Genomic DNA, 144,179 nt, shown 5'->3' with positions numbered 1-144,179 from the left:
CTAGTAAGTTTGGCCCATCTGCTAATGGTTTTGGTACTAAAAACTGTTCCATCTTAAAGCAAAAAAATCAATTACAATATAAAAATAAAACTCGCTCGTGAGCACCATGTTTTATGCTGATGTATATGAATTAGTGAGTTTACAATTTATGCGAAAACATTTATTATCCTTGTCTTCCTACCTGTGATGTCACACACGAGTTCTATATCCAACAAAACTAACAATGCATATTAATAACATAACCCATATGATACCATAGGCATAAGAAACTAATGAACGCTGTAATTACTGGACAATAAAAACAATAGGTGCAATTGAATATACTGTGTTGAAGTTGAACATTCGATCGTTATATATCGATTCCGTAGATGGGAGAGTGTTCCAGCTCTAAGTTCAATGTCATTGTACGCACCGTGTTAGTAAATACTAAACACTTACTTTAACTTACTGAGAAAAAATTGTGCTAAACTCTATTCCGGAGTTGAAAGCGCATGTTACTGCTTACCACAATATCGCAAGTGTGATTGTTTGGATCGCTATGATTGTAAGGCAGCGCTTATTTTTGTTCTTTTCTAGCAGAGAGGATAACTCTCAGTTGAACAAAGCAGACATTTCCTTCTATATGAGGTTTTTCATTACCCTAAGCTAATTCTAACTAGTTAGCCATAAGGATTTAGCTTTTTTCAGGCTTGCCAAGTTTTTTCTAGTAGGATACCTAAAGGTTTATGTACAATGCTATCAAACTGTAAAAGCTAAAGTACAGTATTTTAATTAGGTGCAGTACAAGCTCAAGTTTTTTGTGTAAAATTATAGAAGCAATTTTATAAAAGAAAAGTCACACCAAAAGTGGGCAGCTTGTTTTTGTAATTATGAATCTTTCATTAATAAATTAATGAATTTAATAACAATAAAAAAGTTGAAATGAATGGCCTGACAGCTAGCTTTGCTTGTAAAGGTCTGACGCTGAAAATGTAAACATTTACAATTTGGAAAAGTAATACTATGGTTCAGCATCTTGTGCCTGCAAAGATATATTTGAAAAAGTACAACTTCTTTCAAAAGTATTATCTCATTATCAAATTGCTAATATTCACTCTGTCTATAAATTATTCTATTGTAATTTTAAATGATTATGGAAATTCAAGCCTACGTAGTTTAAAGTACATAAAGCTGTTTTTGGTAAATAACAATAACCATTTAATAAATAGTTAATTAGTAATAATATTTGTTTGTTTTGTAAACAGTTTGTAGCATTTCTGCTAGAATCAACTAGTAAGAAACCAATAAGTGCTGATCTAGTGTTCTAAAACTTACCAGTGCTTGTTTCTTGGCAATTCCTTTGTACTGTTTAAAGGATATTACCCAGCATTATCGTATCTAACTCTGTGTCTGGAGTCAAAACCTTTACTAATATAAAACTTTCATTTAGTCACTTTGTCTTTTAAACTTACTTGTATGTAGTTTGCAACTATTTTTAACTGTCCTGCAGCATAAATGATTCATTTCAAGAACGTTTATGTTGGAGGGATTTTACGCCATACAAACAATGTACCACAGTTGAATATTGTTTAATCTGTTCAAAGGTAGTCTCAAACTCACCATTGTCACCCTTCACATAGAAAATACTAAACATGAGTTTTAATGATTGCACAGTAACTGTGGTATTATTGGCTTGTTTCAAGAACTTTTTCATTTTTTTCATCACGTTTACTTGGTTTAGGGTTGTTGATTGCGGTAAGTTCACATAAAGTTGAGGGAAATGCAAAACTTCAAGGCAAAATTAAATTAATAATTTTAATTTTTTTTAGCCAGCAAAGTTTATGCTGCAGAAAAAAAATAAAACCAAGATATAATTTATGTCTAGAATAAAGTAGAACAGAAATACACCTACCATCATAAGAGCAGTGTCTGTCTGTCCACCCTTTATTCTGCAGGCAGGGTCAGAGCTTGGGATAAATGATTGATTATTTAACAAGGTGGTGTCTGCTGTGGGTGTTGGCATGCTTGACTGCTCTGCCGATTGTCTGAGGTCAAATCTCTTGTAGTACACTTTTTCCTCAACAACCACCTGTGGCTACACAAAGACAGGCAGACCCAGCTTCTGCAGAGTAACATTCTTGAAACACTGCTGGTACATTCAATAACAATGTTCCCTAACAAAGTTATGATAATGTTGGCAAAGCTTATTCCTGTAACGCGCTAGCTAGAACGTTTCAAGAACGCATGATTTAATTTTTTGAAATTGTTGCCCTTTGATAATGAAAAAAATATTTAAAACAACGCAAACTAAAAGTTTTGTAGATTTTTAATCGCAGATATAAAAACAAACCAAATAATGTAGAAAATGTATGTTAATTTCCAATGATTCAATGAAATATGATTAAAGTCATAACAAATTTCAATTTTGCTTTCCTTAAGAAATATCGCAAAAATTACTAGGTTCCATTAGAACTCGCTGTGAATCAGGGTGTGTTTATTATAACCAGAAGTTAGATAAATACTTCACAACTGATTAAATGGTTATATTTTCATTTTTTCCTAATATTTTGTGTTACTATATCATATGATATACTAATACTAAAACATTATATAACAAGATGACTTATGAGTATGAAATTCAAAGTTAGTCTGTTGTACAAACATAATATGCAGCCATATGTGCATTGAAATTTAAACTTCTAGTGTTTATTATAGCTTAACTAAGATTTGTGTGGCAAGTAATGACTAGTGTGTAAACCAATGTTATGAATACCCTTTAGGATTGTTTGAAAATGTCTACGCATTTACATCCCATCGATGTTCTAAGCGTAAACTTCTTGTGATGTTAGCTAATAACTTTGAGACAACTTCATGGAAGTAATGATCGTGGAATATCATGTAATGAATGTTCTCCCAATATCCTGGGAATGTTACGCAAGGTCATTTGCTGAACATTCCAGCAACGTCATTCTCACAACAATTTTCCCACTACTTTGCTAAAGACATTATGGAAAATATATTGCTGGAACAATGTGGGAAATACGTTCCAGCAACACATTTCCCACAACGTTGCTGGTATGTTATGGGAAACACTTTCAAGCAAAGTATTTTCCACAGCCTTGCTGGAACGTTGTGAGAGTTACGTTTCAGCAATGTATTTCCCACAACGTTGCTGGAACGTTGTAAATGTCTATTCAAATAATCTTGTGACAATAATCTGGCATCATAATAACTTAGAAAATTACTCACAGAGAGAGGCAAATCTAGTACCAGCCTCTTTACCACTGGTTAGTTAGACAATATTTTCAAACATTAACAATTTTTGCCCTGAAAGACTGTCATTTTGTCGTTTTTATCTGAATTAAATTTCATCTTGAACACATTCTCTCCTACATACACTGATGTGTAAGGGTGTAATACAACAGCTAAAATGCTTGGTCAGCAGCAAATAATTAAGCCATAGTATGTATAGCAAAACAGAAGATGCTAATCTAAAGTTGATTTTCACCAAAATACATAACAATTTTTGATAATACATTATATAATGTTGCAATATTATTGTAATCAGAAGTTCATGGAATTGCCTTACAACAGCTCCAACTTAGCGCAAAGGATCGATCATTACCGCATTCCTGATTAATTATCTTTATTCATGTAAAATTAATTAAGGATCATCAATATTTAAAGCGTTTGTTTTTATATACATTATTCTCCTTTGTAATTGTACTCTATATTTGTCATGGTTTCCACTTCGATAAGTGGTGCCGTTTTGCTATTGTTTCAGAGATATACAAGTTTTCTGTATTTCCTTTTGAAATGGCTGATCCCCCATTTATGTTTAGAATACATCTGGTGAAAATCAAGTAATTGTAGCCAGTTGGCTTATCAAGTAGGTCCTTAAAGTCACTTCATGAATATTCTGTCTCCTATGTAAAATCAATGCCTTCCACTTCATTTGCTTCCAATGTTAAAAACACTGCTGTTGATTTTCTGTTGATTTTCTGCTTTTGTGTTGGTCAGGCTTATGGTAGCCAACCTTTGTGCTGTGCAAATAAATCATTTGATTTTTACGTCAATGATAGCTCCTCTACAATTTTCTTTTGTTGCACTGATAACACCGTATAACCTTGCTCTTGAAATCTTTGTGAACTTTGAATATACTAAGCTTGTGAAACATATTTGTACATGCTTTTAGGCTTTCTTGCCTTTCCATAGTAGCTCCTAGCTATGAGTATTTATGTACTTACACTACATGAGAGATATAACTCTGATGGTGGTTTTGTATGTAATCTTCTGGATGAACAAATATATCACTGTCACACTGGTTTGAAAAATTGTTTTTTTCCTTCCAGCATATGTTTTCTAGTTTTACCATTGCTTCCACACCTAAAGCATTTACCATGGCACTCTTTTTTACTTTATAATTTTAATATAAATTTCTAATAGTTTCAGTAATAGCAAGTCTGCCACCAGTTTTAACATATTAACACAAGATAACAGTAGACAATATCGTAGGTGTATGGATAATGATACAAAGAAATGTCCAATGTCTGTAAATAAGCTTCTAAACAAAAGGTGAAACATTGACAAGCCGAGTGTAGTTTTGTTTGCTTTCGATATACTGCCCTAAGCAAGCAAAATGCCCTATAGGACCATTTTTTTAAAATTCACTCTTTTGTGCTAATGTGAAAGTTAGGTTGAAATTTAACATGTCCCAAAATTTCATACTTCTGAGACCACCAAAAATATCACTTTTTACTGTGCGCAAAACGCCCTATCCACATTTGCCACACATAAAGTGGAAATCAAAACGCCCTATTTGCAAATAGGGCATTTTGATTGGCCTGAACATAACCAAAGTAAACATGATGAGCAGCATTATGTAATCACATAGTATATAAACAAAGGAAAGCAAAACTGAAGCAGATATATTTGGTTGTTTCTAAGACAGCTTTAACAAGCTAGTGCGCTTCTAAGTGCTCAATCCTATTGCTATATTTTTTATCATAAAATATTTATTATGACAAGACGATCTCTAAGTGACATAAATCGAGACTCAAAAATCTGACTCTGAGATTTGATGAGAAACTTGTTTTAATTACATGTCCATGGAAAGGTTTTGCTTTCTTAAAATACTGACATTATTGCACTCAATTGTTTATTTTAAATTGTTTTCAATAAAAGCGTTTGATCATATGAAACCACTATTTTACTCACTCCTTTCGTTTCATAACATCAGGGTTAAATGACACTTAGATCTTTGATCATGTCAAAACTTTTGAGCTGAAGGATGACTATTACAAGGCTTTAATCCCTGTGTTGGCTGGATGAGTAATAAGAATTGCAACATTTATTCTTTTGCTGACTAGTTGCGGATTAATATCATGTTTGAAACTTGTAATTCTTTGATATTCCAGTCATAGCACGTGGCCTTGTGGCAAGCTAACAATGAGAAACCAGTTCAATTAAGCAATCAAAACACCTTATCTGCGGTGTTAGGGCGTTTTGATTACCTAGTGCCAGCATAGTAATTTGTCAATTTAGGCAATCAAAATACCCTAAGTGACATAACTCTTTTGATTTTAAAAATTCACAAAAATTTTTTCTAGCGAAGATTGTTTGACATCTCACCATAATACATGTAAATCTGAAAAAATAATTGAAATGCTGCTAATACTGATGCTAGACTCTACCAAAACGCGCTTGTGCTGAACAATTTACAAAGATCAAGATAGGGCGTTTTGCTGGGTCAGGGCAGTATAGTACTGTAGAGTGTTTGATATTGTAGTGAAAGATGTTTGATGCTGTAATGTTTTTGATATTGTAGAGTAGAGTTTTTGATGCTGTGAAGTGTTTGATGTTGTAATGTAGAGTGTTTGATATTGAAAAGTGTTTGATATTGCAGCGTAGGGTGTTTGATATTGTAGACCGTTTGATATTGTAGCGTAGAGTGTTTAATGCTGTCGAGTTTTTGAAATTGTAGGGGAGAGTTTTTGATGCTGTATAGTCTTTGCTGTCGTAGTGTAAAGTGTTTGATGTTGTGGTGTAGCGTATTGTGTCAGTTTTTTATGATCACAATTAGATTCTTGCACACGATTGTGTATGTCTAAGATAGATATAAGCTCATTCAGTTGACCATAATTTCATAACCAAGATCTTTTCAGCCTCGGTCTGTGTAGCCATTTTGTCAATAACGTTTTGTCAATAACCATGTTCTCTACAGCTATGTTGTTTTATGTATAATCATGATATCTATGTCTCTGCTCTCAACAGCCCTGTCATCTCTGGCTATGTTCTCTATTGCTATGGTCTACACGACAATGTCCTCTGTACCCATGTTCTCAACAACTAGGTTCTCCATAAACAAGTTCTTTATAGTTTGTCCACATTTAAAGCATGAAACTGTTGCTTCATTTATATATGGATCATACTTCTGTGATATCTCTCATTACAGTAGATAATATTATCAGTGTGTAGATATTGGCACAAACACATTTCTAAACTTCAGAGCCTGAACCCAGGTCTTTTCTAAACAGAAAGTAAAATAATGATGAGGCGAGTAGCTTTTCTATGCTTTTGATGATATTGTGGAATGTTGTATCGGTTTGTAACGATTTCCAGTAAATTTTAGCACTACTTTCTGCATGTCTAGCATAAATAAAAGTTCATTCATTTGACCATGCTTAATTGTGTTTGATCAACCAATTATACACATTCTTCTGAAGATGGTTTCTCTTATTTTTAGAATTTGGCGGCTCAGATTAATACCTGGGAATTTCAAGTTGAGGTAGGAGATATTCATGAGCTTCTAGTACAGAAAACAACTGCCATAGCAAGAGGTTAATTTCAGCATTCACTCTGTAGAACTACATTACATAACCATTTCAAACCACACAGTGAAAAGAAGAAATGTATTATTTTTTATATTTTTAAAATGTTTCTTTATCAGTTGGGTGTGATACTCTCTACTCTCAATGATGCAAATACATATGGCCGCTTGTTAAAATCATTGTGGAAGCTTGATGTTAGATTTACTAGTGAACAAGAAAGTTTACAAGACCAACACCAAATGCATTAGACGCCATTATAATTTGTGTGCTAACAATCATCTCCCACTTTACATCTTTGAAAATTTTGTGTGCATGAAATTCTTGCTTGCGGTACTTAGAGCTAACAGAGAAAGTCTAACTCTAGAGTTTAGCTTCATCAAAAACTAAAGATTAGTCAGTTTTGACAAAATAGTAAGTCAAATCCTTTTTACTGCTTTCTTCCATGCTATATTGCTTGAAAGGGTCCATATTGAGGGGCCATGACCGTAGCATAAGTGAAGCGATAAACCTCAAATAATTGTTATCGTAAAACAAAACATTCATTACATACAATAATTTTACAAATAACCATTTGTTGGCAATAGTTGATTAAGCAGTTAGCTTTGATGGAGCTATATTATGTGGTATCTTAGACTTAAAATATGACTGCATATGACTAAGGTCTGGTGCCCTATGCAGCCTATCATAACAGGCAACTGCATTTAGTGGTACCCTAGGCTAAAAAAATAATTCCATATGTAGAGCCAGTAAAGCTAGTTGCCAACACTGGCCTCACAAGTTCATTAAATTCTTACACATTCCTTTGCTTAGCTAGTAGACATTCCATATAGTTTTTGTATTCTTTTATTTGAGTGTTTGAAATATTTGCTCAATTTTCTACTAGTGGAGTAAATGGGGCGCTATCCTTATTGAGGTAAGTTATTTTCAATGATTAGTACCTGGTTCAGACCATGGCATACTTAAATAGGGCGTTGTTTTCCCATCGCTCATCATTGAACCGGCGTTCACCATGGAATATGTGCACCAGTTACCAATAACATTGATGAAGTAACATGGATAAGTCGAGATGTGAACACTATGTCACACAGTACTTACCAATAAAAACGCTGAAGTGGGGTGCAATAGCAAGACCATTTTATCAATGATGTTCACCGAAGTGTTGTGACATCAACACCAAGATACAGTGATATAGTCTGAACCAGCCTCAACCAACCAGCATTTAAACCACAATCAACTGATTTTTCTATATTCATATAAATTATAGCTTGAAACTTTCATTTTATATTAATCACATCTTTATGTTCAGCTGGACTGCTAGTCCTGTTATCTAGAAGGTTCTAGACAATCTAGATGGTTCTAGATTTTGTAAGGGTTGTGGATTGTAGGGTGGCCACCCTTAACTAGCCAGGGTCTTTTTAGGTTGAGAGAAGGCTACAGGAAAAAAGAAAGAGATTTTGACTCTCATGTGAAACCAATAATGCAGTTCTTTTTTCTATTGCTAGCTGAAATGGGTTCATTTCCTTTCTGTTAATAATATTATTATTGCAATAGTCAGAGGAACCAGCACAGTTAGTTTGGGTGTTGTGATTTCTCTACCAGTTGATATCTAGTGCTTGCAATTAATCTGCGAGGATACTATAGCTTGCATCCTGTTTTGCAAGTTTTAGCTCTTTTTTTCGTTCAAATTCTGACAACATTTGTTTTAATATTTACATGTATATTTAACAATTTTACATAAAAACTCATCGCATTTACTGATATGTTTGGTACAGTTTGCAGCACAGAATAGCTTTGTATTTGCAATGGAAAATGAGTTAGCAGCGTTGATTCGTTGTTAGATCAATTTGCCACCACAAAATTACTGCAATCAAATAATATGGTAAAAAGCTGCAAATTTATAAGGTGTATAACAATGGTCTATAGAATAAAGTAGATGCTCATATAACGCAGTCCAAGAGGGGTACAAGAGAGAGTCCAAGATGGGTACAAGAGAGAGTCCAAGAGGGGTACTGAGCACCCTCTCAGTGGGGGGAGGGGGGTGGGACCGGGTCCGGGAGTTCCTCCTGGAACATTCTTTAGCATAACTAGTCAAAATGGTGCAAATTTAGGACACTTGTTTCCTGATGGGGCACATGTTCTAACAGCAAACTTGAAATTATAATCCAGTTTTCTAAATATAAAACTGTTTATTGAGATTGTCTTTAACAATGCTCATTAAAAATATAATGTGAATGAGAGCTGCTAAAGGAGTTGGCCACAGCTAGCATGAGGTAGAATTGTCACCGGGTACAACGCTGAATGGTGTAGGAAACGAGTAGTCTCCTATGAAATAATTTAATTAAATAAAATTATAGAGTTCAAAAAGAAATTTAGTAAAGCACCATGTTAAAAATAATGTACTTAGACTATAGTCTATAATACTGAGCAAGTAGTAGTAGATTTAAGTTTGAGCTATGCATGTTACACGCATAGCTCAAACTTAAACTTATTTCTATGAACAAAATGTTTTGTACATAAGCATTAATTTACATTTTTACTACTACAAAAAAATACAACCATGTACAATTGTTCCTGTATGAAATGCTCGGAAGCAATCCTTTCGGTAGCGTCCAACCCTATAATGTTGCCTTGTGAGCTAGCATAACGATTGTTTTTCTCTGTATATTACAAGTATAATAAAAGTCTAAAAGGTTTACATCACTTCTATCATCTGAATTATTGTTATTCTAATCACACAAAAAATCACTTAAGATCGGAGGATCTAATAATATTTTAGTTTACCGTTTTGAAAGTCGAGCCGATGTTGACTGATATTTCCAGCTTTTATTCTTTTCCAAGGAGGCGCGATTTCTTTAGCACAAAGCAACGCATTTTGAATAATTGTTTCATATCTTAATTTATCGACTAATATTTTTTGATGAAGTTTAAAACTTACTAGCATTCATATCCTTTGTTTAATGTTACGTGACGCCAGCTTTATAAACGTCTACCAAAGTGACGTAAATGCCGTTTTCCCACACAACTGATAAACAACATTTTGGTCATTTACCCAGCCAAAGTGTTAAAATCAAGCAAAAATGACGTGAATTACGGGATTTTGAGCCTCAAAAAATGGCACTGCAGTAGCTGCAGTATAGGAGGATACAGCCCTGCATACAACGGCATTCAATTGGTAAAGATATTACAGCGCCGTTTCGCCAATCTAAACGTGATGAGTTACAACATCGTCCAAAGTACTCTTTTATTCTAAACTTGACCACTGGATGCATATATATAAATAACAAGTGGTACTGGTTTTTATAGCAAAACTATTTTTTATTTGGCTTTATTGCATACAGATAAAATATTTGCTATTAGTTTTACTTCATGGAATAGAATTGACTGTTTAGAAACAATAAGCAAATCAATGTAAATAGACGTCAACGATGTGCGCTCCCCATCAACTTATTGTAAAATTTACTGCAACCATGGTCTAAAAACCTGTAATATTGATTAGAAAGATATAACAGAATATATAAGAAAAGTCACGTCGAGTTTTTCCTATTTGCTTGGCTAAGGGGGTGAAGTTGGTAAGATCTTGGAAAGGATTAGACAATTTACATGTATATTATTCAATATATAATGTCAATTCTTTGCAATGCAAATATTCCTAGAATAGATTATTTACGCTATATGAATGTCTACTGCGCTATACAAATATATTCATGAAAAAGTGATATAAACAAACCATACTTAATATACATGCATACAGAAACAAAAATTATATTTTGTAGGCTTCTACTATTATGTAGATAGCAGTACACTCAGTAGTTGACTTTTTGCTATAATCACATATTGTAAAAAATACAATGCATTTGTTGGTTACTACTCGATTAAATAGTAAATCATTAGTAACTATTAAATGAGAGCAGACAACTTTCAAATTTGTTTTGAAGGTTTTGGTAGCTCTATTGATATCTAGTGTCTTTCTATATGAGCCTAATGCCAAAAGATAAAGAAACTTTTATTATTTTGGAAGATAATAGATGTTATCATTTTTTATAATAGATATAATATATTAATAGTTTATATGTTATAAAAGATAATAAATAAGAAAAATATATATTATAGTTAGTTTTAATAAGTAAGGCCAATGCAAAAAGAAAAGGAACCTCTATATAATCAGATGTTTTGAGTTTGTAGTGTTTACTATAGTAGAATCTGAGTCCGCCTGTCCTTGTGTAACCACAGGTGGTCGTTGGGAAAAATGTACTACATGAGATTCTACTTTATACAATCAGCAGAGCAGTCAATGATGCCACCACCCACAGCACTCACAACCTTGTTGAATAATCAATTATTTATCTTAACCTCTCACCCTGACTGCTAAAACTGATAGACAGACAGACACCGCTCTTATGATAGTAAGTGTATTTCTGTTCTCCCTCATTGCAGACATATATCATGCAATTTATTATTTTACCTGCAGCATAAACTTTACTGGCCAAAAAAGTTAAAATTACTAATTTAATTTCTTCTTGAAGTTTTATGTGTCCCTCAACTTATGTGAACTTACTGTAGTCAACAACCCTAAACCAAGTGAAATATATTAGAAAAATGGAAAAGTTCTTGAAACAAACTGATAACACCACAGTTACTGTGCAATCATTAAAACTCATGTTTAGTATTTTCTGTTGGAAGGGTGAAAAGGGTGAGTTTGAGACTATGTTTGAGACTACCTTAGAAGAGATTAGGCAATTCACCTGTGGTTTATCGTTTGTATAGCATAAAATCCTTAGAACATAAAAGTCCTTGAAATGGATCATTTATGCTGCAGGACAGTTCAAAATAGTTGTAAATAACAGACAAGTCAGTTAAAGACAGACTCACTAAAAGAAAGTTTTATGTTAGTTAAGGTTTTGACACCAAAAACTAAGTTCAAGATGATAAAGCTGGGTAATATTCCTTTTAACAGTACAAAGGAATTGCCAAGAAACAAAGACCAGCTAGTTTTAGAACTCTAGAACAACACTGATTGGTTTCTTACTAGTTGATTCCAGCAGAAATGCAACAAACTATTTACAAAACAAACAGACAGTATTATTAATTAGACAATAATTTAATGGTTACTATTATTTACTTAAAACCACTTAATGTACATTAAACTAGGCAGACTTGATTTTCTGTAATCATTTAAAATTACAATAAGAATCATTTCTATAGACAGAGTGAATAATAGCAACATGATAAAGACAACACCTTTAATGAGAGTTGTCCTTTTTCAAATATATCTCTGCAGGTGCAAGATGCTGAACCGTGGTATTACTTTTCCAAGTTGTCAACGTTTACATTTTCAGAGTCAGAGCTTTACAAGCAGAAGTCGGCAGTCAGGCCATGCATTTAAACTTTTTCATTGATATTCAATTGATGAAGCTGCCTATTCTCGGCGTAGCCTTACTTTTTTTAAAATGACTTTTGTGATTTCACACAGAAAAACTTAAACTTGTATGTACCTAATTATTATACTTCAGGTTTTATAGTTCAATACCATGATATATAAACCTGAGGTGTTCTTTTAGAAAATATTTGGCAAGCATGAAATAAGCTAACCCTTCATGTATAACTAGTTAGAATTAGCTTAGTAAAAAATCTAATATAAATGGAAATATCTGCTTTGTTCAACTTGAAATTGTCCTCTCTGCTAAAAGAAAACAAAATTAAGCTCTACCTTACAGTCGTAGTAATCATAACAATCACACATGCAACATTTTTGTAACTAGTAACACGCGCTTTAAACCCTACAGTTTTGCACAGTTTTTTTTGGTTAGGGAATTACAGTCAAACATGGATAGCTCAAACTTCACAGGACCGAGCGAAAGTGTTCGAATTATCAGAGCGTTCAAGTTATCAGAGCACTGTCACAAGTCCATGTATTTACTTATTTATTAGTAGATACATGTACATATACAAACTATAATATAAATCAAAAGCACAAATGGCTTGTTTCAAATTAAATGCTTCTAATGTAAAGTTTAAAACGTTTTTATCAAAAGGTATAGAGATTTTTCTATCACTACAGATTGGTTTGTTGTTTGAGGTGATGTGATTGCCAGGACGTTTCTCAGATTGACATCGGCAAAACTTGATCACTGTTGAAATGCTCAAAAGAAAAGACATCTTTTTCTCTTGAGCGTTTTCCCCACGATCAATTTTGCTGATTTTTCTTGAAGTTTATGCAAAGATTACCTCACTTTACCTGTGATTCGTTAAGAACAACACTCCGAGGCAGTTCAATTAGAAGTTTTACGAGGTTTTACGGTACATTGTAAATCACTCACGCTTTTTGACTGGATACTTGACTGGAAATTTACACGCGTATTCTGTGTTTAGGTCAAACGATGACTTTTTGTTAGCTAACACAACGTATACGCTTAATTACAACAATTTTTAAGACGTTTTAAACATTCAACATTCCGACGTTGATTTAACACGGAATCAATGTCGGAAAACCATTCATCGTTTGACCCAAACGCAGAATACATGTACCTTCAATAGGTATTCATTCAAAAAGCGTGAGTGATAGAGTGATATACAATGTACCGCAAAACCTCGTAAAACTTCTAATTGAACTGCCTTGGAGTGTTGCTCTTAACGAATACCACTTTCCTTGCTTCCAAAGGGCGATTACTAAGCGGTTGTTTGGTATAAATAAAATTTCACCAAACCTTTAGAAAAGTTGTTGAAAAAAATATATGGCTGATGGTGGTAATAACGACGCTTATGAATTACGAAAAGGTGAGGTTTGCCTCTATGGCTTGGAATAAAGTGATTTTCTAAGGCGATAACAACTGTTTCGGTAGCCGTTGGGCAAAAACAGTTTGAGTTAACAGTGGTGAGTTCGAGTTATCTATAGCAATTTATCCCTACGTGGGAACGAACTAAAGAAACCGTTAGAATTAACCTTGTGTTCGAAATCTCCGTGGGCGAGTTATCCATGTTTGACTGTATTTCGTAAAATATTGAAACACTAACTTGTCATTTTTTACTATGTCGGAGAGCTTAAATATATTTTACTAGCATAAAGTACACCGAATTGCTTTTGCAATACTCATAAATATTGACAGGGTATTTACAGCTTTTGTCAATAGTGACGCTTTGCATATCTATAACACATTAATACAATTTTTTTGCCTGAACCCCAAAAAAGATTTCCTGTTTTTTTTGGGGAAAAATGGTTTGTTGGCACTATAACTGGTTTTATTATTCTGAGTTGTTTTGAAATAATGTTTAGATTTACATTGTTTGGTTGGCCTTAAAGAATAATGAAACTGTTGCTTTATTTATGGGCAGATTACCGTACAGGATGAAATTATTCGTGGAGTTATATTTTGCGAAAATTGCCTTTTCATGTATATTCGCAGACTAATTTATTCGCGGCTGAAAACTGGCACTCTCTATGCAGAGTAAACTCTATTGCGTTTTGCAATAGAGTTAACTTTACGCATGCGCACATAGCGTGTTTCGGTGTGCGCATACACCGAAACGCGGTATACACCACAGCTTGCATTTACGAGTCGATCATGCTAAGCTTTAATTTTTTAGCTGCGCTTAAAGGTTTTCATGAATATTCATCGATTTGGAGGCGTTTGTTGAACCAACAATTTGTGGTAAGTAATGAGTTTTTCACATTTGCCAAATTAGTTGAATTTTACTTTGGTTCTTTGGTAAAACGCAATATTTATTTTTTTCCATCCTACTGCTTTGTTAATTGTTTTAGTGTGAGAGAGATTTTTCACCATACACAGAGGCATCATGACTACAAGGGTGGTAGATGTCATTCTTAGAAGATCACCAATCATTCAGGGAGGTCTTAAAATTAGAAGTGACTGCAGCTGCTAACAAGAAGAATATATGTTTTAAAAAAGGAACAAAATCGCCTTTACGAGCACAAGTTTTTGGCCCACCGGCAGAACTTTGATATAGTAAGCCACAAGGAGAGTTCTGATGATAACTTTCTTACCAGTGATGCAGTAGCGATAGAATCGCGTTATCGTCTACCCAAGACAGTGACAGCGATATAGAGCTGCTATCACCAAAATAACTAGTTAGAGATCGCCATTACACGCTAGTATTCGCTTATCAATTGTACCAGTTTAATTTTATTGCTAGACAACCGCCATATGGACTAAACTGTTTATATTTACTCCATCGTTTGTAAAACTTTATTTGTATTTGAAATATTTTATTTGTACACACAAGTTTGTAATAAATTATAAAATATCTACACACGAAAATAATATATAATATAATTATGTTTGTTGCAGCAATATCAAGGCGTTGTTGTCGATGAAGGGGTCTAAGTTGACTAGTTGCTTTTCTGCCAATATTCCTGCTTTGATTAATTTTACTACTTGTCTCTAGTTTTTGTAATAAGAGTAGGGAGTGTTTCATTCTCAATCTGCAGTAAACACAAAAAAGAAAACATATTAATTAGTGCAAAAACGCGCTGCGGTGCAGAAGTGCAAAAACAATAGCTGAAGTATTTAATGAAAGCAATCAGTTTTTAAACAAAAGAATTAACTAATGCAGTTAATTATGGAAAAACGTATCTGCACTGCAAATCAAATACACACCATAATGTCCAGATCAGAATCATGAGCGTCTTCAACTTCGGTATTAGAGATTGATGGAGTTGATTTTATTGTAAAGAGACTAGGAGAGATTTTCTGTGATGACGAAGCCATGCTGGATAACTTGTGAAAACCTTGAATAATTTTGTAAAGTTTGATGCATTGGCAATAAAACTTGAAGCACTGGCGATGATTTTTAAGAAGTTTTGTAACTCGGCTACGTTTAGTACTTTTGCCTAGCGGCTATTTTTGCGATGACGCCAGTCTGCATATCTTGTGACAACCTTGAATAACTCTGTTAGTGTGTTAGCGTTTCATCCATTACATAACAATGTATGTATCAGAAACTTGAAAATGCGGTCCAATGTTGTGTAGTGTTGCAGCAGTAATATTCTCTGCATGCACTGTTTTTGAATTTTAGGCAAATTTTACTAGACAGTTGTTCTGCGTTGTTGTGGAGAATGTATTTTATGCCTAATTAATTCGAATCTCTCACAACATCAGTGTTGAAATTGCTTGTCATATTATTCTATTTTGACTATGTTTAGTTAGTGCACTTTTTCTTAGCTTGTGGGAACTAATTTAATTATTACTGGTTCAGATTTAAATGAAATGGTTAAGCTGTTGTATGAAATGCTGACATTTACTAGTAAATGTTACTTCTTTACTCTGTGAGTCAAACAATTAAAATACACAAATAACAAAATTGTAAAACAAAGTTAATTACAAAAGGTTGAAAGAGCTAATAAAAGTTACATCCTTACTCACACGGCCGATTGTGTTTGCTTGGCTCGGTCCAACCGGCCGTATGTTTTGATAGTCAAATGAAAGTCATGACAGTCCTTATATGTAGAGTCTCCATAGTTAAGATAGTGGCGTAGAAGAGGCTCAGTTGATGAATGAGAATGAAGTTTCATTGGCAGGGGAGAGAGAGGCTCCTCAGCAGGCAGAGGTCCTCAAGAAGAGAGAAGTATGGAGATAGAGTTGTGGATAGAGATGCTGAGTCCTTTGAGCTGTTCTATTTTATAGATGTATGGCATGTGAGATTGTTAGCCTTTGGGTGTAGGATGAGTGTTAAGTTTGAATGCTTTCTTTCAGACGTGTGAAGATATTTTGTTTGTGTAAGTCTTCAGCTGGTATATAGGTATGTTTGACAGGGATGGCAGATCTGTGTGTGACTCATTTGACTTGTCTCTAATGTTTCTCTGGTGGCTCTTTGATGATGGTGGTTGCTGGGTTTAATTGCTTCCACTTCCTTTTAGCGGTTTCCACAGGCAGTGTTGGCACAGTTTCCATGACTGATTTCTTCCCATTTTAAAATTTGTAATTTTCTTTTGATGTTTCTAATTGTTGGATCTTTTGATGTCTTTTAGGCATCTTACTGTTTGTAAGGTATTATATGCTTATTCTGTGGTTTGGCTGCATTTCTTGTTGGTATCTTGTTTTCACAGTATCTCCATACAACACAGTTACATAATTGCGTAGTATCTATTGTTTTAGTTTCTAATTGCTATAATAACACTTATCATAGTTGGCAGCAGCTCATCATTGACTTTGCCTTAACGATACTTATTAAAACTGTAGGTACATTGGCAATACTCACCAATTTATTGTTGCAAGTTAATATCATTGACATAATTTGGGATATTTTAATCGAAGTTCAACAAAATCTCCAGACATAAAAATTGAGAGGATTTTCTAATGCTATGAACAGAGTATCATGCTTTACAGATAGCTCAGCTTATAGTTAATCAGATATTTACAACGATACAGAGATGCATTTGTGATCGAGCAGCACTAGTTTTCCTTCATGAGTATGACAAACATGAGTGAACTACCTCAAATGAAAACAACTTTTTATATTATTGTTTGTAAAAGAACTTTGTTGATTGCTATTACGCCTTGTTTTAGGCGAGTTTATAAGTGCATAATTTCTTTTTTATTATAAATAGAAATCAAATATACATAATTCAATTTTAGGGAATATTTTAGGACTGATTATTAAAGTAGCAATAACTTGTTTAATGTTTAGTAGTTCACACTAAGTTAAAAGTAAAGGATTGTAAGTAAACTCGAGCAACAGCTTATCTTTCTGTTGTTTTTAGTTTGTGGTCAATCTGAGAGTATTCATGGACTTCACTTGCTAATGACCAGTGTTAATATGCCTTAGACCCAAAATCCCATTATTCACGCACTATACACTGAAGGATAAAACTGAAACTACAAACCATCTATGTACAGTGTAAATAAATTTAATGCTTATTTGTCATTTTTGGTCTGTCAACCAAATGCTCAATTATAGCGCTAAAGTTTTAAGAATAAAAAAACTGCTTTGCCGGGTAATTAAGCTAGGAAACTCCAGTTCTACTGAGAGGCCTTCTATGCACTACGCACAGTTTACTTATCGTTACATAGAATAATTGTGCACATAATTATTACACTTACCAATATCTAACAGCAGGTAGTTAAAATGCTCATGCTTCAGCTAACAAACTTGAACTTCTACAAGAAAAACATGTTCCCAAACTTTTCCAAAAATGCTATAGGTATAAATATATGTCTATAACTTAACCTAATTAAACTTATAAAAAACTTAAATAATAAAACACTTTCATTCAAAATTTGAATGATGCTTTTTGGATATGTTGATTGAATATATTTGTTGTAACAACATTCTTATTACTGTACAATGCCAAACATGCAGCTAGTTTCATTATATACTTGAATATCCAACAACTTGAGATCCAATATTTGCATAGCCAACTGTTTAGTAGGAACAGCATTATCATTGCCTGTCTAACAAGACAAAAGTGGAATATTATCAACCTTAAACTAGGAATGTTCAGACTGTGGTTTTATTCTGATTACCCACCTGTGTACCTAATTTGAAACTACTCTATAAGGTATTGCTAACAAGGATGGATTCATACATACAAGTGACAGGCATGGTAAACACTGGTCTGGTGTAAACTGGTTGTATAAACTAATGTACAGTAGAGGTTAGCGTCTAAGGGGGATCATTGTGATTTCTGGGACTTAGTTTAGAGCATCCTTGTTCACATCATATAACATATCAGCCCATACTGCTGCGTTTGCTACCTATGTCGTAGTTTTGAATACTACCAATGCGGTAATATTCAATCGCTGATACTACCGTGGCCGTAGTAATGAGAACTGAATATTACTTCATACGTAATATCGAATCATCGCTGAAACCAGTTAGTTGTTAATGAGAGTTATCTTTTCTTTCTCACATTCATGCCAATTTTGCTTCTATGGTATTTTGCTGTTCATGCTGTTTTGTTTCTATTCTAGCGAGTTGCATTCAATCTTTTTATAGTAATTGAATTGACGCTGTACACATGAGGTAGTGAATTGTAATAAATGAATCATTATTTTTTACTTTTGCACATCACATTTGAGCTGGACATCGGAACTACAACATTCAAAGGTAGAGATTCAACCGTGAAGTTGTTCATAAAATAAATTCTACTGAAAGATTTAAATTTCTGTTCTAATTAATTAAAAATATTCATAAATGTAATGTTGAGTTCTGAGCAGATGTCATTATGATGGATGGATAACTTTAGTATCTTACAAAATACGTTTTAGCCGTTTTTATTATAAAACAGGTAGAAGAAGGAACATAGACGTAGCTATTATAAGCTTTAGTAATATAGCATAGACATCGATACACACTTAGTACCCACTAGTAATGTAAAAATGTTTTGTGGTGAGAAGACAACTACGAAGTGTAAACAAAAAAAAGGAGAAGATAACCGAAAATTGTAGAAAAGTAATGCTAATTAGTAAACATGAGTCAGTCTAATTGTATGCAGATTGTATTATCTCAACAGCCCCTCTCAATCTGCAATAACCAAGCGTGTTACAACACTGGTAAATTGTGGTTTCGCCAGCGCTTTAGTCATACAGTCTGCAGGGTTATCACAACTCGGGATGTATTGATATTTGATGTTAGACTGCTCTCTGAGAAAGTGATAGCGAATGTCTATATGCTTTATACAATTGTGTTTAACTGGATCACCTTTAGCAAGTGATAGAGTACCCTGATTGTCGGAGAAGATTGTGTTGTCATTTGATTGCTCAATGCCAAGACTGGAGCAGAATGAGCGAAGATAGATCATTTCTTTGACAGCTTCTGCTAGTGCCATATACTCTGCCTCACAGGATGATAAAGCCACGGTTTGCTGTTTCTGTGTCTTCCAGCTAATAGGTGCACTGGACTGCTCGAGTGTGAATACATAACCTATAGTAGACTTTCTGTCTTCGGTGTCCCCAGCCCAATCTGAATCAGTATAACTAATAAGCTGATTATCTGTTGGTTTGAAAGTCAGTGAATAGTTTTTGGTGGCTTTGAGGTATCTCAGTACGCGTTTGGCTGGGGTGACATGTTGCAGTCCTGGTTTCTCAAGAAATTGTGACAGTTTGGAGACTATCCAGCTGATATCTGGACTTGTTGCAGTCATGAGATAGATCAAACTGCCGACCACTTGATGGTAAGGATAATTTGATTTAAGAACCTTGTTGTGTTCGTCCTCAGTAGCTTTTTCTAAAACAACATGTTTATCAGCAGGTGTTTGAGTAGGATTACATTCAGTCATGTTAAATCTTTTGAGAATACTATCAACATAGCGTTCTTGTGACATTGAATAGTTGCCATTGTCAAGACGTGAAAAGTCAATGCTAAGAAACCATCTCAACTCACCCCTGTCATCCATGCTGAACAGGATGCTGAGTTTCTGTTTGGTTTTATTGATTGATGAGAGTGTGTTGCTGGCCACTATAATGTCGTCAACCCAGAACAGTATGTATATTAGCTCGTCGTCTGCAGTTCTGTTCTTGTAAACACATGGATCGTTCTGAACAGCCTGGAAACCTTCCGTCTTTAGAAACTCAATTAGTGTTTGGTGCTAGTTACGTCCACTTTGTTTTAGGCCATAGATCGACTTCTTTAGGTGGCAGGTGAGCTTTTTATTTCTTTCATCGGTTTGAAGATAACCAGCTGGTTGCTCAAGGTAGATATCTGTATCTATTGGAGCGTTAAGGTAGGCCCCCTTAACATCTAGTTGGTGAAGTATGAGGTCACTGTTGGTTGCCATTTGCAGTATGGATCTAATTGAGGAGAATCTAGTTGTGGGAGAGTAAGTGTCAAAGTAGTCTACCCCATATGTTTGTGAGTAGCCTTTTGTGACGTATCATGCCTTGTACTCAACTTGATTCTTTTCTTTTCCTTGCTTCAACGTATATACCCACCAACCTTTGGTCTCAGATCGATCGCTGGGTAATGGCTTGATCTTCCACGTTTCGTTAGCATTCAGCGATTCCATTTCTTTGTCCATTGCTGCCTTTCAGCATTCAGCATCTTTAGAACGAATAGCTTCTTCGTATGTATTTGGGATATCCATCAGTATTTGTAAGCATAATCAGTGGTGGTTAGGTAGTAGTCAGATAAGTACCTTGGAGGTCTACGTTCTTGTGTTGGTCTGTCCTCCGGTACAGCTATATCAGATGTACCATCTGTTTCATTTAGCTCTTCGGCTGAAATGTGTGCATCGTCATTCTGTTCTGGATGAGACACCCGGGTAGCTGAACCAGATGACAGATCACCATCCCCAGCAGGCTCTGTGCGTTTACCTTGATTAGCACCGAGCGGAACCATGAGGGCTTCCTGTTCACAAATGGCTAGCGAAGAAGTTGAATTTACAGTTACATTCCTTGAGGTGACCACTTGTTGATTTGTTTTGAGAACATAATAACTTTGACTAGTTGTATTGATACCGAGGTAGATACCTTCATAACCTCTGGCATCCTGTTTTAATTTATGTCCTTCATTGTAGTATGTACATGGTGCACCAAAAGTATAAATGAGTCTCATATCTGGTTTGTGATTCGTGAGGAGTTCATATGCTGTCTTGTTAGTGCGCCTTTGGTAGTTTCTGTTGCGTAAGTATTGAGCGTGACGCACGGCATATGTCCACAAATTCTTGCTTAGATTGGCATCAGATAGCAGGCATCTGGACATTTCTAGCAGACTTCTCTAATTACGCTCGGCTTTCCCGTTTTGATATGGGGAATATGGTGCTGTAGACGTGAACTTGATTTTGTTATCTAGTAAGACATTCTGAAATTCTGTACCAGTGTATTCTCCGCCATTATCAGAGTGTATCTTTTGAACATTTCCGATAGGTGTCACATCACTTAGGAATCTTTTTAGTGCCCGGTGTGATTCCTCTTTACTGCGTAGAAAGTAGAGGAAAAGCATGCTTGAGTATTCATCGATGAAGCTGATGATGTACTTCTGTCCATCTTTTGATGTGGGATTGATCGGTCCAGCTATATCAGTGTGGACTCCTTGCAAAGGCTTTGTGGCATGTGTTGGTGTGTCATCTTGAGACTTTGGTTGCAACATTATTTTGTTTTGACTGCAGGTTTTACAGCTTTTTGGTTTTAGTGTTGGTTTGTCAACTTTCATACCTTTGGTGGCAGATTGTAGTTTGACGATATCGTCGTAGTTCATGTGGCCAAGGTCCTTGTGCCACTGGTCAAGAGTTTTTGTAATGTATGCTGATTCATATTGAGTTTGCAGAAAGTAGAGTTGCCCTTCCTTTATAATGTTGAAATCTGTGTGATTTGATGATAGAGTACTTCTGTTCCGCGTAAATGTGACTTGAGCACCAGTTCCAACAGCAGCGCTAACAGAAAATAAGTTTGTAGGGAAACTTGGTGCCAGAAGATAATTTTTGAGAGTAATCTGCTTTGTCTCCCCCTTTGAGTCAAATATGTTGAATACTGCACTGCCTTTGGCTGTAACTAGCTCATTGCTACGCCTTCCATCTGCCAATTCTATGTAATGTCTTTCGGGGACAAATTCATTGTCATATGTAATGAAACGATCAGGATTGTTGACTATGTGTGCCGTGGCCCCACAGTCCACTAGAAGTTTGTCATGCATCATTGGTTTTGGCTGTGAAATGTTGTCAGCATATGTAGTAGTATTCGTCAGAAAAGTAAATGTTAGGTTTGTTGAATTCTGTGAGGTCACAGGTTTTACACCTCTTTTCTTTAGAAAGCATACAGCTTCAACATGTCGTGGTTTATTACAATAGGTGCACGTAAGACTTTCTTTCACAGAGCAATTGAGGGACCAATAGCCAAATTTAGCACATGCCTTACATTGTATTTTAGAGGATGTTTGAGCTGTCATAGCAGTTGGACACTCACGTTGGTTGCAGATGGCCTCGGTACTGGCATAATTTGTTAACGATGCCTTGAATTCAGATAAAGTTTTGACCTTGTCTAGTTGTGTTTGAACCACTGCAAAGGGCTTAAAGGACTCGGGCAATCATTTTAGAAGCATGGTGATTATTAAATTGTCAGTAATTTGCTCACCTGCCATTCGCAAGCCTGTGGATGCTCTTTCTGCTCTTATAATGTAGTCGGTTATATCTTCGTGGTCCTGCATCCGAAGGGTTGTGAGTTCTTCATAGAGAGTTAATACTCTGGGTTTTTCAGTACTGGCAAAATGTTGTCTCAAAATTAACAGAGCTTTCCTACCATCATTTGCAGCGTCAGTCATAACCAGCAATAGGGATTTCTCATCCAGTACTTGCACAAGTTCCGCATATGCTATCCTGTTTTTCTCCTCAAAGTTAGTTGGGTCTTCCCCATCAGTAGGTTTAGGAATAATAGATTTGTGAACATCTTTATCCTGTGTATACAGATAGTTCAGGAATCTAGTTTCCCATATTGGAAATGAAGTTGGGTTACCATCAAAGTATAGTCTCGTCCTGGGCCCATAACCTGTTGAGTTCTGAGCAGATGCCATTATGATGGATAACTTTAGTATCTTACAAAATATGTTTTAGCCGTTTTTATTATAAAACAGGAAGAAGAAGGAACATAGATGTAGCTATTATAAGCTTTAGTAATATAGCATAGACATCGATACACACTTAGTACCCACTAGTAATGTAAAAATGTTTCGTGGTGAGAAAACAACTACGAAGTGTAAACAAAACAAAAAGGAGAAGATAACTGAAAATTGTAGAACAGTAATGCTAATTAGTAAACATGAGTCAGTCTAATCGTATGCAGATTGTATTATCTCAACATGTAAATGTAACAAATCAATCAAGGGACAGCCTTAGGCAGGCAGGCTTGTGTTGAATGAAGTGATGTATCGTAACGGTTTTTTTTCCATTTTAGTAATTAATCAGTAATTAATTTTTCATACAAGCTTGTACTGTATGTTATTAACATAATTCGTTTTTATTAATTGATAAAAAAACACAATAATTTTAATGTAAAGTTTAGTAGTAGTTAGTTATGAGTATTAACATAACTAACTCCTTTTACTTGTTCGGTGTCTGATAGAGAAAACAAAATGGTTAAACAAACGAAGGTTATTTATGAATAAAGTTAGTAATATACAGTAGAGTATCAGTAAGTATGAATAAATAAATTATATAACTTTTCCAAGCCCAGGCCAGTGATTATATATAGATAATCCTCAAATGAAATATTAAATGAATACTGTAAATTAAAAATATAAAAAATAGTTAGAAAAATAATCCAATAATTGTAGATAATCAATATTCTAAAATAATAATAATAATAACTATTTCACTACATGTTACTCTATGCATTCACTTACGCAATCCCCTACTCTTAATGTGTTAGTTTCTAAAGGAGTGCTTACATGTTCTACACTATATCTAGTTGATATCCTTCAACCAGAAAATGTATTTATTTGAAGCTCATACATGTATATTTGTGTAGTCTAAGCCTCAGACTTAAAACGTGTGGAGTTGATGGTGCCCACTATCCAACTCCAAAATGAGCCGAAGGGTCATCATACAGCTGGCCTGTGTTGGGTAGTCAATGGGAGTAAAGGCACGATTTGTGTATTTATCATGGGTATTTTGATTGTTTTAGCATGGCTAACTATGACCGGCATCTTGACGCCTGTCTTAAAGAGCAGGCGACTAAACGTCCGGCTGCAGACTATCAGGGCTATTTGAAAACATGCATTGCTGAGCAAGAGTCAAAGCGTAGCAAAGATAATACAAGATATTCTGATTATCTGGTGACAGTACAGCAAGAACTAGGCAAGGCAACTAAAAATGGTAAGTGCTGTTTTAGTTCATAAAAATGTAAATCAGCCGGATAGAGTTCTAAGATGCTTTAGGAAAAGTGCAACATTTTCAATGGCGATATTTGACTTTTCACTTACCACAATGTTTTCTCTTTTTACCCACTTGTTTCATGTTTCAGTACATTTGGATGGTGTCAATATAGAGAGTCCCACAAGCCAAAAGAACACGTGTATTGATATTGAGGCCACCCAGGAAGCTCCTAGCTCTTCACACTCCTTGAAAAACAAGCAAGATCCTTGTGGTAAACTCAATAATTAAGTCAAACTCAGTTATCACTGTTTTTATTCAAGCAATTCAGACATCGGAAAAGTTGAGGGATTGGAAACCTTTTTAGTGCAACTCAGTAACAATAAAAAATGCAGCATGGTCACATTCACAATTTATAATGTCTCATTGCTATGCTCTGATATTCATAACTAAATGTGGCTGTTGACTCAGGGTATTGAATGAGTTACTCCGCTTTCCTTATCAATGGTGCAGTATACGAGGCAATTCTATGTAACTAACCATGCACTGGTGCAATCATACCACTATGTGACCATATTTTGAATACCTTCACAAACCAGCAGACAGACAAGTATCCATGGAAGTATGTGTAGACTACTCACAATACATCAGCTTAGTGTCTGGTTAGTATTAGTAGCATGGTTAAAGGCATGCATGTTGTTAACTCTATTAGATGTAAATAGTGTGATTGGTAGGCATAGGTATATCCTGACATTTACTTTATAACACCCCAACCCCACAAGAAAAATATAACTGCACACAACAGTAACTATTGTGCCATGCACATACTGAGTAGGGTACTTACAACTTTCATGTTCATTACAATTAAAGGACTTCCATGGATCATGGCTTGAACAGCAATGTTTTGCCTAGATGTGCATTATTATAATATAATACATGTAGGTGGTGATTAACTAGCTGAGCTCTATATAAACAGAGTTATTAATCTGCAAAACCAGTTAACAACAAGGTATGAGATATGTTTGCTTACCAGGATAGCAAAGAACTGTAGTTGACTGATGGCAATAATATACCCTCACTCACATTGAAGTTACACAGCAATCAGCAAGTGAATCTCTTTATGATTGAAATCCTGTTTCTAGTATCAAGCAGCCAATGTTGTATTTTCCTGAATTCATCAGCAGCATGATTATTGCCTGAGCCTTGCCTGGCTACTATAGCACCTTAGCTACCACCATAGCCAAATGAGTTTGCATGATAATATGATGTGTGCCTTAATGATATTTTGACTCCTTTGAGTTCAATGTGAAATTGTTTTCCTTTTCAGAGAATATAGAATCTGAGCCAAGAAGAACAAGAAGGAAATTTATAGAAACTAGTGAGGAGGAATGGGGCTTTGTCAGAGATAGAATGTTCAGTTTGTTTCAAAACAGAATGGCTATATTAACTGCAGTACATGATTTAGGTAGCATTTTTGTTATTTGGCAGAACTTGCCAGAACATTGATTTGGATGCTTAAAATTGTCTCTCCTATGACTTCTTAACACAACATTTGGCGGCTTAAGATCAAGAGCTCAAGTCATTAGTGTTATAACTTGGATCAGATTGCTTGGATTAAGTGAGACTCTTTATTAAACGTATTAGGCCATATTGGCTTCATAAACACGACTGACGTAAAAGCGACCCTAATGCCGTAAACAGGAAGCACGTGAAAAGGTCAAGGACCAATGAGCATTAGCATGTGAGTATATAACAATTAGGATAGTTTGCTAACAGTTGACATTGTATTCATTGTGCTTTAATTTACTTAATAATTGCTTTTCCTAGGTCAAAGATCAGCACATTATTCAAGCACCGAGTGCCGGGATTGTCTAGGGACAGAGAGTGAATCATATGAACAAGAGATATACATCATTAATCAGGGTTAGTTGAGTGTATACTGGTGATGCAGGACGATGGCTTGTTGCACTTGGCTGCGGCGTAACAAAACCCAAACTGCATAATCAAATGTGTTAACAAACATCCTTGTAAAGTGTGTGGTTTGAAGTATGGACCGTCAGGGCTTTATGATCTTGCTGGCCGATAGGCATAAACAATAATGATAGTGAGGGTTGGACTCTCCTCCATGCAACAGCCTCTTGTGGATACATAGTATATAGCCAGGTGTCTCATGATTGTGGTTAACAGCCCAGTCAATCCAAATACCAGAGTTTTTGATTCTCCTAGAGTCACAAGGCTCAAAGTATGATGTTTGTTTAGTCGTGTCATGTTTTACCACACAGTTTTTGTTCTTTTCATCGCTCTTTTTCTATCAATTGAACGATGGTTCATGTGTATAATTGTGACCATTCAAATAATATCAAAGTCTTCCTTCTAAAAATAGCCAATACATTCTGATTTTAGGTTTCAGACATCTATCCTGTTATATTTGTCTGACATGCGGAATCAGGGAAGACCCAGTACAGTTAATGCCCCTCGGATTGTTTCCTTTATCTCCTGATCAATTTGTTTTCTTCTCATTTGAAGTTTTGAATTTGTTGTCTGCTATGACTAACTTCAATGCTTTAGTGAGTTATGCAACTATAGCCAGCGCAGTTAACTTCAACACGAAGAAGAGTTTTCGGGTATGTGAGTAATGTGCTGGTTCATGGATCTTTTTTGTGTGTAGGTGTGTAGTAAACTTCGCATGCTAATTAAACTCATGACATGATCACAAACAACCTCCCCCTTCATTTTCCAAGTGTGCATAGTTTTGAAAATGAATGTCTGTTTACTTATCAGTTAAAAATCTTTAACTAAGTGCATGATGCCAGTATTTGCAAGGGTTGTACCTCAAAACGCTTTCAATTGGGAAGGGGAGCATTTTCACATTTGGCACACAAGCTAATATGAACCCTCAATAACTTGTACAGCTTTTTTCAAAAATATCAGATGAGGAGTTTATCTCACAGCTTCTGATTCTTAGTAAATGATGCAAAGCAAATGATGTATAACTCACCTAAATACTACCTAAACTATGCTATTATTACACTTCTGGCAATTTCTGAGCTATTTGGGGTAGTCTTCAAGCTTCAAACTAATATTAATATCGGGAATGATCACAATGTATTTTGCACTTCATATTTAATTACAGATGTACAACGTAAGGCCTAAAGTTATCAATTGTGTCATAAGGGAGTGGAAGAGGTTGGAGGAACTAGCAATGAGTGAGGAGCATAATCTTCTACAGTGTCCAGCCTGTAGCACAAAGCCACACACAATTAACGTTGGTGGTGACTTTAAGCTATACCGCTATAAGAAAGCAGGAGGGTAAGTACTCCTATACTGCCCGAATTTCCAAAGAATATTGATGTATGGCGCTTGTGATTGTCTTTCAAATAGCACCTATAAGCGGTGTTATCTATAATTTTTAGGGTGACTGAGGTTGATTATAAGTCTGAGCTCATATTAGACTCTACTGATGTTGACAAAGAGGTTTATAAACTCAGAGGCAGTAAATCAAGCACAGCTATTTAAGAGGTAAATTAACAATTGATGGCTCTATTTGGTTTACACTTAGCACTAACTTTCTGTCTCATGAGTACTATAAAATATAGTTCATCCCAATTGCAACAGTCAAATCACATCCTAGATGTGTTAGACTATTTGGTTGCACAAATATTTAGCTGTTAGTTGGATTAAATAGCAGAAGACCTGTGGTGTAGCATTGGTATAGATGTTATGCATTAACTGCTAGCAGCATACCCAATAGTTACAGCAATAATTTGTTGAGTTTTGAATCTCCCTCCCAAAATAAGTTAAAGCTCTACTGGTATGGTGTGTTTCAATTAAACTTTAACAATGTATTATATTACTGGTCACCATTGCCGGATGTTTCAGCAAGGCTATAGATGAATGAGCTCGCCTACAATTTCTTAGCACCACTGAAGATGCAAATTGCATATTGAAATTTGAGTTGATTGTATCTTTCATATGAAGGTACAACACAAGACATTGGGGTTTGTTCTAAAATTGGTAATAGATTGTGAAAGAGCACACAGTTATTCTTAATTTTGATACAATCATTGTCAGATACCAAAATTTTTAATAATCGGTGTGTTCCTTCCAGGCCTCCTAATGTATATAAGCACATCAATCACATTTTTCTTCAAAGGTTGTTGACGATTCATGTGGGGACACAAAGTTGAAAAATGCTAAAGTTGGTGGAAAAGCCCATTATTCTAAAGATGAGACCGGTCTCATACTAGCAACATGTCGACACGTGTTTATCCTGAAAGAACTGGACGTGAAGAGAGGAGAGATATTCCAGTATCCATATATACTTCAGGTATCAGTTTTTATTTTATCTATATGTAAACAGATCTCTCTCCTAACGCTGCAAATCATAAATTTGACATACCATGATCATAAGAAATAACATTTTTATTGTGAAATCTAAGCCAGGCGTACTTGAAGGAACTGTCATTTTCCTAACCTTTTGCTTTAAACATGCAATATCACATGGTTCATGGTGCAATTCATTGTTTTTACTTTGTTCTCTAGAAACAGTTTCCAACAGCACAGTTCTTTGCCTATGATGTTGCGGGTAGGTATTACCCTTGGCTCCAGAAATTTGATGGGGAAACAGCCAAAAAGCAAACTCCAATGTTATCCGTAATGCATGCTAAATCACACAAGTGGTCTTGTCAGGTGATTATTGTTGTTATACGGTATAATATAGCAATAATTTATCACGTTTTGCCAAAGCCCTTGTTGGCATAATTTTACGTTTACCCTCAAGTAGGAAATCCTGATTTCTAAATTTAGTAGATATTTTAAAAAAAATATTCAGACAGTTGTACAGTGCTTCCAAAAACCTGCATGAAAAAAGTTTTTTTTTGCTTAGTCATAAATAAACTACTGATGTAAGATTTTGGCACAGGCAAAGCGGAAAACCACTTTCACTTCAACAAATGTTGCAATGCCACCAGACTTTCTTCTACCCCCCCCCACAGTGGTTGGCTCAGGCCTTAGCGATGTCAGTTAGTGAATAACATTTTTATAACAATTGTATTTTCAGATGAAATTGAGTGGTAAGGTGGTAAAGGGAACTGGTCGCTCAACTGGAGAAACCTGTGAACAAGCTAACAGTTACCTTTCACGTTTAGGTCCTGTCACTTGAAAGTCTCATTCTGCAGGTGCGTTTTGTAGCATTCCATGACTGACCATTTCATGAATTCCGCATAAGTTATTTAAACAGTTGGCATTGCTAGCACTGACCATTGTCCGACATGAGTTTCACCAACCATTCACTCACTCAACATTCCCAGACAAGCTATATTATCAGGCAAAGTACTTCATATTGTCTAACCCAACCCATAATATAAGTGACAAATTCAGGCAACTCAAATGTCAAACTAACAATTACTGCCCTAAGCACCAGATGTGTTCACCTTTTCTCTGTCACACATTTGAGAAATGCTATTTCGGTTGACTCAAAGTGAGGAGGGTGTTGTTTTGGCATAAGATTATGGTTAATTGTGGATGATGGTTGACCTGAAGCCTACCAATGTGAGAGTAAGCATCATGTCATTTCGATAGCAGATTTTCATGTGTCTATGAATTGTGTCTGGTCAGGTGTCTGGGACTTTTGTGATTACCAATTTTGACCTACACTGATGTATAACATTGACTGCAGGTGTGACTTGAATAGGGGGAAGGAGGCCAGCAACTTCTCTCAATAGACTGAGTAATTAGACAATGAACTGCTTTACCTCTCAATACATGCAAACTGAGACCCATTTCTGTTGTTATGCTGTGGTGTATGTTTGGATACCTATCTTTTCATTGTCTGCAATAGTGCGTAGGGAGAGGATAACACAGAGTGCTAAGTTCTGGAATAGCCGCTAGCTTTTGGAACTTCCAGTGTGGATTGCAACACAGTTGAGCAATGTAACAAGGTGTATTTCATTTGAGACTTGGTAATTTGGTAAACAGAATTTGTGGTATGAGCTTTGCTTCCAAAGAAGAGTATTGGTTACTAACACTTCTATTTCATGTCTAGAAAATGATAAATTGAAGAAGTTCCGTATCTGGTTTTGTTACTGATTGAAATAATTGCTGTGAACCATATCTTCATCCGGGGTAAACAGAACTAATTAACTTGATGCCAGGCATGATGGGCAGAAGCTTGCATCAGGACTCATACCTCAATCAGGCTAACCAATGGGAAGGTTCAACCAATTTTTGTATTTTGTAGATGAAGAGAGAAATTAAGGAAATGGAGGAGCAGTTTGTTGTGATGTGTGGAGACTTGAAAAAGAGTGAGGCTTAGATTGAACAGCTAGGAGAGGAATATTCAAAGATTGGAGAAGGTAATAACTATGTTGGCATTTGCAATACGATTCAATTGGTTGCATTCGTTCAGGGTTTACAGTACAGAAAACCAAAAAATCCAGTGTCCAGTCCCAGTGCAGCAAAAAAAGTTATTTTGCTTTTTTGTAGTTTTCCTACCGGTGGAAATGTAAATTAGTTTATTTTTAGTATTCTTTTCTAGGCGATATAACACCACAGGAGCGGAAGATGGAGGAGCTTGCCTGTCGCTACCAAAGATTAGTATCAAGTATATTGAGTGACCCAGGTAATAATGTACTTTTTGACAGAAGTTTTAATCCATCGAAATCAGTGGTACACATGCAAACTGATATCCAACATTTTTCATAAGTTACCGTAAAACCTTTAATTAAACGCTGTCTCTATTTGAACGATACCTCTAATTGACCGTCACCCTGAGAGAAAGATTGAAAAATAGACCGCCACTCTTCAATTGAATGCCACTTCCATTTGACCACCACTTGGACCTTTTTGATCATAACGAGCCCATAATATCAACTGATCCGTAGAAAAGTGTCCACAAAAATGTATTATTAACGAATCATTTATATCAATAACAAATAATTCTCTTGTTATTCAATTTCAAAGCTTTTCATTTTTTTCGTTAAAACTTTGAAAGCGGCACCATAGAAATAATCAATAACGATCTCAGGCTAGAAGTAGTTATCTGTTTAACGCGTTCTTTCTACTTCGAAGAAGCCTACATAGAAAAACGGCTTAAATTTACGATAGTAGATGAACTTTCAAAGCAACGCTATAGAAATAATTACTGTCACAAGCTAATAGTGGTTCCTTGTTTGATGCGGTCGAGCTACTTCAATCTAAGGTTACGTTTACTAAGCAAATTTTACGCGTTGTGTTCGTGCTAAATGCAGGGTGTTAAAAATATGATAAGAAATTTGTTTGGAAGTTAGTATCGACTAGTTCAGCAGTGCAAAAGAAGAGTTGAGGTCAGAAGATATTGTGGAAGGTATTGGACAACTAAAAGACATTCGCTCCATCGAAAGCAACAATCAGAACGCAGCTATTCGAGCAAACGATGGAAATATTTTTGTGTTAAAAACGTTAACTTTTGTTTCTGCATGTAATATAAGTATAATTCGTTTGTCATTTGTTCATAAATATTTGTATCATTTGATAGATTGTTATTGAATAATTTATAAATATGCAGATCTATAGCATGTTATTTAATTAATTGCGTCCATGCAGCTATTTTTAACACCGCTTACGATAGATCGATGCTCGTAACTCCACTTCTATTGCACATAAAAAGTTGGTTTTGTATGTTCTCGAAGTACATTTATTAAGCGATCTTGGGCAAGTTAGAGGCAAGTTAGCAGATTTATTGCATCCAAAAGGTTTAATATCGCTACACTGAAAAAAGAGAGCAAAATATAGGCGACATTTGTTTCGCCCGTAATAGTGCTAAATTTGCCTTCCGAAAATTTTGACGAGCCATTTGAAAAATAAACTGCCAGCTTCTATTTTAACGCCACCTCCAATTGACCGCCACCTTAAAAAGGTTTTGGGGTTATTAGAGGTTTTGAGTATGTTGAGCTGCCTACCCTTGACTGTTAGGGTAGGTCCCAAGCCATGTTTAGTTCAAAAAGTTAGCCAATAATTCCACTTTGTCAAAAGACTAGACCTCAGTCATGTGCAGCAATGAATCTACAAAAAAAATTTATGGCCTAAACATCTACTTTAAAGCCTGGAACAACGGCAGAAACAAATTCTTTGGCCAAAGAACAACTGACCCAAGCAACTTCACAATGTTTTACTAAAGATTATTATCATGAGGAGCTGAAATATAACCTTGGCTTCCCCGGTCAAAGCTTCTGCTGGATCTACAGACAACTCTAATGGCTGCGTTGAAAAACTGTTTTTACTCTCAACTTAAGCTATGAATATTGTTATTGTTTCAGATTCGTCCAAGACCAGAAAGAGACACCGCGACATGTTGACCAAAGTCAAAGGGCAGTTTGAAAGTGAGGTGGACAAGTATCTGTCAGGTAATCATTGTGGTAAATTTTATATCAAAATGTTTGAGTTTTAGGAAAAATTAGCTAGTTAGTACAACAGACTTATATTTATATATGATGGGTCAGAATGATTATGATCGTAGTTGTTGAAATATCATCATTTTGAACAGGTAGAAAAAAAGGGAAGAAAGTAAGCAAGAAGGAACTTATTCAAGTCAAGGACACCCTATATTTTCCTTGGAGGGTTTCAGCACCCGAAATCAGTCCAGGCTTGCTAGCAGCAGTGGATCTTCACCATCGGTGAGTTTGAAAAGTGCATAATTTTGGAAGGAACAGAGGGTGGCCAGCAGTTCACATAGAAAATAAACTTCATACAGCTTGAAAGTCATTCCCTTCCCTAAAAATTTGTACTTTTTACAACAGGAGAGATGAGGTGTTCTATTGCAGTTTCCTCCATTGTTTTTTTTCCATATTGCTTTGGCAACCTGCTTATTCTTCTCTATTAGTTTGTATATATTATTGTAGGATCAGTAGATGATATGAAGAAGTAGAACTACTACTTACAGAGAGAGACAACCTCATTGAATACATCAATGATAAGTTAGAAACAAGGCAGAATAAGTCTTGGTTGACTAAGGAGCTTGTTTCCAAAATCAGAGATTGCTTGCTAATTCAGATTGACCAGCCAGATGTAGATGATAATGTAGAGTTTGAGGAGTCAGAATTAGAGAGTGATGTCGATGACGATTGATCACAAATAATGAAGGCATGATAGGATAGAACGAAATACAATATGTTGCTAGTGCACAATTGCCAACATTGATACAGCAAGCTTTCACATACCATTGTCAGCTTTTGTAATATATAACATATATAACATGTATAGATAGTCGCAGTCACCGCTTGTCTGCTTTGCAATGAACCTTCAACTTTTTAATTTCAACATTTGGTATGATTGTAGTGTAAATCGGCAAACTGTTATCATAAAAATATTGTTATTGTAAAATACATGTATCAATATTGTATAAAAGAAAAGTTGATCTCGACCATTGACCATCTCGAGTTGACCATTGATCTCGATATAGTTGATAGTACGATAAAATACTTTTACCTTACAAATAATTTCAGTGCTCAAAAGTATACGATTTTGTCCAAGGCTATAGTTTTAGTCCTTTTTAACTTGTGAATTCTTTGACTTTGCAGAAGCAGCCCGGTGCCCAACAAAACATAATTTTGTTTAAATACCACCATTGATCAGAGCCAGAAAAAGATCACCAATGTCTTCTATTGTGCTTCCATCAATCATCTTGACAGAATACCAAAACCAATGATCAAACTATCCTCTTATTTGCGGTTGGCTAGTTACGTGTCAATTTGTTTGGGATCAAATTAAGCAGTGTGGAGACGATTACGATACTCGACAGTTACTCAGGCTAAACTATTACACGCACACAAACTGTGAGAGCATATTTGAAATCGGCATGTCTGATATGTGTATGACTGATAGTTTTGAGTTCACGGCTCTATGATTGGGTTTGTTGAATTCTCTGACTTTGCAGAAGCAGCCCGGTGCCCAACCAAATATGATTTTGTTTAAATACCACCATTAATCAGAGCCAGAAAAAAATCACCAATGTCTTCTGTTGTGCTTCCATCAATCATCTTGACAGAATACCAAAACCAATGATCAAACTATCCTCATATTTGCGGTTGGCAAGTTATGTGTCAATTTGTCTGGGATCAAATTAAGCAGTGTGGAGACGATTATGATACTCGACAGTTACTCAGACTAAACTATTACACGCACACAAACTATGAGAGCATATTTGAAATCGGCATGTCTGATATGTGTATGACTGATAGTTTCGAGTTGACGGCTCTATGATTAGGTTTGTTGAATTCTCTGACTTTGCAGAAGCAGCCCGGTGCCCAACCAAATATGATTTTGTTTAAATATCATCATTAATCAGAGCCAAAATAAGATCACCAATATCTTCTGTTGTGCTTCCATCAATAATCTTGACAGAATACCAAAACCAATGATCAAACTATCCTCATAGTTGCGGTTGGCTAATTACATGTCAATTTGTCTGGGATCAAATTAGGCAGTGTGGAGACGATCAGTGGGGAGACGATTACGATACTCGACAGTTACTCAGGCTAAACTAATACATGCACACAAACTAAGACAGCATATTTGAAATCGGCATGTCTGATATGTGTATGACTGATAGTTTCCAGTTGACGGCTCTATGATTAGGTTTGTTGAATTCTCTGACTTTGCAGAAGCAGCCCGGTGCCCAACCAAATATGATTTTGTTTAAATACCACCATTAATCAGAGCCAGAAAAAGATCACCAATGTCTTCTGTTGTGCTTCCATCAATCATCTTGATAGAATACCAAAACCAATGATCAAACTATCTTCATATTTGCGGTTGGCTAGTTACGTGTCAATTTGTCTGGGATCAAATTAAGCAGTGTGGAGTGGGGAGACGATCATTGGGGAGACGATTACGATATTCGACAGTTATTCAAGCTAAACTATTACACGCAAACAAACTATGACAGCATATTTGAAATCAGCATGTCTGATATGTGTATGACTGATAGTTTTGAGTTCACGGCTCAATGATTAGGTTTGTTGAATTCTCTGACTTTGCAGAAGCAGCCCGGTGCCCAACCAAATATGATTTTGTTTAAATATCATCATTAATCAGAGCCAGAAAAAGATCACCAATGTCTTTTGTTGTGCTTCCATCAATCATCTTGACAGAATAACAAAACCAATGATCAAACTATCCTCATATTTGCGGTTGGCTAGCTACGTGTCAATTTGTCTGGGATTAAATTAAGCAGTGTGGAGGGTGGAGATGATCAGTGGGGAGACGATTACGATACTCGACAGTTATTCAAGCTGAACTATTACACGCAAACAAACTATGACAGCATATTTGAAATCAGCATGTCTGATATGTGTATGACTGATAGTTTTGAGTTCACGGCTCTATGATTGGGTTTGTTGAATTCACCGACTTTGCAGAAGCAGCCCGGTGCCCAACCAAATATGATTTTGTTTAAATACCACCATTGATCAGAGCCAGAAAAAGATCACCAATGTCTTCTGTTGTGCTTCCATCAATCATCTTGGCAAAATACCAAAACCAATGATCAAACTATCCTTATAGTTGCGGTTGGCTAGTTACGTGTCAATTTGTCTGGGATCAATTTAAGCATTGGGGAGACGATCAGTGGGGAGACGATTACGATATTCGACAGTTACACTGGCTAAACTATTACACGCAAACAAACTATGAGAGCATATTTGGAAACAGCATGTCTGATATGTGTATGACTGATAGTTTCGAGTTCACGGCTCTATGATTGGGTTTGTTGAATTCTCTGACTTTGCAGAAGCAGCCCGGTGCCCAACCAAATATGATTTTGTTTAAATATCATCATTAATCAGAGCCAGAAAAAGATCACCAATGTCTTCTGTTGTGCTTCCATCAATCATCTTGACAGAATAACAAAACCAATGATCAAACTATCCTCATATTTGCGGTTGGCTAGTTACGTGTCAATTTGTCTGGGATCAAATTAAGCAGTGTGGAGTGGGGAGACGATCATTGGGGAGACAATTACGATATTCGACAGTTATTCAGGCTAAATTATTACACGCAAACAAACTATGACAGCATATTTGAAATCAGCATGTCTGATATGTGTATGACTGATAGTTGAGTTCACGGCTCTATGATTGGGTTTGTTGAATTCTCTGACTTTGCAGAAGCAGCCCAGTGCCCAAGCAAATATGATTTTGTTTAAATATTATCAATAATCAGAGGCAATGAAAGTATATATTTATCAGTAAATATATAATGATACAGTTAAATATGAGACAAACGTATAACTGCATGGGGTTAAACTTCCAGGTGCTCTGGTTAGTTTTGCTCATTTCTTCCTTTATATATGCTTTAAGCCCGGCCTCCTTTAACCTCGGCTGGTCATACGTATGTAACTCAGATTCTGTATATAAGCAATAACTCGTCTGGTTTTAGCGGAGCCAAGTATAGCCTTAATAATCGAGCATACTTTGTCGTTAATAGCCAAAACAGTGTCAACTGTGCTAAATTTGATCATGTTAGCCGAGCTGGCTATAGCCGTGCCAATTGTACTCAGTCAGTTGGCTAATTCCGATCGCTCCGTTAATAGCGAACACAACTAGTTGTTAAACCTGCAAACAATGTATGATGTATAATATGTGAATGTCAGGCCAACGTATTACACAGGTAGGTAGATGTAGCATTGTCTTCAAGTTTTTTCGTTCAACTCAGTCTACTTACAGATATAACAAAATCAGCAGACAAATAGTAGCATAGATGATGTAATAGATCAAAACTTCATAACATACTCTGTGAGGTTGTCGTCAGGGAAGTGGCGGACTCTGACTGAGTAGCGTGTAAGTTGTTCTACTACAAAACTGTTATGTTGAGTATGGAACACAGAGACGAACATCCTTCCAAGCAACTTTATCCAAACAAGGATAAGATAAAAAAAGATAGAATTTTGTTATCCCACCAAAATCTGTCACATTATCCAACATGATCCAAAACGAAAATAGTCATCTTAGCATACTTTAGAGGTACTCATTACAATACAGAGCTGGGGCCACTTGTAATGCAAGTGCATTTCACACTGCATTTTAACTTCCACTAGTGGAATGCTAAGTGAAATGCATCAATACATACGATACAATGGCATACAGCAAATCCTTAGAATGATTCATATTTTACATGAAGTACACCTTCCCCATTCCCTACTAGGGCTTTAAAGTTCTAAACTCACTTCCTTGTTCATTGTCAGCAGACATTTTGGTCCTCTTGCTTTCTCTGCTGCTCCATTTCTTTCTCTGCTCCTTTCCACTGCTTTGCTTTATCAACTATAACAAGAACTTTAAATTTGAGGTACAGGCCTTCTGTTTTTAAACGATCAGGTGATAAAAGAAAACCAAGCAACAGGTTTACCAAGGGGTGGGTAGATAAAATAATATTAACAAAATTTCAAGCTATCCCCTGCCGTATAACATGCTTGTCACTTCATGGTAAAAACAATTCCTCATGTTTGGGACTTTCTACCCCTTCTAAATTTTGACTGTTCCACAATCACCTTGTTTTTCATGGTTTTCTGCGTTTGGTCGCTTACGCTTCTCTCTCGTGCCTTCATCTCCTTGGTCAAGCTTTCGTTCTTCACCTAAGAATATAATTTAAACCACAGTTAACAGCAGATCACATGAATTTTTTCCCAGGAGACCTGCTTTGGTAGACAAGTTTTTGCAAACCATTGTTCCTAGAATAGCTATGGTAAAATTAGGGATTATTCTCACCCCTGTCAAAAGTTTCTTCTGTTGGCTCTTCTGTCATATCTGTGTCTTCTTCTGCCATCTGCCTGTGATCTGCAACTTACAAAATAAAAAGTATAGACAAATTAGAACTAATTGATCTAATATATACATAAATGTAATACTGATCATAAGAAAGTTGCGTAGTGACACGCAGATCTTATCAGTTGACTCTTGGGCTGAATGTATTTTGAAAGTATAATCATACTACAAATGGAACCGCTTCGAAAACATTAGGTCTCATCATTTCCTCTAACAGCAACATGGTAGTAAACTAATAATTGGAGGTAAATGAACTAATACATGCCATGAAATATCAAAGTTGACCTACAGACTAAACATGGCCTGCAGTCTAACGTATGAGTGCACACAGTACCAAAATATTAAGCTTTTTGATATGACACGCATACACTTTTGGACACAGATAACAGGTTTTTTCAAATACTCAGACTTCAAAAGAATGGTGTCGCTGACACCCACTATCCAACTGGACCCAGCAACATAACTTGTTTGAGGTTTCAGTACTTTCTACAGTATTCAAAGGTGACAACAAATGTATCATAAGCATAACACATATTGACTGATGACAATGGCAACACGATATTGCAACTGGTGTTGCGATCTTACTGAGAATATCTTCAAGCTGCAGTTCCTGCAATGGCACCCATCGCCCAGTCTCATATAGCATGGCCGGTCCTTTTATCGCTGACTCTCCTGTTGATTGTTGTTCTGCTGGTTCCTCTGCTGCTCTTCTTAGTTCTGCAAATTATAGGCCCTATGTGCTGTATGTAAGTTACAAAATGTAAAAACTATACAAAAAAATCAGAATCAGGGCAAAGAATAATATTTTATGACAAACTCCCACGATGAAAACAATGAAATAATTGATTGTTTTACCCAAACGGAATCACAGGTTCAGTGCAGACAGACAGTTCTCACTAACCCAACAGTCGTGTTCCCTGTTCTGTTCACTGTTCAGAAAATTATATTAATTGAATTTTATTCCCAATCCTTATTTTTATTTACAAAAAAACGAAAATAGATATAACTCAAACTGAACTTTCTTCTATCTATTTTATATTCATATCAATACTTATATCATATTTTGATATCAAAAGATATCAAAAGACTTGAGAAAATACAGAACACCGCTTTAAGGTTCATTTTTAAACTAAAGGGGCAAGTCAGTTTTACAGAAATAAGAGCAAATACAGGGATCGAGAGTTTAGCTAAACGGCGAAAAGATATTAGGTGTGCATTTTATTTAAAAACAGTGAAAAGGAAATTTACGGTCCCTGATTTTAAAAATACTATCAAGCACCACAACACTCGACAGAAAGCAGGTCTGTTTGTGCCAACAATCCGGACAAATGCGTTTTTTAATTCTTTTTGGCCGAGAACAACTCGAGACCTGAGAGGTTTTTAGTAAAGAATTTTTGTAATAAAAGAGTTCCCACACCTTTCCTTCTTTCTATAGAAGGGTGTAGTGGGAAAATTTTAGATTAGATTAGATATCGTTGTAATGGATAACGATATTCTAAAACGGGCCTGTTTTAGCCCACCCACCGAGAGCGTTAATAGAAAGTAAAACGAGAGCCACTACCTATAAAATACAATGTATAATTAATTATGATTAACACGAGTATTAAATTTTGGCATTAAGATTTTTAGAAGGAATAAAATACAAGATAAAATGCGAGATTGGTACTACGGAGAATAATAATAATATATATACACAAAGTACCAAACGGTACATCGTACTCCGAGTATCTTTTATTTGAATTATTAAAATTTGTTAATAAATAAATAATTTTATTCATGATTTCATTTGAATCCATTAAAATCAAATACTAATTTCACTAGGCACGGCACCTAGTGACGTGTTAGAACATCAGCCTGTTTGTTCCTTAATCTCACGAAAAGACTTATGTTCTAACAATACTCAATCCAGATGATAGAATATAAACCACAAAAATTGTCAATCTAATACTCATACAATTTTTATTTTCAAGTATCATTCTGTATATATTATTATATTATCGTTACAATTTTGTACCAATATAACACTGTAAAAATCTGTACAGGAACAATTACACTGTAGATTGTATTTATACACTCTCAAGTATTAACCTTTCATCTTGGGCCGAAAAAGGGGACATTTTTTCTGTTTTAGTATTATTTTTAATCCATAAAGAGTTCAGGATCATCTTAGGCACGTCACACGACCTTTACTAAAAAGCGATTAATTTAAATTCCTACGTTTTATTTGTTAAAATCTAGCAATTGCTTACTGTTCTTATCAAACGTGTACCTACATTGATTATTTACTTAACAATTTATCAATCATATCTTGTCGCGGAATACTTACGTTCTGTTGTAGTCTAGTTCGCAGTCTTTTAGTTTTTAGTTTTGTAATTTGTTAGAACCTTGCGACTCTAAGATAATAAGTATGAGCATGAAACACGACCCCAAAACTACCTTTGTTTTAGACTCAAATCCATGACCATTTTAATTTCCTTCCTATTTTAATACAGCCCATACACAGGTCTATGACACTGTGCTCCAATGTTTACGTGGTGACTAACTGCATTAATACCTGAGAGATCATTGTTTTATATGCGTTCTGATAAATTGAGGCTTACTACGTTATCTGTAGTATTCGCACTCGGATAATCACTGCATAGGTAGTATATCGTGAGGTCATACTACCGATTCCGTAATATTTTTACTACTAGTAGAGTAGTATTTCATGCAATATACACTGTTATTTTGCTATACCTATGGGTACGCATGCTGGGTCTTTATAAGGTGTGTAATTTCAGAAATGCAATAAAACTGATTAGTGATTGGGTGATTTTTAATCAACAGGATTTGAAAACTTGGCTGTGTGTTAGACTAATGAGGTTGCTAGATAGCTTTCACGGTCTTCACCTCTCCAAATTGTGTTTGCAGTGAGCTACCCTTTAACTGCTGCCCATGTACAAATTTAGCTATCGGCCTACTGCCAGCCTTTGATCGAAAATTGCCGATTTTGCTTCATGATATGTATACAATAATTTCTTCAACTTCAAACATATCTAGAACACTTTTGTTTTATATTTTACTGTGCTAACATGTTAACCAATAGCACTATGCAAAAAATCAATGTATCCACACTTTGTGCATTGATGAAGCTATGTGAAGCTATGATCGCTTCGAAGCTAAAACGATCCTCTAAAATTTTCCTTACTCTCACAAAACTATTACGTTCACCGTCATCAGTCAATGATGCTATTTTAATTATCTGTGTCATCACGAAAAGCTAAATCTTGATTGGCTATGATGTCATCAATATAAGTAATTATCTGTTTTCTGACTCGCGCGGTACTTAACAAAACTTACACAAAAATGTTCGTTTGTATGTTGGAAAGTCACAAACAAAAATATAAAACTACTTAGATAGAAAACCATTTAAAAATGGCTCAAATGGGACGTAGTTGAACACGATGTCTTCTGTTTACACTTTCATGCAACCTCAGTAGTCAAAATATTTTCATAAATATACTTCTCGCTTTCAATAAAACCATGTCTACTTTACTTGCACGTTTATTTCATCATCATTGTAATACTGTCGTTATGAGCACTAATATCTCAAAACCCACCATGTAAATTGTTTAATTTTTAAACCTTAGCTCGAAGGATGGCATATCATCATCTAATAAACACGAGGAGACTCTTGGTCACCTGTGATTGTCAAAAAATGTTGCAAAAACTATTCTCCCTGTTCGGCAGGATATGTGGGTTATATGATCAGATTGCAACTAGACTATTAGACCCAGCCGAAAAAATATTGTAAAGTATGGAGCATCTATAATTGATACAAGATTTTCGGTGAAACCCAAAATGTTTGTCATAAACTAGCGCTACGAAACGTTTTTTATTGAGCCGTTTATTGACCTTTCATTTCACGTAATGACACCACGTGTCAAAACAATAACCGAATTGTTTGAGGACGTCAGAGAAATAAATTGATTCAAACTACAGCGTTTTTGAATTGACAGCTATTAACTGTTCACTTTTGAGCTTTTAAGAGCTTGTAATCACATTTCCACATATTTTGCACCTACAACACAGCAGAGGAAGGCATGGTAAACCTTGTGATATCAAATAACCGTAATATGAACTTTGTTGCTAGAAAACCTTTAAAGCTTCATGTATAGTTGTGTTGGGCCGGTATATAATTTAGTGCCGAATAGGATATCCTTGCACTTTTTTATCAGTTTTCCTGGTGTCGGTATCCTCGGTATTTACCATCTTTGGTATCTGCTGCCAACTAAGAAAGTTCAGTAATGTCGGTATTGTAGTTCGGTACACTGCATATGGTTTTAAGTGTGTGTTTAACTTGAGCTTACCTACTGCACATTTTTATATAACGCAGGTAGGGAGATAAATCAAATATATATTATTTTTATTTATATTTGATAAAATATACAACACATATGTTGTTTTACATTTTACCAATGTAGAACGTAATATAATACTAGATACCTATAGGTAGTGTGGTAATGTTCGTTGAAGAAAGAGTTATCATATAATTCGCATGTGTGGTTTTCAGAATTTCTGAGAAAAAAGTTGTGATTGCCAATGTGCGCTGAGCCACCCTCTTTGATTAGCGCGTTCCTCAAAGATGCGTTTCTGCTATTAACCATAACATCAATTTACGCACGATTTTTCTCATTGCTTTCTCGTTCCGTTACAGAGCGATTGTGGGTGAGACGCTAAATGAGCTCTTTCATAAGCAGCTCATTGTGAAGGAGATTCTCCCGTGCCCACACCTCGCTGGTAATGCTGTAGCCTGTCAGATACAAAATATTTTCGGATAACCAATTACTGATAGGCTTTCACGGATAAATACCAATCATATCAAACTGGCTGCGGACAACTAGCTGCCACCGAAAATGATTGATTTTTCGGATACCGATAACCACTCGATGTCGGTAAAAGCGGATAAATCTTTACCGGCCCAACACTGGGTGTAGCCTATACATATTGGCAGCTTATAAAAAATATTTTCCATAATTAAAAAAGCCTTGAAACCAGAATATTTAATGTTATCTGCAGCCACGACTATTATTAAGCAGGCCAGAGAATCACACAATAAAGCTGAATTTTGACTGAATCTTTTTATAAAAGTAACCAGAAACCTTAGCTGTTTTGTGAACTATTGCTCAGCAGGCTTGTGAGAAACTTCATGCACTATAGAGATTAAAACTTGACAACAAAAGCATAATTACAAAAGTAATTGATTCGACGTTCACAACGTCACTAGGTTTGGTCGAAAGGATCAGCCAATGTTACCCATGTCCAAAAAGTTGCTGTTGTAAGTCGTGTTCAATTTGGTCCAACCAAAATGAACCTAGATTTGCTAATTAATAAAAAACATACCTGTAACTTTTTAACACAAAGCTCGATATATTTTACCACACATAGATAATTAAATCATAGCTAAATATATACAGCAGATGTTATCACACAACAAAGAGACAGCTGACAATACAATATTCTTACAACCAAATTCAAATATATGAGTGTATCCAAATACATTTGAACATGTACAGTTGTCTTTTAGTTAAATGGCTCATATCAAGTATGAGTTTTCATATGCCTTTTGAATTGATAGCGTTGAGTAAATTTACTACTGCATATCTTGCACTGAAAAGGCTTCTCTCCAGTGTGAGTCCTCTTATGACTTGTTAGGTATTGGCGATGAGCGAACCGACTACTGCATATCTTGCACTGAAAAGGCTTCTCTCCAGTGTGAGTCCTCATATGACTTGTTAGGGTACTGCTTTGAGCAAACCGACTACTGCATATCTCGCACTGGAAAGGCTTCTCTCCAGTGTGAGTCATCATATGAGTTGTTAGATTACTGCTTTGAGCAAACCGACTACTGCATATCTTGCACTGAAAAGGCTTCTCTCCAGTGTGAGTCCTCATATGACTTGTTAGATCACTGCTTTGAGCAAACTGACTACTGCATATCTTACATTGAAATGGCTTCTCGCCAGTATGTGTCTTCATGTGACGTGTTAGAGTATGACGATGAGCAAATTGACTACTGCATATCTTGCACTGGAATGGTTTTTCTCCAGTATGAATCCTCGTATGACTTGTTAGATCATGGCGAAGGGCAAACCGCCTACTGCATGTCTTACACCGAAACGGTTTTTCTCCAGTGTGAGTCCTCATGTGTCTTGTTAGATTGTGGCTACGAGCAAACCGACTACTGCATGTCTCACACTGAAACGGTTTTTCTCCAGTGTGTGTTCTCATGTGTCTTGTTAGATGACTGTGGCAAGTAAAGCTAGCACTGCATATCTCACACTGAAGAAGTTTTCTTGTAGTGAGACCTTTTATTGTTGTATTTACAGTGGTAGTGTATAACAATCTTCCAGATCTATCATTTTGATCTCTTTCAAAAGATTTCTGTCCAGAATTTTTACCTATAATACAAGTTAGTTTTTTGGGCACAGACTAAGTAGTATGGTACAGTCAATAATTGTTATATCATAAAACTCTCAATCATACCGTGCAAGTAATATTAAAAAATTCTTCAAGAGTTTTCATTGCAACTATGCCTAATATACCATATGCAATAATTTAAACACACAGTATAAGGTAAAGGAACAACCATCAGATGTAAAGCATTTAGTATGAAAGGATTTTTCAGATGACTAAATTTAAATATGTTTCTATCTCAGTGTGCATCTTACTTCCTGCTGCAACAACCACATCCTTGATATGGACAAATAACAATAACAGCCTCTAGATGTATTTTGGTTAAAAAAATTTGGCGTGACACTCGAGTCTATCTACTCTTTCAACATAAGTTGATATAATGTAAAACCTCTAGTTGAACGCCATGGCGCTTGATTTCTCAATCCTTCCTTTATTGTGGCGATCGATTGGATATGGTGTTTAAATAGAGGCTTGCGCTGTATTTTTTAATCGGCTTGCCAGAATTGTGAGAAGATAAATTTAGCCAGTTACGGGGGAAGTGATTGTTGCCTATAATTTGCCCTCTCGTTCCAAGGGTGCAATATTAAACGTTATGGATGCAATAAATTTGCTAAATTACCTCCAACTTCTTAAAGGTCCCTAAATAAATATGCATTGAAAAACAGAGAAATATCACTACCGGTTGATACCTATTGCTCAAAATTAACTCGCAGTGATATTATGGCATATGACCTGTTTGAAAACTTGTTGCAGCTTTCAATTTTTCTTTGAATCTAAATTTGAAGATATACCTTTATTTTAGATCTCTTTGCACCAATGTTTCATAAAAAAACTCATTACACTCATTGATATGATTGCTACCGTTTACAGCCAAAAGTAGCTTTCATGTTCAATAGAAGAGGAGCTACGAGCGTCGACAAGTTGTAAGATCAGACGACTGCAATGATACTATTAAATAATATGCTGTAAACCTGCAAGTTCAAAAGTTAATGAATGATAATCTACCAACTGCTTCAAAAATATATTGACGAACAAGAGATATAAAAGAAACCATACTTTTATTACATGCAAAAACAAAAACTGAAGTTTTTAAAACTAAAATATTGGCATCGTTTGCGCACATCGCTGCGTTCTGATTGTCGCTTTTGATGGAACGGACATTTTCTGATTGTCCAATACATTTTACAATGTTTTCGGACCTCAACTATTCTTCTGCATTGCCAAACTAGTTGACATTTGCGTCCAAACATTTTTTGTCAGAGCAAAACTCCTACATTGCTCTGCACATTTCTGTTTTCGCGTTGCATTCAGCACAAATGCGTTGCATTCGTGCTGAATGCAAAGCGTAAAAAATTTGCTACCTAATTGTAACCATTGGCCTAAAACCAGTCGTTCATCTATCATCATAAATCTAAACCGTCTTTTTATATACATATACTTCGAAGTATCAAGACAGCGTTTACAAGGAACTACTATTAGCACGGACCGTCAATAATTATTTCCATAGTGTTGTTTTCAAAGTTTAAACAAAAGAAGTGGAAAGCTTTCGAGTTGGATAACAACAAAAATTATTGTTATATGCGTAAATGATACATTTTTAATACGATTTCGTAGAAACTTTTCTACTAATCACTCGATATAATGGTTTCATGACGATTAATGATTGTTAAAGTGGCGATCAAATGAAAGTGGTGTTGAAATAGAAGTGGCGTTTAATTAGAGATTTTACGGTAATCAACAGTTTTATTCGAAATGTACTTACTTGGAATCAGCTGGTACATATTGTTAATAAAGCAAACCTAGAAGGTTTGTAAGAGTGTAGTCAATGAATTCTGATACAAAGACTAGAAAAAGATACTGAAGTAAGCTTAAACATTCGACAAAATGAAGCTCATGAAGTGTTTCATCTAAAATTAGTCTTTATGTAGTGAAAAGCTAACTTGAAAGACAAGTGCCATCATGTGACAAACTGATAAATACACAATTTTATACTTTCATGAAACCAATAGTTTACTTTCGGATAGGGTCATGATCAGGCCATCAATGCTTTGGTCATGCGTTTGTGAAGACCATGAGCTAAACATGTCCAACAGACAAACTTAGCTTATAAAAATTGTTCTGTCATTATCTTTTCAAAATGATTTTCCAAAATACTACGCAAAAGGCTCCACTTTTTCACATGAATACAAAAACAAATATGTTATTGTCTATTTTAGCCATGAACAAATACATTTCAAAATGACTATGACCACTGCAAACGTTGCATCGACAAACGGTTGAAACGTTTTACCAATATAGGAGTGTTGAGACCACCAAATATAGCAAATATAAGACCAGACATGTCGATATAGCAACCAGGACAAAAATGACTGGCTGTATAAAACTGAAATCCTCTGACAACCAGTACTAAAAATAACATCTATGAAAAGGTATGTGGCTTAATAGAGAATAGCACAATATATTATAGTAAGATTGGAAATTTTAGTTTTAGTAATAAACCAGTTTGTGAGACAATAGAGGAAGGTAATTATATTCATTCGACTAACAGACATCAGAGCTAATCAACAGCAGTTATTACTATTATCTAATAAATCTTTAACTAACCAGTTGGGGAGAGGTTACCAGCACCAACATCAGATCTTGGCTCTGTTCTCACTTTTGCGACCCCTACAATAATTATGGGAGGTCATCTAGAGAATATAACAATGATAATTGTCTTGTATATTTATTAAGTTGAAATGAGTTTCATGAAAAATTAACTGCAATATATTTGACCACCTTCATCACTGTCATTGTTGATTGATGAATCACCAGGTTCTACTGTAACATCAGCATCTACAATACAAAATATCGATAAATTACTAACTACAAGTGGAGTTATAGTTCAACTAAGTATGAGGAGCAGCCTAGAAATTCTTTGCTCTAAGCTGACTGGTAAAAGCATGATGATAAAATATTATGTAGTTATGATACTATATGGCTATAGTGGAACTAGTTATAACAGGAATGGGAATCCAAGACATATATATACGAGAAAGAGCAGATATGGTTGTATAAATTACAATATCTGGCAAATTTATAGAGACATGGACTAAAAAGGAATTAGAGCTAAAAAGTGACAAGAAATAAATATGGTTATCAAGGACACTAATAAACAAGAAATTGGTACGGAGAACATGGCCGTAGATGGCATGATTAAGGAAAACATGTGTACAGAAGATATAAAAACATAATACAACAACTATAAGTGATCGATAATCTTTATCATATACTGTAAATACCATAAAACCTCAATATGAATGCCGTGGCAATGCATTTTTCAACCCTTCCCTTATAATGACATTTTATGAGAGGTGTCGCTTAAATAGAGATTGGCGCTGTATTTTTCAACCATTATCCTATAGTGACGTTCTATCAGAGGTTGCATTCAAATGAAATGGGGTGTTTAAAAATACTTCAAATAGAGTGTCTACTTTACGTACAAATGAAGGCAAGTTTAGCTTTGGCTGTTACTGGTACAACTTAAAGCTCAAAGTCTCCTTCCTGTCTATTCGTGCAAGTTGAGTGAATGACCCAGAATGAGTACGATGGTAAAAATTCGCAAAGCGTAAGTGTGAAATGATAGAATTTTTAAATTACAGCTATTTATACCAATATAATCACATATTCATCTTTCTACAATATTTTTATACCAATAGATGTCTCCATCTTTCTAAACTTCCTTCCAAATTAATAGGTTAACCTTAGTAACTATAGTATACCTACAGAAAGTTTCGTCTATTTGGTGGTTATAATCTGCAATAACATGTAACATTACAATGTACTTTGTGCAGTACGTAATGTATGTACCGTAGGGAGTTCTTACCTCCAGGGCAGACATATAAAATAGGCATTGAATTTGGCTTACATGAATTCAGCTTACTAAACACATTCTTGAAGTCAGGTCCTCATATGGTTTTAACCATTTTACCAATCTTAAAATTGTTCATCGCTAGAATTTTATCACCTATATGTTTCCAATTTTATTTTTATAACAACTAATAACGAATAACACAGAATCGAGTGAGATTGCTTCGGATTGCTTTCATTAGTTGCTAGTGGAATCTCGAAGAGTATCATATCAGTCTCTATCTCATCCTGACTTTTCAGAACACCGACCACAAAATTTGAAAGTCACAGAAAAATTTTTGTAGGTGCCATATTCAAAATGCTGCAACAAGATAATGCAAAAATATTGTGTTTCATATTGAAAGATAAGAACCATAAAACAAGGACAGCGAATCTTTGGGTGCGCTGTATTTAACCAATTGTGTACTACGAAAACTAAAGCTTTGCTACAAATGTATAATTACAGAAGCAATAATTGCAATGTTTCCGATGCCGAAAACTTCAGGCAGAAAAATCAACCCAAGTACACATACCCAAAAGCCGTTAGTCACCGATCATGTTCAATTTGGTTAAACTAAACTGAACCAAAGCTTATCATTTATTGGATATATTATTTTAATCAAACATACTTTATGTTATGCAGATAGGTAGTTCAATCAACATTCAATATGCAACAGATATGATCACACAACAAAAATAAAACTGACTATACAACTTTCACAAAACAGAATCAGAATATATCGGTGCATCAAAATACATACGAACGTGTACCGTAATGGTTGTATGTCTTACAATTAAAATCCTCCGTATCAAATATGAGTATTCATATGTATTGTTAAATAACGTCGTTGAGCAAATATATTACTGGAAAACTTACACTGAAATGGCTTCTCACCAGTTCGAGTTCCAATGTGGACCTTTAAATACCATAAAAACTTTAATTGAAGGTCCCTTCTATTTTAACGCCACCTCTATTTGAACGGCACCTCCAATTGACCGTCACTCTGAGAGAAGGATTGAAAAACAGAGCCCCACCCTCCAATTGAACACTACCTCAATTTGACCGCCACTGACATTACTTGGCCTTTATGAGCACATAATATCAACTGTCAAGTAGAAAAGTGTCCACAAAATCGTATTTATAATTAATCGTTCACACCAATAACATATATTTCTCATGTTGCCCAATTTCTAAGCTTTGTTTTTACCGTTAAAATTTTGAAAAAAACACCACAGCAATAATCAACAATGGCCACAAGCTAGTAGTAGTTCTATGTTTATTGCGCTCTTTCTACTTTGACATAGCCTACATAAATAAAAGACAGCCTAAATGTATGATAGTAAATGAACTTTCAAAGCAACGCCATAGAAACAATTACTTTCTCAATCCAATAGTGGTCCCTTGTTTAACACAGTCCTGTTACTTCGACAAACATGTACATATATGTAAAAAGGCTAAATTTACAATGATAAATGAAACTTTGAAAGCAACGCCATAGAGAAAACTACTAACGATCTAAGGCTAATAGTAGTTCCATGTTTAACTTGGTCTTAATACTTCGAAAGACATGCATATAGAAACCGGTTTGAAAGTTTTGAACCAAAGTTTACGTTTACCGAGGAATACTTTTATTGTGCTAAACACAGCGCGCAAATGTTTTGCTCGTGATGGTGTGCCTGAGAATATCGATCATCATGATCATCAAAACTGCACTCCCATTCGAAATGCCGAAGGTCTAAATCCAATCCTTTGTCTTTAGAATCGCCAAGAAGGTGGTTTATAAACTGATGTGAAATTTTGATGACAAATGAAAATTATTTTCAGTAACACTGTACGATGTAATACCAGCCATTATTGCGGCATTTTCATGACTATTGAAACTAAAATAAGGTTTTTAGTGTTTTTTTTAAACCTATATTTCGTTTTATGTAAAAAAACCATTAAGAAAAAGGGCTTAGCCCAACGGCATGAATGTCGGTTTGCCGGACAGAGGACATATGGGATGTGTACTCTGGGAAGTATGGGCAACGTTAGCATCGCTTGGCAAGTAAAGTGTTTAAATGTATCTTCCCAAACCCTGACCAACTAGTCAAATGATAAAATGTCAACCTCTAATAGAACAACACTATAAGGGAAAATTGAAAAATACAGCGCCTTCAAACTCTTATTGAAAATAGGGTTGAAACCTTTACTTGAGCCATTACAGTCCAATAAAGGTTTTATGATTGAATTCTGACCTAGATAACTGAGCCAATCGATGAATATCTTATAACCTTTGTCATTAGGCAAAAGTTAAAAAAGTAAACCTATCTCAGGACTAACCTGAGAGCCGCATGATGATAACAAAGGTCTTAATATGTCTCAGGATCACTAGTGTTTTACTAATGGGGTGTATGAAGTCCTGTTGAAAACAAAATCTTGACATTTTATAAATCCTGTTAGACTAATATCCTATTTACCTGTATTACAGTGTGTGTTAGCTGATGGACTCTCTGGTTCTAGATTGAGCTCAATGTCTACAATGTAAAGAACATAGAAATGTAGATACATTGAATGATCTCATTTATACAAAATATCTTAAACACATTTTTATTGAAGTCATATGTGACTTTAAAATCAGTGTGTCTTTTGCAGTCGGAGGTTACAATTTATTAAAAATAACTCATACTCTCTTAGCTCTCATAGATCTGCATTTAGCACATGGTATCCTCAAACTCCTTATGTTTAAAATTTCTTCATTGGGTTTATGCTCAACTTTGTGACTAGGAACCATCAACAGTCTATCGACATAAACATTTTTAGATTTCACATCCTCAACTTTCAACTGTCCAGGTGGGCTTTTTCACGTGTGACCCTGCCTGTCCAAAAAATAACAACTTTGAGCGATATTTGCCTCAGGGGCAGACACGGGAAGCAACGCATGAACTTGAGTGAGTGTTGTACTATAATTATTGTTTGGTATTTTTACTGCTATTCGTACTTTGAAACTCAAACTATTTTGGAAGTTTCTTCTCATCTTCTCCTCTTTTCCTCAAGCAAACCTTTCCTTTAAGATACAAAACAAATTCAAGTGAACTAAATTGAGATGGTTTCTGACGCGGCAGCCAAATGGCCGAGTATGAAAGTTGGGTCACTTTCGAGAACAGCATCGCTAAGTTTTCTCATCAAAAGATTTAAAAAGGCAGACTAAAGTCAAGGTGAAAGCGAGTCACAAAGCGAGGTAAAAACAGCCACGTCGGGGAAAGAAAAATATTTAAAACTTAAAATGAATGCAAAGTTAGAATTAAATTTAGTATCGCGTAAGATTTAAACTTGTTTGCAAATGTGTATATGATAAGCTAAGTTAATTTCAGTTAGACCTAAATTTAAAGCTTACGTTATATTACGTGGCTTCACAAAATTGTAACACATAATGTGTAGTGTACTGAACATGTTGCTGTCACATCTCTGCCACAATGCCATTAACCTCTACGATCTGTCGCAAAGGTAAGAACACTATAGTGTACTGTACATAAGGTACCATTTTATTGTGGATCATAACCGCTAGATAGATATTTGTTACTTTGTGAGCGTGAATGGCAAAATAATATAAATAAAAACATATTTTCGTAGTAATATCCTGTTTTTAGGTAGTCTTTTTTGCATAGGGTGAGAATAGATTGATTTGTATTTAGGTAATTTATATAAAAAAAGTGATATGAGATAAAAAATAATTGACATAAGGGTGCAGTCCAAGAGCACATGATGCTTATATACTGAGGTATGCCTGTATATGAAAAGCTACTTTAACCCTTTAGCGACCGCAAGCTTACGGCTGCAAATTCTACAGCGCACCAGAGCATTTACTATGGCGATTTGAGCCTTCAATGCCACTGCGTAAAAACTGCATCAAGATTCATCAAAATTGAGATAGATACATAAATTAGCATGCATAAGAATGCTGAGAAATTTTTCTACAAGCTGATACTTTTTTATGTAGATAGCTTGCAATTGCTTTCCTGCAAAAGTCTCAATTCGTTTAAGCAACAATTTTTTTTGTTACTGTACATCATTTTCAATTGTATTTTATATTTACTAAAAGCAATTGGCCATGTTTTCTAAATGATTCTTGCATGGATTCATATGTTCACAAAAATTTGCAAAAAAAGTTAGTCATCAAAGAGCATTGAAAGCGGAGTTATGAACTCCGATGTATAGCGGGAACGCAACTCGAAATGCTCGAGACACCATGTCCATAAGCAGGGCAAGACAGTCACCCAACGTGTTTGCTCCAACTTTCATGCAAATTGGCACAAAACTGCAAAAGAATATGCATCTGGAATCTGAGAAATTTTCCTGCAGAATGAGATTTTTTCCTACACGCAGCTTGCAAAAACTTTGCTGCTAGACATTCACATATACGCAATTACGATTTTTTGCTATGAATATTTATGCGATTCTTGAGACTATAGATTTATGTAACAATTTTGCGTATTAAGTCATTGCACAAATTCATGTGTGCTGCAGCATAGATTAACTGGTTGTGTGCAAGAAGAATTAAGTTGTGAGCCTATATTCACACATTAGGTGAAGTAGCAAAAGACATGAAGCAACATTATGAGCAGAAACAGCAAATCATGGACTGCTAGATTGCAGAACAATATGAGAACTGAACTCTTTGATTAGAGTGCTGCTCTGAAGATGGCAGTGTGCAACAAATACAGCACACAAATGCACAACTAATACAATAGATTAGCAAATGTATGCAAAAAAGCTAGCAATACAAAGCAGTGCAGCATTTGCAGAAACTAAATAAAATACCATTTGCAAATAAATTTAGTTAGCATGGTAAGGATCAAAACATGACTCGCACAAAGATATTCCGCAAGTGACTCCGCTGCCAGTGCATTCAGCTTGCTCATCGACGATGTATACAGACAACTTGTGCACATAGCCAAAGACAGCAACGGAAAGGAAATAACTTAATTCCAAATTTAGATCTGTTAGATGGAATATACTGCCTGAAGCTGAGTCATCTTTTCCAATCCAGCAAGCTTTCATCTACAGATATAAATTTATCAGCCAGAAAAAAAACAGGATAGAACCAGTCGCGTGTTATGGCAAAAACATTTTCTAAACTGAACTATTTATTGCCAGCAGTGTCTTCAAAATTGTCCACAAAGTGTAAACTTGCTTCTCATTTTCTTTCAATTTTTAAATTGATTGAAAATCAGCGTATATAATAAAGGAATGTGGACCAGTAAGGCAACATAGTAGGCTTTTGCAAAATACCGATATGCAAAACAAAACAAACCATTCGCAACATATTTATCACCAACAGGCTCCGCCCGAAGCATTGCAACGTTTTTGAAGGCCATATTTATTAATTTCGTTAAATATAACATTTATAATGGCCGATGTTTAAAAAGTTTTGAATAATAAAAAACACTTACCTGTTAAAGAATTCAAACTTATAATCCTGCCAGACTGTCATCAAAATTTACTTCTTTTGGTTTTAAATCAGCTCCTCTTTGATATCCGTCATTATTCCCCATTTCAACGCCGGCTGTTTCAGTCTCACTTTCGCAATCCAATTCATTCTGTTGATTTTCTTTTTTCACTTTCATCGTCTTCCTCACATTTGTCTGCTCTAAAATCCTCTTCTTCTTTTTCAAACCAGACGATATCTTCCAGCGAACGATTTTTTTTAGCAGAGCTTCAAATATCACATCCTTTAATGATGATCAGCTTTCCATAAAGAACGTGCAACTTCTAACAACACGTTCTTTTTGCACACGCGTATACGGGACTAATTATAGCCTCAAAATAGTAGTATGATATATTTTTAAACTCCTCAAATTATTAATCAAATTAAAAATTTTAGTGCCATTTTTAAAATAAATAAATCAATTTAAAAATACCTATCGAAAACTCAGATCTGACGGACATACATTGGTTTGGTGTGCTGAGACTGCGCTCTCATCGCGTAAATTTACAAGACCGGTGTAGAAAATGTTAACTGTTGACCGCAACATTGCTTTTTGCCGTCAAGTGCTATGGCACTGCATTTATGCACCAAAACACAGCATTTAGTTTTAACTCTTGCTCTGTTACTACTTCTACTATCTAGCCCCATTCATCCATGTCTCATTACAACCCTCATGACAACAGGGTAAAACCAATAGTACCCTTTTAGAGTGACCTAATGGCAAAGCAGATGATGCCAAATACCAAAGAAAACTTGTTTGTTGACTTAAACATACAACTTTCCTGGCTCTAGTTTGCATTGCATGAAGGCTAGCTATTTTATTTTGCTGTTATAAGTGTTAAAATAATGTGAAAGCCGTTTAAAAAGGTAGAATATTTAATGCCGAGCTATATAAAACAATATGAATTTAAAACAAACCTGAAGTTGAGCTTTGAAAATTGTAAGATCGACTAACAAATACACTTTTATCATTCAAAATATTTAAGATTATCAATAGCAGAAAATTCAAAAACTGTGTAAGACAGCTTCATAGACAATCTAAATATATTTCCACAGCGAATATATCAGTTTTTAGATATTTTATAGATATATTATGCTTATTCATCAGTCATTAAGTTTCCTCAATTCTGAGCCATTGCAGATTCACAGAAACCACGTAAGCGTTTATGTGGAAATGCAAAAATGGCACCCAAAGGCTTAAAAGAAATGCTGAGCTTGCAACAGATATTTCACTCTTGCTGTAGGAAAGTGGAAAACACACCCTACATGATGAATTTATTTGCGGAGGTAAGTTTCACGCAAATTGCCTTTTTCATGCATATTTGCAGACTAATATATTTGTGGGTGAACACAACCACTCCCTATTAGGAGTTAATTCTATTGTGGCTAGCAATGGAGTTAATCCTTCACATGCGCACACCGCGTGTTTCAGTTTCTGTTTAGCTTTCAACTACGAGTCGACCATGCTAAACTATAAATTTCTCGCTGCATTCAGAGGCGTTTTGATGAACCACAACTTGGGGTAAGTAATGAAATTTTTTTCAAAACCATTCACTAAGTTAATACTTGAATTTTACTTTAGTTCTTCAGTAAAACACAATATTCATTTTCTCCATCTCTACCACTTCGTTATTTGTTTTCGTGTGAGAGAAAGATTTTTCATCATACACGGAGGCCCAATGACTGCAAAGGTGGTATATGTCAGTCTTAGAAGATCACCAATCATTCAGGGAAGTCTTGAAATTGAAGTAGAAGTGACCGCAGTTACTTACGAGGATAATATATCTGTTTAAAAAAGGAACAAAAATGCCTTCACGAGCCCAAATCTTTGGCCAACCGGCAAAACTTTGCAATAGTAGGCCATGAGGAGAGTTCTGATGATAACTTCCTTACCAGCCATGTAGTAGCGAGATAATTGCCTTTAACATCTACCCAAGACAGTGACAGCGATATAGAGCAGCTATTACCAAAATAACTAGTCAGAGAGCACCATTACGCGCTAGTATTTACTTATCAAGATTGTCAGTTTAATTTTATTGCCAAAAAACCTCCATAGGGGCTAAACCTTTTCTATTTACACCATTCATCGTTTGTAAAATTTTATTTGTATTTGCAATATTTTATTTGTACTCTCAAGTTTGTAATAAATTATAATATATCTAATATTTGTGTGGAAATACAAATATGGCAGGTAAATGATTAAAAGAAATGCTGAGCCTGCGACAGCAACTTCTATATTGCTGCGGGAGAATTCAAAATATAGGTGACATGGATCACGCTATGCTCTCAAAGGTCAGTATCATATTCATAGACCTATTAATTATACTATATTACCTACAAGTATTGTTAATATGTCTGTGAATATAGTGTAACCTATTGTAGGTATAATCATTGTGTACTCACTCATGTATACAGTATATATGCATGCTGTACACATATTGTGCCTTAGTGGTATGTATGAGACAATCATGTCTGTTTAATGTACATTACTTAATTATCAAAAAAACGGACAAAACTAGTCTGTGTTAGTTCGAACAAACAGAGGTCAAAGGTTGACAGTTTATCACCTTTACTAAATCAAACTAGTTCAACGATTTAATTCACAAACACATCAAAGCTATCAAACCTTATCAACAGCAGTTATCACTATTATTTAATCAATCATTGACTTACCAGTTGGGTAGAGGTTATCAGCACCATCGTCGGATCCTGGTTCTGTTTTCACTTCTTCAACTACTGCAATAATTATGAAAGTTCATCTAGAAAGAATGATAATGAGCAGTTTTTTCTATATATATTAAGATCTCATGGATTCCATGAAAACTTTCTTCAACATAATTACCTTCATCCCTGTCTGTGTTGACTGATGAATCATCAGGTTCTACTTTAACCTCGATATCTACAATATAATGTATTTATAATTTACTACCTACAAACATTAATTTAGCGAAGCTATATAAAAAGACAAGCCTAACCAGTACTTTAAGCTGGCTGGTTAAAGCATCACAATAGAATAGTATGTAGTTACAGTACACTATGGATTGAGGGGGCAAGGTTATAGCAGACATGGGAATGTAAGATATCGTAACACTTATAATTCAACGCAATGACACTGTACTTTTCAACCCTTTTTCTATAGTAGCAGTTACCTAGAACTGGCTTTATAAATAAGCTGGCGTTGTTTTTTTTTCAAAATGCTCATCAGAATTTTGGGAAGATAAATTTAACTCTTTTATAAGCGAAGTGCATGTAATTTATATTGCACTTTCCTTTTCACTGTGAAATTAACCCATTTGATTGCAATGAGCCTGCTAACTCTAGCAGTCTGACTAAGTCTGACTAGCGTCCGAATAATTGTTTGAACAGAGCAAAACATTTACGTGATGCATTTCACACAAGCGATAAGCTTTTAGCAGCATCGTAAAGCACATCTTTTGACCTAAAACTAGTCATTCATATACAATCATAAATGTAATCCATTTTTCACATTCGTTGAAGTATCAGGACCGCATTAAACAAGCAACTACTATTTGCCTGTTACCGGCATTAATTATTTCTTTGATGTTGCTTTCAAAGTATTGATGAAAAAAAAACTAAGAAACCTTAAAGTTAAAAACGGACGTCGCTATGAACCGAAAAAACAAAAGAATTAATTGTTATTGATGTACCCTAGTCATTATTAATACCATTTTGAGGACACATTCCTACTGATCACTTGCTATTATGGGTTCATAAAGATCAAATAATGTCAAAGTGGTGGTCAAATAAGGGTGGCGGTGAATTTAAGGGTGGCACTTGATTTTTTAACTTTTCTCCTATAGTGGCAGCCAAATGGAGGTGCTGTTCAAATAAAGGTGACATTCCAAAAGAGGTTAAATTTCAATTAGGTGTTATGTAACGTCTACGGAGAATATGGCTATACCAGGCATGACTATAAAATAAATAAAGATAGAAGAAAGGCTTGAAAAGGACATGGCTGAAAAAATACAAATAGAAAAATTGATCAGTCAAGCGTGGCTACAGAGAACACCGATGAACAGGAAATGAGTACGGAGAACATGGCTATAGATGGCATGACTAAAGAAGAAATGGGTATGAAAAACAAAAATACATATTGCAAAAATTCTTAAGAACAATAATCTTTATAGTATACATAGTTTAGTAGAACTCTCTAACTAACCTGTTGGATAGAGACTGTCACTCAAAACCTCTGCTTCTGGGTCAGATTTTACTATCACAGCGTTCATGGCAGCCATTATATGGAGAGATCGGTTTATCTACATAAGACAAAAGTGTAAGGCTAGATTAGGTAACATCCATGTTTCCATGCAAGGGAATGCGAAGAACTAGCTTTTTATGAATGAAGTCCACTTGTAAATAAAATAAAAACAATTCACCTTGTAGTTGGGCATATATGGCAAACATTGAAGTATAAACTTATTATTACAAAAAGATACAGTGAAACTTATATTTTAATGCCATGGTGCTCAGTTTTTCAACTCTCTCCCAATAGAGGCTGTCAAATGGAGGTGGCATTTGAATAGAGGCTGGCTTTGTATTTTCAAATAGCTTATCGGTGTTTGGGAAAGTAAATTTAACCCTTTTAGGGGCATCGAAAATGCTGTCTACATTTTGCCCTACTCATTGGGAAGAACTGGATGATATTATAGCCTGTGCAATGCTTTGCAAGTTATTATACCTTTTTTTTTTAATTAGTTCTAAATTTGAGAGTAAATTTTTCATTATGCTGCTATAGTTAAAAGTTGACTTGCAACAAAAATCACATTACAATTAGGCTTATTTGATATCAAAAGGTTCACCATGTCTTACTCTGTTGTTTTTTAGGTGCAAAATATGTGGAAATGTGATTACAAACTCTTAAAAGCTAAAAAAACGAACAGTTAATCGCAGCCACACAAGATTGCCGCAGTTTAGATTCTTTCTCCAAAACGGCTCACATGTGAAGTAGTTGTGGTAGATGGTTTCTGCTTACACTTTCCTGCAACCTTATTTGTCGAAATATTTCCAAAAGTATACTTCACTCATTCAATAATACCATGTCTATTGTTCTTAAGCGTCTGTTTTATCGTCATTGTAATGCTGTCACTTTTAGCAGTGATATCTTATAGCTTACCGTAAAAATGCGTTTAACTTTTTAACCTTAGCTCGAAAGAGTACATATCATTGTCTGATAATCATGAAGAGCCTGTTGGTCACCTGCGTTAATCAAAAAGTGCTGCATAAATTGTTTGCAAAGTATTGGGTCACATGATCAGATTACGACTTGCCGATTAGACCAAACCGAAACAAAGCTGAAAAGTAGCAAGCATCTATATTTGATACAGGGTCTTCGGTAAAACCCGAAGGGTTTGTCATAAATAAGTGCTATGATAAGTTTTATATTAAGCCTTTTATTGGCCTTTCAATTCACGTGAGAACATCCTGTGACAAGACAATCACTAAACTGTAATGACAACGTCTGAGAAATAAACAGATTCCAATCTACGGCGACTTTTGTTTTTGAGCTGTTAAGAGCTTGTAATCACATTTCCAAAACTTTGGCACTTACAACACAACAGAATATGACGTGGTGAATCTTTTGATACCAAATAACTGTAATGTGAATTTTGTTGCAAGTCAACATTTAACAATGCTGCATGAAAGGTCATTGCACTCATTGATATATTTGCTACAGCTTGCAGCCAAAACAGGATTTTTATGAGCGATATAAAAAGGTCTCTTCATAGCAAGCCGAGTTAAACCAATTGAAAAGATCCTGTCAAATAGTTTGCTATAAATCTACAGATTTACAAGTTATATAATAATATTAATCTAGCGAATGCCAAAAATATATAATTAAAAACGGATAAAGAAATCGACCGATACTTATAATACATGCAGAAAAAGAAATTAAAAATTTCAAAAACAAAATATTTGCATTATTTGCTTAGGCAGTTGTAATGTGATTGTTCCACTAGATGAAATGAACATCTATTGGCTGTTTACTACCTTTCACTATATTATAATTACCTTTCATATTACCTTCCATGAAAATACAATAGACTTACATAAAAACCAATAATTAACTCCATTAAAACGACCAAATCTTATAAACTTTACCAACGATATTTTGACAGCAACTTCGATAGTTATATTTTGAATGTCCCCATAATCTTTGGCTATTATTAAAGTTTTTCACATGAAATACATGCACTAAAAAGTCAAGATCGCTCGATATAAAGTTACTAGAGACCAATTAGCTAAGAATGTCACAAGCTTCTACAGCTGTACAAAATCACGATATTATTTTTGTCTGTGATTGTTCTGCGGTGAACTTTCTGTTAGATAATCAGTGAGCCGCTAGTGAGAGGCCTGCCACTCAGTCTATACCGTTAGCCACAAGCTCGTTTTTATGGAAATCAAATTTTATTGGTCTACCTGAAGTGAAAGCTGAGAAATTATAAATAAACTAATGCACTGTATAAAATCTGATGTATCAACTTCCGACCACAAAGATAAGATAACCTGAACCGATACATCATCTTGCGGTAGCGAAAGAATTAAGAAGTGCAGAAGAAAAGTTGGTACCAGAAGACATTGTGGAAGGTATAGGACTGGAAAATGTTCATTCCATCAAAAGCAACAATAAGAACGCAGTAATCCCAGAAAAAACTTTTGGTTAAGAAATGTTAATTTTAGTTTTTGCCTTCAATATAAGTGTGGTACAAATCAGAGGTAGGTTAGCAGATTTATTGCATCCAAAAGATTTAATATCGTTTAACCAGAAAATGTGAGCAAAACATAAGCGATATTCGTTTTGCCCATTATAGGGCAAAATTGATCTTCCGAAAATTTGGATGAGCAATTTGAAAAATATACCGCCAGCTTCTATTTGAACGCCGCCACTATAGAGGAAAGTTTGAAAAACAGTGTGCCATGGCTTTTAATTAGGGTATTACAGTATTTTGATTTGAAGATCAGTGGTGGAAATTGGTTGAAGTCAACCAATTAAATACGCTATCAAACATAGTGACAAAATAAATTTTCTATGTTTTAACATATCTTGGCAGTCTCAAGGTTTTATAATTTTAGTATTACAGTTACCGGTCTTTCTGGCTTATATTGACTTTCTCTTTTTTGTGGTATAAATGATAAAAATTTAATAGGAATAAAATTATTACAATACTTGATAAACAATGGGTACAGCATTATAACAGTTGTCAAGCACTGTAAGCTATAAAACAGCTCAACCACATATTGGATTGATTCAGAACTGTAGGATTTGAAGTATGAATACAACAGGAAAGAATAACTTCTGGACTTAATAGTAAACAGGCGTAGCGCAATCACTGCAAAAAGGATCGGCATGACTTGAGATCAGTGCAAACGTGGTGTATATGTTATATGATGTGAACAAAGATCCTCTAAACTTAGTACCAGAAACCACCATGATCGCCTTAGACGCTAACCTCTACTGTACATTAGTTTATATAACCAGTTTACACCAGACGAGTGTTTTCCATGCATGTCACTTGTATTTATGAATTCAGTCTTGTTAGCAATACCTAATAAAGTAGTTTCAAGTTAGGTAGGCTAATAGGTAATCACAATAGAATCAAAGTCTGAACATTCCTAGTTTAGGTTTAATAATATTGTTGTCGAATATTCAAGTATATAATGAAATTAGCTGCATGTATGGCATTGTACAGTAATAACAATGTTGTTACAACAAATATATTCAATCAACATATCTAATAAGTATCATTTAAATTTGGAATGAAAGTGTTTTATTATTTATGTGTTTTATAAGTTTAATTAGGTTTAGTTATAGACATAAATTTATACCTATAACCTTTTTGGTAAGTCTGGGCACAGATTTCTCTTTTAGAAGTTTAAGTGTGTTAGCTGAAGCATGAGTATTGTAACTACCTGCTATTAGAGATTGGTGGGTGTAATTATTATGTGCACAAAAATTCTATAGTATAGTAGGTGAGCTGTGCGTAGTAGATAGAATGCCTGTCAGTAGAATTGGAGTTTCCGAGATTAATTCCCCGGCAAAGTAGATTATTTTCATTCTTAAAACTTTAGCGCTATAATTGAACATTTGGTTGACAGACCAAAAATGACAAATGAGCATTAAATTTATTTACACTGTACATAGATGGATTGTAGCTTCAGTTTTATCTGTCCATGTATAGTGCTTGAATTCTGTGATTTTGGGTCTAGGGCATATTAGCACTGGTCATTAGCAAGTGAAGTCCATGAATACGCTCAGAAAGACCACACACTCGAAACAACAGAAAGATAATATGTTTCTGTAGTTTACTTACAATCCTTTACTTTTAACTTAGTGTGAACTCTTAAACATTAAAAGAAATATTGCTACTTTTGTAATCAGTCCTAAAATAGTCCCTAGTATTGAATTATGTATATTTGATTTATAATAAAGTCCTAACTTTTGAGTTTCTTTGAAACATAAAAAAATTGTTTTGATTTGAACTAGTTTACGCATGTTGCTACACTCATGAAGGAACTTTATTACTGCTACTTGTAAACTCGTCGAGAAGAAGGCGTAATAGCAATCAACAATTATTTTGTTGATCAACAAAAAGTTAGCTTCATTCGATGTAGTTTGCTCAGGTTTGTCATACTCATGAAGGAAAACTAATGCTGCTCGATCAAAAATGCATATCTGCATCGTTATAAATATCTGATTAACTATAAGCTGAGCTATCTATAAAGCTTGACGCTCTGTTCATAGTATTAGAAAATCCTCTCAATTTTTATGCCTGGAGATTTTGACGAACTTCGATTGAAATAGCCCAAATTATGCCAACAATATTAACTTGCGACACCAAAATGGTGAGTGTTGTCAATGTACCTACAGTTTTAATACACAATGTAAAAACAAAGCCAATGATGAGCTACTGCCAATTACGATAAGTGTTATTGAGCCATTTAGAAACTAAAATGATGGGTACTACGCGATTCTGTAACTGTGTTGTATGGAAATACTGCAAAAACAAGATACCAACAGGGAATACAGCCAGACCACGGGATAAGCATATGATACCTTACAAACAGCAAGATGCCTAAAAGACATCAACAGATTCAATAACTGGAAATGTCAAAAGAAAATAAGAAATTTCAGAATGGGAAGAAATCAGTCATGGAAACTGTGTCAACACTGCCTGTGGAAACCGCTAATAGGAAGGGGAAGCAATTAAACCCAGCAACCACCATCATCAAAGAGCCACCAGAGAAACACTAGAGACGAGTCAAATGAGTCACATACAGATCTGCCACTGATGTCAAACAGGACGTAGATACCAGGAGTAAGTCACGAGCCCCACCTTACACGCCAACATCATGTGCACCAGCTGAAAACTTACACAAACAAGATATCTTCACACGCCTGACAGAAAGCATTGAAACTTAAGACTCATCCTACACCTACAGGTTAACCATCCCACATGCCAGACATCTATAAAAGAGAACAGCTCCAAAGACTCAGTATCTCTAACCACAACTCTACTTTCATCATTTCCTCTTACTGAGGAACTTTCCCTCCTGCCTGCTGAGGAGCCTCTCTCTCCCCTGCCTATGGAACCTCATTCTCCTTCATCAACTGAGCCTCTTTTACGTCGCTATCTCAACTACGGAGCCTCTGCATATAAGGACTGTCATGACTCTCATTTAACTATCAAAACATGCAGCCGAATAGACCGAGCCAAGCAATCACGGCGACCGTGCGAGTGAGGATGTAACTTTTATTAGCTCTTTCAAACTTTTGTAATTAATTTTATTGTTTTAGAATTTTGTTAGTTGTGTACTTTTGACTCACAGAGTAAAGAAGTAACTTTACAAGTAACTGTTTGACTCACAGAGTAAAGAAGTAACTTTACAGGTAAATATCAGCATTTCATACAACAGCTTAACACTTTCACTTGTATCTGATTCAGCAATAATTAAATTAGTTCTCACACGCTAAAAAAAGTGCACAAACTAAAAATAGTCAAAATAGAGTAATATAACAAGCAAAATCCAAAACAGTTCGTGCAGAGAATATTGCTGCTGCAATACTACACAGTACTAGACCACATTTTCAAATTTCTAATACATACATTGTTATGTAACGGATGAAACGCTAACACGCGTAATCTGCACATAAATTAAGCAAGTTTCATTATTATTTAAGGCCGACCAAACAATGTAAATCTAAACTTTTTTTCAACACAACTCGAAATAATAAAACCAGTTATAGTGCCAACAGACAATCTTTTCCCAGAAACCAACAGGAAACCTCTTTTGGGGTTCCGGCAATAAATTTTTATTACCGCGTTATATATATACAAAGCGTCACTAACGACAAAACTGTAAATACGATGTCAATATGTATGAGTATTGCAAAAACTACTCTGTGTACTTTATGCTAGTAAAATATATTTAAGCTCTTTGACATAGTAAACAATGATAAATTAGTGTTCCAATATTTTGCAAAACAATTCCCTTATTCCCTTACCGAGGAAAACTGTCTAAACTCTATGCTACAACGCACGTGATACTAGTTACAAAAATATCGCATTTGTGATTGTTTGGATCGCTACGACTGTAAGGCGGAGCATATTTTTGCTCTTTTTCAGCAGAGAGGACAACTCGAAGTTGAACAAAGCAGACAACTCCCTTTAGATGAGATTTTTTACTAAACTGATTCTAACTAGTTATACATGAAGGATTAGCTTATTTCATGCTTGCCAAATCTTTCTAGAAAAACGCCTCGGGTTTATATATCATTCTATTAAACTATAAAACCTGAAGTATATTAATTAGTTACGTAAAAGTTTAAGTTTTTCCTGTGTGAAATTATAAAAGTCATTTTAAAAAAGTGAAGTCACGCCGAGAACAGGCAGCTTCATCTTTGCAATAAATGAATTGGATGACAATGATAAAGTATAAATGCAAGGCCTGAATGCCAACTTTTGTTTGTAAAGGTCTGACCTTGAAGATGTAAACACTTACAACTGAGAAAAGTAAGACCTTTGTTCAGCATCTTGTACCTGCAGAGATATATTTGAAAATGGGTTCTTATGGTAATTTTTTGAATTAAAATGGATAATCAAGCCTACCTACTTTAATGTACATTAAGTTGTTTTTTAGTAAATAATAATTATCATATAATAATTGTTTAATTAATAATAATGTGTGATTGTTTTATAAGTAGTATTTAGCATTTCTGCTAGAATCAACTAGTAAGAAACCAATCAGTACTGATTTAGGGTTCTAAAACTAACTGGTCTTTGTGTCTTGGCAATTCTTTTATACTGTTAAAAGGAATATTACCCAGCTTTATCATCTTGAACTTAGTTTTTAGTGTCAAAACCTTTACTAATATAAAACTTTCTTTTAGTCACTCCGTGTTTTCAACTGACTTGTATGTTATTTACCATTATTTTTTAACTGTGATGCAGCATAAATGATCCAATTCAAGGACATTTATGTTATAGGAATTTTATGCTATACAAATGATAAACCACAGGTGAATCGCCTAAACTGTGCCAAGGTAGTCTTAAACTTAGTCTTAAACTCACCCTTTTCATTCTTCAATCAGAAAATACTAAAGATGAGTTTAGATGATTGCACAGCTACTGTGGTATTATTGGTTGGTATCAAGAACTTTTCCATTTTTATCATATCTTTGACTTGGTTTAGGGTTGTTGATTACGGTACGTTCAAGTGAGTTGAGGGAAATGCAAAACTTCAAGGAGAAATCAAATTATTAATTTTAACTTTTTTGGCCAGTAAAGTTCATGCTGCGGAGAAAAAATAAAACTAAGATATAAATTATCTCTAGAATAAAGTAGAACAGAAATACACCTACCATCATAAAAGCAGTGTCTGTCTGTCCATCAGTTTTAGCAGACAGAGTTAAAGGTTAGGATAAATGATTGATTATTTAACAAGGTTGTGAGGGCTGTGGGTGTTGGCATGCTTGACTGCTCTGCTGATTGTCTGAGGTAGAAGCTCATGCAGTACACTTTTCCCCAACAACCACCAGTGGTTACACAAGGGTAGGCGGACACAGCTTCTACTATAGTAAAGACTAAAACTCAAAAAAGTCTGATTATATAAAGGTTCCTTTTTCCTTTTTATTGGCCTCATCTATTAAAACTTATTATAAAATATAATTGTTTTATTTGTTCTTTTATAACATATAAAAAATTAATATATTGTATTTATCATAAAACATAATAACTTTTATTATCTTTCAAGATAATATAAGTCTCTTTATCTATTGGCATTAGCCTCATTTAGAAAGACACCAAAAATCAATAGAGCTACCTCAACCTCCAAAGCCAGAGTTGTCTGCTCTCATTTAATAGTTACTATTAATTTACTATTTGATCAAAGAGTAAGTAACAATTGCATTGTATTTTTTTACAAGATGTGATTATAGTTAAAAGTAAAATAATGAATATACTGCTATCTACATAACAGTAGTGGACTACAAAAAATAATCTTTGTTTCTGCATGCAAGTATATTAAGTATGGTTTGTTTATGCCACCTTTTCATGAATATATATGTATCGCGCAGTAGACATTCTTACAGTGTGAATAATCCATTCTAGGAACATTTACATTGCAAGTAATTTACATTATATAATGAATAATATACATGTAAATTGTCTAATCCGTTCCAAGATCATGCCAACTTCACCCCTTTAGTCATACAATTAGGAAAAACTCGATTTAACTTTTCGTATACATTTTGTTATATATTTTTAATCAATCTAGCAGGATTTTAGTCCGTTGTTGCAGTGAATTTTACAATAAGTTGATGGCAAACGCACATCTTCGATGTCTATTTACATCAATTTGCTTATTGTTTTTAAACAGTCCATTCTGTTCAATGAAGTAAAACTAATGGCAAATATTTTATTCGTATGCAAAAAGCCAACTAACAAAATAGTTTTTTTATAGAAAACCTTTACCACTTGTTACTTGTCTATATGCATCCACAGGTCAAGTTTAGAATAAAAGATTACTTTCGACGATGTTGTAACTCATCACGTTTAGATTGGTGAAACGACGCTGCAATACCTTCACCAATAGATTGCCGTTGTATGTAGGAGCAATTGCGTAGCAGCTGCTTGCTGTTTTTTCGACATGTATGACGATCCATGAGGACGAATAAAATTGTTATGAAAGTTCTAGCTTTAGTTTGCAGCCTTTTAGCATATTATTGATAGCAGTAATTTTGTGGCGGCAAATTGATCTAGCATCGAATAAACGCTGCTAACTCATCTTTCATTGCAAATAAAAAGCTAGTCTTGGCTGCAAACGGTACCAAACATATCAATGAATGCGGCAAGTTTTTAGGTAAAATTGTTATATATACATGTAGATATAAAAACAGATGTCTCAAAAATACGAATAAAAAAATTGAAAGCTAAAAATTGCAAAAAAGGATGCAAGCTATAGTATCATCACAGGTTAATTGCAAGCAATAAACATCAACTGGTAAATATTTCACAACACCAAACTTTACTGTGCTGGCCCCTCTGACTATTGCAATGATAACACTAATAATATAAAGGAAGTGAACCTATTTCAGCTTGCAATAGAAAAAAAGAGCTTCTTGATATGTTTCACATGAGAATCAAAATCTCATTCTTTTTTCCTGTAGCCTTCTCTCAACCTAAAAATCTCTGGCTAGTTAAGGGTGACCACTCTACAATCCACAACCCCTACAAGTTCCAGATCCATCTAACTTTTCTACAACCCTCTACATAACAGGACCAGCAGTGCAACTGAACATAATGATGTGATTAATATAAGGTGAAAGCTTCAAGCCATAATATATATGAGTATGGAAAATTAAGTTGATTGTTGCTTGAATTCTGGTTGGTTAAGGCTTATTCACACTATATCCTTGTATCTCGATGTAGATGTCACAATACTTCGGTGAGCATCAACGATAAAAATGGTCACACTATTGCACACCCATCAGCGTTTGCATCGGTAAATATTCTATGACAAAGTGTTCTCATCTCAACCTATCCACGTTACTTTGTCAATGCTATCGGTACCTGGTGCACATATTCCATGGTGAATGCTGGTTGAACGATGAGTGATGGGAAGACAATGCCCTATTTTTAATATGCTATTGTCTGAACCAGGTACTAATAATTGAAAATGACTTACCTCAATAATGAGAGCACCCAAATTACTCCACTAGTTGAAAGGTGAGCAAATATTTCAAACACTCTAATAAAAGAATACAAAAACTATATGGAATGTCTACTAGCTAAGTAAAGGAATGTGTAAGAAATTAATAAAATTGTGACGCCAGTGTTAGCAACCAACTTCACTGGCTCTACAATTGAATTTATTTCCTTTACAAGGTGTAGTTGTCTGTTATGATAGGTCGCATAGGGCATCATACCTTAGTTACAAGCAATCATGTTCTAGGTCTAAGATACAATATAATAGCTTCATTAAAGCTAGCTGCCTAATCAACTATTGACAACGAATGGTTATTTGTTAAATCTTTGGTTGTTATGAATGTTTTGTTTTAAGATAACACTTATTTGAGGTTTATCACTTCACTTATGTTAAGGGCACGGTCCCTCGATGTAGACACTTTCAAACAACAAAGCATTTAGGAAAGCAGTAGAAAGCACTTGACTTACTATTTTATCAAAACTTACTAATAATTAGTTTTTGATGAAGCTAAACTTTAGAAGTATAAATTCTCTGTTAGCTCTAAGCACTGCCAGCTAGATATTTATGTACAAAAAACATTCAAAGACGTAAAGTTGGGGGATGGTTTTTAGTACACAAATTATAATGGCATCCAATGCATTCGGTGTTTGTCTTGTACACTTTCTTGTTAACTGGTAAATCTAATATCAGGCTTTCATAATGATTTTAACATATGGCATATGTTAAAATTCAGGCATATGTTCAGGCGTATGCATTCGTATTATTAAGGGTAGAGAGTATCACACCCAACTGATAAAGAAACATTTTAAAAATATGAAAAAGAATACATTTTTACTTTTCACTGTGTTGTTTGAGATGATTAGGAAATATGGTTCTACAGAGTGAATGATGAGACTAGGAGCCTGCTGCTGCAGTGGTCATCTGTACTCCAAACCCATGACAATCCCTGACATCAACTTGACATTCCCATGTATCAATCTCAGCGGCCAGCTTCTACAAATAAGAGAAACCTACTCCAGAAAAAAGCATATATTTGACAAGAAGTTATTGACAAAATGGTTTTCAATATCAAACATCTTACATTACAATATTAAACACTTTACAGCATCGCAATATGCTCTAAAATCTCAAACACACTACAGCATCAAAAACCTCTCACTAGATTATTAAACATTCTACAATAATATATCGAAAGCAAAGAAAGCTACCCTCGGCTTGCCAATTTGTAACTTTTTGTTGAGAAAGTTAGATACAGACATTAGACATTTCCTTGCATCAATTTCCTTAAACCAAAAATATTCTCTACTGTTATCTTGTGTTATTATGGTAACACTGGTGGCATACTTGCTGTTACTGGAGCTATTAGAAATAATATTACAAATATAAAGTAAAAAAGAGTGCCGTGGTAAATGCTTTAGGTGTGGAAACAATGGTAAAACTATATTATAAAACTATATCATTTATATGATTTGCAAATGCTTTCCACGCTGTTTGTCAACGTCAAAAACATCAAAAAATGATAAATCACTGCAGTTTCCACCATGGAACGCAAATAGTTAGTAACAACGTCTTTAAAAGGCCATTTTACTTACGGAAAATCTTTGAATTTGTATCGATTCAGCAAACTATGCCCACCTGCAATAACGATCACAAAAAAGATTCAATATAAATTATTACCATTTTATGAATTTTTATTACAAGTATTGCAGATGAGCTAATCACCGTTAAATCATTAATTAAACTATTAAAATGGAAAAAAATAAGTCAGGATGCCTGATATTCTCCCCCACAGTTTTGCCCTGTTCAATATTTCAAGGCCTAATATGATGTGATTGCATATTTTAAAAAAACTTTCAAAGAATTGTGACCCAGAGTTTTCAGCTGTCCAAGGAATTGAACTTCATGAAGTGCAAAGAATTATAACTAAATTCTATGTCTATGCCCATAAACAACTTCAAATAGATGTTTGGGTTTATGATGATACAAACGAGTATTGAATAACTTTGTAAAGGTTTATTAGATTAAAATTGAAAAAAACTTTGTAAAACCACGATTATGGAAGGCCTAAGCTAAGTGAGTCACAATTAGCGCCGAATGCCCGTTGGGGATTATGAAAAGAAAACAGGGATTTTTTTTCTGAAACTACCAATGTTATTCTTGCTGCCTATACTCATGCTGTTGTGTTAAAACTGCTAAAATAGTTTTGTATCAAATTTGCTGAGTGATTGATTTAATACGAATGAACACGATTTAGATCTTTTTGGTAAAAAACTTCAACTTGTTAATCAGTTACACAACTGCCTTACACCAAGCCATTGCAGATTTGCAGATGTGTGAAAATGGCAGACAAAGGGTTAAAATTGACTTGTTCTCAAACTCTTTTAGATTGTCTGTTAGCCCCTCTGTGAAGCTTACTAAAGTCTAATTCAAATAGAGACCCCCGAATTGGGGCTTTTTACATTGTGTGGTTTGGTGCCCTTTTTTGTAGCTACAATTGAATAAATTTAGATTTTCTTTGTTCAAATGCTTAGTGTGGAGACTACTGTAGCATGTGTTCATGTGAAACTGACAGTAAATGATGCTTTTAAGCATTACAGAGAATTTACATTAGTATCATGTAAAACATTAACCATGTATGATTTCCAGCATCTATCCGAGAAAACGCTCTGAAAGCGCTTGTAAAGAGCATACAATTTTTATCACGTATGATGAAGACTTGCTTTGTTTGGCCTGGCAAGACTAGAAGCACTGTACTGTATCCAGCTCATGCCGCACCATTAAACTAGAAGAGGTGCAGCAAAAGAGAGAGAGCTAGTGATGACACCGCCTGTGATTGCTACGTATAACACATTTTTGAACAGTTGTGGCTGCCTAGATCCAGCCATGAGTTGCAATTCTCAGTTTTGGTATAAGGCTAGAAAATGGTCTAAGATGGAGTTTCTGTAGATGTTGGAAAAATGTCAGATTAATGTGCACATCTTGTACGTGCTGAGCCATTTACATGAAATGCTACTTCTTAACTTCAAACGCATTGTGATAGATCAATTTTGCTTAGAAGCAGTCACTAGTGGTGACCCAAAAAGTTCAAAAGAAAAAGGGAAAGGCTACTGAACCCAGTCATTGAACGCTGTTCAAATCAGCAGCACAGCTCTGCAGAGCATATAACCTGCGAAGTGTGCAGCACTCTTGATAGTCAATGTCGAGCTATTACAAATGCAAACACTGCGACAGCTACCTGCACCCAACTCGTTGCTTTGACCAGTACCACACTATACTGTAAACACTTAGCTCATACCAAACTATTATACAAAAATCTGTGATAAAATAAGAACGTAAAAATTTTATTTATATTGTCCTGAAAATGCAAAGTTCTTGGTTTCAGTAATAATCCAGTTTCGGTTAAGTAATTACGGCATAATGTGACTATCAATCCAAAAAAGAATATCTCTTAAAATAAATGAGTTCCTAGGATAAATTATGGAGAGAGTTTTAGTTATAAGTTTGCAAACAAAATTGTAACCATCTTATATGTGTTCTATAGTACTTTTATTGGGTAGTTCACTGTAAGCTTGGAATATGCTTTCTGATTTTCAAACTCAAAATTTCAGTAGTGAAGTTTGTTTTTGCTTAGTTTTTGTAGTAGGTGGAGCACTGATGCAAAACTTACACCTCTGAAAAAAAAAAATTCTGTTGGTCATTTCCATTTTTTGATTATGCATATTGGGTGAATAATAAGAAATCTATGCATTCTTTTGTGAGCAGCTGTTTAAATGGCTTTTGTTGATGCAAGTTGATTATGTTCAGCTTAAAAATTAATTATGTAGCGAATGAGTTGACAATGTTTTATGAGAAAGAGATTTTGAAGCGAATTGTGTCCGTGAGTCATACATTGCGCTTATGCTACACAACTGTTTATGGTACTGACTGAATAGAAAAACAAAGTTGCAAATTTTCAGTCAAGACCCAATAATCTTTTTTTACAGCATGATTCTTTGTTGAGTCCAAAAAATATAGGTTATAGCTTTATGGTGACAACTTTGTCTGATTAATAGTAACGCATGTTCGATGGATTGAAGGTGAGTCTATGGGTGATTGATCCACACAATGGCTCACTATTATGGTATTATCCAAGAAGTGTATTTTAATGGGATTATCGCTCAACTGCGCAGTTATCGGTGTATGTTATACTCACAGCTAACAATGTTCTTACTTTTCTATACTCTTAGAGCGCCACTTTCACAACGTTACTAAAAGGCTGTGTTTCAAGTAAGCGAATCTATTTCTGGTGCACCTTTTATTGCATCACTCGGTCCATACAAGTATAATACTTAGCTGAGAGGTTCTATAGAAGTTTGAAGGGCTATACAATATTACATAGCCCTTTGCAGAGGTCTTTCCAAAGTCGTTCTGTTATCAAATATGTCATTGGCCGATGACCAGTATTAAAGGTTGACTCGCAACAAAATTCACATTACAGTTATTTGGTATCATAAGATTCACCATGTCTTACTCTGTTGTGTTGTAGGTGCAAAATATATGGGAATGTGATTAAAAGCTTTTAAAAGTTAAAAAACGAACAGTTAGTCGCAGCCACATAAGACAGCCATAGTTTGGATTCGCTTTCCTTAACGGCTCAAATGGGATGTAGTTGTTACAGGAGGGTTTTTGTCTGCACATTCATGCAACTTCATTCGTCGAAATATTTTCACAAATATACTTCACGCATTCAATAAAACCATGGCTATTGTTTTTACGCATCTGTTTTATTGTCATTGTAATGCTGTCACTTTTAGCACTGATATCTTATCACTTACCATAAAAAAAATTGGTAAACTTATTAACCTTAGCTCGAAGGAGTACGTATCATTGTTTGATAATCTTGACGAGCCTGTTGGTCACCTGTGATAATCGAAAAGTGCTGCAAAAACTATTTGCAAAGTATGGGGTCACATTATCAGATTACGAATTGACGATTGAATGATGCCGAAACAAAACTGTAAAGTAGCGAGCATCTATATTTGCTATGGGGTCTTCGGTCAAACCCCAAGTGTTTGTCATAAACTAGTGCTACGATAAGTTTTATATTGAGCTTTTTATTGGCCCTTTCAATTCCTGCGAGAAAATCACGTGACAAGACGATAACCAAACTGTAATGACTACGTCAGTGAAATAAACAGATTCCAATTTACGGCGGCTTTTCGTTTTTGAGCTTTTTTAGAGCTTGTAATTACATTTCCGCGTATTTGGTACCTACAACACAACAGAGTAAGACAAGGTGAATCTTTTGATACCAAATAACTGTAATTTGAACTTTTTTGCAAGTTAACCTTAAAGTTAAAACAACCATGATAGTTTCGTGTAACTAGTATAATTATTTAATTAGGTGAATCAATAGTAAAAAAATTGTTGCGGGAATATGTACTATGGTATCGCAAACTGTTAGCCACGAATGACATTTATTCTATATATAAATGTGTTTGCTTGCCGGTCGGTCTATTTATACTGATAGTTATAGGAAGGAAATACTTGCTTCGCAGAAGATTTAAACATGCAAAGATTGTAACAACGAGTTTAAAAACCCCATAGATATATAAACCTAGATTGGCCAATAGGGTAAAAGCCTGTCACACTTAAATAGCATGAGTAACGTCATTGTATTGTACCTCATGATTGACTGCACTGTTGTTAACAATGGAGCTAATGAGGACTAGGTGACAAGATCATATTTATTTTCACATAAAAACCTTCTTGTATACATAATCCAGTAAACTAAAGCAATTCTGTGATAATATCTGATAATCACCATAGATTAAAAGTATAGAAGCTATGAAATGTTGCACGCAAATCCTAAGCCATCAGGGCTTTATTTGCCAACCTCTCCTATCCCCATTCTCCCTTTTACCCTTCCCCAAAAAAGAAGTGAGAAGGGGAAAAGAGAGAATGGGGAAAGGAGAGGGTGGCAAATAAATCACCCAACCAAAGGGCCAGACCCTGGCTAGGGAAAAGACTAATATAATGTTGAAGTAAACATGACTAAATATGATGAGTCTGTAAAGTTTTGATCTGATCATAGAAATGGAATCAATGCTTTCTTAGCTAGAGCTGGAACTAGACCAATGAATGCAAGGTCGGACCAGACTTAGGGTCAGCAATGAAGGCCATGATCGGGTCGAACCGGGTCAGCACGTGGCGATTTTATATTCATTTAAGGTTAAGAGATAGTTTTATTACGGTCCAATGTTGTGACATCAATAAACTAAGATAAAAAAACCATTATCATACCAATCATTATATTTTGTAAATTGGTTTATATATGCGATCTACAATGTATGGCTAGACATTGGTGGATCAATGCTATTCAATGGGTGATAGATTAATGCCATGACGTGGCTAGTGTTTTTTATTACAGATTTTATTTTCAACTGCTATTATAATCAAGAAGAGATTAGTTAAGAAATACTTTACAAATATAGAAATAGGTAACCCAGCATAGTGGAAAGCAAAAATCCATCACTTCCCTAAAACTTCTGGTATTAGTGAAAGAAACTAAAAATCAAATAAATTTGCTGAATTGAAGGGTCTTAAACGCGCTTTTAAGTTCCTCAGGATGCCCTCGTTGTAAATGCCTTAATAGTATTGAGGTGGACCTTTCTTTGTAGCTTAAAGGTTGACTTGCAACAAAATTCACATTACAGTTATTTGGTATCAAAAGATTCACCATGTCTTACTCTGTTGTGTTGTTGGTGCCAAGTACGTGGAAATGTGATTACAAGCTCTTAAAAGCTCAAAAACGAAAAGCCGCCATAGATTGGAATCTGTTTATTTCTCTGACGTAGTCATTACAGTTTGGTTATCGTCTTGTCACGTGATGTTTTCACGTGAATTGAAAAGCCAATAAAAAGCTCAATATGAAACTTATCGAAGCACTATTTTAAGACAAACACTTCGGGTTTTACCGAATACCCTGTATCAAATATAGATGCTGGCTACTTTACAGTTTTGTTTTGGCATTATTCTATTGTCAAGTCGTAATCTGGTCACGTGACCCAATACTACAAAAAATAATTTTGGCAGCTTTTTTCGATTATTACAGGTGCCCAACAGGCTCGTCATGATTATCAGACAATGATACATGTACATGCATGTACTCCTTCGAGCTAAGGTTAAAAAGTTTAATGATTTTTTACGGTAAGTTATAAGATAATGGTGCTAAAAGTGACAGCATTACAATAACGATAAAGCAGACGCGTAAGAACAATAAACATGGTTTTATTGAATGCGTGAAGTATATTTGTGAAAATATTTCGACGAATGAGGTTGCATTGCATGAGAGTGTAAACAGAAACCATCTGTAACAACTACATCACATTTGAGCACTTTTTGGAAAGCGAGTCCAAACTACGGCAGTCTCGTGTGGCTGTGATTAACTGTTCATTTTTTAGCTTTTAAAAGCTTGTAATCACATTCTCATATATTTCACACCTACAGCACAACAGAAAAAGACATGGTGAATCTTATGATACAAAATAACTGTAATGAGAATTTTGTCCTTGTCAACCTTTAACTTGCTTTTGCATATTGTACTAATAACTTGGTATTTTTCTTTCATGACTGACTTCTTCACGAACTCCCAGACCACCAACATGTTGATTATTTCTTGCCAATAACCGTTGTGAAAACTATAAGTTAAAGACTATTGTCGCAGGAGTAAAAATATAGTCTTGACTCACCTTGTTTTAGTTCGCCTGTTCCTTCCGCGCTAGGACTGTATGTAACTCTATTTCAATTGCATTTAAAAATTGATATACAACCGCTGTTGTTTAGCCATTAACCTACTCGTGTATTTGTATAGGAAGACTTGAGGGTCGGGTGGCCCGACCCGGGCACCACTGACCCGGTGAGTCAAGACCAGACGAGCTACCCGTGCCAGCTCTATTCTTAGCTTCATAAGGCGGCCTAATTTAAATATATCTCTTTTCTATCTCACAAGCTAGGCTACTAGTTTGATGATTACACTTAAACAATAGCGTGATGTTGAACCTCAGCAAAATTTCTATGGTGGCAATTAGTGCTAGCCTAGAAAAGTTTTTCACCAATCTAGCACTACTAAGCAATACTCTCATCGCTTTCTCGCTGTGGTTGCAAACTAGTGTTGGGCCGGTATCTAATTTAGTGCCGGATCGGATATCCTTGCACTTTTTTATCGGTATCGGTATCTTCGGTATTTACCCTCTTCGATATCCTTTGCCAACTAAGAAAGTTTGGTATTGTCGGTACTATTGTTCAGTATGTGGTTATCATGTGTGTCTTTAAATGGTTTAAAGTTTAATGGTTTAAACTTTAAACCATAACTGTTTCGAACAACTTTTATCGTTGTGCAAAAAGTAGCCTGTGCAAAAGACATTTTTTAGTCAGCAGTATATCGTTACGGCAAAAAGACTCCTTGTTTTAGCGAACAAAAAAAAAATGATGGAAACATAAGTTTCATGATAGATGTTTGTTATTGTTTATTCTATTTAAAAATATAGTTATTGATACAAATGTAATGTATAATAGAGAACAGAAAGATAATGGCAAGGGGCTCTCTTTGTTAAATATACTGAAACAGTCTACAGAAATCTTACTATCACATAGGTATAATTGTAATCAGGTAATGTAATAACATAATTATACGCAGTCCAATTAGAGTCCAGTTCAGTTAGAGTCTTTGTACATCGTTCCATCTGTGGAAAACTCCTAAACCTTCGAGGCTGGTGGCATTATCAATGTAACATAATATAACAGTAGATACAGTAAGCGTGGAAATTTTCGTTGAATTTGTTTGCCAATGCGTGCTGAGATTAGCTTGTTCGTCAACGAAGCGTATCCGGATATCTGTATAACCATTTACCGATAGGCTGTTACGGATAAATACCGATCATATCAAACCGGCCGCGGATAACTAGCTGTCTCCGAAAATGATTGGTTTCTTCAGATACCGAGAAACCCTCGGTATCGGTAAGAGCGGATAACCCAATACTGGCGCAACACTATTGCAAACCTCAATCACCACAGGCGAAGACAAAGTCAAGCTACCACGATTCGTAACTGTGAATAGGGAATTCATTGCTTGGTTTATGTCAGAGGTTGAAACGGTGAAAGTTAAAGTCTGCCGCAAACAGCGTAACAAAAGGCAGCAACTACGCTAGGATTGGCATCACAGGAATTACAACGCTAAAGTGAGAGCGTGAGGAACTACAGGGCTAGGAATGTATTAGTGTTGGAAGCACTGACAAGCCAGCTTGGGAGTCAATGTGAGAGTCAGCAGAGATCGGAATGTAAGTCAGCGTGAAAAACTACAGAGATAGGAGGCCGAAGCATCAGATATGACAGCTAGGAATGCATGATTGATTGAAGCGCTGACAGGTCAGTGTAAAGGCGTGGTCACACGAGCACCGAACCGACGTAGGATCAGTTCGGTTCGGAGGCTGGTTCGGTTCGTGGCACATGTCACACGGCCACCGAAGTAACTTCGCTTCCTAGATACCATTCGTATAGAGACAGGACACGGTTTCATTAGTAGTCGTTATGTATTTGAGTTAAATATTTCTATTGTAAACAAAAAACTTTGAGGAACAATTATAAATTATAATTACACAGCAGATTTATCAGAAGATCGTTCGGCTGCTCAAAATAAATCACTCGATACAAATATTTTGCTAACCCTTCCCATCAACATAATTATATTTTTTTATTAACATTTGAGTGTTTTTCTATGCTGAGTACATAACAAACAAAAACAGTCTTTATCATAGTACTGTGGTTTTACATAAATAAATCAGTCAACGATAGTTCATCAGGATGAATATGACACATTACTTATATTCTACCCGAAAGAAAATCACAACCATTCCCTTACATTTATGCAAAACTTAAGTGCAACATCTTACATTTATGCAACCCAATCACAAGTCCGGGTGAACCTTGTCGTAAATTGCTTCATGTTGTTTATTAAACGAAATAAAAGTATCGTCCCATTTCTTTTTTAACTTTACTCACACGCACGTAAGAAGAAATGTGACGCGTGCTCGCTAGAATTCTAGAATTTTAACCAGCCAATAAGAGCAAGGGTTCGGCATGAAATTTCGAGCAGTACCGAAATAGTTCGTTTTGGCCAGAAATGTCCTCAGTCGAACTTTTTAGAGCTGAAAACGACGTCGTTTTGCGTCATTTAGTTCGGTTCGGTGCCCGTGTGACCACGGCTTTAAGGCGTGGTCACACGAGCACCGAACCGACGTAGGATCGGTTCGGAGGCTGGTTCGGTTCGTGGCACATGTCACACGGCCACCGAAGTAACTTCGATTCCTAGATACCATACGTATAGAGACAGGACACGGTTTCATTAGTAGTTGTTATGTATTTGAGTTAAATATTTCTATTGTAAACAAAAAACTTTGAGGAACAATTATAAATTATAATTACACAGCAGATTTATCAGAAGATCGTTCGGCTGCTCAAAATAAATCACTCGATACAAATATTTTGCTAACCCTTCCCATCAACATAATTATATTTTTTTTATTAACATATGAATGTTTTTCTATGCTGAGTACATAACAAACAAAAACAGTCTTTATCATAGTACTGTGGTTTTACATAAATAAATCAGTCAACGATAGTTCATCAGGATGAATATGACACATTACTTATATTCTACCCGAAGGAAAATCACAACCATTCCCCTACATTTATGCAAAACCTAAGTGCAACATCTTACATTTATGCAACCCAATCACAAGTCCGGGTGAACCTTGTCGTAAATTGCTTCATGTTGTTTATTTAACGAAATAAAAGTATCGTCCCATTTCTTTTTTAACTTTACTCACACGCACGTAAGAAAAAATGAGACGCGTGCTCGCTAGAATTCTAGAATTTTAACCAGCCAATAAGAGCAAGGGTTTGGCACGAAATTTCGAGCAGTACCGAAATAGTTCGCTTCGGCCAGAAATGTCCTCAGCCGAACTTTTTAGAGCTGAAAACGACGTCGTGTTGCGTCATTTAGTTCGGTGCCCGTGTGACCACGGCTTAAGAAACAACGGAGATAGGAATGCATCATCGTTAGATGCATTGGAGCGTTACGTTACGAGGACAGCGTAATAGTAGCTTTGAAGCATTGCCACCCAGCTGCCACAAACAGCATACTAAATGATGTGCTGATGAAAATATCAAGCATAATTATGAGCCCTTTAACGTCTTTAACCATTACAACTGATGAGAGGCATTAACAAGCATAATAGATGTACCCCCAATTATGATTATCACCATTACGTACAAAGGAGACGTGTGACCATCTACAAATCAATTATAATTGTCACCACTACATACGAAAGAGAACAATACATCACAAGAACTACTCGATATTATTTTGCAGAGTGACAACAAGCACAAGCAGGGACAGATATACATCAAACCATCAACCGATAGAGTATTTACAACACTTTTATATGTACAGCTTATCTCATCATTTATTATAGATAAAATGACTTTGTGAAATCATAATATAATTGCACATGAATTTTAATGTTATGAAAAACAAAACAAAATAAAGTTATGTAATAACGGTAGAATGCATCATATGAAATATAAATGTCTCTTTTGCCTTATATTAGATAGATAACTATACGTGTAGCTGTCTCAAGATGAGTATTATAGCAAAAGCCATTTTTTTAATCAGCTATTGATGGTCTTCAAATTAAGGCCATTCTTGTAGAATATATCGACTTAGTCTCTTAGCTTATTGACTTGTTAGCTTATTGGGATTCCCAACATCGTCATGGAATCCCAAAAAGATGACGCCAGATATCAGCTGTCAGAAAGGAATGCTGGTTGACATCAAAGTTGCTAAAAATAGACATTACAGGAATGTTGTGAGATACGCAAGAATGAACTCAAGCAGCCAATGACACTGTCAACGATCTGAGAATAAGTATAAAAGAAGGAGCTGGCAGCAGGCCAAAGCAGAGCGCATCTGGCAGCGAGCCAGAGACAGAAACTTGGCAGTGAGCCAAGCAGCGAAAGGCAGAGCGCATCTGGCAGCGAGCCAGAGAAAGGAATTTGGCAGTGAGCCAAGCAGCGAAAGGCAGAGCGCAACTGGCAGCGAGCCAGAGAAAAGCAGGGCAATTGGCAGCAAGCCAAATAAACAAAAAGGGCGCATAGAGAGAGGTTAATATAAGCCCTATTAGCCTGCAGCAGATAGCCTGCAGAGGATAACCCTATTGAGGAGGATAAACATACAACAGAGCAATTTACCCCAAGAGTTGGGAAACCAGGAAAACTGCTAAGCCCTGAGAAAATAAAATACATCCAGCCCCCCTGCCAACAGAAGGAGCCATCGCTACACTACACGCATCGCAGACACATCGCCGACACGTAACTAATAAACCTAGAAAGGCCATAACTGATAGGGATAATTATACAAGCGTATTATTTTTGCTTTGGCTAGTTAGAATTGACAGCATTGTTATTTTTGATCTTGAGAAAATAGAGTTTGCAGACACTTGAGAACAAACAATTGGCACATTCTGGTTGTTATTAGATAATTGCCTACAATCAGTAGTAGGCCTTGCATCTCAATACTACTTGTGTTGAACTTTGATACTTGGGGCTCGTCATTGCAATAACGAGCCACTGTCAAAACAAATAGCAACTACTGTAGGACTAATAGGAGTGTCCATCTTCATTGATTGAGTTGTTATTTCAATATGGCCTTATAGCAGCAGTCTGATTTTTGTGGGCAAAAGTGCTACTTTGTCTGCGGTCAAAATTTGTCTCGGGAGAAATTGAACTCAAGGTCCAGAGGCTAACCATTACACAAAGAACCATAGAACCATAATATTCCCACGACCAAACAAGAGTGAAACGATTGATTGGGAAAATTATGATAAATGCACATGTGCACACAACTCCCGAAAAATTATCCGTTAGCGGCCGTCATCAAACCCTTGCAACGAAATCCTATCAACAAATTTAACTATTTTTCAGTAAAGTCGTTTAAGTATAATAAAAATACAAAACGCATATAAACCTATTTAAATATGTTACCAAGCCTTTGAAAGGTTGACGCAAATACCTAAAACTAACCCATCTGATCGGATTATACATAAATAGACAGATTTATTAGAACGAAAATCGTCACAAAACGCCTGAAAAGCTTCGTTTAATAAAAGTTAAGACCGGAAAGTGAAACGCCGAGCGACAGAGAATAGAACGATAAAGTCTTGCCACAAATCGCCACAAAACGCTTGAACAGCTTGGTTTATTAATAGTTTCGACCGACCTACGAAACGCCAATTAAGCCGTGCGACAGATAGTAGAACTGTTTACTGTGTACTGTTTGAGGCGTAGACCGATTTACAGGTACGAAAATGTGGTACACAGTTTATCAGCCTACGTTTTTGTCCAATTACCGAAGGTTTTTCAAATTATCTAGAACATCAGCCAGATTGCTTTACATCTTATCTACAAGGTAGGGCGTTACTCCAACGCCCTTTTATGACAAGAATATTTCTTTATTTCACTCCAGTTTGCATAAAACTTCCAGACGCGTAAATGCCAACGCTTGCTCTCTGTTACATATCGCTGTCAAAACCATTCTACATTCATAACAACACAACCAACTTTCAAACTGTATATTACACATCAGTTTGCCGTTTAACGTTTAATATTGCATTTCAGAGATATAATAAACATATTTATTTAGTGTTGTCATTGTTGTTGTTAGTTAAATTACGTACAGTAGGTTAGGTCTACAGCTTGAATTAATATTTATTTTATTATTGTAAAACATAAGTTTGAGATAGTTAAATATTTATTTTATTAATATTTATTTCTGTTACATATCGTTGTCAAAACTGTTCTGCATTCAACACAACCAACTTTCAAACTGTATATTACAATATATTTTACTTGTAATATTGCATTTCAGAGCTATAATAAACATATTTCATTATTGCTGTTGTTAGTTAAATTACGTACAGTAGTTTAGGTCTACAGCTTGAATTAATATTTATTTTAACCAACAACCGACTTTCAATTTGTGTATTACACGGCAGCTTGCCATTTTACTTTTAATATTGCATTTCAATATAATAAGAGATATAATAAACATATATCATTATTGCTGTTGTTATTTAAATTACGTACAGTAGTTTAGGTCTACAGCTTGAATTAATATTTATTTTATTATTGTAAAACATAAGTTTGAGATAGTTAATTATTTATTTTATTAATAATTATTTCTGTTACATTTCTGTTATTTCTGTTGCGCTTTTTTAGAGTCGTGCTCCCTCAAATTTATTTTATATCATCTCAAACAAGTCTCATTTACATTATACTCTGTCAATTCCTGCTGAGAACTACTTTTTCGACAACCAACAGTACCCTTTCTTTTTTCCATTACTACTTTGGTCGTGGGCTGTATGAGAGTGGAATTTCTAGTATTACAATCAGAGGAAACACACAAACAATACAGCTTTCATTCTCATTTCTAAAATTCTTATTTCTAAAATTAAAAATTTTAAAAATTCAAATATTATCAACTATTATTATTATTACTGCCAACAATTAAATATATTATTAAATATAATATTTAATTCTTATATTTCTCAAATTTCTCCCTCATCATAGTTGGTTTACATCATAGTTGGTAACATCCACGATGCTAGTGATACAATCATTACACTTCAGCTTAGGTAACCTAGCCAGCTGTGAAATAATCATTTTGTCTCATTTTTGACTTAAGACATACCGGCATACTCATCATATTTAGTCATGTTTAGTTCAGCATGATATTAGTCTATTTACCTAGCCCGGATTTGGCTCTTTGAGTGGGTGGACTGTTTGCCCCCTCTCTCCTTTGCCCCTTTTCTCTTTTCCCCTTCTCACTTTTTTTTTGGAGAAGGGGAAAAGAGAGAATGGGGATAGGAGAGGATGGCAAATAAACCCCTGATGGCTCATGATTTGTGTGCAACAATTCATAGCTTTTATAGTTTTAATCTATGGTGGTTATCAGATATTACCACAGAACTGCTTTAGTTTACTGGATTATGTATATAAGAAGGTTTTTATGAAAAAAACAAATGTGATTTTGTCACCTAGTCTTTATTAGCTCCATTGTTAGCAACATTGAAGTCAAGCATTAGGTATGATACAATGACTTTACGCCATGCTATTTAAGTCTGACAAGGCAACTGATGGGAATAGCTATTATTGGCCAATCTAGGTTTAAATATCTATGAAAAACACCATACCTAACCACAAGAGTGTGACTCTCAGCCATCTTTTATTTGGTATCCTTATCGCAATTGTAGGTTACAAGCTAAATTAATATGTAATTTTTACTACTAATCTTATGTTTATCACTTCTCATAAAGTAGTTTCAAAATCCAATACCTATTATTTGGTGTGTCATTTAAATTTTAGATTGGCCGCTACACTCATATTGCCGCTTCTCTGGAGGCAATCGCTAAACATACAAATTACTCTGGTGCGCTTCATTGCTGTATATTTGTATAAGCTAGTACAGTCTGTAAAAACTTTGAATACAGCAAGCTTCTCCTGCAGCGGTTACCTTTTAATACACATGTCTAAATAGTCATTATTATTAATAATTCAACCTAGTCAAGATTTTTATTTTGTTTTTATACAACTAGTACAAGCGCTCTAGTGGGTATGCAAACTATCCTGGAGCATAGAGCATGGCATGATATTCAATACTTCACAGAGAATCACAACTTTCTTTAGTACAAAAAGTGATCAGTGATTGTCCAACTACTACATGAATGATGATGTACATACAGGTCTTTAATGTTAGTGAGTGCATCAAGGATGCCGACATGAGCACAATGGCACCTCAAAATGTTCTTTCAAGGCTTTAAACCGCAGAAATATACCTTTTAAATTCCGGCATCTTTAAACAGTCTGATTTCAAAGCTGCGGAAATTACAGACACACCTGTGCCGGTTAATGCTATATTACATCAGCTAGATATCACAGATGAGCCTGTTGCTTCAACATCTAATTTTTCTAAGTCTAATCTCAACATCTACTTCAGAAGCTTAGACTATCCCTTTAGGGGTACCAACCGGAATACCTTTAGAGAAATCAACCTTTGAATACAAGAGAAGTAAATATGTTTCTTTCTTTGATCTATTCAAGCGCCCAAAGCTGGCCCCCTGAAAAATGGGAGTGATATAGAGATCGAACACTCTTACCGACTGACACTCTAATGAAGCTACAGCTAGAGGCCGAGGCAGCACAGAGAGGAAAAATAAAGGGAAGAGAAGCAAGCAATCGTATGAACCTGAGTCATCAAATACAGAATCAGAAGTAGAGTCTCCTAACTTCTCAGATGAGGAGGCATAGATAATCTCAAATTTCAATGTAAGAACTGGCGACTCTGTGTTTTTCAAGGTATACAGTAAGATACGGAACCGATATAAAAAGTATGTATCGGTACTGGCTATGATAGAGAGTAAAGGAGATCTGTTCATACATGTAAGCTTCCTGAAGAAAGTAACTCCCAGCGAACTTCTACAACTGAAGAAGAAGATTGGGCTGGAGGCTTTGAAATTATGAGAGTTCTCCAAGAACCAATTGTAGGCAATCGTTTTGTGAGTTTCCCTGAGGACATTTATGCTGACTAAACTATCCATACATGACAGTCGTTGTTTTGTTACACATAGTCATTGCACGAACATGCAGTTCTCTTTTAGTTTATCTGCTCACTAACTTTTGAAGAACGGGGGGTACTGATTCATAACCAAGCATTGAAAATTTTCAACTCTCTTGCAGCTCAATTGTTCATGTTCACTGTTGCCAATAATTACATGAATGTTGCATAAGTGCTTTTGTTAGTTGGAAATTCTACTTGTTAAATGGAAAGAATAGTTTAGTTCTGCTAATTTCTCACTTTTCTGAAAACCACAGGCAATATACTTCTTGGTGACTTTTTAATTGCATTATTGTACATTCAGTTTTATTCATTTCTGAGTGTGTAGCACTGACTTACTTGGCTACTAACTTTTTATGTTACCTTGATATTGTGTATTTGCATTAAATTGTACACTTATATGACTAAGATTCCCTAAAATACACTGAAAACATAAATTTGGTTGTGAATGTCTTGAAAACGCCCAAACTCAAGTTTTGCTCAACCCATCCCATGTATGATCAACCTGCCCCCCACAAATGCTTAACCTACCCCATTCGTGATCAACCTGCCCCATTTTTTTCAGGCAACTCTTTTCATCATGATTTGGTATCAGTGGATTTTTAACCTCAATGACTTCAGTGGTGGCTAATCACATATACTTTTCATCTTTTTTCCAAGTTTGAAACCATTTGATCCATTGGGTGAGAACTTGTGAGACTTTGTCGAAACAGCTCTCAACATACCCCGGTCTCGCCTAATGCTTGAATTCTGTGATTTTCAGTCTAGGGCATATTAACACTGGTCATTAACAAGTGAAGTCCATGAATACTCTTAGACCAAACACAAACTCGAAACAACAGAAAAACAGGTTGTTTCTAGAGTTTACTTATAATCCTTTAATTTTTTCTTAGTGTGAACTGTTTAAAACAAACTTTTGACTTTTGAGTTTCTTTAAAATCTCATGAAAAATTGTTTCAATTGGGATTAGTTTACACATGTTGCTATAATCGTGAGGGATGTATACTGCTGCCACTTGTAAACTCAACTAAAAAGATGGTGTAATTGCAATCAACAAAATTCTTTTACCAACAATAATGTAAAAAACTATTTACATTCTATATAGTTCACTCATGTTTGTCATGCTCATGAAAGAAAACTGGTTCTGCTCGATCACAAATGAATATCTTTATCATCATAAATATTTAATTGACTATAAGCTGAGCTATCTATAAAACTTGATACTCTGTTCATAGCATTAGTACATTTTCACATTTTTTATGTCTGGAGATTTGGTCCGATTTCGATAGAAATAGCACAATTTATGTCATCAATAATAGCTTGTGACCAACAAATTGGTAAGTATTGTCAATGTACCTACAGTTTTAATACTCTTTGTAAAAACAAAGTCAATAATGAGCTGCTGCCAATTAAGATTAGAGTTATTGTGGCATTTAGAAGCTAAAACAATAAATACTATGCGATCCTGTAACTGTTGTATGAACATACTGCGAAAAAGAGAATCCAACAGGGAATGCAGCCAGACCACAGGATAAGCATATAAAACCTACAAGCACTAAGATGCCTAAAAGACAACAAAAGATCTAATAATTGGAAACTTCAAAGGAAAATAAGAAACTTCAGAATTGGAAAAAATAAGTCATAGAAACTGTGTCAACACTGCCTGCGGAAACCGCCAAAGGGAAGTGGAAGCACTTAAACCTACCAACCACCATCATCAAAATTTCACCAGAAAAACATTAGAGACGAGTCAAATGAGTCCCATACAGATCTGCCATTCCTGTCAGACATGACCTAGATACCATGAGTAAGTCACGAGCCCCACCTTACATGCCAACATCACGTGCACCAGCTGAAGACTTATGCAAACAAGATATCTTCACACGCCTGACATAAAGCATTGAGCCTCAATACTCAACCTATACCCACAGGCCAACCATCCCACATGCCAGACATCTATGAAAGAGAACAGCTCATATATGACTCAGAATGTCTATCCACATCTCTATCTCCATCTCTCTCTTCCTGTGGACCTCCATGGACGCTCTCCCCTCTTCCTGTTGATTAGCCTCTCTCTCTCTCCTGCTATTGGAGCCTCTTTCTCCTTCATCAACTGAGCATCTTCTACGCCACTATATCAACTACTGAGCCTCTACATATAAGGACTGCCATGACTATCAGCTGATTATCGAGACTCGCAGCCACATGGACCGAGCCAAGAAAACATAAACGAGCCTGCAAGTAAGGTTTTAATTTTTATTAGCTTCTTTAACTTTTGGTCAATAATATTATTGTTTTAGAATTTTGGTAGTTGTGTATTTTAATTGTTTGCCTCACAGAATAAAAAAGTAACTTTGACTAGTAAATATTAGTATTTCTTACAACAGCTTAATTAATACCTTCACTTGTACCTGAACCAGTAATAAATAAATTAGTTTCCGCAAGCTAAGCAAAAGTGTGCAAACTAAACATAGTAAAAATAGAATAATATGACAAGCAGTTTCAACAACGATGTTGTTCGTCGATTCGTATTAGTTATGCATACAATAATTTTTCAACAGCCCCACATAACTGTCTGGTAAAATTTCTCTAAAATTCAAAAACAGTGTGTGTAGAGAATATTACTGCTGCAATACAACACAGCATTAGACCAAATTTTCAGATTTCTGATACATAAATTGTTATGTAATAGATGAAATGCTAACACGCTTTATCCGCACAAAAATTAAGCAACAGTTTCATTATTATTTAAAGGTTGACTTGCAACAAAATTCACATTACAGTTATTCGATATCAAAAGATTCACCGTGTCTTACTCTGTTGTGTTGTAGTTGCCAAATATGTGAAAAGGTGATTACAAGCTCTTAAAAGCCCAAAAACAAAAAGCCGCCGTAGATTGGAATCTCTTTATTTCTCTGATATAGCCACGAAATTTAGTTAGGGTCTTGTCACGTGATGTTCTCACGTGAATTGAAAGACTAATAAAAAGCTCAATAAAAACTGATCGTAGCACTAGTTTATTACAAACACTTCAGGTTTTGCCAAAGATCAAGTATCAAATATAGATGCTCGCTACTTTACAGTTTTGTTTTGGTTTGGTCTAATCGGCAAGTCGTAATCTAATCATGTGACCCAATACTTCGCAAATAACTTCTGCAGCACTTTTTAATTATCACAACTGACCAACGGGCTCATCATGATTATCAGACAATGATATGTACTCTTTCAAGCTAAGGCTAAAAAATTAAACAATTTTTTATAGTAAGTTATAAGATATCATTGCTAAAAGTGACAGCATTACGATGATGATAAAACAGACGCGTAAGAACAATAGACAAAGTTTTATTGAATGCGTGAAGTATATTTGTGAAAATATTTTGATGAATAAGGTTGCATGAAAGTGTAAACAGAAACCATCTCTCACAACTACATCACATTTGAGCCGTTTTGCAAAGCGAATCCAAACTATGGCGGGCTGGTGTGGCTGTGATTTTCTGTTCGTTTTTTAGATTTTAAGAGCCTGGAATCCCCTTTTCACATATTTTGCACCTACAACACAACAGAGTAAGACATGGTGACCCTTTTCATATCAAATAACTGTAATGTGAATTTTGTTGCAAGTCAACCTTTAAGGCTTGCCAAAAAATGTAAATCTAGTCAATATTTCGACACAGATCAAAATATGTTATACTAGTTATACTGCCAGCAATACCTTTTTCTAAAAACAAACAAGAAACTTGTTTGAGGTACTGGCAAAAGTTTGTTTTATCGTGTTATGTACATATACAATGCGTCACTTACGACAAAAACTGTAAATAAGATGTCAACATTTATGAGCATTGCAAAAACCATTTGGTGTACTTTATGCTAGTAACATAAATTTAAGCTCTCTCACATAGTCAAAAAATGATAAGTTAGTGTTCCAATCTTTTGCGAATTAACTCCCTTACAGATCTACCAACCCAAGAGTGGGGCAATGCGTGAGATTCGGTTTTGGGGGAATTGATATATCAATGATAGTATATATAAAGTTATGGAAATTGGGGCAAAAGTCTCACGCATTTCGAACGCATTTTCATTTTTTCTTTGGGTGATTGCCTGAGTCTCGCGCCCAATGCATGATAGTTGGCAGGTTTGGTCCCTTACTGTTTTATGCTGATGTATATGGATTAGTGAGTTTACAGTTTATGCGAAAACATTTATTATCCTTGACTTCCAACCGGAAACGTCACACACGAGTTCTATATCCAACAAAACTAACAATACATATTAACAACATAACCCATATGATACCATAGACATAGGAAACTAATGATCGCTGTAACTACTGAACAATAAAAACATTAGGTGCAACTGAATATACTGTGTTGAATTTGAACAGTCGATCGTTATATACCGAATCCATAGTTGGGAGTGTTCCAGCTCTAAGTTCAATGTCATTGTACGCACCGTGCTAGTAACTACTAAACATCCCGTAAACATTATGATTGAGAGCTTAATAGGTATTCTGTTGACATATAACTAGCATAATAAAAGTTATTTACACTTGTAGTCTTTTAAGTAAGAGGGTGGTTTACGGGTTCTATCAGATTGCCTAAGTATTGGCGGGTTAGCTGTAGCTTCTCCACTGTGACCACGGCTGGTTTGTATGCTAGGTGGACTTGCGTCGCTTGGGTGGGGTGCGTTCTGGTTATGTGTGGTATCTTTCTGTTGTTCGTCGTTGTTAACAGGTCTTATGTCACGCTTGTTTCTCCTTATGAGGTTATCATCGGTTCTCAAAGCATAAGAACGGTCTGTTAACTTCTTTTGTACAACTGCTTCTTTCCATCTGTTGCGGAAGTTCTGCCAGTTCCTCATCAACACCGGTTGGCCCTCCTTCAGTTTATGCAAGTCTTTTGCCGATTTATTGTATTGCTCCTGTGTGTTTGTCTTCCTTGCTCTCTTGTGTTCCAGTTGCATCTCAGCCTTTACCGGTGGATGTGGGGTTTTGGGAAAAACTGATCTAGTTGCCCGGCCGAGCAGCTCCTGAATTGGGCTGTTTTCTAAGCCTTCACAAAGCGCGTTGCGGTACTCCAACAGAGCCAGTTCAGGGTCCACGCACCTTTTGAGCAACCGTTTGGCAACTTTTACAGTTGCTTCCACCGTACCGTTGAATTGCGGGTAGTTTGAAGTAGTAGAAGTGAATTGGGGACCATTATCTGACTGGATGCACACTGGTATGCCTAGTTGCCCAAAACACTTTTTCATTTTGTGGATAACCTCCTCAGCTGTTTCATTGAGGAGCTTTTCGTACTCAAAATAGCCAGAGGTGTAGTATACCAAAATGAGGTGGTGTTCACTGTTGAAAGTGAACAAATCAGCCCCCGTTTGGGTGGCCGAAAATGTACTGATCAAAGTGTTTTGACCCAAATACAATGACCAAACACTCCAGTTTTAAAGAACATAGTTCTGTTCGCACGGACTCAGGCTCCTGGAGGCATAAGCAACTAGCATGCCACTCTGAAGAAGAACTGCTCCAATACCGGCTGTTGAGGCATCGGTTTGGATCACAACTGGTTGTGAGATGTCCAAGTGTTGTAGGGACTCAGCGCTATTCAGCATGGCTTTCAGTCGTTTAAAGGCATTGTTCTGGTCTTCACTCCAGCCAAAACTAGTCTTGTTCTTCAGGAGCCTACGGAGTGGTTCAGCTTCAGTGGACAGGTTTGGGATGAACTCTGACATATATGTGATGTGGCCCAAGAATCGCTTGACACCTTGTGCAACTGTGGGGACTCATTTTCGTTATCGCGCTGACTTTTCATGGGTCAGCCTTGACTCCATCCACTATCAGGAGGTGCCCAATATAGGCTAGCTCCGCCTGGAGAAATTTACACTTCTCTTTGAGTCCAAATTTATGCGCCCTTGTAAACAGCGCCCTGAGATTGATGTCGTGAGTCTCCCTGGTGGCCCCATAAATGAGAATATCATCCGCGACAACTGTTACGCCATCAAGTCCAACAAAGCCTTCAGTGAGTCGGCGTTGAAATTTTTCTGGTGCTGAAGCGATGCCAAACAGCATTCTCAAGTACTTATATTTGCCAATAGGCGTCCAAAATGTAGTCAGATGGGTGGAAGTAGTGGCTAGCAAAATCTGGTAGAAACCCTCCTTGGCATCGCATAGAGAGAAGAACCTGGCCTTGTTAAGTTCTGGCAGCACATCTTCCAATGACGGTAGTACAGTGTGGTTACGCTTGATTGCCTTGTTCAAGTTCTGAGGGTCGATGCAGACCCTAATTTTGCCGTTACGCTTCCTCACAGGCTGGAGGTGACTTATCCAGTCTGTTGGGTAGTCAGCCATGGCAATGATGCCGTGCCGTTCCGGCTCCCGGAGTTCCTCAACTACATCATCCTTCATCAAAATCAGCACTTTTTGTGGGCATCCTCTCACTGCCTTGTAGTCATCGTCTACCTCAATATCGTATTCGCCTTGAAGTTTACCTAGCCCGGTAAAAATATCACCGAACTCAGTGAGCAGGGTGTTCACGCTGTCATCAGTAGTCGACAAAACGTTTGCTTTTTCAACATCAATCTGGATTAGTTTCATTGTCTGGCAAGATATCCAAGAAAGAAGGCTATGTTGTTTGGTTTCCATCACCAAAAATTTGTATACAACAAATTTTCTTACATGATTCTGTAGTTCAATTTTCGTCAAGCCAAGAGGCACACACTTACTCTGGTCATAAAGCATTAGAGTAGTTTGGGTTTTAATCAGACATGGCTTTCCTAAACTATTGTACCCTAGGACACTTATGTATTCGCGGCATCTAACTTTCGCGTTTTCGCTGCAACAGCCTCTCACCAAAATTTCATGAGCGAAACTAAACTATCATAACGAATGAGCAAAAACGCGAAAATAAATGGCTTTCTTCATTGATATTCACAATAAAATCGTCATATTAGAAATGCAGGCAATTTTTGTGTGTGGTTGGCTCATTGGGCAAGTTTTGCTAAACTCATTATAGCTAATACACCGACTGAGCAGCTTGGCAAAACAAATTAAGATAATAATTTTTTTTTGAAAAAGCTTAAAAAAATGAAGAAGATGATGATATTAGTTTAGTCATTAAATTTGTAACTGATGAGGATGACAGTCTGGTAAGGAAAGTCGTAAAATTGAATAATAATTATTGTGGTGATGAATTTTATTACCAACCAAAAGCAATAACAACCCGGGGCCATGGCCACCGCGGCACAGCGTGCTATAACTACTTGAATTATAATACAAGTATTGGTACAACATCAGTCACTGCGGCAGGGACCTTGACGTCATTGATAGTCTAGGAGACAAACTGCAGCAAGCGATCAAATTGCATTATTGATGTCGCCTACACATTTCTACCTGCGGTTCACAAATACAAACTACCGTACTTTTCAGACGATTAGCCGCTACTTTTTTCCGATGATTTGAGCCATGCGGTTTATAGGTAGGCCTACAAGGGTGCGGCTAATCACTGTGGCTTATTCTGTGGCTTTTTCTTTCACTGCTAAGGCGCACTAATGGGAATCTTTAATTAGTGCACTTCTAGCTGTGAAAGAAAATACGAAACAATGCCTCACGGTACTGTCCCGTTAGGCACTAAGTTAAAAAGCGTCGGATAATACGAAACTGTGCCGTTCTGCACTGTTCCGTTTTAAATGACAAAGTTGCTGCCACGTTAAAAAGCACAGTTTTTAGTTCTGCGGCCTATGCTAAGGTGCGGCTTATGTATTGTTTTATTATCGTTTTTGGAAAATAAAGCACATGCAGCTTATATAGAGGTGCGGTTTATAGTCCAAACGGTACGGTAGTCCCAAATTGAAAAATATTTCGTACTAGTGAACTGGACCTGAGGAATCTAATGTTTGTTCCACTGCATTTATTTTCACATCACTATATTTTCGCACTCATCAGAGCTGCGAAATTAAGTTCCAGCATAATTTTACTCTGTATGCTACTCACGAAACTAAATACTAGCGAAATATAAGTGTCCTAAGGTAGTCAGCAATATTCAGAACATTGCAAGTTGCTCCTGTGTCGAGCTGGAACTCGAGGTCTAAAGTTGTTGTCTCAGATTTTGTTGTCACTGCCACTAGCAATTTGCAATCTCTTACAGATATAGTGATTCTATGAACTGACTCCTTTTTGTTTCCAGAATCGGATTAGTAGTTCTAGAATACCTGATTAGCTGATTCCCGGTTTGGACTTTTGCGTTGAGATCTACACATGGAAGCGAAATGATTGTATTTTTGACAGTTGTTACAATGGCGGCCGTATGCTGGGTAAGAGCAAGGGGTGTGGTTGCCGCCACAATTGCCACACTTTGAGGAAGGCAGGTTAGTTGGTTGCGAAACCGCCGAGCCGTCAGCTCAAGACTCTCTTTGGCGCCGGTCTCCAGCATTGGTGGCCTTGAAGGATGTCTGTGCTTTGTGCTTTAGCATATTAGCTTGTTCATCTGTTAATTGATTTGTTACTGCCTTATAGTCAATAGCTGTAGACCCATCCTGTCTACAAAGCTCAATGGATCTGTCTAAGCTGGTGTCACCAAGCTCAAACAGTTTTTTTCTTATGCGGTCACTGTCCAGTTCCAGAATCAGAGCATGTAGGACCATTCGATCATACATGGTTTTGAAATCACACAGCCTGGCGATAGTGTGTAGATCTGTGATAAATTTGTCAATATATCTGTTACCCTGACTACCGGCCAGCAGAGAATTTGTTTTGGCTACCAGATTGACCCTTGGTTTGCAGTAGTCCTCAAACTTCTCCAATACCTTGTCATATTCACCATTGTCAGTAGCAACTGTCCACGAAAAGGACTCATATATTTGGTTGCCTCTATTGCCAATAGTTTTAAGTAGCAAGGCTGTCTTGATCTGGCCAGCCACATCGTCCTTAGAAGTGGCAACCAGAAAAAGCTCAAAGTCACAGTTAAATACCTTCCACTCTTCTAGTAAGTTCGGCCCATCTGCTAATGGTTTCGGTACTAATAACTGTTCCATCTTAAAGCAAAAAAATCAATTACAATATCAAAAAGAAAACTCGCTCGTGGGCACCATGTTTTATGCTGATGAATATGAATTAGTGAGTTTACAAATCATGCGAAACATTTATTATCCTTGACTTCCTACCTGTGACGTCACACACGAGTTCTATATCCAACAAAACTAACAATGCATATTAATAACATAACCCATATGATACCACAAACATAGGAAACTAATAAACGCTGTAATTACTGAACAATAAAAACAATAGGTGCAATTGAATATACTGTGTTGAAGTTAAACATTCGATCGTTATGTATCGATTCCGTAGATGGGGGAGTGTTCCAGCTCTAAGTTCAATGTCATTGTACGCACCGTGTTAGTAACTACTAAACACTTACTTTAACTTACTGAGAAAAAAATGTGCTAAACTCTATTCCGCAGTTGAAAGCGCATGTTACTGCTTACTACAATATCGCAAGTGTGATTGTTTGGATCGCTATGATTGTAAGGCGGCCCTTATTTTTGTTCTTTTCTAGCAGAGAAGATAACTCTCAGTTGAACAAGGCAAACATTTCCTTCTATATGAGATTTTTCATTACCCTAAGCATATTCTAACTAGTTAGCCATAAGGATTTAGCTTTTTTCAGGCTTGCCAAGTTTTTTCTAGTAGGATACCTAAAGGTTTATGTATCATGCTATCAAACTGTAAAAGCTAAAGTATTTTAATTAGGTGCAGTACAAGCTCAAGTTTTTTGTGTAAAATTATAAAAGTAATTTTATAAAAGAAAAGTCACGCCAAAAGCGGGCAGCTTGTTTTTTGTAATTATGAATCTTTCATTATTAAATTAATGAATTTAATAACAATGAAAAAGTTGAAATAAATGGCCTGACAGCTAGCTTTTGATTGTAAAGATCTGACCCTGAAAATGTAAACATTTACAATTTGGAAAAGTAATACTATGGTTCATCATCTTGTACCTGCAGAGATACATTTGAAAAAGTACAACTTCCATCAAAAGTATTATCTCATTATCAGGTTGCTAATATTCATTCTGTCTATAAATTATTCTATTGTAATTTTAAATGATTATGGAAATTCAAGCCTACGTAGTTTAAGGTACATAAAGCTGTTTTTGGTAAATATAACAATAACCATTTAATAATTGGTTAATTAATGATAATATTTGTTTGTTTTGTAAATAGTTTGTAGCATTTCTGCTAGAATCAACTAGTAAAAAACCAATCAGTGCTGATCTAGTGTTCTAAAACTTACCGGTGCTTGTTTCTTGGCAATTCCTTTGTACTGTTTAAAGGATATTACCCAGCATTATCGTATCTAACTCTGTGTCTGGAGTCAAAACCTTTACTTATATAAAACTTTCATTTAGTCACTTTGTCTTTTAAACTTACTTGTATGTTGTTTGCAACTATTTTAACTGTCCTGCAGCATAAATGATTTATTTCAAGAACGTTTATGTTGGAGGGATTTTACGCCATACAAACAATATACCGCAGGTGAATATTGTTTAATCTGCTCCAAGGTAGTCTCAAACTCACCATTGTCACCCTTCATATAGAAAATACTAAACATGAGTTTTAATGATTGCACAGTAACTGTGGTATTATTGGCTTGTTTCAAGAACTTTTTCATTTTTCTCATTACGTTTACTTGGTTTAGGGTTGTTGATTACAGTAAGTTTACAAATGCTGAGGGAAACGCAAAATTCAACCTGAAACTAAATTAACATTTTTAACTCTTTTTTTGGTCAGTAAAGTTTATGCTGCAGAGAAAAAATACAACCAAGATATATGTCTAGAAACAAGTAGAACAGAAATACACTTACCATCATAAGAGCAGTGTCTGTTTGTCTACCCTTTATTCTGCAGGCAGGGTCAGAGCTTGGGATAAATGATTGAATATTTAAAGAGGTGGTGTCTGCTGTGGGTGGTGGCATGCTTGACTGCTCTGCCGATTGTCTGAGGTCCAATCTCTTGTAGTACACTTTTTCCCCAACAACCACCCGTGGCTACACAAGGACAGGCAGACCCAGCTTCTACTATAGTAAAGACTAAACACTCAAAACATATGATTATATAGAGGTTTCTTTTTGCATTGGCGTCATCTAATAAAACTAATTATAATATATGATTTTTTTATTTATTATATTTTACAACATATAAAATAATAATATATTTTATCTATTATAAAACAAAATAACTTTTATTATCTTTCAAGATAATAAAAGTTTCTTTATCTTTTGGCATTAGGCTCATGTAGAAAAACACGAAAAATCAATAGAGCTACTTCAACCTCCAAAACCAGAGTTGTCTGTTCTCATTTAATATTTACTACTAATTCGATAATTAATCAAATAGTAAGTAACAAATACATTGTATTTCTTACAAGATGTGATTATTATAATCATTATATAATATATATATATAATTAATTATATTAAATTTTACTATAATAGTAAAAGGTAATATAATGAATGTTATCTACACAACAATAGTGGCCTAAAAAACATAATTTTTGTTTCTGCATGCATGTATTTTAGGTATGGTTTGTTTATGCCCTTTTTTTGTGAATATATATTTACAATGCAGTAGAAATTCCTACAGCGTGATTAATCCATTTGATGAACATTTACATTGCAAGGCATTTATAGTTTATAATGAATAATATACATGTTAATTGCTCAATCCTTTTCAAGATCATTCCAACTTCACCCCTTTAGCAATGCAAATAAGAGAAACTTGATTTGACTCTCCTTATATATCTTGTTATATTTTTCTAATCAATATTACAGGTTTTTAGACCATGATTGTGATAAATTTTACAATAAGTTGATGGGGAGCTCACATCTTGACATCTGCTTACATTGATTTGCTTATTGCTTTTGAACAGACAATTCTATTCCATGAAGTAAAATTAATAGCAAATATTTTGTGCGTACCCAATAAACCCAAATAACAAAATAGTTTCACTATGAAAACCGGTACCACCTGCTCTTTGTCTATCTGTATCCAGGGTTCAAGTTTAGAATAAAAGTGTACTTTTGAGGATGTTGTACCTTTTCACCTTCAGATTGGTGAAACGACGCTGCAACCAATCAATTACCGTTGAATTTAGGAACGATTGAGCAGCAGCTGCTCTCTGTTTTGTTGACACATTTGACGATCTATCATGACAAACTAGATTGTCATGACCGTTGTATATACAACAGCTATAGCTTTATACACACAGCAGTTTATCTATTGTGAGTGTGGTAAAAGTGAGTAATATTCAAATTGATTTTAAGAGCTCGTCAAACTTCACACTTTTTGTTATATAGACTTTTTTGCATGTTAGGAAGCGAAAACTTGACATAATTCTTTCACGTTATCTGCAATTGATGTATATGAGGTTTGCGTTATAAGAGCGTCTACATCATTTCATAGATTATTGTTATACACCTTATAAATTTGCAGCTTTTTAGCATTTTATTTGATAGCAGTAATTTTGTGGTGGCAAATTGATCTAACAACCAATCAACGCTCGTAACTCCTTTTCCATTGCACATAAAAAGCTAGTCTTGGCTGAAAACTGTACCCAGCGAGTGCTAGATGTCAATTGGCAGATATATCACAACACCAAACCCAACTGTGCTGGCTATTCTGACTATTGTAATGATTATATTATTAATAAAAAGGGAGTGAAGCTATTTCAGCTAGCAATAGAAAAAAGGACCTCCATTATTGGTTTCACATGAGAGTCAAAATCTCTTTCTTTTTTCTTGTAGCCTTCTGTCAACCTAAAAAACCTGGCTAGTTAAGAATGACCACCGTACAATCCACTACCCTTACAAGTTCCAGAACCATCTAACTTTTCTACAACCTTCTACATAACAGGACCAGCAGTGCAACTGAACATAATGATGTGATTAATATAAAGTAAAGCTTCAAGCTATAATTTATATGAGTATAGAAATTTCAGTTGATTGTTGTTTAATTTCTGGTTAGTTGAGGCTAGTTGACCCTATATCACTGTATCTCGATGTTGATGTCACAATACTTCGGAGAACACCAATTATAAAATTGGTCACACTAATGCACCTCTATCAGCGTTTTCATCGGTAAATACTTCATGACATAGTGTTTTCATCTCGACCTATCCAAGTTACTTTGTCAATGCTATCGGTACTTGGTGCACATATTCCATGGTAATCATCGGTTCAACGATGAGCGATGGGGAAACAACGCCCTATTTTTAGTATGCTGTGGTCTGAACCAGGTACTAATCATTGGATATAAATTACCTCAATAATGAGAGCATCCAACTTACTCCACTGGTGGAAAGGTGAGCAAATATTTTGTAACACTCTAATAAAAGAATACAAAAACTAGATAGAATGTCTGCTAGCTAAGCAAAGGAATGTGTAGGAATTAATTGAATTTGTGATCCAGTGTTGGTAATAACTTTGCTGGCTCTACATATGGAACTATGTCCTCTAGCCTAGGGCGCCACATAGTGTAGTTGCCTGTTATGAGTGGTCGCATAGGGCACCAGATCTTAGTCATAAGCAATCTTATTTAAGTCTAAGATGCAATATAATAGCTCCATCAAAGCTAACTACTTAAATCAACTATTGCCAACAAATGGTTATTTTTAAAATTCTTGGATGTTATGAATGTTTTGTTTTACGATAGCAATGATTCGAGGTTTATCACTTCACTTATGCTAAGGTCGTGGTCCCTCAATATGGAAACTTTCAAGCAACAAAACATGGAGGAAAGCGGTAAAAAGCATTTGACTTACTATTTTATCAAAGCTGACAAATAATTAGTTATTGATGAAGCTAAACTCCAAAGGTAGAATTTCTCTGTTTGCTTTAAGCACCGAAAGCAAGGATCTTCTGTATAAAAATATTCCAAGATGTAAAATTGGGGGATGATTTTAGCACACAATTTATAATGGCGTCTAATACATTTGGTGTTCGTCTTGTACACTTTCTTGTTAACTGGTAAATCTAACATCAGGCTTTCATAATGATTTTTTCAATCGGGCATATGTATTCACATTATGGAAAGTAAAGAGTATTACACCCAACTGATTAAAGAAACATTTTAAAAATATTAACAAGAACACATTTTTACTTTTCGTTGTGTGGTTTGAGATGGTTACGTAATATGGTCCAACAGAGTGAATGCTGAGATTGAGAGCCTGCTGCTGCATTTTTTCTGTACTAAAAACCCATGAACATCCCTGACATCAACTTGACATTCCCAAGCACCAATCTCAGCAGCCAGCTTCTACAAATAAGAGAAACCATCTTCAGAAGAAAGTGTATATTTGGTTGGTCAAAAACAATTAATTATGGTCGACTGAATGAAGTACTATTTACTCTAGACATGCAGAAAGTAGTGCTAAAAATTACTGGTAATCAATGCAAGCTGATACAGCATTCCACAATATCATTAAAAGGAAAAAAAAGTTACTTGCTGCATCATTATTTTACTCTCCGTTTAGAAGAGACATGGGCCCAAGCTCTGAACTTTAGGAATGTGCTTGTGCCAGTATCTACCCACTGATAGTGTTATCTACTGTTATTAGAGGTATCACAGAAATATGATTCATACATAAATTAAGCAACAGTGCCATGCTTTAAATGTGGACAAACTATAGTAGTTGTTAAGAACATGGATATAGAGAACACTGCCATGTAGACCATAGCTATCGAGAACATGGCCACAGATGACAGGGCTGTTGAGAGCAGAGACAACGGTATCATGATTGTACAGAAAATGCTCATAGAATAACATGGCTTTAGAGAACATGATTACTGACAAAACATTGTTGACAAAATGGCTACACAGGCCATGGCTATAAAGATTTTGGTTATGAAATTATGGTCAACTGAATGAGCTTCTATCTACTCTAGACATACACAACAGCGTGCAAGAATCTAATTGTAATCATTAAAAACTGACACAACACGCTACACCACAACATCAAACAATCTACAATATCTAACACTCTACACCACTACATCAAACACTCTACACCACAATATCAAATACACTACAGCATCAAACACTTTTCACAACAATATCAAATGCTCTACACCTCTATATCGAAAGCAAAGAAAACTATTTTCGGCTTGTCAATATTTAAAGATTAAAGAGAACATAATATTATTATGCTTTATTATTTATCTTGAGGTGTTGAATGATGTTCTAAAAAAATAATGAAGGGGATTGACCAACCAGAAGCTGAGATATAGCCGGCCAAACACAGGTCTACCAAAAAAACATAAGTGTTTTGGTAATCATCAATATATGACGTATGAAATCGACTTGAGTGTTATTGGTCAATTAAGCCAACGAATGCGCTCTCCTATAACAATCATGGCGTTTTAATTAGTTTAATCCCTGGAAGTATAGAACAATCAAATTGGGCCTAACAATCATTGCTCTGAGAATTCCGAACCAGTCCCTCTGACGTGTAGATTAGTTTTAGCATAAAATAATTACACGCATCTATTATTTCGCAACATTCGTTGTTCTCCTACTTAGCTTCCCTATTCAGACTCATCTTTAGCGTTGTTCAGATTTTTTTAACTATAGCTAATAAATGGAATCAATTAAATCAATCATCAATCTCGGTTATCATTGGGAATTTTCTACAAATTATATTAGTTACATCATTTATTCTATACACAGTTATATTATTATTTTGTATAATGTGCATTATGATTATTATATTAATCATAAAAAATAATCATAGAAAAGATAATAGATCAAAAGAAAAATCAAATCGAAAGTTATCGTTTTCTTTTCTTACAGCAAGAGCAGCATGGTCAAGTTATTCTTTTTAAGATTATGGCTGTAGTGAACTTACAGCCTGTTAATAGTGACGATAATCATGAAAATCAACTGAATGCTGCAATAAATACACGGTAACAAATGATGAATGAACAAAAAGTCACATTCCTATTTCTTATTCTAAATGAACTGCAATCGCGAATGTCGCATATAGACTATACACGCGCCGTTCGTTGAACAGAGGATCTTCGGAGCATATCCGTGGAGATCGAGTTAAAATTTTAAGCACCATAGTCAAAATCTGCTCTTCTGTTTTGAAACATCATGGCAAGGGGTTATGGGCAAAAGCCTTTACCACACAATTTTTGCTTGATTTCCCTGAGAAACCAGAGCTAGTCTGTAAATTATTTACTATTGCGAAAAGCGTTTCACATCTCGTAGCCAAAACAATCATTATGCGTAACAGCGGTAAGGGTACGCAACTCCGGCGCATGACCATTAAGTCGATTTCATACGTCACAGTTCTCGGGATTTTCAAAGGGTTTTCCTCTGATTCTTTATTAGGTAGATCTGTGTTTGGCTGGCTATATCTCAGCTTCTAGAGGGTCAATCTTCTTGATTATTTTTTAGAACATCAGTTAACACCTCAAAATAACTAATAAAGCATAATAATATTATGCTTTCTCCATTCTTTAACTTTTTGTTTATAAAGTTATATACATGCATTGGACATTTCCTTGCATCGTTATCTTTACACCAACAATATTAACTATTGTTATCTTGTGTTATTATGCTAACCCTGATGGCATACCTGTTGTTGCTGGAGCTATTAGAACATAATATTACAAATATAAAGTAAAAAAATAGCACCATGGTAAATGCTTTATGTGTGAAAGCAATGGTAAAACTAGAAAACATATGCTGGAAGGAAAAGACGAATTTGAAAACCAGTTTGACATTGATATATTTGTTCATCTAGAAGATTACATACAAAACCATTATCAGAGTTATATCCCTCATGTACTGTAAGCACATAAATATTCACAGCTAGAAGCTACTATGGAAAGGCAAGAAAGCCTAAGGGCATGTACAAATATATTTCACAAACTCAGTATATGCAAAATTCACAAAGATTTGAAAAACAAGTTAACATGGTGTTATTAGTGCATCAAGAGACATCAAGAGAGTGCATCTACATGTATATCATCAGTATATAATTTCGCAGCTTTCCAGTGGTACGTTTGTGGAATACAAAATACCCCTAACCTATTCGTTTAGCGTTTGCGCTTTCAATATCCCAAAGCAGGTTGGTCTTCCAATATCCCAAAGCACTGCTAGGAGTGATAATAAGCAATAATTACATTGCAGCTACAAAATTGCCCTACATATTTAACCACAAATTAGCGCTACACCTACTGCATGTGTAAAATGGTATTATTGTGATGCAAAACAATATTTTCAGCACTATCGTGCATAGGCATGACAAAAAATAAACCCTAGCATAAATATAGATATGTTTGGTGGGATTAGTGACAATCTGAGATAATAAAACAGCAACAATATAAAACAGTATGAAATGTCTCTTCACTTATTACACTCATTCATAATTCTTTGTTCTGGCTGAGGCTGGCATCAAAAGTTTGTAACTGCTCCATCTTTTCAAAGGCTAACTGAAAATTTCATGAAAAGGAGCAGAGATGGCAGCTGCTTGTCTGTTCCTAGCCAAAAGTGTAGCAATACCACCTCTCATCTGTTAGAGCATTGTCATCACCTTCACAAACAGCAACAGGGCTGTAGATAAAGTTCACATTTATTAGCCATGTGGTTAAATTTTGTGTAAAGATTATGAGCCAGCAACAAAATCGTTGCCCAAAGTGTATACTTTACAGGACAAAATTATTAGATGGATTTAAAAGTTTGCGAATTCGCGTACAGTCAATTCAGTACAGTTAATGATTAAATCCATGAATTATTAAAATCTGCAAATAATTGGAGTTGTTGGCTCTTTTCTTACAATAAGAATTGATAATAACTAAAAATAAAATCTAGTTGCCAGTCATATTCAAGAAACATAGCTGAGTTTCAAACTTTTTTGTAACTCTCGCCGGAGGTTAAAATTGTGCTCATTGCCAATGTATTGCAAATCTTTACATTATTATTCAAGGCTGTCACAATTTTTTTTGAAATTAAACACGTCGTCAGCTGGCAGTTCTTAACTATGAAATCACCTTCAACACGTTCTAATGCTGAAGTTGATAAAATGGACCATGAGGATTTAGATTTAGACATTATGGTATGTATATGATTTGCAAATACGATTAAATATAGAATTCAATGCATATATAAAGTTAAACACAATATATACGCATGTGAAGGTTTTGCAATCTTTGGCGAGCTGAATTCTTAAACTAATTTATTCACTCGTATGTTTTCGGCGAATAAAATAGTCAGTGAGTATGCATAAAAAGAAAAATCTTGCGAAATTTAACTCCTAGAATGATATTGTCCTGTAGGATATTCCCATAGATTTATTAAGTAATTAATAGAACAGGGGTAGGTTTTGCTTTGTAGACAAGATAAATCTTGCAAACACAAGCGTGCGCATATGTTGTAGGGCCCTTTCCATATTGTAAATTCACGACATCAAAGCATATTCATAACCGATTCCAACTATACTACAAGTGCAGAATGCGCTGTCCCATTTATTCTACTTTTTGATCCCATCTGCAAAAATATCTATCACTGCTTTTGACATCTCAATGACAAACATATGGGTATTGCTAAGTAATATGAGATGTAAACTTATAAGTGAGGCTGGAGAGAGCTGTGTGAACGGTTATGGGGATGGATGCTCATTATATCCTACCTTCGTGTCGTCTTTTTTCTAGGGAAGTTAATCATGTCTCATTTTCAAGAGGCTCTGCCATCACTGTGTCTGCTCATTTGCTAAACTCTTTTTGTCACCTGCATTCAGTTCCCAATATTTATACATTTTGAAATTATAACAGTACAACAAGTCAACACAACTATATGCCTGGCTTACAATTTCTTGACAAAATATTTAGTCTTAGAGAAAATAATTGGAATTGTTGGAACTACAGAACAAGTTTAGATTGCTGATTGCCATGTCCATCGTAATATTTCTATTCATATACTTGTATGTAACCAGCATATCTAAACAATCACAAATGTGATGCTGTAATGAAAACACTATTATCACATAATATGAATATCTGATATCATATATAATTATTTTATTCATTTTACTCAAATGATTTACAGGTCCACATTTTACTTAAATAATTTCTGCTGTTTATTATTGAAATTTAATGGCATTTTAAATAATTAGAGGAAAAAATACATTTTTTATTTATTAGTAGTTTGACTTACGTTTAGGTGGGCCAATCACAGTCCTTCTGCTCACTGTGTGTTCTGCAAAAGTTAGAAACAAATTAGGTGGATGTATAGTCGTGCGGACTTCAATTCTGAGTATACAGTATTTACATTTTTAGGAGCCTAAATAAACTTTGGAGAACATTATTCTTTGTAAGTTCAGTCCAACTCGACAAGGAACTTTATGATGGGTAATTGGAGAACTGCAGCATTTGCTAGTTTGCATCCAATTGCTTCATATGCTTGCTTATTAAAGACTAATAAACAGAATAGACTTGATAAGCCTGTGAGGTGGCACAGTTTGGTTGTATAAGCAATAGTGACATTTGCAAATGCTTCTTGTCTAGTTAATATATAACAAGTAATGCGGAATATGATGGTTTAATATCATCAATTTTGTAACTCCTTACAATACCATTTTATCAACACGGTGGCAAATTGCACACATATTTGTAATACCTAAATTTTTGGTGGGGAGAGGTATGACAGCATCTTTTAAAATATATTTTAAATGAACTGATGCATATTATTTGCAATTAAATCTTTTTTTCAATTTTGTTCATGTATGTCTTCAGAGGTGTTTGCATGTTGTATTGAACTTTTTGTAGCGGTTTGGTCCATTAATTGCCTAGCTTTTTTATTTTATGTGCTTCAATTTTATTAAATTGCTAAAATCTGCTAAGTCAGCATTCAATCAGTTGCTGCATGGGCATTGGTATTTTTAATGGGTTTACATTTCTCATGGATTGAAAATTCTCTAGTCTTTACAACAAACTTATATAGAAGACAGGCTAAAGAGCAAAATTTACTGTATGCAAAATGCAAATGTGAAAAAATGTCTCTACGATTATCTTAACATTTTTAAAAATGCCAGCTAAAAGTGAAGATAAAAGCGAGTCAGCAAAAACCAAAGCAAAAACAGCCAAGCTGGAAGACAAAAATTAAAAAGTTTAAAATGTAGTGTACTGAACATGTTGCCGTCACATCTCTGTCACATCTCTGTCACATCTCTGTCACACCTGCCACACCTGAACATGTTGCCGTCACATCTCTGTCACACCTGTCACACCTGAACATGTTGCCGTCACATCTCTGTCACACCTGTCACACCTGAACATGTTGCCGTCACATCTCTGTCACACCTGTCACACCTGAACATGTTGCCGTCACATCTCTGTCACACCTGAACATGTTGCCGTCACATCTCTGTCACACCTTGTTAGCTTTTACCGCCTGTCCAGAAGGTAAAAACACTATAGTTTACTTTACACAATGTACCATTTTATTGTAGATCATACCTGCTAGGCAGATATTTGTTACTTTGTGAGCATGAATGGCAAATTGGAACAATTAAAAACACGCTTTTTCATTCCATTATCCTGTTTTTTTTTGGTAGTTTTTGTTGCATAAAGTGAGATCAGATTATTTTGCATTTAATAAGTTTATTAAAAAAACTTGATATGAGATAAGAATGAATTTACATACCAGTACAGTGTGGGAATGCTATATGCTTATATTGTTAGGTATGCCTGTTTATGAAAAACCGCTTTAACTGTTGACTGCAGCATTGCTTTTTGCAGTCAATTGCTACAGTGCTGCAATTTTCAACCAAAAACACAGCATTTAGTTCTAGCTCTTGATCTAGCTGTTATTACTTAGACTATCTAGCCCAATTTATCAATGTCTCATTTGAGCCCTCACCACAACAGGATATGACCAACAATACCTTGCTTGGGTGACCTCATAGCAGACCAGATGATGACAGATACCAAAAAAATTGTTTGTTGATGTAAAAGTACGACTTTTTGAACTATAGTTTGTATTACATGAATGCTAGCCATTTTATTTTGCTGTTGTAGGTGTTAAGATAATGTGAAAGCAGTTTGGTAAGGTAGAATAAATTAGTGCGGAGTTATATAACACAATATTAATATAAAACAAACTGAAAGTTGAGCTTTGGAAAACGTAAGATCGACTAACAAGTAAATTTGTATCATTTACAATAAGATTATCAATAGCAGAAGCTTTCTAAAAATAAAAACAATGAGTGCTCCAGCAAAAAAAGGTTTCGAGTTTAATCTAAAAGACGTTGTAAGAAAGTTAGATATGAAGCACCATACACAAACGTAAGTTTTTGTTTATAGAAACAAACAGGTTCGGATCATTGACTTTTGTAAAACATCATCTTTTCTAATGGCGTGAAAAGCGATTACAAAGATATATAGCATTTCCTTTTAACATTCCATAGATGCGTAGAGGTTTATAGTGTGTTGGAATCTAGGTCAGAGAAGTTGCCATGAAGTTTTGAAAGAAATGATAAATATTTAAAAAGCATTTACTGCAACACAATTAAATGCATGCTATTTGGCCGTTATCTATTTATTTTACCACTACTAATTAGATACCTGTCCTAAATGTCTAAAACTGCTTCATCGACATTCTAATTATATTTCTACATTAAATAATTAAATATATTAGGTTTGTAGATATAGTGCACCCTCAGGGTATGACGACTTCGACATACAATTTTTACGTCTTACGAAGTTGAACATGGTGAGATTTTCACTTCATCATGTGACTTATTTCACCATACCAATTCAGGAAAACTTTTGCCCGAGTTCAAATTTGGCAGTCGGTGTGCTCATTACGTACATCAAAATAACAAAGACGCCAAAATGCGGTGTGCCAAAAACATTTAACAACATTTAGAAGAAACACGATAACCGACTTCTCTCAAGTCAGCATTTCGCAAGAAAAATTTTGTAAAACGTACATAAATGAGAGCAAATATTCAGTTTAATTGTTTCACTCCAATTTACTATAAACTTTTGTTCAGCATACGTATATAACTACTACTAACTATATTCAATTCCATCAGCTATAAAATCTTAGACCGATAAAACATTACAAAACGAAAGAAAGATGATTTCGTTTTAAAAAAAATTGGAGGTCATCAATAAATAAGGCGAAGGCGCCATATTGCAAATATTGTCAAGGAATATGGTTGCAACTAATCAAAAATGGCATTCATTATGAAAAAAGAAAAACTCTATTAAACCAACCACTTGAAAGAGTTGAAGACCATGTATGGAATTAGCATTCAAAAGAAGTAACCATTTAGTGGTGACAAGGAAGTAGAAAATACAGAAAAACCTTCATCGGAAGAAAATTTTCAAGTGTTTAATTTACTGACGTGAACTGGTACATAAAAACAATACTGTGCAATGCATGTATAATGTATATCATTATTTGTCTTCTCTGTGTGGCATGCTTTTCATGTTTTATCTATTTAATTTTATGTTTTATTCATTTCACTTTGATTTTGTTTCACTCTATTGTTTAACCATATTTTTGCAGGTGAACCTGCAAAGAACCAGATGTCAGAATCAGAAAATAGGCCCGTGGGCCTGTTTTCTACTACCTAAACACAAATCACCATATGTATGTAACTCATATATTGCTAGCTACTCAAGATAGCTCACACATACCCATTACTATCTAGAACTCCCTGAAGCCCGGTCCTCTAAGGTCTAAATATGTACAAACTCATGTATGTATGGTTACATTTTATACTGGATCATTTTACAACCGTTAGCTAGCGAGCAGTTTTCTGCGTTGCACCAGCATTTAAAGTGTGCCTGCGACATAATCTTCAAAAAGTGATCAATTAGGCTATTTTCTACATAGCACCAAATAAGTTTGCTTTCTTAGAGCACTCTGCATCAATAGGAAAGCTGTGTCATCCTGGCCCTTTCTGCTTTTTAGGACCCAAATGTGGTAAAGTTCTTTTAAAGCCAGTAGAAAAATTGGACACGATTAAACAAATTATTTTAGCCTGCTAAAAAATCCCATTTCATTGTGCTTTAAATTTATTTCTAAATATACAGTATCATAAGTAGCATTGATACGTCCTTGCTTCCTCTCCGCTCTACTCGCTACACGTACCAGCTCATGTCACGTCAATCTAAAAGCATGTACTTACTGTATAACAAGTAAAATATTATTTTTCTTTTTGATGGCCATTGGATGGTCAAGTGTGCGAGAGGCCGCTTTCCAGAACTGCATCGCTCAACCTTTCTTGTCAAATTAGGCTGAACAAGTTTTTCTTCAGAGGCGCTAAATGTTATATTGAAAGCACAGACAGAAACTGATAAGTGATAAAATTTTTAGTTATACAAATTTGAAATGCAGTCAAATAGCTAAAAATACATATTAAAACTTAGCTTTAGGTGTGTGTTTAGTAAGCTAAACTTATTTGAAGTGAATTCAAAGTTTATGTTGTAAATACGTCTTGAAGGAAAGAACTCCTCACCATACGTGCTGCATTTGGTACACACATTATAATGTTGCATTCTATTGCAGATCATAACCATTAAAATACGCCAAATACTATACAGTCACTGTAGCTACCTATAATTACTAAAGTTATCATACCACTGAGTTACTAATTTTCAATATGTACACTGTTTTATACAAATTTGACAAGTTTTTACCAGGAACTGTCTGCATTGTATAATTACAACTGTTTCTATACGCCTACATACAAACTTTTTACCATACTATGCCAACCTTGGATGAGATCAACATCGTATCCTGAGGGTGCACTCACTGTATATTGTAAGCGTGTTCCACTCAGTCACTAGTCATTAAGTTTCATCAATTCTGAGACAACAGATTGGCAGAAATGCGAAAGAGTTTAAAGGTTGACTTGCAACAACATTCACATTACAGTTATTTGGTATCAAAAGATTTACCATGTCTTACTCTGTTGTTTTGTAGATGCCAAATATGTGGAAATGTGATTAAAAGCTTTTAAAAGCTCAAAAAACAAAAAGCCGCCGTAGATTGGAATCTGTTTATATCTTTGGCGTAGTCATGAAAGTTTGGTGATTGTCTTGTCATGTGATGATCTCACGTAAATTGAAAGGCGAATAAAAAGCTCAATATAAAACTTATCGCAACACTAGTTTATGACAAACACTTCGGGTTTTATCGAAGACCTCATATCAAAAATACATGCTCGCTACTTTACAGTTTTGTTTCGGCTTGATCTAATCGTCAAGTCGTAATCTGATCATGTGACCCAAAACTTTGCAAACAATTTTTGCAGCACTTTTCGATTATCACAGGTGACCAACAGACTCTTCTCAATTATCAGAGAATGATATGTACTCCTTTGGGGTAAATTTGAAAAATAAAATGAGTTTTACAGTAAGTTATTAAATATTACTGCTTAAAGTGACAGAATTACACTGAAGATAAACAGACTCGCAGGAACCATATACATGGTTTTACTGAATGCTTGAAGTATATTTTTGAAAATATTTCGACGAATAAGGTTACATGAAAGTGTAAACAGAAACCATCTCCCACAACTCTGTCACATTTAAGTCGTTTTGGAAAGATAATCTAAACTACGGCGGTCTTGTGTGGCTGCGATTAACTGTTCTTGTAAGAGTTTGTAACCACATTTCCACATATTTTGCACCTACAACACAACATAGTAAGTCATGGCAAATATTTTGATATCAAATAACTGCAAGTTGAATTTTGTTGCAAGTCAACCTTCAAGTGGAAATGGAAAGATAGCAGCCAAAAGATTAAAATAAATGCTGATGCTGAGACAGCAATTTCACTCTGACTGTAGGAGAATGCAAAAATAAATCATATATAAAATAAAATAAATCTTTATAATGACATAAATCTCGCCACATTTTTCGAAAGGTCAATATACCCGCAGACCTATTAAATATACTATGTTATACTATATTAACTACAAGGATAGTTAATAGGTCTTTGATTACATCATAACCTATTGCGGGTATAATCATTTTGTACTCACTCATGTATACTGTATATGTATACTATACGCATATTGTGCCCTAGTGGTATGTATGAGACAATCATATCTAAATATCATACATATCATATCTAATATAAATCAGACAAATACGTCTGTTTAATGTAAATTACTCAATATTCGATGTATGGACACAACAAGGTAGCCTGTATTAGTTTGAACAGAGATCAAAAGTTGACTGTATACCACTTTCACTAAATCAAACCAGTTTAACCATTCAATTCGCAAGCACCTGACATCACAGCTTATCAACAGCAGTTATCACTGTTACTTAATTAATCTGTAACTTCCCAATTGGGTAGAGGTTATCAGCACCACCATCAGATCCTGGTTCTTTTTTCACTGCTTTGGCTCCTGCAATACTAATGAAGTTCATCAAAAAAGAATGAAAATGGGCGGTTTATTGTATTTATAATAAGTTGTCATCGATTTCATAACAAGAATTATTTTTCTATAATTACCTTCATCACTGTCTTTGCTGACTGATGAATCATCAGGTTCCACTTTAACCTCGATATCTACAATATAATGTATTTATTACTTACTACTTACAAGCACTATACAAATTGTACTAGACATGAAGACAATTCTAAAAAGGAAAGTTGGCTCTAAACTGGATGGTTAAAGCGTCATGATAAAAGATCAAGCAGTGTGATAGACTTAATCATTGCTAAAGCGGAAATGGTACTATAAGATATGTCTGCAGGGTACATACCTACAGTAGACATGACTATAGAAGAAATAACAATAGTAGACGAGTTATAGAGGACATGTCTAAATAGGAAATATAATAAATGACTGCAGTAAGAATGGATATGGGAACATTGAGCAGGAAATTGTTACATATACAAATTGGCTATAAAAGCGCTGCTATGGATTAGATGGGTAAATAAGATACAGAAATAAAAGGAAATACTAAAGAAGACTGCTATAGCCATCACGAAAATTTCCAATACAAATAGCTTCAAGGGTAATCAATGTTATTGTAGAGTTTTGTAACACTAACTAACCAATGAGATAAAGACTGCCTCTAAAATTATCTTTCTTTGGGTTTGATTTTACTGGTGAAGCTTTCATGACAGAATGGTGAGAATCTGATCTGACAAGCTGATGCCTTAGTGTAGAGATCAGTCTATCTAAAAAAGCAACAGCATAAAACTAGACTAGGTATATCACAGGTTCCCACAAAGTGGCTATCGATGGGGAATAACTTTTCATGAGTGAAATCAATTCAACTTCAACATTTTATTCTATTATACTGTACAATATAATAGATATCAACATAAAATGAAATGAAAATAAATATTTGTATTATTTATTGAGGTGGCTATAGAAATATGTCTGCAACTATCATGGAGTTTTTTTACCTGTGTTGCTCTCTGTGTAAAGATAAAATATAAGTTCTAAGATGTTCTCCAAGTAAAATAAAACAGATTTTGTTACGGTTTAAATATAATTCACAAGCATTTCATTTTCCAAGCACAAGTTTTACTGTTAGTAACACATGTAATACAGCATCACACTAGTCATTAACATTTGCTGCGATAGTAACAGGCTCACCGGTAAAAATTACTATAATTGCCTTACTATCCCACCCAAACAAATATTCAGTACAATAAAATAACTGATACTTTTGGTCTTGAAAAGCAAGCGATGCAAAATAATTCACTTGGTCTGTATGACACACTTATTCAACTATTATTATCATACTATTTCCCTCTCTATTTTCAACAAATAAATAGTTACAGTGGACCCCACCGTACGGCATCAATTCGATGCGATGTTGACAAAATAAGGCAAATGCTGTATAGAAGAGTATAGAAACTCATAGTAATCATCTAATGCGACATCTACTGGTAAAAACCACCAAAAATATATATATGCTGTAAATGTTAAAGATTAATAACAAAATGGTGTATTAACCATTACATATTAACCAGTAACTAGAGTTATCTATAGTAACTTTAGTGTATATAGCGGTTGTGATTTGCAATTAAATGTAACATTACTTATGTGCAGTACATACCGTATATAGCTTTTACTTTCAAGGCAAATGTATAACATAAACTTAGAATTTAACTTAATGAATTTAGCTTTTTAAACACACACTTGAATCTAAGTTTTGGTGTATTTTACACTAAACCTTAATTTTGTCTCCGTCTTCATCTTTATTACCTACCTTTGGTTTTGTTTTCAATATAAAGAACTTATAATGAAGAATGCTGAGCTGAAAGAAAGTTGGCATCGTATCTCTTTCAGGCATTGTGGGAATGATTTCTATGAATTGCAACAGTTCAACAATTCAAAACACCGGTAATAAAATTTGGATGTCGAGATAGATTTTTTAGTGATATCGAATGGCGAAGAAAATGCTTTATGAAGGGAACGGAAAAATGTCGCTACACATCATTAGATGAAATTCCTTGAAACAGAAACATTGTATCCCGACGGTGCCGTATGCATACTTCACTGACGAAATAGAATGGACAGAACACTGCGGAACAGATCATTGTCAGCTGCTCTCTATTGTTTGACTTTAACTTCATATATGACTTTAACCTTTGATAAATATAATCATGATGATGAAGGTATGTGTGAGCCAATGATCGTCACAGTCGCCACTCTTTAGTGTATTACTACATTTCCATGAGTGATTTACAATGTGAACAACCACTAAGATTGGTAGTAAATTTGGATTAAAAATAAAGTTTGATATATTATACTATTTATTATGTGCATGCATTACAATGTCTCACACTAGTAAGTACATCAATTCATTTTGAGATATTTTTGCAGCTAGTTATTTCTTGGTAAATAATGATATATTCAATGATATACAGCCCCCGCAAGGATAGGCGACGGGCATCGTGTGCGGGGCTTAATGATCTGTTGGAATGAGCCCGAATACAGCACCCGAACAGACCAATATGCTGAAAAAAACCCTTGTAAATTTACGAATATTATGAACAATAGTGGTTATTTTACTGATCTGTTAGTTTCATTTTGTTTTCAAATAAATAAAGTTGCCCAATATTGTCACCATTATGATCAGTCGGTTGCCATTCACAAGCATTCACGGTATTAATAGTCACAATCGTAAAATAGTCCAAATTCGGTTTTGTATGTTGAGTATGAATACTACACTCCACAGCTTTGCCTGCTGTCCAATCTTATTGGCCAGGTAAAACAATGTGACATCAAAAAAAGATTTTGTCATTTTATATTAGGGGTGGCAAAATATTAATCAAAAATTATGAAAAAAGGTCATTGTTCAGGTGATTTTGAGTAAATTGTATTTGACTAAGCATATACTATGACACCTACCAATTTCAAAATTAGTAAAAGTAGATAACTTTTATTTTCCATGGATCCATTTTTTAGTTAGGTGTTACCCCTACATTGTAGAAATCCAAGGTTTGTCACGGGGCAATTTCAAGGTGAACTGCGAGGCCTATGGACTGAATGAGCCAATGACCCAATAACAGCCTAACACCTAACAAGACAACGCGACCGCCCCGCGAGAGTTAAGTTAGCCTCGAAACTCAGGTTAGCACAATCCTAACAGAGCATGTTCATTAAACCCTGCCTATATACTAGTCGTCGCCTATCCTTGGAGGGGGGGGGGGTTGGCTGTACATAATTGATATAACCAAGCAAACATAACAAACTATTAATTTAATTTCAACAATTTGAATATATTATATTGTTTATAAACAATATTTTTATATGAAACTTCATAGTAATTTTATCAAATAATATGTAATAATTGTATTTTCATATTTGTCTTTAATATATGTAAGATATTATATTCTATATTTTAATTTACCAATTACATTTGTTATCAAAATAATAATTATTATACCATTTATAATAATCGTATACTAATATTAGTGATAGTTACATGATTGTATAACATACTACATCAATATGTCGACTCTTTATTATTAGGGCCTCAAACGTGATTTATCAAGAATTTAACAAGTCGCAAGAGTCACTTATTTTTAGCTTTTAGTGAAATTGATATGATGAGTTTTAAATATTATTCAATAAATCTAGATAGATTTACTGACTGCAACACCTGTTTTTTATGATTTTTTTGCATTAAATATATTTAACTTTCAATAAGATATTTGTTGTTATCTTCTACGCACCAATTGAACTATAATTCGTGTACCCAAATCGGTTTGGAAATAAAGTACTAGAATAGCTATTCTAAGCTACCAGGTATAATACGCCACTGTTGCAACCAAAATATCTTATTTCAATTAGCCCTTTAAAAACCATGCCACTTAAATTAAAAGGAAGTAATAGTTACCAAATGCTACGAAAGCTGTGACTGCACCAAGCAGTGGTGTAAAGATTAACATATCAATACAACTGAGGAAAAGAGGCTGACTCAGAGATATGAAGGATGAAGTATACAATGAACCAAGACAGTGTAGGTTACTATATTCCAGTAAGTGAGTGAATATCTAAAGTGTCTCGTCATGCTGTGCTACCAAGCTCTTCAATGCCTTAAGACTATCATGCTGTCCTTCTGTCCCATGCATTGGCATCTTGACGAACGTTACTAAAATGTGAATATATCATGGACGTATAAGCAATTTTAAAATTATGCAATGTTTAATTTCACCAAAATTTTACATTATGACAAAAAAATTTGAGAAACTTGGAAAACTTAAAAAAATTTACTAAATTTTACGCAAGATTACTTTAATGAAAATTATTACCCATTTGTATTAATTAATGTAAGGAGACTGATTGATTAGAAAAACAAAATCTTTCAATAAGGTATAAACTCTCATGATCAATGTAAAAACAATTATGCATATTATAAATAAAAATAGATTTGAGCTTATTGCCATGACATCAAAATAGAGGTTAACGTACTTTTAAATTTTGGCGAAAACCAGTTTCTCTACCTTTGCTTAGCGAGAATAATTATTGTAATCTGTCCGTTTTACGACTAACATGTGTGACTGTGTGGCTCGTTATGACATTAAGGCGGATTTTATTTTAGGGCAGAAGAAGGAGAGCACAACTCAAAGTTGAGCAAAATCGACTACCCCTTTCTTATAGCATTTCCTACTAGAGGACTCTTAATTGCGTGCACGTGAGATCCTTATCACCTTATCACATGCTTGCCAAGTATTGTTAGTAAAACATCTTTAAAATAGTTTTAAATATGTTATTACGCTATGAATGTGTACGCAGGTAAACTAAATTTGTGTTGTGAATGTAATCAAACTACAACAAGAACATACAGTTTCATGTGTGCATTACATGGAAAAATGAACAAGAACTATTGTATCAGTAAATCATAGATATGATATAGATAAGGGTTTATTATATCTATGTACCAAATGAATGAGCCGGAAAATACCAGAAGGAAGACTGTGACAGCTAACGCAGCAGTAAATATTTATCATGGAGTTTGTGAAGGAGGATGTTTACTACCTGGAAATGTGATATATCAAGGGAATGGAGAGTGGGTATATAAAAAATATAATTAAATTAAGATTAGGTTCCACTAGAAATACCATGTTTTCATAGTTTTGCTTATACTAATTCTTTTTGTGAGTAGATCTTTTGAGAACATTAGATGTGTACATAGTGTAGAATCAAGTGTGCTATATCTTATGTATACCATTAAGTATTTTATGTTAAATCAGGAACCATTTAGTAGTTGTTTCTGTAGATAGTTTAGTTTTCTAACTGGAGTTGACCAGTAAGAAATCAATTGATGTACTGAAACAGATGACCAATCAAATGTTTTGGTAATTACCAAGCCAAGTTGGTAGAAAATAATAAAGGAAACAAAGGCAATCATTACTATGATAAGACCAGTGTTCGTCCGCCTGTCAGAAGTGACACAAAAGCTGGCAAGCTTATTCATGCACTATAATTATAGGATACTAGGTGAATGTCCAGCGTAAGCCGGGTAATAAAAAAGCTTTTGCACAGAAAGTCTACTTTAATTTAACATATTATAACATTTACAATTCAAATTTTATACCACGAATAACGTGTTTTGTGCAGTTCAAATGAATTAGGAACACAAATAAAACAACTGTAAAAATTTTCATTTTTTTAAAAATAACTATTATTTTTTAATTTCATGTCATGAAAAAATGTTTTGTGACGTTGAAATAAATTAAGAGAAAAGATAAAACACTTGTAAAAGTGTTTAAATGCAAATGGGAAATAAACAGCATGTAATGGCTAAACAAAGTCTGTTTTACTACAATTGCAATGAAAAATGTATTGGTACACAATTGTATGATTTTAATTCATTTTAGTGTTGGCATCAAAAGACGTAAATGTCGTATAGAGTGGTACAGAAACCCATAGTGATTATTTAATAATTTTGAAAACAAAAGTTTTTGTATCATTCGCTCGGCCAGTCGCATTCTGATTATAGCTTCCGATGGAACAAGAATCTTCTGGCTATCATGGCGTCTATATATACATGTAGTTCCATTACCTTCTACAATGTTTTCGGACCTCAACTCTTCTTCCGAACTGCTGAACTAGTTGATATTAGGGTCCAAACAATTTTTTGGGCAGGGAAAAACTTTTCCGCATTGTATTTCGCACAAAGGATGAACTTTTAATTGCATCGCTATGCACAACTTTTAGCATAAAAGTAATAATTTACATACCATTGTAAATGTAAACAGTTTATCACATATATGTACAGTGTATGTCGGAGTATCCAGTTCGTGTCGAAAAAGAACTGCTATTAGCCCAATACAGTTATTAATGATGTCTACATTGTTAATTTCAAAATTTTAACAAATAACACATTCGGAGTCGGAAAATGGACTTTGATACGAACAGATACAACAAAATAATTAATTGCTATTAATATCACTGAGTCATTATCAGCACAATGTAGACAGTTTTTGATTGACCACTTGCTATTATGGGTTCATAAAGATCAAAGAATGTCAAAGAGGCGGTCAAACAGAGGGGGCACTCAAATAAGAACGGTATTCAAATAGAAATTTTACTTTGTGTTAAACAAATGAAAAATCAGTGGTTGCGGCTTATACACTCTGTAGACCTGTAACGTAAAAACAGCCTTTAAAGCTTGGGGTGTAGCCTATACGTGTTGGCAGCGTATACACAGGATTTTCCATAATTAAACAAGCATTGAAACTAGAATCTTTAATGTTATCTGCAGCTGTTATTACCATACAAAATTGTGCTTTTAACCTTCAAAGCACACCAATTACATAACTTTTTTATCATATATTTCAATACATCAGAGTCTTGGCTTTTGAATGAACCAATGTTTGACGTGGTGAGACAGACATTGGTTGGTGTTTATAGGATTTTCCCAAAGTTCTACGGCATAAATGTTCAATGGCATAGACTCAAAAATAGAGATGTCACGATTTTCATATGCGGTGTTGTGTGCTCGTACCGCTTATTTTATTGCTTAAATTACCGCTAATAATTTATCAACTACGAAAACGAAGTTAGTGTCAAGCGATAGTAGGACAACTCCAGAAATCCAATGAAGATGACAAAGGAATCAGTGTCATTAGTTATCATTGTACAGATTATTTCTATGATAAATAACTCAGATTCCAAGCACCATACTATGTTTTTTCCGAAGATATTATGCACTAGCCCTCTCATTTTATTGTGATGTTGAGGGTCGCGACTGAGACTATTTAATGTCAAGCATTGTGTGTTTTTGTGAAAGGGTGATTGGCATATAGTCCTAGGGCCACGCAACCGCAGGTCACTACTTTATCGATGTGATTTCAATACCTTTATCAAAGACGGTATATCTATTGAAGAATAATTAATTAACCCAGATAATGTGTTTATATTGGGCGGGCGTTACCACGATCCCCAGGCATTGTTGATTATCTAGAATTCTAGTTTATTATTAGCGCTCTCTGGGTTTAACAGCACCAAATGTCACAAAAGATCACAGCCTCAATGGCAGCAAAAAGCATTGACTACCTAAGGCTAAATAATAAATGTGACATCATATTGTGGGAGCCGCAACCAAGTGTTTTTTTATTGTAGGACATACTTTTGACACCCTGTTTTTCATAGTTCTATAAATAATCTTTGTGTATTGAATATAGGCTCATTTGGCAACCAAAATTCTGATGTATTGAACTATATAATTAAAAAATTATGTAATTTATGTGCTTTAAGCATTCCGGAAAACTACAGGATGAGGCTGGATTTCAACTAAAAAATCTAATTAAGCTAATTAAAAAGCTAATCCTGCACATCTAACATTGAAATGGCTTCCCTCCAGTGTAAGTCTTCACATGACGTGTTAGAGTATGGCGATGAGCAAACCGACCACTGCATATCTTACACTGAAAGGGCTTTTCTCCAGTATGAGTCTTCATGTGACTTGTTAGATGATGGCGAAGAGCAAATTGACTACTGCATATGTTACATATGCAGAAATGCACAAATGGTTTCTTTCCAGTGTGAGTCCTCATATGACTTGTTAGGTATTGGCGATGAGCGAACCAACTGCTGCATATCTTACATTGGAATGGTTTCTGTGCAGTGTGAGTCCTCATGTGACGAGTTAGATGATGGTGAAGAGCAAATTGACTACAGCATATCTTTCATTGGAATTGTTTCTCTCCAGTGTGAGTCCTCATATGACTTGTTTGGTGTTGGCAATGAGCATACTGACTACTGCATATCTCACACTGAAATGGCTTTTCTCCAGTATGAACCTTCATGTAAGTTGTTAGATTTGCACGTTGAACAAAGCTACCGCCACATATATTGCACTGGAAAGGTTTTCCTCCAGTGTGATTCCTCGTGTGTCTTGGTAAAGTTGAATGTTGAACAAAGCTACTGCTGCATATCTTGCACTCAAATGATTTTCTCCAGTGTGAGTCCTCAGGTGTCTTGTTAGATATGCATTATAAACAGAGCTACTGCTGCATATCTTGCACTGGAATGGTTTTTCTCCAGTGTGAGTCATCATATGTCCTGTTGTCAATATCTTGCACTGGAATGGTTTTTCTCCAGTGTGAGTCATCATATGTCCTGTTGTCTATGAATACAAAATATCTTACATTAGAATGGCTTCTCTCTGGTATGTGTATGCGGTATGCTCTCCGGTATGCTAGATGAGTGTGGCAAGCAAAGCTAGCACTGCATAGCTCACACCGTAGAGGTTTCCTTGCAGTGAGACCTTTTATTTTTATCTTTACAGAGTTACGGCATAACAATCTTCCAGATATATCATTTTGATCTCTTTGAAAAGATTTCTGTCCACAATCTTTACCTATAATACAAGTTGATAGTTTTTGGCCAACAAGCTTAGTAGTATGGTTCACACTCAAAAAATGTTATATCATAAAAATGTCATGTAAACCCTGTAATATAGGATTTTTTAAGAGTTTTCACTGCAAGTAGGCCTAATATACTTATATAATACAGATACTACTATGAACCATCAGATGTAAACATTTATAATGAAAGGATTTTTTGGATAATTACATCTAAATATGCTGCTATTTATGTCTGCATCTTACCTCATGTTGCAACAGCCACATCCGTGATAAGGACAAATAACAACAACAACCTTTACATGTTTATTGCCGTAAAATATTTTCTGTGACACTCAAGTTTATCTATCCTTTCTGAACTAGATGACATGCCGTACAACCTCTAATTGAATGCCATGGCGCTCTATTTTTCAAGCTTCCTCTCATAGTGGCGGTTAAATAGAGGTGACATTCAAATAGATGTGACGTTCAGTTAGAGGTTTTACGACAATCAGTATTTTATCAGAAATGTACGTACTTGGAATCGGCTTGTACATATTGATAATAAAGTAAACCTAGAAGGTTTGTAAGCGTGTACTCGAAGAATTCTGATATAAAAACTACAAAAGCTAGTAAAGTGAGTTTAACCATGTGACAAAAAAGCTTATAAAGTGTTTCATCCAACTTAAGTCTAAATGCTGTAAGCTAACTTTTTCAAGCGATTCTTCAAAATGCTACACTTTTTCATATGAATACAAAACATGTTACTGTCTACATTTTCCATTACCAAATACATTTAAAATGACTATAACCATTGAAAATGTTGCATCGACAAAGTCGTGAGACGTTGTGCCAATATATGACTGTTAAGACCAGCAGCGCGCGTGGACCGCTGCACATGTTGATATAGCAACCAGCAAAAACATGACTGGCTGTATGAAACTGAAATCCTCTGACAACTAGTACTAGAAATAACATCTATGAAAAGGTCTGTGACTTAATAGAGAATGACACAATATATTATAGTCAGATTCAGTATTTTAGTTTTACTAACAAACCAGTTTGTGAGACAATAGAAGAAGGTAATTATCATATTCATTCAACTAACATACCTCAGAGTTAATCAACAGCAGATATCATAATTATCTGATAAATCTTTAACTTATCAGTTGGGTAGAGGTTATCAGCACCAACATCAGATCCTAGTTTTGTTCTCACTTCTGCAACTACTACAATAGATATGAGAGGTCATCTAGAAAACATAACAATAATAATTGTCTTTTATATTTACTAAGTTGAGGTGACTTATACGAAAATATTACTGCAGCATAATTACTTTCATCACTGTCATTGTTGATTGACAAATTACCAGGTTGTACTTTAGCCTCAGACTCTACGATATAAAATACGGTCAATCATGGATAACTCAAACTTCATGGGACCGAGCAAAAGCGTTTGAGTTATCAGAGCGTTCGAGTTATCAGAGCACTGTCACAAGTCCATGTATTTATTAGTAGATACATGTACATATACACACTCTAATATAAATCAAAAGCATAAATGGTTTGTTTCAAATTAAATGCTTCTAATGGGAAGTTTAAAAAACTTCATCAAAAAGTATAGAGATTTTTCTAGCATTTGAGATTGGTTTGTTGTTTGAGGTGTTGTTATTGCCAGGACGTTTTTTAAATTAAAACTGGTCAAACTTGATTGCTGTTGAAATGCTCAAAAGAAAATACATCTTTTTCTTTTGAGAGTTTTAACCAAAATCAATTTTGCCAATTTTTCATGAAGTTTATGCGAAGGCTGCCTCACTTTTCCTTGCTTTCGGAGGGCCACTGCTAAACAGATGGTTGGTAAAAATCAAATTTCACCAAACCTTTAGAAAAGTCGTTGACAAAAATATTTTACTGATGATGGTAATATCGATGCCTTTGAACTACTAACTGTTGAGGTTACTCTCTGTGGCTTGGAATAAAGTTATTTTCTAAAGCGATAACAGCCGTTTCGGTAGCCGCTGGGCAAAAAAATGTTCGAGTTAACACAGTTGAGGTTGAGTTGTCTAAAGCAATTTATCATTTTGTGGAAACAGACCAAACAAAATCGAGTTAATCATGTGTTTGAGCTATCCGAAATCGAGTTTTCCATGTTTGACTGTATCAGTAAACTACTAACTACAACAGCGTTATGGTTCAACTAGGTATGGGGACCAGCCTGAAAGATGTTTGCTCAAAACTGACCGGTAAAAGCATGATGATAAACTATTATCTAGTTATGATACAATATGGCTATAGCAAAACTAGTTACAACAGGCATAGGAAAACAAGACATATATCTACAAAAAACAGCAGATATGATTGTAAAAATAACAATAGCTGACAAGTTTATAGATACATGTACTAACGAGGAATTAGAATTAAAGGATATGACAAAAGTAAGCATGGCTACCAAGAACATCAATAAACAAGAAATGGGCAGAGATAACATGGTCATAGATGGCATGACTGAAAAAAACATAAGTACGGAAGATATAAAAACATAACATAAAATCCAGCGATGATCATTAATTTTCATCATATAAATCCCATAAAACCTCCATTTGAATATCATGGTGATGCATTTTTCCACCCTTTCCCAATTATGGCATTTTATTAGAGGTGGCGCTCAAATAAAGAGTCGCGCTGTATTTTTTGACTAGCTCATCAGAATTTTGAAAAGATAAATTTAACCCTTTGAGGAGCAAAGCAAATGTTGCCTATGCTTTGCATTCTTTTTTGGTTGGAGTGACATCAATACTGTTGGGTTCAACATTTTTGCTCGACCTTTTTTGGTTTTTTCGTTAGATCTGACGAGTTAAACAAAGAACTACTTTGGGTAGAAAACATTAACCAAATATAGTTATTAATTATTTCCATGGTGCCGCTTTCAAACTTTTTAAGAAAATATGATAAAGATTTGGGGATAGAAAACATCCTCAAATGCGCCATAACAATTGTTGCTATTATGTTGAACGGTGTTTCTGAAGAGTATTCCCAACCGTTCATCAAAACGCTTCAAAGTCTTTAAATAAGATTGCAAACCACATTATGAATAAATCTAAAAACAGCGTGTAGAAGTTGCAATTCCTTAGCGATTTCGAAGCAGAGTGTAGTTCCGATGATTGCGACGATTGTTCTCCTCAATTACACCCTTGCTAAAACAACTGCACCCACTGCAGTAAGATCAAAAAAATTAATATTGATTGATGTAACTGAGTCATTGTTGTAACACTGTGCGAAAACTAGTTTACAGATCATTGTCCATTATGGGTTCCTAAGTGGGTTGGTTGTTCATAAGTGTTAGTCAAATGACGCTGTGTTCAATTAAAGAGTGTCGCTGTATTTTTCTACCATTTTCTTGCAATGGCCTTCTATTAGAGGTTGCACTGCACTTAAATGAAATGGAGCATTAAAATGAAGTTTTTACATAATCTAAAAATAACGGCAGGTGTAGATTTGGCTGACACTGGTATGACAGAAAGCTCATGTTCTTCTTCCTGTCTATTCATGCGAGTTGTGTGAATGACCCAAAATGGGTACGGCGGTGTAAATTCACACAACATTATGATGAACTGTTTTTTTTAAATACAGATAGGTCCTACTTATACTAATTTAACCATGTATTTATTTTCTACAATATTTTTATAACAACAATTGTCTCCATTCATCTAAATCAATGGTAGAGCATGCAGCTTGCTTGATTACCGCTGTGACACATGTGCAATCAAACATCTTCCAGCATTTCAGAATAATTGTACAAATAGTTATTACACCAGACAATTTCTCCTGGCACACTAGACATACTAGACCTACTAGACTGCTAGAGCATAGGTGATATTGGTTTGAGACAAAAACACCCCCAAAGGTGTAACATGATGCAATAACTTTTGACGACAAAACACAGACTTGTAAACTACGATGCCAATCCCGACGGTTAGTCAATGTGTGAACTTGAAGCAAAAGCGCTTCTGTTGGCTGCTACTCTTAAAATTTTCCACTACCTAGTTGCCACATTACAACATTACTGTTACCAACATAATAGATGAACATAATGCAAAAACGAAACAAAATCTACCAGTCTCAAAAAAGTTTTACATCCTACATCAGGTTTTGAGCGGTGGTTGTAGGAGTACACCATTTTGCTTGTGCATACATTTTGTGAAATGTGACATATGACTTCTGAAATGTCCTTTGTGTAAAAACTATCAGAGAAAGAATGCTCGGCTTTTATGAATGAGGATTTTCAACAAACAGCTGTTATATAATATGGTTCAAAACATGCGATTTTACTAGAGCAGACCCTCACCGTACGATTTTAAATCATTGCAACGTTGGCATCGCAAGGCGAAAATTTCGTATAGTGAGATTTAAAAACCCTTTGTAACTATCTAATGCCAACAAACCTTGGTGAAACCATCAACATTTTATATACATTTTATACAGTATATATTAAAAATTAGTAACAAAGTAATATGATAACCTTAGTAACAATTATAATTACTATACTATGTGAACACCACCTCTATCTGAAAGCCACCTCTCCTTAAACGCCACCCAGAGAGAAAGGTTGGGAAATAGAGCAGCACTCTTCAATTGAACGCCACTTCCATTTGACCGCCGCTGACATGACTTGATTCTTAAGAGCCAGGTGTCCACAAAATCGTATTAACCCTTTGACCAGGTATAAGCCCGCCAAAAACAACCGAAAATTGGGTAATTTATTTTCAAAAATTCAATAAAATTGATATTTTATGAACATGCATATCTCAAATTTTAAATTTATTTCTATGAACAAAATATTTTGTACATAAACATTCATTCACAAATCTACTACTCAAAAAAATACAACCATGTGCAAAATTGTCCTTCTATGAAATGACTGGAAGCATTTTTTTCTGGTAGAGTCAAACGCTATAACGTAGCCGAGCGAGCCACCATAACGATTGTTTTATCTGTATATTTCAAGTATATAAAAAGTGCAAAAAGTTTACAGTACTCCGATCATTTGAATTATTTTTATTCTAATCAGACAAAAAATCACTAACGATTACATGATTAAATAATCTTTTATTTTACCGTTTTGAAAGGCGAGCCGATGTTGACTGGTTTTTCCAACTTTTATTCTTTTCCAAAGAGGCGCGATTTGTTTGGCTTTTAGCACAAAGCAATAACTTTTAGATAATCGTTTTGAGTTATTAGGGCCTTCAAAGTCAAATTATAAGGGCCACGTTAAACAAGGAACTCCTATTAGCTTGAGACCGTTAGTAGTTCTTTTTATGGCATTGCTTTCAAAGTTCCACTTACCTTTGTAAATTTAGTCGTTTTTCATATATGTGCATGTACTTCAAAGTATCAGGACCGAGTTAAACAAGGAAACAGTTTGGCCTGAGACAGCAATTTTTTCTATTGCGTTCCTTTGAAAGTTTATCTACCATCGTACATTTAAGCCGTCTTTCATGTACGTAAGCTACATGTACTTCAAAGCAGAAAGAGTGTGTTAAACAGAGAATTACAAACAGAAAAACTGTCTAAAACAACAAAAAGCTTTGAAGTTGAACGAATAAATTAATTCTTAATACTAAAAACGATTCATTATTAACCCTTCAGCAGGGAAACGACCAGAATGCCTTTTACTGGTTGCGTGGGGAAACGACATTTATGTCTATTTTGGTAGACATTTATAAAGCTGTTGCCTAGTAACGTTAAACAAAAGATATGCACACTGGTAAGTTTTAAATGTCATCAACAAGATATCAGTCGATGATTTACAATATATGTATGCATACATGCATGCATGCATACATGCATATACGCATTCATATATTGTAAATCATCGACTGATATCTTGATGATGACATTTAAAACTTACCAGTGTGCATATCCTTTGTTTAACGTCACTAGCGACAGCTTTATAAATGTCTACCAAAATAGACATAAATGTCGTTTCCCCACGCAACCAGTAAAATACATTTTGGTCGTTTCCCTGCCGAAGGGTTAATAATGAATCGTTTTTAGTAATAAGAATTAATTTATTTGTTCAACTTCGAAGCTTTTTGTTGTTTTTGAGTTTTTCCGTTTGTAATTCTATGTTTAACACACTCTTTCTGCTTCGAAGTAGCTTACGTACATGAAAAACGGCTTAAATGTAAGGTGGTAGATTAACTTTCAAAGGAACGCAATGGAAAAAATTGCTGTCTCAGGCAAATAGTGTTTCCTTGTTTAACTCGGTCCTGATACTTTGAAGTACATGCACATATATGAAAAACGACTAAATTTACAAAAGGTAAATGAAACTTTGAAAGCAATACCATAGAAAGAACTACTAATGGTCAGAAACTAGTGGTAGTTCCTCGTTTAACGTGGCCCTGATAACTTGAAGGACATGCATATAAAAACCTGTTCGCAAGTTTTGAACTAAAGGTTACATTTATCGAGCATATTTTTATTGTGCTAAACGCAGCGCATAAAGATTTTGCTCGCGATGATGTGCCTGAGAGGATCGATCCTCAAAATCATCAAATCGGCCCTTCGATTTATAGTCTCTAAGGTCCAAATCCGATCCTTTGTTTTTAGATTTGCCTATGAGGTGATCTATAAACTGATCTGAAGACTCTAAAACATTTTGATGACCAATGAAAACACTTCTCAGAAACACTGTACGATGTAATGGCAGCCATTGTTACAGCATATTTAATATTTGGCATATTTAGTTACATGTTGTAACTCGAAAGCTTTTTGGCATTTTTTAACGCTTAGAAAGCAACGCCATCCAAACAAGTAACCACCTTCATCTAACACTTGAACGTGTGTGAAAAGCCATTTAGAAAAAGTGTTGAGCCCGGCAACATTAATGTCGGTCTGCCAGACAGAGGATGCAAAGTATAGGCGACATTAGCATCACAATTAAATGGTTAAACTTATCTTCCCATAATTATGACCGAGTAGTCAAAAAAGAATGTCGCTCTCTAACAAAACACCACTACAAAGGAAAGCTTGAAAAATACGGCGCCTTCCAACGCTTATTGAAACTAGGGTTAAAACCTTTAATTGAGCCAATGCACTCAAATAAACATTTCATGGCCTCTAAGAGTATATAATTGATTGAACTCTGACCTAGATAATTGATTCAATTGATGAACATCTTACAACCTTTGTTATTAGGCAACTGTTGCAAAAGTAAATCTATCTTGGGACCAACCTGAGAGCCACATGATTATAACAAAGCCCTTGATATGTCTCAGGGTCACTAGTGTTCTACTAAGGGGGTGTTTGAAGTCATGTTGAAAACAAGATCTTGACCCATTATTAAATCTATTAGGTTAATATCATATTTACTTTTATTACAGTGTGTGCTGACTGAATGACTTTCTGGTTTTAAATTAAGTTCAATATCTACAATAATAACCACATTAATATGTATATACATTGAATGATCTGATTTGGACAAAATATATTTTGTGCATTTTTTTCATAGAAATCATATTTGACTATGAACTCAGTGTGCCTTATGCAGTTCTAAGTCACACTTTATTAAAAATGGCTTATACTTTCTTAGCTCTCATAGATCTGCATTTAGCACATGATATCCTCGAGCTTGTTAAGATCAGAAATTTCTCATTAGGCTAATGATTAACTCTGTGACTCTGTACAATAAACTGTCAATGGACCTCCAATTTTTTGGAGTTCACTTTCCCAAACTTTCACTTGTCTAGAAATAGTCTGTGTCTGTCCAAAAAATAACAACCTTGAGCAATATATATTCTCGACGCGCACGCGGCATAAACTGCATGCACTGGAGTGAGTGTTGTACTATAATTTTTGTTTGGTATTGTTACTGCTATTATTACTTTGAAAAAAGAACTTATTTTAGAAGTTTTTCTTTCTCCTCTCATCCTCCCTTCAAGCAAAGTTTTGCTGTGAGATAAGACACCGTTTTGAGCTATGAAATGGCTTTTGATGCAGCAGCAAAGTGGCCGAGTATAAAAGCTAGGTCACTTTTAGGAACAGCATCGCTCGAATTTGTTATCAGCTCAGTGTGTAAAGCTTTTTAAAATTCAGGCTAAAAGTGAAGGTGAATGCGAGTCACAAGTCAAGGAAAAAACATCCAAGTCGGAGAAAAAAAATAAAAAACTGAAAATGAATGCAAAACTAGAAGAAATTTTTGTGTCATGTACGATTTAAACTTATTTCTAATTATGTATATAGTAAGATAAGTTAATTTCAGTAAGACTTATATTTAAAGCTTATGTTATATTACATGGCTTTGCAAAAGTGTAATGTGTAGTGTACTGAAACTGTAGCCATCCCATGTGTATTTACGCCATTAGCTTCTACCATCTGTCCTTAAGGTAAGAACACTATAGTGTACTGTACACGATGTACCATTTTATTTTAGCTCATAGCCGCTAGACTTACATATGTTACTTTGTGAATATGAATGGCAAAGTAGAACAATTAAAAAACACAATTTGTCATTGTAAAATCCTCTTTTAGGTAGGTTTTTTATATAGGGTAAATATGAATGTATTTGCTATTATTGATATCATATAGGAAAAATTGATATCAAAGAAGAGAGAATTGACATACAAGCTTGGTCCTAAAATGCATTATGCTCATAGGTTGAGGTATGCTTGTATGTGAAAAAACACCTGAACCGTTGACTGCCTCTTGCCGTAAAATAACAGCATTTAGTTTTAGATCTTGCTCTGTGATTTTTTGGATTATCTAGCCAAATTAATCAATGTCTCAATAAAACTGTTACAACAGCAGAATATGACCAATACTACCTTTTATGGGAGACCTCATAGCAGACCAGATGATGCAGAATACAATAAGCATACTCGCTGATGCAAAAATACAACTTTCTCGACTCAAGTTGATATTGCATGAAAGCTAGCCATTTTATTTTGCTGTTATAGGTGTTGAGGTAATATGGATGCACTTTAAAAAGCTAGAACACTTAATGCAAAGTTATATAACACAATATAAATATAAAACAAACCAGATGGTAAGTTATTAAAACCATTAATTAAATACTTGTCTTAACTGTGTAAAACACATTCATACGCAATCTAAATATATTTTCACAGCGAATATATCAGGTTTGTAGATATTTTGTCGACATATTATCTTCATTCATCGGTCATTAAGTTTCATCAATTTTCAGCCATTGCGGATTCACAGGAATTGGCACTCGGGCCACATAAGTGTTTATATGGAAATACAAATATGGCAGGTAAATGATTAAAAGAAATGCTGCGCCTGTGAATGTAACTTCTATCTTTCTGCGAGAGAATGCAAAGTAAGGGTGATATGGATCACGTTATGCCCTTCAAACAGTCAATATCATACTCATAGATCTATTAACTATATTATATTATACTATATTAACTACAAGTACTAGTAATATGTCTATGAATATACTGTAACCTATTGCAGGTATAATCATTTTGTACTCACTCATGTATATTGAGTATGCACAATGTACACATATTGTGCCCTAGTGATATGTATGGGACAATTATGTCTGTCTAATGTATAGTTATCAATGTCAATTATCTCAGTTATCAATGTCCTGCACATGATTAGTCTGTGTTAGTCTCAACAAACAAAGGTCAAAGGTCGACTGTATATCACATTTACTACATCAAACCAGTTTCACTGTTCAACTCACAAGCACCTGATATCAAAGCTTATCAGCAGCAGTTATCACTATTATTTAATTAATCTTTAGTTTACCAGTTGGGTAGAGGTTATCAGGACCATCATCAGACTTTGGTTCTGTTTTCACTTCTGCTACTACTGCAATTTTTATGAAAGTTCATCTAGAAAGAAAGATAGTGAGCAGTCTTTTATATATATAATAAGATTTCATGAAAAAAATTTATTTTCTGTAATTACCTTCCTTACTATCTGTGTTGACTGATAAAACACCAGGTTTCACTTTAACCTCAATATCTACAATATAATGTATATCATTTACTCCCTATAAACATTGATTTAGTGAAGCTAAGCAAAAAGACCAACCTAACCAGTACCTTAAGCTGGCTGACTATAGCATCACAATATAATAGTATGTAGTTAACATACACTATGGCTTGAGGGGGCAGGGTTATAGCAGAAATGGGAATATAAGATATCGCAAAACCTCTATTTTAATGCCATGGCACTCTATTTTTCAACCATAGATATATAAACCTAGATTGGCTAATAATAGCTATTTCAGTTGGTTGCCTTGTCAAACTTAACTAGCGTGACATTGCGTCATTGAATTGTACTTAATGTTTGACTGCAATGTTGTTAATAATAGAGCTATTGAAGAAAAGGTGACAAAATCACACTTATTTTCACATAAAAACCTTAAATGTTGACTTGCAATAAAATTCACTTTACAGTTATTTGGGATCAAAAGGTTCACCATGTCTTACTCTGTTGTGGTGTATAGGTGCCAGGTATGTGGAAATGTGATTACAAGCTCTTAAAAGCTCTAAAACAAACAGAAAATCGCAGTCACACGAGACCGCCGTAGTTTGGATTCATTTTCCAAAACGGCTAAAATGTGGCGTAGTTGTGCGAGATGGTTTCTGTTTAGACTTTCATGCATCTTTATTTGTCAAATTATTTTCACAAATATACCTAACGCTTGCAATAAAAACCATGTCTATTGTTCTTACGTGTCTATTTCATCGGCATCGTAATGCTGCAACTTTGAGCACTGATATCTCAAAACTTAGCATAAAAATATGTATAATTTTTTAATCTTAGCTTGAACGATTGCATATCATCCTCTGATGAAAATGATGAGTCTTTTGGTCCCCTGTGATGGTCGAAAAATGCTGAAGAAATTGTTCGGACCATACGGCGGAAATTGTAAGTCATATGATCAGATAATGTTAGTTTCAGTTCAATTTTGATCTATTGCAAAGAGCAGACACGCTTTCTCAAATGAAACTTGTTAATTTCAATTCGTCATAATGTCTAACGCGTCACATCGTGTTTGTGCAGCTGCCAAGCTGAGAAGCACTTTTTTTCTTGGCAAAGAGCAGAGAAAAGACCAGACCTTCATCGGGCGTGAAGCAACTGGGTGAAGCTGGATGTGACAAACTTCATTTATTCGCCTGTTTACTCTTACCTTTGTTTTCGCCATTAAAAGACGACATGTTTTCCAACCTGTTTGCATACCCCACATGTCACCAAAGCACGTTAGTAATTTATTTTATGAAGTACTTGTATTAGTAGTAGTAACTCGGGTTATTTTCTAATATTCTCCTAATACTACTGTATTAATCTATATTTAATCTTACAATATTAAGGTCTATTAATTGTAGTATGATATTATTAGCATTTTATCCTTTTAATTACGTGTATTATTCTTGTTATAATAGCAAAACTAATTCATACTGCATATCTATCTGTAAAACGTAATATATTAGTCTATAATTGATAAAATAATGTTATGTTTCACGATTAATTTCGCCAAATTTCTTAACCCGACTCACTGATAGATATGTTATATAAAATAGTTATTGTCATTTTCTGGTATCATCGTTAATAGTATATTAATATTATTAAATGATTATTGTTAGTATTAGATGATGAAGAGTTTGCACCAACCACTGAAGACTGGAAAGAGTTTAAGCGCTATATTGGCCAGCATCGATCGCTCTAGAATTACATGTAAGATAGAGCTGAACTTAACCAAACTTGACAAAATATAAAGAATATCCATAGAGTTATTACTCACATTTGTATGTTTACAATATCATGGATTCTGAAAGTTTTGTAAAATCTGTGTCATGATTGCATGGCAATATATTTATTTTTTGGCTGATCAAGCAAATATGATATAATAACAGAAAATGATGTTGTACAAATCTTATTGCAAGTCAACAATTGTGTTACGATTTCAGACCCGAATCCTGCTTCAAAGAGGAGAAAATAATAATAAGTGTGACAGCACTCCAGCGACTATTTCACTGTAACGCCTGCGCCCTCCCCTGCTCATTCACGATGGTACGAGAAGGCGGATGGGTAGAGTTCAAGGTTACATGTGCCTCCTGTCACTAATCGTACACTTGGGAAACAACTGCCAGAGTGAACAGAGCTCACCTCATCAACCCCTGCTGGCAGCTGCATCACTCTTTTCTGACGGATGCCTTACGCAGAACCTCCGTTTTCTGTCACTCCTGAAGATCGCTATACCCAGCCACAGCGTTTGCCTCTACCAACAAAGAGAATACTTACATGGTGTGAGTGTTAATATTTACCCATAAACTTAGAGAATGTGATTAAAAGCTTGGCACAATAATTGAATAATGACATTTAGAAACAATTTTTTTCTTGAAATAAAAATATGTCGTCATTCAAGCAAAATATATTATAATTTAAAATTCTGATTCTTCATCATAATATAGCACAAAAAGAGGGAAAAGGATTCTGCATTCTTAGACTAATGATAATGATACAAATTAATTTTGTATAATGAAGTTTGACAATTTTTTACAGTGTATTGCTGACCAGTACACCCTGCCTAACAAGGGATTGCTGGCAGCAATCGATTGGGAGCTTGATTTGGCAAGTGACGGTAGATGCGATAGTCCGGGGCATTGCGCACTATACGGGGCCTACACTATGATGGATCAGAGCTTCGGTTTAATAGTCAGCAGCCACCTTGTCAAGGTAAAACTTTGACATTTTTTACTTTACAGCCTGACAAAAACCCAAAATTTTTAGTAGTTATCAATACATAAACATGAAGTTGCTGATGTAGCTAAATAATTCATTCAAATAATGTGAAAGTGATTGTTGGTTGTAACTTTCTTTACTTTGCAGTCAACGAAGACCACCATCTCTAGCGCCATGGAGCAGGAAGGCTTCAAGCGATGCCAGTCCGATCTAATTTTCCATGGCCTGAGAGTGAGATCCATTACAACGGATGTTGTTACAAAGGTTGTGTGCAAACCCCAAGTTTGTGTTTTGGCTTATGTCGCAAATTCGTGGCGGTGAGCGACGGCCTCTACCTGCCTGCTTGGTGTCTAAGATTTGGGCTCTTTTCTAACCAACATATGATGAAGAAGAGTTTGCGGATTATGTGTTCAAGGGCTTCTTCTATGACGATGAAGAGACTCAACGACTTTGATTGAGAATTCTAGATCAACTATATATCATAGGTGGTACTCATTTTTATTTCATTGTCATTTTATTGTTTTACTTTTACTCAGGCTAAGCCACATGGTGACTACACACCATGTGGCTAACATACTAATTTTTGTTAGTAAATTGCTGTTACATTGCTTCCATATTTAAAATCACATGATTAATGTGCATATATCTGCCATCACTGATTTTATAAAATAAAAACAAATACATAGAGGAACGCATATTGGTTTCGCTGGTTATGCTTATGCATTTTACGCAAAGAAAAGCAAATCGAAATTGAGTCGCAGCATGTAGTTAAAGGGAAACAGCTGTTGGCTCTAAAACATTGTCAAATTCTTAAATCATACCTATCTTATATACCATCGGTTACTAGGCCCGAGAACATCGTCGAAGTTTGCATTCATGGCTAGGGTTCCCTACCTGGGTGCCCACTCTGTGAACTTTGTGTGCCGGAGAATGAGTACCACCTACTATCATTTTGGCTTCGAAGTCTCAAAGCGGTCTTTAGAGTTGAGCTGGAATTCTCAAAGTCGCTGACTTTCTTCATGGCCATAGCAGAAACCCTTGAAAATGTAGACTGCAAACCCTCCTTCATCATCCGTTGGTGGGAAAAGAGCCCGAATCTTAGACACCAAACAGGCAGGTAGAGGCCATCGCTCACCGCGACAAACTTGCGGCACAAGCCAAAACACAAGATTGCCGTATGCACAGAACATTATCCGAGCATTTGGCAATGGTTTTCCAAATGGGAATAGATTATCTACCAAAACAATTATTGAAAAACAATAATTGCTGATCATCAAAATAATCTCGATCTTAATTTAATAAATCATAAAACTAATACACGCTCTACTGTAGTAAGTGTACAAGCCAAATATAACAGTTCTCCTTGTGTTCTACGAGTTCAGAATATGTGTGTTCAACCGATGCATTAAATGTGTAACACAAGAATTGTAGATAATGCTTGACACATTAGCATAGCTTTGGTGTTGTTGGCATTAAATGAAAATCTAACTCACTATGATATCGCAAGTAATTATTCCACCCCAACTCAAGGGGTGCAGGCGCCACAAGTTCGTCCACACTAGGATGCATACAGAGGCATTCATGCTTTCACGCGGTCATGGAGATTATGCGCAAACTCAGAATCATAGCAGCACAAACTTTCAGTAAGAGATGGCATGTCTTGACAGCGCTTGCAGACACACCACTCTGTAGCCGGTAGTAATAGCTCCTAAAGAAATGAACAGATATGTCTACGCAACCATCGCTAATACATCAGGTCGATGTTATCAAGCAGTATATCAGCGCAGCACTATATTTAAATATTAAAATTGTTAACGATGACATTAAAAAAATTTGTAATTATTCTTTCGCAATATGAAGCGATAATAATCATCATTAAAATCATAATTATATATAATATCAGTTCTTTCAATCTCTAGCTATACAACTATTTCTACTAGCTAGCTTGGCACATTAGAGCTGGCTAGTATTGGTGCTTATTTGCTGAGAGGTTTGATTCTGTTAATGATCTTCTTGAGATAGAGCGTCAGGCTCGAAATACCAGGGTCTCAACTTTTCAGAATTAGACATTTTTCGTGATCGCAACTCAGACATGTACACGTACGTTGAATTGTCGGACGGAATGGCCAAGCTGAAACTGTAAAGTAGAGGCATCTATATTTGATACGTAGTCTTAGGTAAAACCTAAAGTGTTTGTCATAAACTATTGCTATGATAAGTTTTATATTGAGCTTTTTATTGGCCCTTCAAATCATGCAAGAACAACACGTGACAAGGCAATAACCAAAATCTGTAGGTACGTCATCAAAATCAAGAGATTCCAATCTACAGCGGCTTTTCAATTTTGAGCTTTTAAGAGCTTGTAATCACATTTCCACATATTTGGCACCTAAAACACAACATAGTAAGACATGGCAAATATTTTGATACCAAATAACTGTAATGTGAATTTTTTTGCAAGCCAACCTTGAAAGGTTGACTTGCAACAAAATTTACATAACAGTTATTTTGTATAAAAGATTTGCCATGTCTTACTCTGTTGTGTGGTAGGTGCCAAATATGTGGAAATGTGATTAAAAGTTCTTAATAGCTCAAAAACAAAAAGCCGCCGTAGATTGGAATCTCTTAATTTCGATGACGTACCCGTGGAGTTTGGTTATTATCTTGTCACGTGATGTTCTCGCGTGAAATGAAAGGCCAATACAAAGCTCAATATCAAACTTATCGTAGCAATAGTTTAGGACAAACACTTCGGGTTTTACCTAAGACCCCATATCAAATATAGATGCTCACTACTTTACAGTTTCAGCTTGGCCATTCCGTCCGACAGTTCAACATATGTGTACATGTCCGAGTTGCGATCATAAAAAATGTCCAATTCTGAAGAGTTAATACCCTGGCGTTTTGAGCCTGACACTCTATCTGAAAAAGATCCTCAACAGAATCAAACCTCCCAGCAAGTAAGCGCCGCCACTAGCCAGATCTTATGTGCCAAGCTAGCTAGTAGTAATAGCTTTAGCTTGAGAGTGATAGAACGAATATTATTATTATATACATGTACCGTGCACCCTCGAGATACGATTACCCTGATATACGATTTTTTCACCTTACAAAGTCAAACATTGTGATATCTTCACCTCGCTATACGAATTTTATTTCACCATACGAATTTGAGAAAAGTTTCGCCCGAGTTAAAATTTGGCCGTCGGTGTGCTCATAACACACGTCGAAATAAAAAAGACACCGAAATATAGTTTGCCGAAAACATTCTTAGAACGTTTAGAAGAGACATGATGATCGACTTCTCTCATGTCCGCGTGGAAAATTTCGTGTAAAATACACAAGCAAGAGCAAACATTCATTCGTAGCGTTATTATAGCTTTTACTATAAACTTTCAAGTCAGCATACGTATATAACTACAATTATCTACATTTAATTCGTTATCTATGGAATCTGAGACCGATACAAACGTTACAAAACGAAGGAAAAATGATTTCTATGTCAACAAAGTTGTATGCCGTATGTAAGAAGAAGGGACCCGTATTATTAACATTGTCAAGGAATATGATTGCAACCAATCAGCATTTGCAGTTTTTATTAAAACAAGAACTCCATTAAAGCAAGCACAAGAAAGAGCTTCTGACTGAAGATTTGAATGAGCTAGGTCATGCACGCGATCAGCATTCAAAAGGAGCAACCATTTAGTGAAGGCGAGGATGTAGAAGATACTGAAAATCCCACATTCGCAGAAATATTTCAAGTGTTTAATTTACTGATGTGGATTGTACATTAAAACAATGCCTGTCTAATATATATTTATCTCTTGTGTGGCATGTTTTTCATATTTTATTCATTTTATTTGTTTCCTTTTGAATTTATGTTATATTTTCTTCTTTAACCATGTCTTTGCATATGGGCTCGTTATCTTCTACATGGATACAATTCATCGTATGTATGTATGTAACTCATATAACTAGCTACTCAAGATAGTTGACGCATCCACATTACTTTCTGAAACTTGCTAAAGCCCTGTCCCCATAGAGTATAAATATGTACAAACTTTGTATGTATGGTTACATTGATTCCTGTGCACATTTCATACAAGACAAACTACTGTACCACAGTCTCTGGATCCTTTTACAAGCGCTAGTTAGCAATTTTCTGCATTTCACTATCAATTTTTTCATAGAAAAAGTAAAAAAATTAGACAGGGATAGACAACTTCTTTTAGCCTGCTAAAAATTTCCAATTCATTACGTTTTAAATTTATTTTCAAGTGTACAGCACCATAATTAGCATTGATACGTTTTTGGCTCATCTCTGCTTTACCCGCTACATGTACCATCTAAAGGCACATTACTACAAAGATATGTACGTCCAGCATAGAAAATATAATTTTATTTTTCTTTTCAATAGCCACTAAATGGTCAAGTGTGCGAGAGGCCGCTTTCTATAACTGCATCGCTCGGCCTTATTGATTTAGGTTGAAAAAGGTTTCAACCAGATAGGCTTAAGTTTTTAGTGAAAGTGAAGATAGGAACTGCTGAAGGATAAAATTTCATGATAAAAAGTTGAAATTCAGTAAAATAGTTCAAAATACATACTAAAACTTAGTTTTAAGTGTAGGCTTAGCAAGATAAACTTGAAGTGAATGTGAAGTGAAGTTTATGTTATGCACACTTTTTGAAGGCAAGAACGCCTTACCGTACGTACTACATTTGGTACACATTATAATTTTGCGTTTTATTGCAGATCATAACCATTAAAATACACTAAATACAATACAGGTACTGTAGGTAACTATAATTACTAAAGTTAACATACTATTTTGTTGCTAATTGTCAATATGTACACATTTTTATAAAAAATAATTGACGATTTTTACCAGGGGGTGTTTGTATTGTATAATTACAATGGTCTCTATATCCCGATATACGATTTTTTTACCATACGATGCCAACCCTGGAACGAATTAACATCGTATCTCGCGGGTGCACTGTATATGATTTTAATAATGATAATTATCGCTTCATAATGCGAAAAAATAATTGCAGATTTTTCTCGAATGACAACATTATCAATTTTAATATTTAAATTTAGTGCTGCACTGATATACTGTTGGATAACATCGACCTGAAGTATTAGCTATGGTTGCGTAGACATATCTGTTCATTTCTTTAGGAGCTAATACCACCGGCTACAGAGTGGTGTGTCTGCAAGCACTGTCAAGACATGCCATCTCTTCCTGAATGTTTGTGCTGCCATGATGCTGAGTTTGCGCATCGTCTCCATGACCGCGGGGAGCATGAATGCCTGTGTATGCATCCTAGTGTGGACGAACTTGTGGGGCCTGGACCCCTTGAGTGGGGAGGAATAATTATCTGTGATATCATAGTGAGTTGAATTTTCATTTAATGCCAACAACACCAAAGCTATGCTAATGTGTCAAGCATTATCTACACGTCTTGTGTTACACATTTAATGCATCGGTTGAACACACATATTCTGAACTCGTGGAACACAAGGATAACTGTTATATTTGGCTTGTACACTTACTACAGTATACAGTGTATTAGTTTTATGATTTTATTATATAAAGATCGAGATTATTTTGATGATCAGCAATTATTGTTTTTCAATAATTGTTTTGGTAGATAATCTATTTCCATTTGGAGAGCCATCACCAAAGGCTCGAAAACGGTTGTGTGCATACGGCAATCTTGTGTTTTGGCTTATGCCGCAAACTCGTCGCGGTGAGCGACGGCCTCTACCTGCCTGCTTGGTGTCTAAGATTCGGGCTCTTTTCCCACCAACGGATGATGAAGAAGAGTTTGCAGACTACGTTTTTAAGGGCTTCTGCTATGGCGATGAAGAGACTCAACGACTTTGATTAAGAATTCCAGCTCAACTCTAAAGACCGCTCTGAGGCTTCGAAGCCAGAATGATAGCAGGTGGTACTCATTCCCTGGCGACGAGGTTCTCAGAGTGGGCGCCCAGGTAGGGAACCCCAGCCATGAACGCAAACTTCGACGAAGTGGTGGGGCCTAGTGACCAATGGTAAGCGGTGAAACCAATATGCGTTCCTCTATGTATTGGTTTTTATTTTATAAAATCAGTGATGGCAGATTTATGCACATTAATCATGTGATTTTAAATATGGAAGCAATGTAACAGCAATTTACTCACAAAAATTAGTTTGTTAGCTACATGGTGTGTAGTCACCATGTGGCTTAGCCTGAATAAAAGTAAAATAATAAAATGACAATGCAATAAAAATGAGTACCACCTATGATATAGAGTTGATCTAGAATTCTCAATCAAAGTCGTTGAGTCTCTTCATCGTCATAGCAGAAGCCCTTGAACACATAGTCTGCAAACTCCTCTTCATGATCTGTTGGTAGGAAAAGAGCCCAAATCTTAGACACCAAGCAGGCAGGTAGAGGCCGTCGGTCACCGCGACGAATTTGCGGCATAAGCCAAAACACAAGCTGGCGGTATGCACACAACCTTTGTAACAACATCCGTTGTAATGGACCTCACTCTCAGGCCGTGGGAAATTAGATCGGAGTTGCATTGCTTGAATCTTTCCAGCTCCATGATGGTAGAGCTGGTGGTCTCCGTTGACTGCAAAGTACAGAAAGTTACAACCAACAATCACTTTCACATTATTTGAATGAATTGTTTAGCTAGATCAGCAACTTCATGTTTATGCATTAATAACTACTAAAAAATTTGGGTTTTTATCAGGCTGTGTAGCAAAAACTGTCAAAGTTTTACGTTGATAAGATGGCAGCTGACTATTAAACTGCAGCTCTGATCCATCATAGTGTAGGCCCCGTATAGTGCACAATGCCCCGGACTATCGCATCTACCGTCACCTGCCAAATCAAGCTCCCAATCAATTGCTGCCATCAATCCCTCGTTATGCAGGGTGTACTGCTCAGCAATACACTGTAAAATATTGTAAAACTTCATTATACAAGATTAATTTGTATCATTATCGTTAGTCTAAAAATGTAGAGTCCTCTTCCCCCTTTTTGTGCTATATTATGATGAAGAATCAGAATTTTAAGTTGTAATATGTATCGCTTGAATAATGACATATTTTCATTTCAAGAAAAAAATTGCATCTAAATGTCGTTATTCAATTAGTTTGCCAAGGTTTTTACTCACATTTTCCAAGTTCATGGGTAAATATTAACACTCACACCATGTAAGTATTTTCTTTGTTGGTAGAGGCAAATGCTGTGGCTTGGTATCGCGATGTTCAGGAACGACAGAAAACGGAGGTTCTGCGTAAGGCATTCGCCAGAAAAGAGTAATGCATCCGCCAGCAGGGAGTTGATGAGGTGAGCTCTGTTCACCCTGGCAGTTGTTTCCCAAGTGTACGATTGGTGACAGGAGGCACATGTAACCTTGAGCTCTATCCATTGTCCTTCTCGCACCATCGTGAATGAGCAGGGGAGGGCGCAGGCGTTACAGTGAAATAGTCGCTGGAATGCTGTCACACTTATTATTATTTTCTCCACTTTGAAGGAGGATTCGGGTCTGAAATCACAACACAACAGTTGACTTGCAACAAGATTTATGCAACATAATTTTCTGTTATTTTATCATATTTGCTTGATCAGAAAAAGAATAAAATTATAGCCATGCAATCATGACACAGATTTTACAAAACTTTATCAGAACCCATGATATTGTAAACATAAAAATGTGACTAATAACTCTATGGCTATTCTTTATATTTTGTCAAGTTTGGTTAAGTTCAGCTCTATCTGACATGTAATTGGAGAGCGTTTGACGCTGGCCAACATAACGCTCAAGCTCTTCTTAGTCGCCAGTGGTTGGCACAAACTCTTCATCATCTAATACTAATCATGTAATAATATTAATATGCTATTAATGATGATACCAGAAAATGACAATAACTATTTTATATAACATATCTATAAGTGAGTGGGGATAAGAAATTTGGCGAAATTAATCATGAAACTTATAGCATGATTTTATCAATTATAAATTAATATCTTACGTTTTACAGATATAGGCAGGATGAATTACATGTAGTTTTGTTATTACAATAAGAATAATACACGTAATTAAAAAGAGAAAATACTAATCGTATCATATTACAATTAAATGACATTAATATTGCAATATTAAATATAGATTAATGCAGTAGTATTAGGAGATTACGGGAAAATAACCTGAGTTACTACTACTAATACAAGTGGTTCATAAAATAATTTACTCACGTGCTTTGGTGACATGTGGAGTATGCAAAGAGGTTAGAAAACATGTCGTCTTTAAAATGGCGAAAACAAAGGTAAGAGTGAGCAGGCGAATAAATAAAGTTTGTCACATCCAGCTACACCCAGTTGCTCCACACCCGGTGAAGGTCTAGTCTTTTCTCTGCTCTTGGCAAAAAAAAGTGCTTCTCAGCTTGCCAGCCGCACAACCACGATGTGGCGCGTTACAGATTATGACGAATTGAAATTAACAAGTGTAATACGAGAAAGCGTATTTGTTATTTGTGATAGATCAAACTTGAACTGAAACTAACATTTATCTGATGGTGTGATTTACAATTCCCGCCATATGGCGCGAGCAACTTCTACAGCATTTTTCGACCATGGCTCATCATTTTTATCAGAGGATGATATGCAATCGTTCAAGCTAAGTTTAAAAAATTAAACATATTTTTATGCTATGTTTTGAGATATCAGTGCTCAAAGTTGCAGCATTACGATGCCAATAAAATAGACGCGTAAGAACAATAGACATGGTTTTTATTGAAAGCGTGAAGTATATTTGTGAAAATACTCCGACGATTAAGGATGCATTAAAGTGTAAACATAAACCATCTCTCACACATACGTCACATTGTAGCCGTTTTGGAAAACGAATCCAAACTAGGGCGGTCTCGTGTCGCTTCGATTTTTTGTTCGTTTTTGAGATTTTAAGGGCATTTAATTACATTTCCACATACTTGGCACCTACAACACAACAGAGTAAGGCATGGCAAATTTTTTGATACCAAATAACTGTAATGTGAATTTATTGCAAGTTTACCTTTAACCTTCTTGGATACATAATCCAGTAAACTAAAGCAATTTCGTGATATCTGATAACTACCGTGGATTAAAACTATAAAAGCTATTAAATGTGGTACACAAACCATAAGCCATCAGGGTTTTATTTGCCCCCTGTTATGTAATATAGTACATATTTGTGATCAATTGACTAGCATCCAAATAATTTTTTGAAAAGAACAAAACCTTTACACGTTGCATTTCACACAAGCAATAACATGTTAGCAGCATCGCAAAGCTCAACTTTTAGTCTAAAACTAGTCATTCATCTACCATCATAATGGTAAACCAGTTTTCACATAAGTCGTATCGGAACCATTTTAAACAAGCGACCACTATTAGCTTGATACGTATATTAATTATTTCTATGATGTTGTTTTCAAAGTTTTAATGAAAAAACAATGAAAACCTTCCAAATTAAAAAAAGGACTTCGATATGAACAAAAACAACAAAAGAATTAATTGATATTGATGTACCGAGTCACTATTAGTATGATCTTGAGAACACTTTTCTACTGATCACCTGCTATTAGGGAATCATTAAAATCAAATAATTTCAACGTGTTGGTCAAATAGAGGTGGCGGTGAATTTAAGGGTGGTGCTTGGTTTTTCAACTAATTTCTATAGTGGTGACCAAATGGAGGCGCTGCTCAAATAAAGGTGGCATTCCAATAAAGGTTGACTTTCAATTAGAAGTGATCAATTATGTCAACGGAAAACATAGCTATACTAGACATGGCTATAAAATAAATAACATTAGCAGACAGGCTTATAGAAAAAATTTCTAAAATGAGAGAAAAATAAAGAAAATGATAAATTAAGCTTGGCTACAGAAGACATGGATGAATAGAAAATGGGTACGTATAACATGGCTATAGACGACATGACTAAGGAAGAAATGAGTATGAAAAATATGAATACATATTGCAAATATTCTTAGGGACAATAATCTTTATAATTTACATAGGTAAGTAGAATTCTCTTACTAACCTGTTGGATAGAGACTGTCACTCAAATCATTTGCTTCTGGGTCTGATTTTACTAACACAGTGTTCATGACAGACATTATAAAGAGAGATCAGTTTATCTGAATAAGAAAAGAGTGTAAGACTAGATTAGGTAAAATCTATTTTTCCACACAAGCGATTGCGCAGAACTAGCTTTTTATGAATGAAATCCACTTGCAAATAAAGTAGAAACAATTCACCTCGTAGTTGGGCAGGTAATGGAAAACTTTGAAGAAGAAACATTATTAAAAAGATACCGTGAAACTTATATTTTAATGCCATGACACTCTATTTTCCAACTCTCTCCCAATAAAAGCTGTCAAATGGAAGTTGCGTTCAAATAGAAGCTGGCTTTTGTATTTTCAAATAGTTCATTGGGATTTGGAAAGTAAATTTAGCGTGTTACAGGCATAGCAAATATTGTCTACATTTGGCGCTCAATTTCAGAAGGAACTGAATGATGTTATAGCCAGTTCAATGCTTTGGATATTGTAAGAGCTTTGAATTTCTTTTATTTCATTTCAAGTTTGTATGGTATATTTTTTAATTTTATATTTATAGATAACAATGGGGCAGAAAAAAATCATTGCACTCATTAATATGTTTGCTACAGCTTGCAGCCATAACTGGCTTTTTATGAGCAATAGAAAAAAAGTCACTTCATAGCAAACCGAGTAAAGGCTAGTGAAATGATCCTATCAAATACTTTTCTATTAATTTACAAATTAAATAAGTTACATAATAATATTTATCAAATGCTATAAATATAGTATTAAAAGCAAGTAAAGCACGAGCATTATTTATAATACATGCAAAAACAAAAATTAACAGCGTTGAAATAACAATATTTGCATTATTTGCTCGGGCAATTGTGTTGTGATTGTTCCATTTGATGAAACAAAAATCTATTGGCTGTTCAATACTTTTCACAACATTTTCTGACCTCTACTCTTCTTCTGCACTGTTCAACTAGTTGATAGTAATGCCATTAAATAGCAGAGCAAAACTTTCACGCGTTGCAATCCGCACAGAGAACAATAAACTTTTGACCGAATGGGTCCTAAGGACAACTTTTAGCCTAATATTAATGGTTCATGTACCATTATAAATTTAAGCCGTTTTACTAGTACACTGAAGTGTTAAGACTGCATTAAGCAGGAGCTGCTATTGTTCTGATACAGTATTAAATAATTCCATGGTGTTTCTTACACAGTTTTAACAAAAAACCGAAAGTTGAAATTAACAAAAAAGTTTAACAGTTTAACAAAAAACCGAAACCTTGAGTTCGCAAAGATCAGAGAGAGTCAAGGTGATGGTCGAATGGAGGTGGTGTTCAATTAAAGGGCGGCGCTATATTTTTCAACCTTCTCCTATTGTGGTGGTCAAATAGGGGGGACGCTGAAATAAAAGTGGGGTTGAGTTAAAGGTTTGTCGGTAGTATTGATAACTACTGTAAAACCTCTAATTGCATGCCACATCTATTTGACCCCCACAATACAAAAAAGGGTTAAAAATTAGTGTGTCACCCTCTATTTGAACGCCACTTCCATTTGAGTGCCACTTTGATTATTTTTTATCTTTACGAAACCATAATACAAAATGATCAGAAAAAGAATTTAAAAAAAATCGTATTAATAACGTATCATTTACATTATTAACAATCCGTTTTCTCGACGTCTAACTCTAATGTTTTTTGCTTTTTTCTTATTAAAACTTTGAAAGTAACACCATATAAATAATTACCATCTGTCTCAGGCTAATAGTAGTTCCTCGTTTAACCTGGTCTTTACACATCCAAGGAGCTTATATATATAAAAAACGGTTTAAATTTACGATGATAGATTAACATTCAAAGCAAACCCATAGAACTAATGACTGTCTTAGGCGAATAGTAGTTTATTGTTTAAAATAGTCTTAATGATTC

At 35.2% G+C, this 144,179-nt stretch overlaps 3 protein-coding genes across 3 annotated transcripts; 1 reads left to right on the top strand and 2 right to left on the bottom strand.

Annotated features, from left to right (window-relative positions):
* Positions 1–30,399: 30,399 nt before the first annotated feature.
* On the top strand, positions 30,400–33,663 carry LOC137388044 (uncharacterized). The gene is made up of 6 exons (XM_068074561.1): positions 30,400–30,492; positions 30,800–30,914; positions 31,097–31,180; positions 32,856–32,942; positions 33,083–33,212; positions 33,570–33,663. The coding sequence occupies exons 3-6, from the start codon at positions 31,123–31,125 to the stop codon at positions 33,661–33,663; spliced, it is 369 nt and encodes a 122-aa protein (XP_067930662.1). The 5' UTR covers positions 30,400–30,492; positions 30,800–30,914; positions 31,097–31,122.
* Positions 33,664–37,076: 3,413 nt separating this feature from the next.
* On the bottom strand, positions 37,077–133,172 carry LOC137388043 (uncharacterized). Its single transcript, XM_068074560.1, has 12 exons — positions 133,046–133,172; positions 129,368–129,424; positions 129,206–129,268; positions 51,159–51,215; positions 47,589–47,645; positions 47,415–47,477; positions 38,940–39,071; positions 38,298–38,372; positions 38,081–38,164; positions 37,760–37,853; positions 37,326–37,386; positions 37,077–37,148 (listed from the first exon to the last, which is right to left on the bottom strand). Exons 1-10 carry the CDS (start codon positions 133,170–133,172, stop codon positions 37,774–37,776), a joined length of 795 nt encoding a protein of 264 aa, XP_067930661.1. The 3' UTR covers positions 37,077–37,148; positions 37,326–37,386; positions 37,760–37,773.
* LOC137387305 (zinc finger protein 121-like) lies at positions 43,764–44,676 on the bottom strand. Its single transcript, XM_068073679.1, has one exon. The coding sequence runs from the start codon at positions 44,622–44,624 to the stop codon at positions 43,935–43,937; it is 690 nt and encodes a 229-aa protein (XP_067929780.1). The 5' UTR covers positions 44,625–44,676; the 3' UTR covers positions 43,764–43,934.
* Positions 133,173–144,179: the final 11,007 nt, after the last annotated feature.

This window comes from Watersipora subatra, chromosome 2 (assembly GCF_963576615.1).
Source record: "Watersipora subatra chromosome 2, tzWatSuba1.1, whole genome shotgun sequence".
Taxonomy (NCBI): domain Eukaryota; kingdom Metazoa; phylum Bryozoa; class Gymnolaemata; order Cheilostomatida; family Watersiporidae; genus Watersipora; species Watersipora subatra.
The sequence above is the reverse complement of the archived record's forward strand: the minus strand, read 5'-3'. Positions and strand labels throughout refer to the sequence as shown.

Excerpts from the sequence above, each read along its gene's own strand:
- LOC137388044 (XM_068074561.1), top strand. The coding sequence starts at position 31,123 with ATGGAGGAGCTTGCCTGTCGCTACCAAAGATTAGTATCAAGTATATTG. Across the intron at positions 32,943-33,082 it reads GGTGGACAAGTATCTGTCAG|GTAGAAAAAAAGGGAAGAAA; the intron begins GTAATCATTGTG and ends CATTTTGAACAG. Across the intron at positions 33,213-33,569 it reads GCAGTGGATCTTCACCATCG|AGATTGCTTGCTAATTCAGA; the intron begins GTGAGTTTGAAA and ends TTCCAAAATCAG.
- LOC137387305 (XM_068073679.1), bottom strand. The coding sequence starts at position 44,624 with ATGAGAACACACACTGGAGAAAAACCGTTTCAGTGTGAGACATGCAGT.
- LOC137388043 (XM_068074560.1), bottom strand. The coding sequence starts at position 133,172 with ATGAAGAAAGTCAGCGACTTTGAGAATTCCAGCTCAACTCTAAAGACC. Across the intron at positions 129,425-133,045 it reads TTCACAGAGTGGGCACCCAG|ATATTGAGGTTAAAGTGAAA; the intron begins GTAGGGAACCCT and ends ATTATATTGTAG. Across the intron at positions 129,269-129,367 it reads CAACACAGATAGTAAGGAAG|TAGTAGCAGAAGTGAAAACA; the intron begins GTAATTACAGAA and ends TAAAAATTGCAG.